This window comes from Pelecanus crispus, chromosome 8 (genome assembly GCF_030463565.1).
Source record: "Pelecanus crispus isolate bPelCri1 chromosome 8, bPelCri1.pri, whole genome shotgun sequence".
In the NCBI taxonomy this organism is placed as follows: Eukaryota; Metazoa; Chordata; class Aves; order Pelecaniformes; family Pelecanidae; genus Pelecanus; species Pelecanus crispus.
Genome location: NC_134650.1, coordinates 14,575,725 through 14,719,903, shown reverse-complemented (window position 1 = coordinate 14,719,903; position 144,179 = coordinate 14,575,725). Strand labels below are relative to the sequence as shown.

General features: G+C 38.1%; 1 protein-coding gene across 5 annotated transcripts; it reads right to left on the bottom strand.

Annotated features, from left to right (window-relative positions):
* Nucleotides 1-56,155: 56,155 nt before the first annotated feature.
* Nucleotides 56,156-135,606, bottom strand: GABRG2 (gamma-aminobutyric acid type A receptor subunit gamma2). Of its 5 annotated transcripts, XM_075715521.1 has the most exons (10): nucleotides 135,500-135,606; nucleotides 108,815-108,963; nucleotides 107,108-107,175; nucleotides 105,900-106,120; nucleotides 101,410-101,492; nucleotides 100,569-100,706; nucleotides 62,060-62,212; nucleotides 59,778-59,983; nucleotides 57,906-57,929; nucleotides 56,156-56,431 (listed from the first exon to the last, which is right to left on the bottom strand). In XM_075715521.1, exons 1-10 carry the CDS (start codon nucleotides 135,604-135,606, stop codon nucleotides 56,156-56,158), a joined length of 1,425 nt encoding a protein of 474 aa, XP_075571636.1. The 5 variants fall into 5 exon arrangements, with proteins under 5 accessions (XP_075571636.1, XP_075571638.1, XP_075571637.1 ...); XM_075715523.1 differs by lacking the exons at nucleotides 57,906-57,929; nucleotides 135,500-135,606 and adding an exon at nucleotides 57,135-57,152 and having other exon boundaries at nucleotides 108,815-108,968; XM_075715522.1 differs by lacking the exon at nucleotides 135,500-135,606 and having other exon boundaries at nucleotides 62,060-62,209; nucleotides 108,815-108,968.
* Nucleotides 135,607-144,179: the final 8,573 nt, after the last annotated feature.

The window sequence follows — 144,179 nt, the reverse complement described above, 5'->3', positions numbered from 1 at the left end:
ACTGGAACTGCTGCTCAGTAAGATGAACCCACTAGAAGATGACCGACAGCTGAAGGGAGTTACTCTGTCATCAGCAAATCTACTTCACATTGAGAACTAGAAGAGCCGCTTGACATTGTACAATATGTAAAAGTTTATGCAGAATAACATTTATGTCTAATGATAAGTAAAGTATGGGCATTTCAGTTGCTTATTTACTAGGAAGAAAAAGAATCCAAGCACTAAGCCATATCCCTTTTAAAAAGCTGTCTTGAAAGCTTATTGGACTTGATTTGTGCCGGTGTTGTCCATACTTTTGCTTTCATCAGAGGAACCAGGTTGCTGAACTACTACAACTTTTCCATTTGCAGGCATTTATTAGCATGCACTTATTCTGATGTGTTCCTGTTATGTAACAGTGAACCTGCAATATTAAAACAACATATCCAGATTTTAAATGATGACATACTGCATTTCTCTCACGGAAAACTGCTTTCTGACCATACAGTGGCTACTGCAGTGAGTCTGTGAAATGATTGCTATTGTGAAACATTCTGGAGGGTACTCACATTTGATATGAGCAGTAGGAGCCTGGCTGATAGCTAGCAATTAATTAGTGAAACACCATATGTTAGCAGACACACAGCAGATGTGTGTGTGTACATGGCAGAACAGAGTAAAAATTCTACAGTTGCAATTCAAGCAAGAAAAAAGGCTAATCTAAGCCAGGATTCAAAACCAACAACTTTGATTTCTTTTCAAGTAGCTTCCTGAATGCTTAAAAATGTTTATATTTTTACTGTGGTTATTGTTGGGTTAATTCTATTTGTGTGACTTCTAGTGTTATCTTATTACACGATAATGGAGATCTCTTTTTTAATTTCCACTGACTGAAAGCTCACATGCTAAAGCCTGTTGTGTCATGCAGCAATTTTTCCAGGTGTGGCTATCACTTATATTAAGAAAGCAAAATCAGCTTTGTAACCTAAGCACTAAAGCACTAAAATACTGCTTATTCTTTACAAACTACTCTTAGAGTATTGCTAAACCATTCCTTAAATGAGATTATATTTTTCTTGCTGTGGTAAATGATTGTTAGTATCTTCCTTTAAACTTGATGTACTTGATTCTCAAACTGCTGATTATTATTACTATTTCATATCACCTCAAATACTGCCAAATCCAACTGGACAAGATACTGAGGAGTCACCTAGTGGCAAGGCAGATCTGACACCAAGATCGAGTTTAAATAATAAAAGGCAATATTGCTATCATCCATTTTAGAAACAGTCTGCATGAAGTGAGTTTTAAGAAATCCTATAGAAAATCTGTGGGCAGAAAGAGAATTGCTTGTGGATGGATAATTACAACTTGTGGATGGAGCTAATTGGTAGCCTTCCAACAAAACTTCATTTTGATTTTAAAAAAGTCAGTATTTTAGCTCCCCCAAATTTTGCTCATGGAAAATTTTATTGTGTTTCAGTGTGAGGTACAGCCATGTGGAAGATGCAGTTCCCCTGAATCTTGCAAATTAGGTGAAAAGCAGGCAACTGGAAATCACAAGGGCAGATTTGAAACAGGGTAAAGAACAGCACCAATAAAGGAAATGGCTCATCTAAAGCACGTGAGTAATAGAACAGAACCTAGTGTTCCTGAAATCATATTCTTATAGCCTTCTGATAGACTAGGTGGTTTTTTTGTATCAGTAGATTTTATAAATTTAAATAAGCAAACAGAACAATATCTTGGAATTATGTAATTAGCACTGCATTTTCAGAAATGTGTTGTAAGACCTTCCTGTGCCTTTAACAAGACAGAGTTAGGCCATCTCAATTGATTTTGGGAATATTATGCCTGTACATATATCCCTGGCGCTATCCTGTTATCTTACTTTTATGCAACAAATCACTTCTCCCTTGTCCTTTAGCTGGCCGTTACTTTTTCTTCTGTATCTGCTATCTATCTCCCTGTACACCCTCAGTTTCTTTTCTTAGAATCCTAGAATCACAGAATGCTTTGGGTTGGAAGGGACCTTTAGAGGTCATCTAGCCCAACCCCCCTGCAGTGAGCAGGGACAGCTTTAACTGGATCAGGTTGCTCAGAGCCCCATCCAGCCTGACCTTGAATGTTGCCAGGCACAGGGCCTCTACCACCTCTCTGGGCAACCTGTTCCAGTGCTTCACCACCCTCACTGTGAAAAATTTCTTTCTTATGTCTAGTCTAAATCTATTCTTCTTTAGTTTAAATCCATTACTCCTTGTCCTGTCACAACAGGCCTTATTAAAAAGATTCTCCCCATCTTTCCTGTAGGCCCCCTTTAAGCACTGGAAGGTCACAATAAGGTCTCCCTGCAGCCTTCTCTTCTCCAGGCTGAACAATCCCAACTCTCTCAGCCTGGCCTCATAGGACAGGTGCTTCAGCCCTCAGATCATTTTGGTGGCCCTCTTCTGGACCCGCTCCAACAGGTCCATGTCCTTCTTGTGCTGAGGGCTCCAGAGCTGGACGCAGTACTCCAGGTGGGGTCTCACCAGAGCAGAGTAGAGGGGCAGAATCCCCTCCCTCGACCTGCTGGCCACGCTTCTTTTGATGCAGCCCAGGATACGGTTGGCTCTCTGGGCTGCAAGCGCACATTGTTGGCTCATGTCCAGCTTTTCATCCACCAGTACCCCCAAGTCCTTCTCCGCAGGGCTGCTCTCACCAAGAGACTAACTTGTCAGTTAGGTTGAAAAAACTTCTTGTATAAGTTGCAATATTTAAGACTGAGTAAATAGATGATCGATCTGGCATATAGACAATTTAAAGGAACATCATTCAGCTGCTGCCTTCTTGAAAACAGGAATCATACAGCCAACAACAGTTTATTTTTCTTATTTCAAGTTACTTTCTGGCAAGGTCTTAGAACTTGCATCTCTAATTTTTTGGCTTTTCTTCAAGGTCATGCAGTGTCTCTGCCTATTCTATTCTTTCTCTGCTGTATAAAGGAGCCTTTTTTTGTCTGTTTTATCAGTGGTTTACTTCACCACTGATAAAACACCATCAAGGATTACCTACTCCCTAGCATAGCAACACTGTGGGCTTTCACTGGATGAAGCATTAGTGTTTGCTTAGCAAGTCTGAGCAGTACAAAGTGAGAGATCAGAACATAATGGGTAGTTCCTCAGGAACCTGCTAGAAAGCCAAAATTCGAATTTTGCATCACACCAGTGTAAAAAGAGTGAGGATGGTATGTATGGAAGGATTAATTTTTATTAATATGTAGCACTTATATTGTTCAAATTACTTAAGAATTAGGTGAGGGACAGGTAATATAGAATCATCACACAGAAAAGAGGGGTTCCATCGGTTTTGCCACCTCATGAATGAAAATTGGAGTAAAAGGGATGTGTGCTGTGGGGTGCCTTTAACACACAGGATCTCCATAACAGAAGGCCAATATGTAAGTGTTTGCCATGTCCTGTACAATGTCAGTTGATGCAGTAAGCTAAATATGTGGTGCAATACAAGGCAAATACCAGTAGAGGTCATGGAAGGAGGAATAAAAGTATGAAAACCACCAAGGCTTACAGAAGAGTTATCTTTGAGGGGTAAAAAATAAGGGCTGAAAAGAAACAAAACAAAACAAAACAAAACACAACAAAACAAAAGTCAGAGAAAATGCAGGGTACCAAATAAAATTCAGTAGCTCACAAGCCTATATAATATATTGCACTAATTGCGAACTTAATGAAAGTGTCGCCATCTCAGAAACAATCCAACTAATAAAGACAAGTTAGAGTTTTAAGGTGCATCAAACTGCAGTGCAAAATTATCTGCTAATAAGATGTAACTAAATCATATACTGGATTAAAGAACATTCAGGAAGATCATAGAATCATAGAATCATAGAATTGTTTAGGTTAGAAAAGACCTTTAAGATCATCCAGTCCAACCATTAACCTACACTACCAAGTCCACACTAAACCACTTAAGGGTAGACTAGACTAAACCATGTCCCAGAGTGCCACATCTACCCGTTTTTTGAATACTTCCAGGGATGGTGACTCCACCACCTCTCTGGGCAGCCTGTTCCAATGCTTGACCACCCTTTCCGTGAAGAAATTTTTCCTAATTTCCAACCTAAACCTCCCCTGGTGCAGCTTGAGCCCATTTCCTCTCATCCTATCGCTAACTACATGGGAGAAGAGACCAGCACCCACCTCACTACAACCTCCTTTCAGGTAGCTGTAGAGAGCGATAAGGTCTCCCCTCAGCCTCCTCTTCTCCAGACTAAACAATCCCAGTTCCCTCAGCCGCTCCTCATAAGTGGAATAATTTTAAATACCAAAGGCAATACAGAACAATTCCCCTAAATCTTCATTATGTTTTAAATGGTACTACAATGATTTCTTTAGAATGAAGACTAGCTCCATTAGAGACAAATCTTTAGTTTTTAATGAATCTGCTATTGATTGACCTGAAGTGATTGAGCCAAACATTTAAACAATGGTCTCTGTTTGCACGTCCACATTTTTGTATGCTTCTAGTTTGTGTACCACCATTTTCTGTTGTTTTACAAATGTACAACTTTTATTGTTGTAGATTACTGTATCCTCCAAAAATTACAAGTTTGAGGCTTTGGCATATTTTAGCCAGTGTTTGTTTTAAGTTGCTGAGAAAAAATATTCATAGAATCATAGAATCATAGAATCATCTAGGTTGGAAAAGACCTTTAAGATCATCCAGTCCAACCATTAACCTACACTACCAAGCCCACTCTAGACTAATCAAGGGTAGACCAGACTAAACCATATCCCGAAGTGCCACATCTACCCGTTTTTTAAACGCCTCCAGGGATGGTGACTCCACCACCTCTCTGGGCAGCCTGTTCCAATGCCTGACCACCCTTTCCGTAAAGAAATTCTTCCTAATCTCCAGTCTAAACCTCCCCTGGCGCAGCTTAAGCCCATTTCCTCTTGTCCTATCGCTAGCTACTTGGGAGAAGAGACCAACACCCACCTCACTACAACCTCCTTTCAGGTAGTTGTAGAGAGCGATAAGGTCTCCCCTCAGCCTCCTCTTTTCCAGGCTAAACAACCCCAGTTCCCTCAGCCGCTCCTCATAAGACTTGTTCTCCAGACCCTTCACCAGCTTCGTTGCCCGCCTCTGAACACGCTCCAGCACCTCAATGTCTTTCTTGTAGTGAGGGGCCCAAAACTGGACACAGTATTCCAGGTGCGGCCTCACCAGCGCCGAGTACAGGGGGACAATCACCTCCCTGCTCCTGCTGGCCACAGCATTCCTGATACAAGCCAGGATGCTGTTGGCCTTCTTGGCCACCTGGGCACACTGCTGGCTCAAGTTCAGCCGGCTATCTACTAACACCCCCAGATCCTTTTCGGCCAGGCAGCTTTCCAGCCACTCCTCCCCAAGCCTGTAGCGTTGCATGGGGTTGTTGTGACCGAAGTGCAGGACCCGGCACTTGGCCTTGTTGAACCTCATACAGTTGGCCACGGCCCATCGATCCAGTCTGTCCAGGTCCCTCTGCAGGGCCATCCTACCCTCGAGCAGATCGACACTCCCACCCAATTTGGTGTCGTCTGCAAACTTACTGAGGGTGCACTCGATCCCCTCATCCAGATCATTGATAAAGATATTGAACAAGACTGGCCCTAAAACAGAGCCCTGGGGAACACCGCTCGTGACCGGCCGCCAACTGGACTTAACACCATTTATCACTACTCTCTGGGCTCGGCCACCCAACCAGTTCTTTACCCAGCGAAGAGTATGCCTGTCTAAGCCGTGAGCTGCCAGCTTCCCGAGGAGGATATTATGCGAGACGGTGTCAAAAGCTTTGCTAAAGTCCAGGTAGATGACATCCACAGCCCTTCCATCATCTACCAGGCGGGTCACCAGGTCATAGAAGGAGATCAGGTTGGTCAAGCAGGACCTGCCTTTTGTGAACCCATGCTGGCTGGGCCTGATCCCCTGGTTGACCTGTACTTGCCTGTGGAGTTCGCTCAAGATGAACCTCTCCATAATCTTCCCCGGCACCGAGGTCAGGCTGACAGGCCTGTAGTTCCCCGGGTCCTCCTTCCGGCCCTTCTTATAGATGGGCGTCACATTGGCAAGCCTCCAGTCATCAGGGACCTCCCCTGTTAACCAGGACTGTTGATAGATGATGGAAAGTGGCTTGGCAAGCTCCTCCGCCAGCTCCCTCAGTACTCTCGGGTGGATCCCATCCGGCCCCATAGACTTGTGAGCGTCCAGGTGGCATAGCAGGTCATTAACTGCTTCCTCCTGGACTATGAGGGCTCCATTCTGGTCCCTATCCCTATCCTCTTGCTCAAGGGCCTGAGTACCCTGGGGATGACCGGTCTGGCTGTTGAACACAGAGGCAAAGAAGGCGTTAAGTACTTCAGCCTTTTCCTTGTCCTCGGTGACAATGTTCCCCCCCACATCCAGCAAAGAATGGAGATCCTCCTTGGCTCTCCTTTTATTGCTGATGTACTTATAAAAGCATTTTTTATTGTCTTTTACAGCACTGGCCAGATTGAGTTCTAGCTGGGCTTTTGCCTTTCTAATTTCCTCCCTGCAGAACCTAACAAGATCCCTGTACTCCTCCTGAGCTGCCCGCCCCTTCTGCCAAAGGCGGTAGACTCTCCTTTTTTCCCTGAGTCCCCGCAAAAGCTCCCTATTCAGCCAGGCCGGTCGATTTCCCCTCCGGTTGGTCTTACGACACACGGGGACAGCCCGCTCCTGCGCCCTTAAGACTTCCTTCTTGAAGAGGGCCCAGCCTTCCTGGACCCCTTTGCCCTTCAGGACCGCCTCCCAAGGGACTTTCCCAACCAGGGTCCTGAAGAGGGCAAAGTCTGCCCTCCGGAAGTCCATGGTAATAGTTTTGGTGCCCCTCCGCTTAGCATCACCCAAAATTGAGAACTTTATCATGTCGTGGTCGCTAAGCCCGAGACGGCCTCCGACCTCGACATTTCCCACAAGCCCTTCTCTGTTGGTAAACAGCAGGTCAAGCGGGGCACCTCCCCTGGTAGGCTCGCTTACCAGCTGCATTAGAAAGTTATCCCCCACATGCTCTAGGAACTTCCAAGACTGCTGCCTCTCTGCTGTGTGGTATTTCCAGCAGATGTCTGGCAAGTTGAAGTCCCCCATGAGAACAAGGGCTAGCGATTGCGACACTTCTGCCAGCCGCTTATAGAATGCCTCATCTACCTCTACCTCCTGGTTGGGTGGTCTATAGCAGACTCCCAACAGGACATCCGCCTTTCCAGCCTTCCCCCTCATCCTTACCCATAAGCATTCCACCTTGTCATCACCACTGTCAAGCTCTATGCAGTCGAAACACTCCCTAACATACAGAGCCACCCCACCGCCTCTCCTACCCTGCCTATCCCTTCTGAAGAGCTTATAGCCCTCCAGTGCAGCACTCCAGTCATGAGAGTCGTCCCACCACGTTTCCGTGATGGCGACTATGTCATAGCCATCCTGCTGCACAAGGGCCTCCAGCTCCTCCTGTTTGTTGCCCATGCTACGTGCATTGCTGTACATGCACTTAAGCTGGGCTGTCGATTTTGCCCCCAATGTTGCCATGCCGCCCCTGGGCTCCTTACTAGCGGGCCTGTTTATATCCCCTTCCCCCTTCAAACCTAGTTTAAAGCCCTCTCAATGAGTCCCGCCAACTCTTGGGCGAGAATCCTTTTCCCCCTTGGAGACAGCCGATCTCCATCAGCCGCCAGCAGGCCCGGTGCCGTGTAGACCTCCCTGTGATCGAAGAACCCAAAATTCCAGCGATGGCACCAGCCTCTGAGCCACCTGTTAATCAGGTGAGTTTCCCCATTCCTTTCAGTGTTCCTTGCTGCCATTGACGGGATAGAGGAAAACACAACCTGTGCTCCCGATCCTGCGAGCAATCGCCCCAGTGCCCTGAAGTCCCTCTTCATTGGCCTAGGACTTCTCTCTGCAATATTCCATATTTCCATATTTCCACACATATTCTGGGTTTTTAAAGAAAGATTAAGTTTAATCTTTTGAAAAGTAGAGGAATTTTTTTTTTTTAAATTTATGACGCAGAGGTTGTAAATAGGAGATCTGAGTCATTGAAAGATCTTTAATTGATTATGCTGTGGTGAATTAGACTTGCTTAATTGCTCTGACACTGGACAAGAAGAGAGGAGCTAGCAATTCTTTTCCTTAGTCTTTAGTTCAACTGGTCAGCCATAAATGAAAATATACTTGGACTGTAAAATGAGCAATGAAAATATGATCTCTTGATAGCTGTTAAAAATTCTTCCTCTGGAATCTGCCATGTTGGGATAAACATGACAGGAGCAGAATAAATTATAACACCTTTCAGAAAAATGACAGATTTCAGAGATAAATATGAATATTTGGAGGGTGGGGTAACTTTAAGTTAGAAAACTTAATTTCTGGTACTTCCTTTTCATATCAGTGTAGGCAGGACTGGACTGATGGCAGCTGTCACCAAGCTTGCATACTGTAGGTGGGAATATGATCTGATGAAAATTAATATGTTCAGTGACTTTATGACTTCTGCTTGGGAAATCTTTGATCCTAAATTGTAATTGCAATTAATTACTTATAGATCTATAAATTTGTAATTATTGCTTTTTTAAAGAAATTATTCAGTATTTTTATAATAAGAGATTCAAGGTGCTATGTATCACAATTAGTATAAAAATAATTCTGGGAAAAATCAACTATATGACTAGAAAAATAACCTATAAGGTGTGCACTGATAAGATCAAAAATTAAACTTTAGGTATTATCCTGATTGAAAGTGAAGCTTTTGAGCTATTTTACAGGAAAGGAAGTTGTCCATTAAAAGGATGATAAATTTAGCAGGGGCTCATGGGAGTAAATCACTTATAGTGAGGGCAGCACTGAGAGTCTTTAGAAGCTTTGCCAGCTGCTCATCGTTTAGGATCTTTTTTACTCTTTCTTCTGAAACAAGTAATGCCTATATACTTTACATCATGTATATCCATATTATCCATATCAGAGACATTGTGAAACAACCAGCTAATTCCGGCTAAGTATGAGAGAAGATGTCTTAAAGAATTAATCTTTTTGTAAATACCTTTGCTAGGTAAAACAATAAAGCATGTAAAAAGCTGACTGATAAACCTTGACATGAACAGTGACCAAAGATCAAACCTGCCATGATTGGGATTTTCACAACGTGTGGACTCTGATGTGTAATCAAGAGTGCACTCCCACTATGGCATTAGAACAACTGAGTTTTGAAAAGACAGTTAGTCACAAGATACAAATTATTGAAAACCAGAATTTTTAATGCCAGTGCTTACAGGACTACATACTTAAAAGTCTAAGCTGTTAATACTGTTTGATAGCAGTGACACATTCTAGCCTTAGCATGTGATTTTCACTGCACTATTAGCATATGCCTTCTAGCTTTACCTATTTCAAGAACATGTAATAATAAGTTCAGGCCACTGTAACTTTGTCTTTGACATTTATTTATTTTTTTGGACTGCGTATTTCAGTGTGTTTACAAGTAACTGTACATTCTCTTCCACTTTGTGTCCCTGTCCTCAAGGTGTCTGCCATTTTCACCATGCTCCAGCAGTAACTTATTTCATTGCTGTGGGTTCTACATTCTGGATTTCTACTGCCTGAGTAATATTTAGGCTACTGCCCCTCTGATGCCTGTGTGTCTTCACTGGAACAATATGTGTGCCCTAAGTAGAAGTGATGAAACAATATATGAGCAAGAAGGAAAGTTTTCTTTTTTTGAACAGGAGCAAATACCTCAGTCAGTCATAAAGTGGGAGGCTAAGCATTACCAGTGGGATGTCGCTATTTTTTGACACCTCTCTACCTCTCAGGTAGGAAACATACAGGAAACCTCAGAGAGGTCACAGACGAATGCTAAGCTAATTTATCTGAAATAAGCCAGGAGGTGGAGGTTTGCGGAGATGCCTAGAAATAAAGATTCTATGCAACAAATCTCTTTACAAATTTTTGACCCAGAATACATTTCATGAACTAAAATACATGGGTGAAAAAAAAATATTGCCAGAGGCATGCTGCAGAACCTACTGAGACTTTCCAAGGATAGGAGATTTGCATCATGTTTTGTAGAACTTTGTGGATGTAAATTTGATTTGACAAACAATTCATTAAAAGTTTGAATGCCATGTCTCTCACTCAGAATAGCTGGAATCAAATTAAGATGCACCTTTGGTGGGTAACATTTATTAATTCCAGGGGGACCTGTGAGTAGCAGCTGAAAGAAAATTGGATGGTGGAGAGAAGTTGCTTCCATACAAAATGGAGAGTAAGTTGTACAAAGTGTAGATTTCAATTTTCTCTAAAGAGTTTCTGAGAACAATGTTTTTCATGGAAGCTGGAGTAATTTTTTTGGCTTGCAAGCAGTTGAAAGGATATTTTTCCATGGTTTGGTTGGGTTTTTCGCTGGGGTGGTGGTTAGAAAATTCCTTATCAGTTAGTACTGCTTTGCATAAAGAATGTTGGCCCACTTGCCTGCATACTACCATACATTCAGGGAGGATACTACTCATTATCTTATGAGGGGTATTCAGCCAACTGTTTGTTTTAAGGTGAGGAAATGAGGGAAAATAGCTGTATTTTGCAGAGAGAGTAGTTGTTGGCTGGGACTCTTCCCTCTATTTCCAGTGCAACATTTTAAAATTAATATTTTAGTACTGGTTTTCCACTGATGTAAATGTAGTTGAGCTGTCTTTCATGGTTCTACACTGCTTAGCAGAGTGTCTGGCATGTGGTTTGCATATCCTAATTTTATAGATTTATGCTCTTCAATAGACAGTTTCTTAATTTCTTTCCATGTGTCTATTATTTCTATAAAAAAAAAACCCACAGGATTCTATTTCGTATGTAATGAGGTACATAATGATTTTTAAATTCTGCTTCCAATTAAAAAAAAAGCTACAGAAACCCTTCACTGAAGAGTTCTTTATGGTACAACAGCTACTGCATGAGGAGTTTTGCATTAAATTTGACATGATTATTGCTGAGCTTAGTGTTGAATAAACTGTTCTTCATCTCTTTAATTCTTCTGTTTAAAATCTTGCCCCCCAACTGCTCATATAGGTTGTGTACTGCACTGGATAATGTTTTGTCAGCCTTTTTGTTTGATTTTCCTTTGGTTTTCCTTCATCAAATTGTTAAAAAAATAAAACCCCAAACAAAAAAACCCACCCAATCCCCCTTATTTCTTGAAAAATGGATTTCCAACCCCCTCAGATAATTTTTCATCAGTTACCTGTTTAAAAAAAGATTCACAATATACTATACCACCAAAATGTGTGAGTTTTAGTATTAATATCAGTGTTCACAGAATCAGAAATTAAATGATGCTAACAATATGTTTGCCTGAGAACACAGAAGCTAAACAACATGAGAATTAATAACCTTGCACTAGCTGTAACAGTAATTCATACTTCAAGATACCATACCTGATTTGAAAGAATTTGTATTACCTAGATATCAACTAGGTAACAAATCAAATAAACGGAAGCTAGAAGTGCTTTGTACTGAACTTAGTAATCGTACTGAACTTTCAGTCCTCTGAGAAACCGATACTTGTGTTGCAAAGCACTTCAAAACATGAAACACAAATATTTCAGTAAGAGGGAACTGACTACAAATAATAAAAAAATTACCAACACTGATGTAAATTATTTAGACTGTGGGGGGTGTGTTTATGCAGCAGAGGACAGGATACTGCAAGTGATTGCAACAAATTTAAGATAGTCAAGAAAAACTGGACGAAATTTTGTCTTTGTTAGGCAAAACCTTTATTGTGTTAGTAACCAGAGAAGTTGTTAAGTTAGATGTTACTGTAGAAATGAGCTGTAGGAAGAAAAAGCTTGGAGTACTTAGTGGCTTAAATTTAAACCATAAAAGTAAGTACGATAAATTAAAGCAAAAGAAAAAAAATCCACATAAAAATGCAATGTGTAACTTCATGAGGATGTTCTCATGAGGAGTTAAAAACCTCCACCTAAGCAATATTCACATTCAGTTAATGTTTTTAAGGAGGCAAAAAAATGGGAATGACAGAAGTACGGAATGAGTCAGCACTAGCCAACGGGAAAAGTGGATGATCCACCCTTGAGGGGAATGAAATTGGTCATGACTCAAGTGTCTGAAATGCTGAGCTTCTATTTAAACTCTGATTTTAATAGGGAAAACAATGACAAGAAGTTGAGCATTTAGGCCACAATCTGAAACCTACTAACCTTGACAAAATCATGCTTATTAATTTCAATGTGTGCTGAATTAGCCTCATGGTAAATAAACATAAGGACCTAAAAAAAGAGGCATGTATGAAATGTAGCCTGTCAGCCTGGTGATATGCATATGAACAGGACAGGACCTAGTTTATCAACTCACCATATCTCTTTCTCAGCTAATGACCATTTAGATTCTCAGTTACCAGATATAATGAAGTAAATAGGACACTGTTCTTGACAAATGAATATTGATGAGGAAATGACTCATGGTTTTTAACAATTTATAATAAGGAGCATAGAGGAGGGTGCCTGAATTCATAAAGGTGTTATGCAACTCGAGGGCATGGAGTACTTCCTGATGATAATGCTCTTAGACACAGAGGAACACCACCACCTGCTCTTGAGAAAAATGCCCTACTTCTAGTGGCTTTCTTACTGTATTTTGACTACAGTCTAAACTCTCTAAAAATTACTTGTTTTCCAGTTGTCTGTTTTGCAGCTTTGCACAACTTCTGCTCAGAAAAATAAAATGGAAGAATTAAAGATGATACCTGAATTTAAAAACAAAGATGCTTTTCTCCTCATTGTTTCAAATGTAAGTTGTGTAGGACTCCTTTCTCCAACCTGTGAAAACACTAAGTGGAGAACAAGCTCTCCATGTCAAAACCTTACCCTCTTTAATACAGAAACACCTAACTCCTTTTCAGATGCAAATGCTGCAACCAATGAAAGGCAGTTAATTTTCTTTTAGTGTTTTATCACAGAGTATGTCTATTAAACATCAGGGAATGAGGAACTGTGAGAAACTTGTCATGAAATAAAAGTGGCAGCTGTGTAGGTTTTTGGATTTGGGGTTTTTTTGCTTCCCCCCCCTCCCCTCCCAGCATATGATAGTATTCTGAGGGAAATGGAGACTGGCCACACTTGTGAAATCATTCCCTAGATTTTCTGACTTACTGTATATATGTTACCAGCGAGTTCAAGAATCTAAAAGAAGGAAAAAAACAAAATAAAGCATTACTTTTCAATGGGAACTGTGTGTAGGGAAGAACAACTGCCTTTATTTCTACAGTAGGGCATGGGGAGATGGGGAATGGCTCGAGGCTAAGAGAAATTTTGCAGTAGAGCTAGAACACAAATCCTGGTTAGCACCTTTAACATGTGTCTAAATCCATCGTCATCCCACTTTCTTCTATTAATCTGTTGCCACAGGCTTACCCATCACCATTTGGTTGCTTACACTGAAAAACACATTAAAATACATTACCAACTATGTTTCTCGTATTATTTCCCCCTAACATTTTTTTTCTACTTGGCAGATCTCTTGCCTCACAGGTTGTCTATATCTTGTCTGGTTTTTGGTAGAATTGGTTGTTCGTAAAATAAGTCACTGGGAATTTTTTTCTTCTGTATTGCCTCTTCCATCTGAGAACCTTCCTTCCACATGCTCCACCAATTCACATTAGATGCTGAGTGGCATTAATGTTTAGCTGATTGTATCAGTCATACACATTTGGGGATTTTCGGTTACTCCTTTAGAAGTCTTGGCTCCATTGTCTGTTTAATTTAGATTATAAAGTCTATTGAGAAGGAATTACACATCTTCTGCATATTCCATATCATTATCTGTAAGATTGGTCATCAAAAAATAAAATTAAAAGTATGCTTACTATTAATAACAGGATGTTGCTGCTGTTTGCAGTAACCTGATACAGCTATTTTTTTCTACCTGATCCTCTTTTTTTCCCTTCCCAGAAAACTGATTTTAAACTCATTTTGCTAATCAAGCTATAGTTTAACAAAGGTTACTTCTTTAACTAACTTTAACTAGCAAAAAGGAAAGGAAAATGCCATTACTTCTTCTCAAATCAGAATATACCATCAAGTCTATTTACCTTAATCCATGACTATGAACCTCTTATTCCTGTTATTGACCAGTAACTTACATTTATAGGGAAAACCCCTGCAAGTAAGTAATCATCCATGAAGCAGACTATTCCCTACCTGGCTCACAGTCAGACAGAATTTGAAAAAAACCTGCCCCAACTTGGCCACATGTCAAACCTCTTACTTTGTTGACCATTGTAAGATAAATCTCCAAAGCATATTTAGTTTGCAAATGAAACTGGTAGTGCATCTCTCTCTGTGGACATTTTAAACCCATTGTTTTGTTCTATGTGATAATATTTTCTATTGCTTATGACAATCATTAATATTTTATGAAGTGCTGCATTTATTTGCTTAATGTTATTCAAAATCTTTTCTAAACAGCCCTGAATTGGGCATGCCTGAATGCCTGGAATGCTGACAAATATCAGTGTTCATGGATGGTTAACTAGGCAATGAGCTATTCACCACCCCAGTGTGGAACATAGTGTATTTTTGAAAGGCATAGGAACAAAAGTATTTCTCTCTCATGTAATACAGAATGTAAATAAGATTTATAGTAGGCAACAGCAGAAATAGATTCACTGGTATGGCCAATATAAGCTAAGCTTTGCTTAAGCTTTGAGCAGGGTCAGAGCACAGCACAGTGACTTGTTTTCCAACAGAAAACTCCTGCTTCACCTGGTAAAAAAGTTGATCAGTTAAGGGTCATTTGTAATGCACCAGGATGTATAGGTGGTCTTGTTGTATGTATTACACCTGCACTACAGCACCTGTGACTCAGATTGGAAGTTGGGTAAACTGCTTCTTCACCAGTTATATAAAATCCAGCTTTACTCATGTGAAAAGATTTCTTTGCTTCTTCATTAGTCTCTTTCTGCAGTACAGCTCTAATTTGAATTTTCCTGGATAATGATGGTGACTAATAGATATTTCAATAATATCTTTATTTCTTGAATTGCCAAAAATATCTGAGGTTAAGAAAGAGTAATGGAGTACATAATTTAAACTGAGAATATTCTCTGTGAGATGGATATAGTAATGAGAAGTTCACTTGTTTATTCTGGTGAATTTACTGCTTAAAAGCTGGAAATTCACCTAAGAAAATTTACATCTGAAGATGTATTTTTAAAACAAACAAACAAACAAACAAACAAACAAACAAAGGTAAAAGAAATCAAAACAAACTCTGATGTGTTGGTATAGTTGGCATATATTTAAGCTTTGAGATCTGGGTTCCCAACCAACCAGACAGTAAAGATTGGTGCAGCTTATAGCAATCTTGTTCTTGAGAGTAGATCTTCCTGGAATAACCGGACTATGTGGCAAAAGAGAATGGCATGGTCAGGTCTTAGTGCAGAAGCAGACATACAGAAAGTAGTAATGTAGTAGTAGTAAGCTATGGGTTTTGTCAGTGACACAGGCCACTGAGCTGAATTCAGGGTTATTGGCTCAGTCTCAGTGTCTGGCAGAAGCACATGTGAGTACATAGCCCTTCACATACTAAATTCCCTGATGTCTCAAAATGTACAACTTTAAACTAGCTTGCAGCATGTAATTTTTTAAAAAGAAAGGTTTGTTATTATTATTATTATTATTATTATTATATTTAGAAGCACTGTATTGACTTTGCTGCAGGCAATAGGTAGAAGGATAATGGCACTGTGTCTCAAGAAAGGATTGTTAGCATTCAGTTAGAGTAAATGATTGCTGTTAGCATTCAGCTGGAATAAATTATTACTGCCAAGAGACAGCTATACTGCAAGCTCTTCAGCTGTTCTGTTTCAGTGTTACTGCATATAGTTGAAGAGCTTTCCAAAATCTTGCATTCAGTCTTCCAGAAGAGTTATCGGAATACCAGATTTCTACTCTTCTGGGGGAGTGGAAGCGGGGGAATCTATGTGTTTGAATATGTGGAATAAAGAAAAAGCTGTAGTAACTTTAGCAGCCTGAGAGACAATTAGTGCTCTAGGATAGTTGCTTTATAATGAAACAATTACTTATATGTTGATTAGAGGAGAAAAAGATGGTGAGACGTTAAAGGAGAGACATGTTTGCTTGTGACTTTTAAAATGTGATACCAAATGCAATTGGCCACCTACAGACAGAATTCATTAATACAAATTTTATTTAATGTTGGAACAGCAGGAATTTACTGAAAATAATTGGGGGAAAAAAAAAAAAAGAAAGGATCATTTAAGTCCTTTCATAGAAAGCCTTTCTTTCAAAAGCTGCTATGAATTTAGGAAAAATGTAGGTCTTATTTAGTCATCCAAGGAAAAAGGGAAGAATGGTGACCTAATTCTAACAAAAAATACAAACCAAGGTAATGTTAAATTAAGTCATACTATCATGAGGCTGGAGAGTCACTGTGTTGCCTCATTTACTGGGAATGATGGCTTCTAAAGATTTCGGTGAACACACAAAATATAATCACGTGGCCCTTTCAGCTTTAATCGTGCAGGTAGAATGCACAGTCCTTTGCAAACTGAATTCTCTGACCTCTCAAAATGTACACCTTTAGCTCAGTTTCTAACATAAGATTTAAAAAAAAGAAAGGGTTAGACAAAGGCAGTGACTATTGAGAGTGGCAGTCTGCCAGAGGGGGTGATGGCTTTCCACCTGATTTTGTCTATGTAAATAAACCTGACTTTCCAGCAATATAACCTGCCCAAACAGCCAGTGCCCAGGTCCTGCCCATGTCCCGGTGCTGCTGGTGGTGCAGGACAGAGCCAGACCCAGAGCTACTGCCAGAGCTGGAGGGTGGCTTCTCCCAGCAGCTGCCCATGTGGCATCAAGAGCAGTGGGCACTGCTCACTGATTCTCTAGCAGCAGCAGGAGGAGCAAGGCACTGCTGAAAACTCTTGATCTGGTTCTGCTAGCAGGATTTGAATAGTAAAGTCCACATTATCACTTACATGTGTTTTCTATGGTTATGTTGCTGTCTACTTGTAACTATTCTGAATCTGGGTCCTGTTTCTTCAGCTGTCTCTGTGCAGGCTGTGATCAAAAAGCCTCAGCTGTGTGGAGCCCTGGGAAGAACTGAAAGTAGACTTTCTGGAACATAAGTGTACCTGAAAGAACGTTTCAGGCTTGCAGGAGGCAAGATAGGAGAGAATAATGCAGGAATTTTTTAATAATTCAATGTATAAAAAATTCAGTATATGATTTGATTTGACAGGAATCTGTCAAATTTGAGGATTTACCATTACCTTTAAGAAACATAATTATTCTTTTGAACTCTGCAAGAAAAATAACTGTTAATGGTGTACAGAAAAATGCAACTGTCATACAGAGCTACTTTAGTGTACATGCTCATTTAAACTGTCTTACACAAGAAAAGCTTGCCTGTTACAGCTGTTGATTTTACTGATATATTTCCCATATTAACTTTCTGGGTTTTGTCATAAAAGTGTTTTTTCTATATTTAGCTTAAAATTATTTTCCAACTGAAAAGGTGCAGCTTTTTATTTCAGGTTTTTTGTGGTTTTTTGGGTTTTTTTTGGAAACAACACAATGAATGTGCTTATAAAGGAGATGTAAAGGTATCCAGCTAAGTTCATACAAGTACTCTTCCATCAACATCCAGCATTTGGAAGGTAGGGAGAGCTGGCTCTTTTCTGAAGCTCTACAAGTATGAGAAGGCACAAGTTTTAGCTATCATCTTGTGCCTGCTCAAAACCAGGTACAGTATCTACAAGAAAAGGTAATGGTTCAAAAGCTTTTATGAATGTGCGAAATAAGTTACACACTGATCGACTTTTTCCAGCAACTGATATACTGAATATGTCCTAAGTTTACAGCAAGCTGTTGAGGAAAAGAGTTATAGTGTAGAAATGAATAAAGGGTTATGAGTGAACAATGCTTCACTGAAACACTGCCTTGCAGAGTCAACTATAGGTAGAATTTTTTTTGCATCCTGAAGGCAAAACATAATGCTTCAGACATATGCACTAAAACAATGTACACAAAGGCAAGGTAATATACAGAGTGAGGACTACAGACCCTGGTAGTTTTATTGAGCTGTTCAAATTCAAAAGCACAGGGCCAAATTTTTAACCCAATAGAATTACTCTGTCAGGAAATGTATTTCGTTAAAGTTTGGATACCTGTGTTGCCTTTGAGAAGGGATACACTCATTCACATTAAACACGGTAACTTTTTTGGAGGATTGTAACACAGTCCTTAAATTGCCCTAATCTAACAGAATGACTGGTGCATCTTTCAATATTTATTTTGTTACCACTGCTATTACTGTTGCTGTGTTTACCCCCTGCCGGTTCCTGCCTCCGAAGCTGGCAAATATAGTTGGGTGTCTATAAATAGCTGTTACTCATTGCAAAAATTGAGCTCCTGAAAGCAGTCACATTCTGATGAGTGTTTAAGTGGCAATCTGAGACCACGTATCAGCACCTGCTAATCTGAGATTCATTATACTTTGAAATTCACTGTTTTAAGTAATAGGATTTCTATCAATATATGTTTGAAAACATCTTACAGTCTTTCATAAAGAGGAAATTTAGCGCCTTGAAAATTCCTTTAAATAGGTAAATTTAAATACTTGCTGGCCTATTAATCAGTGCACAATGCACAATAAAATATTACCAAGTAATTAAGGGTATATTCTCATTTTTGAGATCAAGAACAAAGACCTTTCATAATTGCCCAAGTCCTTTCCTTGCTATAGTATTCCAGCAGATTCATTTAACAAATATCTGCATTTTTTTACTTTAGAAATACTGGAGCTTGGATTGCAAACTTAAATCACAGGCAGCTCAGTTTGTGCTCTTGAGATGCACTGAAGCAGCCGTGAATCAGTATTGACTACATTTCTCCACTGTGTCTTTGAAAAATACATAGTTTGATGTCTTGGGTAATTCTGGAGAGTCATAAGAATGGGCAACAGAGGAGGCATAGCTACTATTTCCAAGCCATAACTTCTTTCCTATGAGGCAAACTTTCATTACATATTTGTTGCTCTCCTTTCACTCTAACCTTGACCTTTTCAACTGGCTATTTAATTCAGCATATTAACAAATTCGCTATGTTCACAATTTATGACCTTTTTGTAGTTTCTCACACAACTGCGAGAAAATTGACTTAAGGCCTTCTGAATACCTTGTCTTCTCTGTAGGAGCCTACAGTTTGTTTTTCAAGGAAGCACACTGATAGTCTGTGACAATTCCCTCAACTGAACAAATTTAAAACTAGACCTTTCAACTCCCTTGTCTGCATTTTCTCCAAAAAAGTTGCAAATTTTCAGATGCAGACAGAGTGCTAGTGGCTTAACTCTATAGCTGTAGCTTATCACCAGAGGCTCTTTGAAGAGCCAACAATGCATTTTAAACTTTAGTAGTTTGTGCAGGAGAGTGCGTTTGGGGTTAGATTTTTTAATTATTGTTTGTTTTCTGAAAACCAACTGGATTTTCTCTTTTGAAGATGTCCAAAAGTTACAGTCTTGATTTGCTTTTAGTGCCTGTTTGCAAATATTTCTCAGCTGTTTTATGATGCAATGACTGCAAAATGGGCCTTCACTGGCTCCCAGTGTGCACTGCTTCAGGTGTAACTGTACCAGGTGTACTCATATCTGCCTGCCAATACCAAATATTAGAATAAAGGCATTAAAAGAAATTAGGTACCCAAAATTCCTTTTTACAAGACAGACTGCTGTTACCAGTTTCTACTATATCCACAGAATTAGTTTTCATTTCAGGTAACCCTTAGGAATTGCTTAATTGCCTTTTTTCCCTGTCCTGTGTGGTAACAATTGTTGCCATTGGGTTTTTTTGGTTTTGTTTTTTCCTGGTAAAAATATCAGAAAACCCCCACAAAGACACAATTCAGGTGGACATGAAAAACTCACTGTTCATTCTTAATGCTTGGAGAAGTTATCTGCTGGAATCAAAGTGTCCGGTTGTGTGTGAGGACTGACTAAGGTGGTATTGGCATTACTGGATGCAGTGATTAAGTAATCAATCTTGCTTTTGATACAAACCCAGAAGTATGCTAAGAGCATACTTATGATGATGAATAGCGGAGCATAACTGATGAACTAGCACATTTATTTCACCACTGTGAAAGGCATTTTATAAAACTAGCTATTTCCCCAGGCCCACAGTTTGCAATGTTCTCTTCATAATGTGGGTGGGTTTTTTTGTTTTGGGGTTTTGTTTGTTTGTTTGTTTGTTTAAGGAGTACTATGATTCACTTGCTGTTATGGTTTAGCCCAGAACTGAATGTAGTGGACTTTATAAGTTAATAAATAGTATATGGATGCCAACATCATGTCTGTCTGAAGTTGGATTCCCAATTAAGAGATTGACTGTGGTTTTTTATGTACATACTTTCTATCATTTGATGGTAGATACATGTTTTTGTCTGGAAGTTTTTGATAGAGAATAAGGTGAACTCCATTCTGCAAATAAGTAGGAGTGCAGGTTGGAATGACTAATGACTCACCTAAGTAGTCAAATACTGAGATATAACATTGATAGCAGCAAGTACATTTGAAAATGTAAACTATATATAGATGAGAAAATGTACCAGCAAGAACTGTACTGTCCTGTTATGAATAGCATAATCTGTGAGCAACAGTTATCTGCATTCTCCTGTGCACATTATGAAATAACTTTAACTTGTAAGAAGTCTCACAGCTGGAAGTATGCAGCCTTGTCTGTACATGCTTTATAGATAATTGGGCTACATATGGGTAGATGAGAAAAAAAAAAGCATCAAAATATTCTAAAGCACCTATCAGTTTTAGACAAATAGATTTTTTTTTTAATTCAAGGTGAAATGTGGTGGGCAGGAGGGCTTCAACAGTTTCAGAAAATATTTCCCCATCAGTAATCATCTTGGACACAAGTTTACTACAAGGAATATTCCTTTAAGCAGGCAAACAACTGTAAGCACCAAAGAGAGATTTTTATAGTGACAAAGTTCAGTCCCATTACTGAGAAAATGAGAACTTAGCTCTGCAATCAAATCAAAATGTGCTGACTGTAGCACTGGCCCCCAGATTTAGTAAAAGACTTTTAAAGAAAGAAAGTTAAAATAAGTTTTTAAGTAGTTTTCTTGTGTGCTACTTTGAAGTATCTCCAGGCAGATTTAGCCACTTCAAATTAGATGATTCTGTTTTACTTCTCTTCTTAAATGGGAATGGGTTTTAATTTTTTTTTATTTGATTGTGAAAAGTTTGAATTTAACCTACTTATAACACAGATGAGTCTTACAAGTAAGACTTACAGTAAGGTTACTTTCCAATTTGTGATGGCTATGGGCACTACATGAGGCATAGATTTAGACCAACTCCATTCCATCTGTACCATCACAGAACTAAGAATGATAGAAGTATAGGCTAAACTAGAAAATATAACATAATCTTTTAATTTGTTTTAGAGTAAGGTGCTAGAAAAGTGACTGAAGCTTTTATTTGTTCACAGAAGATTAAAAGAAAGAAAAAAGCCTTAAAGCTCGCAATGTCAACTCCCCCCCCCCCAAAAAAAAAAAAACCCTACACCACTCTATAAGGCAGCTGAGGAAGAAAAGGTGCATGTTACCTGGTAGTGATAGCAGTTCTAGCAGTTCTGTTAGGGAGTTATAATTACAAGTGTTGTATACATGCTTATATAGACAGATCCTTACTCTTTACAAAGAGGAACTGTATTTTCAACTGTCTTTTATTTTAAAAATAAGATTATCTTATATTTGTCTAGAGTAAAATTGTAAAAATTATTTACAGAAGTAATGGGCTGGGATATAAATGGCCTCAAACTGCACAGTAGAGTTTTCATGTGACAGATATATTACAAAATAGGCATGGTCCTGACCAAACAGGATTTATGACTGTGAAGGTCAGCAAACTTTGTAATAGTTTCTCTGTAATTTGAAATTTATTGTGCTTATCTAGGTTGCTGTGACTTCCAGATGGATTATAAATGGTAGTGTACAGATGTTCTCACAGATTGTAATGCACATTACCTCTTAGGTTATTCTAATGTAATTAATAGAGGTGTAAAACTATTGAAAGTTCAGGATCAAAGAGCATTGATTCCAGAATTTCCTTCCTCATCAGTCCAAACATGGATTAAGAAGGTGCTCTTTTTACAGACAGTATGAAGAATAAGAAGGTAAAGGTGCATTAACTTGATGTTTGAATGTGTTTTATAATGCATTTGCAATTGGTAGCCTTGTTGGCAACCAGGTTTCTCCCAAGCAACCACAGCCTCTAGTTCAGTTGCCCCAAACAGTTTAGTTAGATAAAAACAACAAAAAATTAATTACCTGTGACTGATGCATCTGAATGTGAATTTGCATGTCATACTCATTCTAAAAGGACTTGCGTGGCTGTTTCTATAAGCAATGAGCACCCAAATATTCTAACTTAGGGTATCACTGATATCTGAGAGCTGCAACTAATCTGTGTATTGTTAAATCATGAGATATTTTGTAACCCCATAAAATTCATCTAGCATGTCCAGATATTATCTGTTTATAATCACAATGGCTTTGTTATGGACTCTCAGAAAACAGCTAAGGAAGTGTAGGATTCTCTGCATTGCTTCTCTTATTTAATTGCTTTCTTATCAGCTGAAACTGTGTTCTGGCATCACTGCCTATTATGGATCAGAAATAGCATGGATTATTGTATTGGCTTTGGCTGGGATAGAGTCAGTTTTCTTCACAGTAGCTAGTATGGGGCTATGTTTTGGATCTGTGCTGAAAACAGTGTTGATAATACAGAGATGTTTTAGTTACTGCTGAGCAGTGCTTGCACAGAGTCAAGGCCTTTTCTGCTTCTCACCCCACTCCACCAGCAAGTGGGCTGGGGGTGCACAAGAAGTTAGGAGGGGACACACCTGGGGCAGCTGATTCCAACTGACCAAAGGGATATTCCGTACCATATGACATCACACTCAGCATATAAAGCTGGGAAAAGAAGAGGGAGAGTGGGGGACATTTGGAGTGATCGGATTTTGTCTTCCCCAGTAACCTCTATGGGTGATGGAGCCCTGCTTTCCTGGAGATGGCTGAACACCTGCCTGCCAATGGGAAGTAGTGAATTAATTTCTTATTTTCCTTTGCTTGTGTGTGCGGCTTTTGCTTTACCTATTAAACTGTCTTTATCTCAGCCCACATTTTTTCCCACTTTTACCCTTCCGATTGTCCCCCACAATCCTGGTGCAAGGGGAGTGAACAAGCAGCTGTGTGGTGCTTGGTTGCCAGCTGGGCTTAAACCACAACAGTTATGCAGATAGCTGCATTTTGCATGTCTTTCTGGGGATTCTGAGTGGAAATAAGTGCTATTACATTTACATTGACTTTTGCTGGCAATGACTAGAGGAGTAATGATGACATTCAGAGCCTGACAGCACACAAGCCATGCTGCAGCTTTTGGGAGCAAGATCTGCTTACACTTCCAGGGAATCCCACTGCACTTAATGTAGACACCTGAAAACAGAATCAAAACTTCTCAGGTGTAACCTAGCAGTCTGGTAATTAGATCACAATGACTTTTTTTCCATTTGGAACATATAAGAGGATGAGTTTAAAGACAGAAACAGTTTTTATGATTGGGAAAAATTATAAAGGTTAAGATCAGGTCATATAGAAAAAGCTATGGGCCTCCTGTAAAATGTGAAATAGTTCTTTTACAAACAGGACAAATAAGGGAGATACTAAAATACATCATCATATGTTCTTATGGTAGGTCTACCAATTACACAGTCTTCAACAGCCTCTCAGGTATGGCACCGGGATAGCAACAGATCTGTTTTCTGTTACGTACCATCTGAAGAAAAGCAAACAAGAACTGCTGTTGGATTTGATATTGCATTTTTAAGTACTGGAAATAGATTCCTTTAATTTAGAAAAAAACTCTAAGACTCCAAATATTTGGTTAGTTATTTAGATCAAATTTTTTATTAAATAAATCATGTTGAATAAGCAGCATAAAACTAAAGAAGTCGTACATCCTCACAAAGGATGCCTCAGAGGATGCCATTTCACAGCAGTCCAGAAACACCTTTACATTACTAAAGAGTCTACTAAGGTGAGAATTGGGCGATCACCTGTAATCAGTAGGGTTGCTGCTTGTCCTGGTTTCGGCTGGGATAGAGTTAATTTTCTTCCTAGTAGCAGGCATAGTGCTGTGCTTTGGATTTAGTAGGAGAAGAATGTTGATAACACACTGATGTTTTTAGTTGTTGCTGAGTACTGCTTATGCTAGTCAAGGACTTTTCAGCTTCCCATGCTCTGCCAGGTGCACAAGAAACTGGGAGGGGGCACAGCCACAATAGTTGATCTAAACTGACCAAAGGGTTATTCCATACCATATGATGTCATGCTCAGTATAGAAACTGGGGGGAGCTGGCTGGGGAGCAGCGATCGCTGCTTGGGGATTGGCTGGGTATTGGTCAGCGGGTGGTGAGTGGTTGTATCACTTCTCTTCTTTTTCCCCTGGGTTTTGTTTCTCTCTCTCATTATTCTCCTTTTCTTTATAAATTTTATTACTGTTATTATTTCAATTATTAAACCGTTCTTAACACACAGGTGTGGTGGTGCATGCCACACACACCCCCCTTTTCTCTCTTCAACCTCTTTACAACCTCAGGAATTCCTGCCAGACCGTGACCTTGTGTAGTGAGTTGGTCAGTTAGGTGCCCCTTAATTGTACCAGAAACTGCTACATGGTTGAAGCGGAGAGCAGCCTTGTCCTTATCAGAAACTCTTACATGGTTGAAGTGGGGAGTGAGAACAATCAAGTTACCCCTGGCAGCTTTGAACCAGGGCAGTAATTACTGACCTGGATTGTGGCTCAGATGGAGATTTACAGTGACAAAAGCCAGTCATCTCACGATCCTATAAACAGCAGTCGTGAGGCCCTTTGAGCGCTCCTGGATTGCAGCGGGCCGCACCAGCATCTCCCTCTGAGCGGGATGCCTCTCAGAGCTAGCAAACTCTGAAAGTTTGCTAAAATCAGAGGTCCATTGCTGAAGACCAACAGTGGAGCCTGGGCTGAAACCCTTCACTCCTTGATGCTCAACCCTCACCTGTTGAGAATTGCCAAGACATTCAATGTGAATATTTCACTGAACTCAAGGAGAATTTGTAACAGGTATACCATTTTTATATATATATATCTGTATTCATGTCTGTGTGTATGCATGTGTGAATCAATTTAAGTGGTCTGTAGATGTATGATTTATTTATAAAGTGAGTCTTATGCTGCTGCATTATCCTTATTCACATAAACCGTTGACCAAGTCTGAGACTAAGATTGGACCTAGCTGCATCTAGATGCCTCTCTGAGAAGGAGTTTAGAAAGCAAGGGGGTCTATTCTGAACCTTGTGACTCAATGGGAGGGTCCTCCTTATTCCCTGCATACCCAATTTCTCTGTGAGTCATTCCAACTCAGTGTAACTTAATTTCCCTTTTACGCACTTCCATGTAGTAATAGAGTGAACCTTGCCATCTTCGAATCTGTAACTAAGTCACTGTTTTGATTGATTATGTCTAATCACTGTGTTAATCACTGATGACTGAGTGCTATTAAAATTTCACAATCAATTCCTGCAATTTGTCACAAGTAAATTCTAAACTTTTACTAAATCAAACTGTGTAAAGTCGCTCATCCACAATAAATTAACATAATCAGCAGAATTCACAAACCTCCATTTGTGACAATGGGGTTTTTTTTGCCCTTCCGATTCTCTCTCCCATCCCACTGGGGGGGTGGGTGAGTGAGCAGCTGTGTGGTGCTTGGTTGCTGACAGGAGCTAAATCATGACACTGTTGCCTCATTGAAACTTACCTCCTTTTTGGCTCATTTTCTGCTTTTTATATAGCCCTCTCCTAAAATGGTCAAAGACACCTTCAAGGACTTAGCAATGGAATGATATTTATTTGTAAAAATTGTCTTCCAGAGGGGTTGTCTATGGCCTCAAAGATTGAGGAGGTTTTAGTATTAGTCAGTAGCTCTTTTTGGTAGCTTTATTCAATATCCATGAGAACTCAGGATGTTGTGATAATATTTGAAATTAGGTAATTAGTAAATTTCTGAATACAACTTCACAGCAAATGTCACAATTTGTAAAAATTTTATCATATCACATATGTGTCTTTCTGACATTTTTATTCACAAGCACACAAAGCTCTGTAAACTCCTTTAGTTTGCTGATGTGCAAGCTGTATGGAAATTTACAGAGAATAATGAAGATTGGAACAACTGGAGCTACATGTCAGTTTTAGCAATCAGTTTTCATTAAAAATAAACATTGGCTCCTGCGCAACATAGGGTAGATCTCTCTTCACTCGCACAGCTTTTTCTTGCATGTTTTCTTTCTTATTTTATGAAAGAATGGCACCATGGGGATTCAACAGAATGCTATATTTAAGAGTTGTGATTCATAAAATGCAAGAGATTTCTGGCATTTGAATTTTACTGATCTGTCATATGGGTAAAAGCTGCAGCTCAGTAATGAAGTTGAGAGAAAAAGGGAAAAGTAGAACATTTCTACAAGTAGAGTTCAACCTCTGCTAGCTGTTAAAGCAGCACTAATTATATATTTACATGTACTTTGAAAGAACTGTTCTTTATCCCAGTATTCAGCAAATACTCTTCCCAATATTCAACACAGCAGAGAGAGAGGAAGAAAAGCAGGTAGAAATGGTGAGCTAGAAGTGGTGGTACTGAGGAATTATAAAGTTTTATAGACTACAATAATAAAAATAAAATCCAATAACTACTTTCCTAATACTATTTTCCCAAATGACACAGGAAAAATATGGGATTTTGGGCAATGGGGTACTGGCTTAGTTGGTCAAATGGGCTAGATTGTTGCAAAGCAGCTCAGAAGTAAACACACATGGAAAGAATATCCAAGGAGTCTTGATGTGAAGTGAATGTAGGATATTAAGTAGATTTGGACAAAATCTACTTACATATAAGAAGCACTAATCCATGATAAATTTTCCATCCTAATATTTATTAAATGGGAACAGTACATGAAAACACTTAAGTATTATGGTTTGATCTGATCCAAGGGAAAAGTCAGAACAAGTTACAGAAAAATAATTTTTTATGTAAAGTTTTTGCATTCCATATCTTTTAACTAAAGGTTTATTGTGTCTTGGATCCTGTAGACATTACTTAGGGCAGTTTTCCTAGAAGTCCTTTAATACCATCATGAATCTATTTAACTGTAAAACAGTTCCAGAGAGCATGCCTTTTATGAAAAGAGTAATACCTAGACATGACAAAAAAGTTTATTGTTTTTATAAAATATTGACTGTTAATTTTATGAGTTTGTAAGGTTTATGCTAATGCTGCTCTACTAGGACTCTTCTATATACAAAGAGTTTTGGAAACTTACCGACTTTGTGTCAGAGTAAATATTTGGTGGTGAATGAATAGGTTGGCTATAGTCTTTTCATAATGGGTATCAGTAACAGTGGCAGAGAAAGTCTAGTATGTTCATAGCACAGCACTGAAGATTATTCTGAAGTACATAGAAACTCATTTCTTCCTTATTTTCAAAACTTGAGCTGATTCATAAACTACAGAGTATAAGGAAAAAGCAAAGCAAGTGAAGAGGATAAATAGACAGAACACAGTTATGTGCAGTAAGAATGCTATGGGACTGCTATTCATCTGCGTTTCATGTGGAAGTATGTTTCTGACTGAGAAAAAAAACCAAAAAAACCCCAGACTGCATCCTAAAGAGAGTACTGTGATAGAGGGATTGGAGTCTTTTAGTAACAAACAATATATAGGTAGGAGAAATAAGTGATTTTGTGATTTAGAGGTAATGCCATGCTGCTTCTGCAAGCTAAGAAAGAAATCAGATACATGAGCACCTATAGGCAAGAAAAAAACATAGAAGTCAATCATTTTGGTGGAGATTGTTGCACCACAACAGTAAAAACTTAAAAACCAGCAGCTATGAATAACAAGAGGAGGAAGGGGAATAAATCATATGACATGTTATAATAATGCAATTCTATCAGGGATTAGGGATTATACTGATGTTACTATCTCAATTTTTAAAAAAATATATTCTTAACTGGAAAAGCTACACTAGTACAATAGTTAGTACTGTTCCAGGAACAGGAAGCTCCTCTTTATTTTCCTTTGTTAATGTTTTTTTTCTTTAGTACCTTAGCTGAATGTACTGCTAATGCTACAATCTACTTGGGTTTATTCCAGTGCTCATGATGTATGTTATAAATGCTTTATTTTATTTTATTGCATTTAATTAAACTTCATTTATAGGAAAGGCAGATGTTGTCATTAATATTTTCATATAGGTCCTCCTGAAGTAAAAGACGTTTCCTCAGATTCTTCAAATGCCCAGGGTAGGAAGCTTCTGAAGTCCATTCATGATACCAGTCTCTAGAGGAGAGTACAGAGGTATCCTTTCCATTATACTGCATTAACAAAAATTCAGAGATTAGGAAAGACTGAAAAACTCATCTTTGTCATTGGGCTGAACATAACTGAGCATGGAGTGGGAAGGAAGGAATGCAATACCATTGCACTAAGAGAGAATGAAAGGTGAAGGATGTGAAATAGTAGATTGAAAAGACATTTATTCTAATCGTGATATGGCTTTTAATAATACAACCTATGTAATGCTGCTCTGCACTGCTGAACTTAGCACCTTGTTTGTACTGGTGGTGCTGTTCACATTTAAACAGGAAATTCCTAGTAGGAAAGTCTCTTTAGGCAATCTTAACCTCTCATGTAAGTGGATAGGCGTTTATATTGTGAAAGGGAGACTAGGGACTCAGTTTGATTTGACTTCCCAAATATGTTGGTATGCTTTCTCATAACCAAAAACTAAAGTGAAGGTGCACCAGGTAGCATTTAAACTAATATTAGTTGCTACTTGCTAGAAATATTTATGCTTTGTTATTGAGTCTCAGCTCAGCTTCTGTAATTTAACAGCATTCTCCCCTGGAAATTGTCTGACATATGGCATTTTCCAGAGGCAAAATAATTACTCTTTAGAATTTCTTTTATCTACCTCAGGAACAGAAGTCATCAGTGGCAGAGATGAGTCAGTACTGAAGGCAGTGACCAAGCAGGTATTAGCAACTGGGAATTTGCCACCATACTCCCTGTTTCATTGTTACTTTATGTTAACAGAGGATGCCCAGAATTTTACCCCAACACATAACTGTAGTTCCTGCAAGGAGATTCAGGGCATAGTCATACCTGGGAGTGTGTCATTCCAGCCCTCCCAGTAAGCTAACTAAATATTAAGAAACAAACTGTTGGATTTTAACCATTTTGTGTTCCTGAATAAGAAGAACTGGGAACTTACCTTGAAAGAGAAACAAACCCAGAAATACTTTCTCATATTTTTAATGCTTGCCTGCTGTTTCTTTTTTCTGTGAACTTTACTTTAATGTTCAAGATAAGAAACTTACTTAATGTATACTCATTAGATTTAAATGCTAAGCCAAAAGTCCACAGAAATGCATTTGCAATTGAAATGTAATTTGCAGCAAAGAGAACGCTCTCACTTTAAGCAGCGTTGGTTATTTATATGAAGCACCTAATCAGAAATTATAAAAATGACATTGCATTACTTAGTTTATTAACACCTCATACATATTTTGAACATGAAGCACTTGTGATAACTACTCCAAATGAGATTCATGGACTCAGAATTGTTTGCTAAGGGATAGGATCGAACTTTTCAATTGATAAAGGAAATCACAGGCACCTTGAGAATAAAAGAGGAAAAAGTAACTGACGATCTTTATAGTTCATAACAGCTCTCAAGAAAATGATTAAGAATTTACAAGCTAAATGGTGGCTAGCTATGCTTGTTCAGTAGGAAAAAGGCAAACATCAAATTAAGATTTTCAATGGGACTTCAAACCCCACATTAGGCTGGGGTGGCTGCTAGCAACTTTTTTTTGCCATCATTAGGCAATAGATACAGTTATAAGAAATGCTCTCCCAGGAGGGAGAGGAGACAGTCAGCCAAACTGCTGCCAGTGATAACGCCTTTTTCCTTGATAAGAACAGAGACCAGCAAAAGCCACTCATTAGCTCTTGGTAGTTAGGAAAGTAACCTTTTTTTTCCCCCCTCTTTTTTTTTTCTTCTTTCTTTTCTACTTCTTCTACTATTCTTTTTCTCTATCTTCATGCTTGAAGCTCTGTGAACAGATTTGGAACTTGCCCTCTGATTAGGGATAAGGAAAGAGTTGGTCTTTTCTGTGTCCAGGCAGCCTGTATTATAGCTAGGTGTCAGTCTCTCAGTTGGAGGACCATATCCACATTTAGCTTCCCCATCAGGGAAGACACAGAACAAGTGCAGAGATCTAGGAGAGATCTTAAACCACAAGAAAACCAAAAACTAAAAACCTCACCCCTACAATTGGAAGTGACTAAATGAAAGAGTAGGGAATTTTTTCAACCTAAAGATTAAGGTGACAAATTCTCCAAATTCACAAGGACTTATGAGCTTAAAATAAGGAACTGGAGTTTCTGATTTGACGAGGGAATTTTTTTTTAAGAGCAAAAAAATGAAGCATAGAAATGCAGTGTCTTTGGACTCTCCATCACTGCCAATCTTTAAGAACAAATTAGATAAAAATTTCTTGGAAGTACGTAGCTAGGCATAGCTGAGCCTGCTTTGGGGCAGGAGAATAGACTATATAACTTAGAGGAATCCCTTCTTCCCTTACTACTTTTACTATGTTATGACTCTAGTGTTGATTTTGTTGTCATTGTTGTGGCCAGCCCAAATGAGGGGAAAGACATTGGGTGTTTTCTTACTTTGCTTTGCTTTATTCTTTATCAAAACAATTAAATGCTTTCTCTGTGTCTTAAAGGAGGCATGTTTCTAATAAACTTTAACAGAGGTTTGGTGTCTGTCAGCAGAATTAATCTAGTATCAAACTTTACAGAAAGAGTTATGAAAATACATATTTGTTCAAACACATAGAGAAAGTTTTCAAATGCATGCTGCTGAACAGGTTATATATTGTATGAAGATGCAGATGGTTTGAAAGGATACAATTAGTACTCCCCAAGACCCTTTTTCTCCCAAATGGATAGTGATGTTTATGGGGCAATGGGAGTAAAGATGCTTAGGCTTTCTTCCTGATATATCTGTTTGCCAGTAAGTGAACTTTAGTGCGAACATAACTGCTCTGAAGTTGGCAGCTACATCTGTCTATCCATATACTGTACCCGCTATGGTCATCTTAGTGCTATGTGGGAAGATGTATGAGTGGGCTAGCAAAAAGCTGTCTTTTATGGTAATGATGTGTAACAGCTTGGGAAAATGCCTTTCTGTGGAGTTGTCTGGAATGAAAACAAGCCAGGCACATCAAAGGACGTTTGAAAAATAGGTCTGGGCACACAGAGGAACAAGAACCTGGCAACATGGAAGGGAATGAAAGTCTAATGGATAATGTCCAAAAAAAAAAATGTTTGAGAATGGACACTTCTTTCTAGCATTCAGTTACTGATTTACTGAATGCTTTCTCTTAGAGGGGTTTCAGAATTGGTATTTTCTGTCAACCATTCCCCCTACACAGCTGCCACTTTCTCCCTATTTCTGGTTTTAATGAATCTCTTTGAAAATACCTTTTGAGAATTAGACTGGCTTGTATAGTTTATTTACAGAATAAAATATTTTCATGTGTCAGGAAAAGTAATAAAGGATGAAGGCTTGGAGTTTGGAAGCTGGTATCTTTTCCTTATTTGTTGTTTTCTTAGGAGACTTCAAAACCAGAGCAGACATAACTGGGCAAGGAAGCTGGTATGAAGAGGTCCAGGAGTGGCAAAACTACATTTCTTGAGAAGGTTGCTCCAGTAAAATCATCAGAGTTTTGGTCAAGGGGTTGAACTTAGCATCATTTTTGGGTCATGCCCCAGTATTTTTGTCTGTGAAAGTAGAAGTAAGAAGTGATGCTTAAATTGAAAATACTCAAACAGTAGCAGTGCAAAGAGGGAGACATCTAAATATGCCTCCCTCCTCAAAATTAACAATTGAAAAATATAGACTCCACAGGACTTGTTTTTAAATCCCTGTTTCATTTGCTTGTGCTAGTTCTGGGAAAATGGATTGTCATGGTTTAACCCCAGCCAGGAACTAAGCACCACACAGCCGCTCACTCACTCGCCCTGCCCCAGTGGGATTGTGGAGAGAATCGGAAGAGTAAGAGTGAGAAAAATCCCTAGGTTGAGATAAGAACAGTTCAATAATTGAAATAAAATAAAGTAAAATAGTAGTAGTAATAATAACAATAATATAATATATAATAGTAATAATAATATACAAAGCAAGTGATGCACAATGCAATTGCTCACCATCTGCTGAACGATATCCAGCCAGTTGCCAAGCAGCAATCGCTGCCCCCCGGCCAACTCCCCACAGCTTATATACTAAGCATGACATCATATGGTATGGAATAGCCCTTTGGTCAGTTTGGATCAACTGTTCTGGCTGTGCCCCCTCCCAGTTTCTTGTGCACCTGGCAGAGCATGGGAAGCTGAAAAGTCCTTGACTATCGTAAACAGTACTTAGCAACAACTAAAACATCAGTGTGTTAGCAGCATTCTTCTCATCCTAAATCCAAAACACAGCACTATGCCTGCTACTAGGAAGAAAATTAACTCTATCCCAGCCGAAACCAGAACAGTATCCATCCCTTATTGTATACCATCTATGTCATGCACAGGTCCTACCCTTTCCAATGCGTTCTAATTAATCACCACCACTTTCGCTGTCTTGATATATACACACGGATATCATTCCCTTTATCTGTGGGCCATCCCTCTAAAATGTCCACTGAGTGCATTTAGTCCATGACTTTGGGTTCCATCTGTCATCACAGTCTTTCAAAGCAGGAGAGATGGTGTGTGGTGTTGGATTGTTGCATGCTGAAGCCAGTTCTTGTTCCAACACTACTGCACTTTGCTTGGTTTCATCAAAGTTCATCTTCATTAAGCTGGGCAATTCTTACTGTAATACCATTGATGTGGCATATAGCAACCATAAAAGAGATGACAGACAGTATTATGTAGCAATTAACATAATACAATTTGGCTCATTGGCTATTTTCACCCAAAATCAAATCCCCTTGAGGCACACACTGGACTTCCCCATCCTTTCGCATGACCCAAGTGCACCCAGGTCCTTGAGCAAAAGCAATTCCACTAATGGGTTTGCCTTTGCCTGAAGGGGAAGTAACCCAGACTGTCTTCCCCAGCCTATTTTTTATGTGCACTACAGGGACTTTACCTCCTTCTACAGTACGTAAAATTTTGATTGGGCAGGGCCAGCTCGATTGGCAGATCCCCTGGTGTTGACTAACCAGGTGGCTTTTGCTAAATGTGTATCCAATGTTTGAATGTCCCACCACCCGTTGCTCACAGGGTAGTCTTTAAGAGTCCATTGTATCATTTGATTTTCCCGGAGGCTGGTGCATGATAGGGGATTTGATACACCCATGCAATGCCGTGCTCTTTGGCCCAGGTGTCTATGAAGTTTTTTTGGAAATGAGTCCCGTTGTCTGACTCGATTCTTTCTGGGGTGCCATGTCGCCATAGGACTTGCTCACTGCCCCTGCCCCGGTGGGATGGGGGAGAGAATCGGAAGAGTAAGAGTGAGAAAAATCCCTAGGTTGAGATAAGAACAGTTTAATAATTGAAAAAAAATAAAGTAAAGTAGTAGTAGTATAGTAACAATATAATAATAATAGTAATAATAATATACAAAGCAAGTGATGCACAATGCACTTTCTCACCATCCGCCGACCGATACCCAGACAGTTCCCAAGCAGCAATCACTGCCCCCCGGCCAACTCCCCGCAGCTTATATACTAAGCATGACATCATATGGTATGGAATAGCCCTTTGGGCAGTTTGGATCAACTGTTCTGGTTGTGCCCCCTCCCAGTTTCTTGTGCACCTGGCAGAGCATGGGAAGCTGAAAAGTCCTTGACTATGTAAACAGTACTTAGCAACAACTAAAACATCAGCGTGTTTTCAGCATTCTTCTCATCCTAAATCCAAAGCACAGCACTATGCCTGCTACTAGGAAGAAAATTAACTCTATCCCAGCTGAAACCAGGACATGGACAAAGAGAGAACTTGAAAAACAAGTTAAACTGACTTGCTATGTTATTTGCAGTAGTTCTGACTGTGGAGAAGGAAGCAGGAAAACTGTGTCTTTATTAATCCAGTATATTTTGCTGATCTTCCATTTAGATCTACAAGCCCTTCTTGTCAGCAGTGTATAATCTTTAGTGTGTGTTAATGGGTAAGGACATTGTACTTAATCAGTTAAGGCAACGTGATTCAGTCCCAATCTTCTGGAATTTTAAAACATTTTTCTTTAAATATTCTCATTGCTGCTTTTGTTTTTCCCCCAAATCACACCCTATTCTTTTCATTGAATAGTTTTTCATTCATATCCATTTCATTATAAAAGTATTTTAGGCAACTTTCCAGAAATCTTTTAGATTTTTTTTTTGGCCCAGTGTTTATTAGTGATAATTTCTCCAGCAGGTCCCTTTCTTCTATCCTGCATCAGCAATAATTTGTAATACCTAACTGTTACCGAGCTCTTGGCCCAAAACTTCTTTTGGTCACTTTTAGTGACCTGAATTTCAGATCTGAAGGCAGTAGTAGCTGTGGAGCTCAGAAGCTATGAAAAAATGAAGACAAAATTAGCTAGCTTGAATATAGTCTTCTTAGGCTTTCATCTGCAAAAAGAATTTCAATTTTGTCTCCAAAAAACACTGCAGTGACTTGTCTTTCTGACTATGGTCCATTTTGTAGTGTGAGTTCCAGGCAAGGCACCAGCAGACCTGTCAATACTCTCCTGTCCTTTTTAGGTCACTGACAGCCCAGTAACTTGTGATTTTCAGTCCCTCTCTAATGGATTCATACACAGTTAATTACGAAGGGTCATTTTCCTGGACTACAGCCAGAGTGTAAAGCTTTCTGAAAACCACTTTTCTATATATGTATCTGATTTTTTTTGCTCCTAAAAGGTGAGGACTGTGAAGTTTGCTGTTCATCCACAGAGCAGATGGAAGCAGTGCCAATTTCTGTAAGACCAACTTACATGAACCCTGACATGGAGTATCAGTCCTTTGGAATGAAAGGTTAATTAAATGTCTTATGGTTTTGAGTCCTACTTTTTCTAATGATAGTGCTGATTTAGTCTCACTGCAAATTTGAATGAAGCCAACTTGCCTACAGCAGCACTTACCATGTATATCTATTATCTTTCAGAAGTCTGAGCCAGACTCGGCAATTCAGCTAGACCTATTTTATTCTATTTTCTAGTGAAAAGTAGCCTTCAAGTTTGAAAGATTCACACTGTGTGGGGCTACTTTGGGCCAGCAGAGATACTACAGATGCATGTCTTATGTCAGCAAAACACTTTGTCTGTAGTAGGAATTAAGGAGAGACTATGGTTAAAATCTTTTTGAGTATAATTTTTGGCTTGAAAATGGAGAAGAAAAGCACAGTAGATTTGCATTCAGTTGTATTTACTTACATAATATGATAATATTTTGGAGAGAGAAGACTGAAGTGGCTACTCCCTAGAATGTGGTTTTTATTTAAAAAATTTTTATTTAAAAAAATGTGGTTCTCTGAGGCTAAGGCTTCTGAAAGGAGTATAATTGTTGATTAAGTTTCCAGCAATAAGATTTTGAAAGACCTATGGTAGACTCTCAATGCACTTTCATGGGATTGGGAGTATGGAGACACAGCTGAGAAATCTGACCATTTTCCTTCTGGAAATTTTGGGAAGATTTTGCTCTGAAATCAACAGAAATCATAGAATCATAGAATCGTTTAGGTTGGAAAAGACCTTTAAGATCATCCAGTCCAACCATTAACCTAACATTACCAAGTCCACACTAAACCAGTTAAGGGTAGACTAGACTAAACCATGTCCCAAAGTGCCACGTCTACCCGTTTTTTGAACGCTTCCAGGGAAATGAAAGCAAGTTTCTAAACCATAAGTTTTGGTAAAAGTCATAACCCATCATAGCCTGCTTGTTTCTAGAGTGAGCTCAGTCTTCAGAGAGGTGATGGCTCATCTTATGATGACTGTAAGATGGTTTTGTCTTGCACTGCATTTAGAATCATAGAATCATAGAAGCATTTATGTTGGAAAAGACCTTTAAGATCATCCAGTCCAACCATTAACCTAACACTACCAAGTCCACCACTAAACCCATTAAGGGTAGGGTAATAATTAATTTCATGTTTCCTGGCTTGGTAGCTGGATTATTTTTTAATGAAAGTAAAACTAGGAATCATTAAGGTTGGAAAGGACCTCTAAGATCATCAGTCCAACCGTCAACCCAACACCACCGTGGCCACTAAACCATGTCACAAAGTGCCACGTACACATGTTTTTTGAGCACCTCCAGGGATGGTGACTCCACCATCTCTCTGGGCAGCCTGTTCCAATGCTTGACCACTCTCCTCTTCTCCAGACTAAACAACCCCAGTTCCCTCAGCCGCTCCTCATAAGACTTGTGCTCCAGACCCTTCACCAGCTTCATTGCCCTTCTCTGGACATGCTCCAGCACCTCAATGTCCTTCTTGTATTGAGGGGCCCAAAACTGGACACAGTATTCCAGGTGCGGCCTCACCAGTGCCGAGTACAGGGGGGCAATCACTTCCCTAGTCCTGCTGGCCACAGAATACCCTGGGGATATCTGGTCTGACTATTAAAGACTGAGGCAAAGGCGGCATTAAGTACCTCAGCCTTTTCCTCATCCTTGGTGGCAATGTTCCCCCCGCCCCCCCGCATCCAATAAAGGATGGAGAGTGTCCTTGGCTCTCTTTTTGTCATTAATGTATTTGTAGAAACATTTTTTATTATCTCTTACAACAGCAGCCAGATTGAGTTCTAGCTGGGCTTTTGCCTTTCTAATGCTCTCTTTGCATGACCTAATGAGATCTCTGTACTCTTCTTGAGTTGCCTGCCCCTTCTTCCAAAAGTGGTAAACTCTCCTGTTTTTTCCGGAGTCCCAGCAAAAGCTCCCTGTTCAGCCAGGCCGGTTGTCTTCCCTGCTGGTTGTCTTCCCCCCCCGGCACATGGGTTCAGCCTGCTCCTGTGCCTTTAAGACTTCCTTCTTGAAGATCACCCAGCCTTCCTGGACCCCTTTGCCTTTCAGGACTGTCTCCCAAGGGACTCCCTCAACCAGTGTCCTGAACAGGCCAAAGTTTGCCCTCCGGAAGTCCATGGTAGTGTTTTTGCTGGTCCCCCTCCTTACTTCGCCAAGAACGGAGAACTCTATCACATCATGGTCGCTAAGCCCAAGACGGCCTCTGACCATGACATCTCCCACAAGTCCTTCTCTGTTTGTAAACAGCAGGTGAAGCGAGGCACCTCCCCTGGTAGGCTCACTTACCAGCTGTGTCAGGAAGTTATCTTCCACACACTCCAGGAACCTTCTGGACTGTTTCCTCTCTGCTGTGTTGTATTTCCAGCAGATGTCTGGCAAATTGAAGTCCCCCACGAGACCAAGGGCTAGCGATTGTGAGACTTCTGCCAGCCACTTATAGAATGTGTCATCTACCTCTTCATCTTGGTTGGGTGGTCTATAACAGACTCCCAGCAGGATATCTGCCTTGTTGGCCTTCCCCCTCATCCTTACCCATAAGCACTCAACCTTATCATCATGATCGTTGAGCTCTATACAATGAAAACACTCCTTAACATACAGAGCCACCCCACTGCCTCTCCTTCCTTGCCTATCCCTTCTGAAGAGCTTACAGCCATCCATTGCAGCACTCCAGTCATGAGAGTCATCCCACCACGTTTCTGTGATGGCAACTAAGTCATAGCTATCCTGCTGCAGAAATTTCCACTTACCTGCTGAGATTCCCATCTCCATTGTACTGAGGGGGCTCAACTCTTTGTGTAAGAATTGCCACTGTTCACAGCGCAGCGCATTTAACATAGCCTAAGTCAGTGTTTATTTACTGTGTGATGATTCAACAGTTACTTCATAAAGAGCTGAGAAGTCTCTGCAATGGGAAAAATAAACTTTTAGAGATAGGCAGAGATAGAGGGAGCCACTTTTATTTCCCAGGATAAGCTTTTCCTCACTGATGAGTGAAATCCTTGAGTAACCTTATGATCTTGGTGTAAGTCAATGCTGCTACTGTGAGGCTGTGAGTTACGAATTTGGAGTAAATCCATGCCTTGCACTTCTCCACTCTAAATCAAGCCCTGATTTTTTTTTTTCAATTAATTCAAGATTAGCAGATTTTAAGAGCAGAATGGACTACAGTGAGCCTATGAATGAGATCATATGCTTTTCCTAAATTAATCCATGAATAAATTTGGGATAAAGATTTCTTCAAGCGGAAAAAAAAAATGTGTCTTATTGTTCTGGCTTAAGGAAAGTAAAAATACATAGAAAATAGAAAAAATCAATATTTTCAAAATAAACTCTACAAATTTTTGTTCTGAAGACAAATGAAATGAACTTTTTAATTTGTTTATTTTCATTAATGCTTTGAAACAAATAAAAATATGTATACAAAATACTTAATACTCACATATACTGGAGGTCCAAGATTACACATTATGTAAAAGAACCTACTGTAAATAATTTACAGATCATAGACAGAGACAATACTTGTCTATTTGTTGCAATTGGTTGTCAATACAATTTGCATTCTTTCAGCCTTTTTTTTTTTTGTTATTCTTTAAAAAATAAATGTTAAAAATGAGGCGGGGGGCGGGGGGGAGGGTGTTGTTTCAAAACTACTTAGAGTCCCTATAGCCACATGTCTTTTTCTTCAGTTTCCAAACAGCTGTCACAATAGAAGGACTAAGAAAGTCAATAGCTGAATTACAGTTTGGGGATGGATAATGAAGTCCTAATCCTGAATTTAATAGGTATTGTATTTCTGTATTGGGATATGCTGTTCTCCAGTCTAGATAACTTTTAGTATTTCAGAAGTATTTAGGATGAGAGGAAATGGGCTCAAGCTGCGCCAGGGGAGGTTTAGGTTGGATATTAGGAAAAATTTCTTCACGGAAAGGGTGGTCAAGCATTGGAACAGGCTGCCCAGAGAGGTGGTGGAGTCACCATCCCTGGAAGCATTCAAAAAACGGGTAGACATGGCACTTTGGGACATGGTTTAGTCTAGTCTACCCTTAACTGGTTTAGTGTGGACTTGGTAGTGTAGGTTAATGGTTGGACTGGATGATCTTAAAGGTCTTTTCCAACCTAAACGATTCTATGATTCTATGATTCTAAGTTTCGAACAAAAGTATTAACAACTTCTTTGTATGTTAGAGAGGGATGTAAAATATCAGCTGACTGTCTCCCTTTTTCTGGCATAATAACTACTATCCTGAAAGAGGCACTAGACTCAGAGTAGTGAAATAATAACACTTTATGGTGTACAGTTCCCTTTTCAGAAAAAGGAAACTTTGAACTTCATGAGTACAGTTAATATATAGTAAGGAAAAATAATTTCTAAATATTTTGACTTTTAAGTAGGGTGCTATATCCACCATATTTGCCTCTCACATACTGCATCTTCATAATCTCTTTTGCAAATGTGATTTGGTTTGTGTGAATGCTGATTAAATGCAAATTTTGATATAGTACTAAGATTTGTATAGTCAAAACATGATTTTAATTAGCAGAAATAGCTTACAAAGGTCAGATCACACAATCAGGAACAGAATCAGTCTAATCTGAGTTTGATGATCACAGTGCAAGGACTGAATACTTGAATAGTCCAATACAGATTTTGAGAGCTCTCTAGGTTGACATTCACACTTGTAATAAATTGATAAAATGTAGATAGGTCTGAGACAAAAAAAAGGTAAATCAATTAAATGAATTGTTATCACAATATTTGTGTATGGCTGTTCTATACACAATTCCACCACAGAATTTATTTAATGAAGTGTATTTAAGGAAAGAGATCTTCATTTTTTTTCGGTTGCAATTTTTAGCTAAGGTTGCCTACATCAATATTGGAGAACCTAGAAAAAAATAAGCTGTCATGAGTTTACTAAATTAATATGTTTAAGAGTTCAAAGCAATCAATTAATGTGCAATACACGCAGAATTTTAGGTTAATCAAGAAAGTTAGAGAATTTAAATAGTGAAAAGAATGTTTCCTGATGCCAGAATAAGCAATACAGATATGTTAGTGTGAGTTTGCTGCTAGAACACCCAACAATTTCTTGTTGGTACTAGATGTTGGAAATTAAGAAAATAATTAAAAATAATTGATCAAATTATTTTATTAATTTACATTTACAGTGGCAACTGATGCCGTTTAGTTGCATCATTAATCCTATGTAATATAAATATAACCCATTATAATCTAAAAAATCTGTTAATTATGTTTACAGTAATATTTTTGCTTGGGGACTTGTGTATAAAAATGTCTTAAAAGTTTAGACTCCTAACACCTACCAGCATTGGAGGCTCAAAAAAGAGAAGCAGATAAATAGTGTGCTGGTTTTGGCTGGGACAGAGTTAATTTTCTTCATAGTAGCTAGCATGGGGCTATGTTTTGGATTTGTGCTGGAAACAGTGTTGATAATTCAGGGATGTTTTTGTTAGTGCTGAGCAGTGCTTACACAGAGTCAAGGCCTTTGTCTGCTCCTCACACCACCCCAGCAGCGACTAGGCTGGGGGTTCACAAGAAGCTGGGAGGGGACACAGCCGGGACAGCTGACCCCAACTGACCCAAGGGAGATCCCACACCATATGATGTCATGCTCAGCATATAAAGCTGGGGGAAGAAGGAGGAATCAGGGGACATTCGGAGTGATAGCATTTTGTCTTCCCAAGTAACTGTTATGCATGATGGAGCCCCACTTTCCTGGAGATAGCTGAACACCTGCCTGCCAATGGGAAGGAGTGAATAAATTCCTTGCTTTGCTTTGCTTGTGTGCATGGCTTTTGCTTTAGCTACTAAACTCTCTTTATCTCAGCCCTTGAGTTTTCTTACTTTTACTCTTCCAATTCTCTCCCCAACTCCACCAGGGCGGAGTGAGCAAGCAGCTGTGTGGTGCTTAGTTGTTGGCTTGAGTTAAACCACGACAAAGAGCAATCCACTAATCCTCCAAACTGTGGAGTTAGAAAAAAATTTGCAAATTTCTATACTGCTAATAGATCAGATTGCTGTCTATGCTAAAACTTTCAGATATATGTGGTCTTTTAGTTTGATTCAAATTAGCCCATGATAAACTTAAGACATCTTAGACTGTTAGAGAGTGCTCTGTGTGCAGGATGATGATTCAGGATACTACTTTAGCCAGAGACCTTGAAGTAGAAAGGCATGTAGAGTTAGACCGCTCTATATTTAGCACTGTTAAATTACAATACAGTGGAGCAATGGTTATGACCTGCTGACATTGCCGACATTTTGTTCAAAAGAAAACTGAAAACAAATATATCTGCAATGTTAGAAACTGATGTCTAAAGCTTCAGGGAGTTGCAGAAGTACAAAGAGAGAGAAAGATGTAAAACATAACCACAGTGTGATCTTGGGGTCTTTGGAACTATGACTTTCAAAATAATGCTTCATATTTCTGCTAAAGGAAACAGTATTTGAGACAGTGGTGGGTAACTTGAGGTTTCCTCCCAGTTGTTGGAGGTTGTCACCCCAAACAGAATAATACCATAGTGCAACATCTTTTCTAAATCCAGAGTGGAAGAAATAGGAGGAAATGTTCCATCCAATCTCAGGCAAAAGCTATGGTATGAAAATATACAGCTATGGAGAAAACAGAGCCATGGGATCCAGAAGAATCAAAACAGATGATCTTGCGATCCCTCAACACTCCTAGGTTCTTTGGCACCCATACCGTAAAGTGGAGAAGCAACCAACAAGACCTGCAACTTGGAAACCAAACTAAAAAAATATCTTTATCAACGATCTGGATGAGGGGATTGAGTGTGCCCTCAGTAAGTTTGCAGATGACACCAAATTGGGTGGGAGTGTCGATCTGCTCAAGGGTAGGATGGCCCTGCAGAGGGACCTGGACAGGCTGGACTGATGGACCGAGGCCAGCTGTATGAGGTTCAACAAGGCCAAGTGCCAGGTTCTGCACTTGGGTCACAACAACCCCATGCAACGCTACAGGCTCGGGGAAGAGTGGCTGGAAAGCTGCCCAGCAGAAAATGACCTGGGGGTGTTGGTTGACAGCTGGCTGAACATGAGCCAGCAGTGTGCCCAGGTGGCCAAGAAGGCCAACAGCATCCTGGCTTGTATCAGGAATAGTGTGGCCAGCAGGAGCAGGGAAGTGATTGCCCCCCTGTACTCGGCACTGGTGAGGCCGCACCTGGAATACTGTGTCCAGTTTTGGGCCCCTCAATACAAGAAGGACATTGAGGTGCTGGAGCATGTCCAGAGAAGGGCAATGAAGCTGGTGAAGGGTCTGGAGCACAAGTCTTATGAGGAGCGGCTGAGGGAACTGGGGTTGTTTAGTCTGGAGAAGAGGAGAGTGGTCAAGCATTGGAACAGGCTGCCCAGAGAGATGGTGGAGTCACCATCCCTGGAGGTGCTCAAAAAACATGTGTACGTGGCACTTTGTGACATGGTTTAGTGGGCATGGTGGTGTTGGGTTGATGGTTGGACTGATGATCTTAGAGGTCCTTTCCAATCTTAATGATTCCTAGTTTTACTTTCATTAAAAAATAATCCAGCTACCAAGCCAGGAAACATGAAATTACTACCCTACCCTTAACTGGTTTAGTGGTGGACTTGGTAGTGTTAGGTTAATGGTTGGACTGGATGATTTTAAAGGTCTTTTCCAACCTAAATGATTCTATGATTCTATGATTCTATGAATTAAAATCACTGTAGATGAGCAGAAAATATTGGCTTGAGACAGCTCGCCTTTTATACTGCACAGCCACAGTACAGAACTGCTAATGTTCCACTGCATCTTCCAAGCTTCAAGGTGATTTTGAGTAGAAAACCAATCATGGATTTTGGCTGTTGAACATATGATATAACCTGATCTGTTTTCTACTATTAGTGAGACTTAATATGATTCCATTCTGACCTAGGGCAGTTGTCGGGTTGAAGTACATTATCAGCAGATCTGGTAAGAGAATAATTCATGATGGAAGTGGGAACTCTTGGGTTTCCATGCATTGTGACAGACCACTGTTATGGTCTAACATATGTGTGAGCTCTTCATAGTTTTTAAGTACATTAGTTGAGGTACAAGGCTCCATATCACATTGCCTTTAAGATACTTCCTCTCCAGATTTGCACATTCAGACATGGGGTGTTCTAACACGCTTTTATCCACAAAAAAGTTTTGTTTACACTTCTTCCCCTCTCCCACAGACTTTATTAGATCTCTGTATAACTTCAAAGATACCAAGAAAAGGGAAATTAATTTGCACTGCCTAATTGATATAATTGTGAATAATTTTAAGACTCACACCATCATTCTTTACTCCATGAGTAGTCCCAGGGAAAATTACAAGGACTGCAGAATCTGTTAAAAAACATTAATTTATTCAGGAGCTTTTGCAGAAAATATTAGCTGCTCCTCTGTGAGGGATAACAAGATTTTTCACATATTTTTAATTAAACTGAAAACATCCATGTTTGCATAATAGGCTGGTTTGCTTGGTTGCATGCTCTTTTTGCTCTTTTTAATTATTTCTATATTTTATGCAAGGATCGTCTTCACACCTTCTCTTTGCTCTGTCTAAGCAGTTTGTTGTTTTTCACAGTTTGATCTTCACTGACAGTTTCTTTGCTGTGTTTTCAGTGCATAAAGAGCAAAATGTACATTTCAGTCTCAATGACTTTCATTTTAGATTAGGAGAACTGAAATACAAAGTGAGAACAAATATAAAATCTTCATGAGAGAGAAAGCAAAGAATCTGTAAGATCTGCAGTTTAAAAACCTCTGTAAAACCTTTCATCTTTAATCCTCTTATAATGCTGTCACTGGCTGACAGACAGGTGGAGAGATTTTTCATTTTATGGCATAGAAAGGACAGATTTGTGATTAAGGCATAGATTGGGTCTTAAAGGATTCTAGTTCAATCTACATCTTTTGATATAAACTTTGTACTGGTGTCGGTTTAGGCTTCACATTGCCTGTATCTTTTCTTTCTTTTCCTCTTCTCTGTAATGATAGCATTCCTCTGTCTATTTAGATGTTGTAATCTCAAGAATGCTTTCTTTTGCACCAGAACTGTTAACTTTGCTATAATCAGAAATTTAAGCCTGATAAATGTTATACAGTAACTCCAGTTCAGGGATGCAGTCATGCATGTGCTTAATCCCTTTGGAAAGTCAGACTAAGAGCATACTCAGTGTCTCTGTACACTTACCTGAACTGGTTCAACCACTCTCCATGATATTTGAAAAGTCATGGCAGTCAGGTGAAGTCCCTGGTGACTGGAAAAAGGGGAATGTTGTGCCCATTTTTAAAAAGGGAAGAAAGGAGGACCCTGGGAACTACCGACCTGTCAGCCTCACCTCTGTGCCTGGCAAGATCATGGAACAGATCCTCCTAGAAGCTATGCTCAAGCACACAGAAGACAGGGAGGTGATTCAAGACAGCCAGCACGGCTTCACCAAGGGCAAGTCCTGCCTGACCAACCTAGTGGCTTTCTATGAAGGAGTGACTGCATCAGTGGACAAGGGAAAAGCAATGGATGTCATCTACTTGGATTTCTGTAAAGTGTTCGACACAGTCCCCCACAACATCCTTCTCTCTAAATTGGAGAGATATGGGTTTGATGGGTGGAATGTTCAATGGATAAGGAATTGGCTGGATGGTCGCATCCACGGGGTTGTCGTCAATGGCTCGATGTCCACATGGAGACCAGTGACAAGTGTCATCCCTCAGGGGTCCGTACTGGGACCAGTGCTATTTAACATCTTCATCAATGACATAGACAGTGGGATTGAGTGCACCCTCAGCAAGTTTGCAGACGACACCAAGCTGAGTGGTGCCATTGACACACCAGGAGGACGAGATGTCATCCAGAGGGACCTGGAGAAGCTGGAGAGGTGGGCCTGTGTGACCCTCATGAGGTTCAACAAGGCCCAGCGCAAGGTCCTGCACCTGGGGCGGGGCAACCCCCAATATCAGTACAGGTTGGGGGTGAAGAGATTGAGAGCAGCCCTGCAGAGAAGGACTTGGGGGTACTGGTGGATGAAAAGCTGGACATGAGCCAACAATGTGCGCTTGCAGCCCAGAGAGCCAACCGTATCCTGGGCTGCATCAAAAGAAGCGTGGCCAGCAGGTCGAGGGAGGGGATTCTGCCCCTCTACTCTGCTCTGGTGAGACCTCACCTGGAGTACTGCGTCCAGCTCTGGAGCCCTCAGCACAAGAAGGACATGGACCTGTTGGAGCGGGTCCAGAAGAGGGCCACAAAAATGATCCGAGGGCTGAAGCACCTCTCCTACGAGAACAGGCTGAGGGAGTTGGGGTTGTTCAGCCTGGAGAAGAGGCAGCTGCGAGGAGACCTTATTGCAACCTTCCAATACTTAAAGGGGGCCCACAGGAAGGATGGGGAGAATCTTTTTAATAAGGCCTGTTGTGACAGGACAAGGAATAACGGATTTAAACTAAAGAAGAATAGATTTAGAGTAGACATTAGAAAGAAGTTTTTTACAATGAGGGTGGTGAAGCACTGGAACAGGTTGCCCAGAGAGGTGGTAGAGGCCCCGTGCTTGGCAACATTCAAGGTCAGGTTGGACGGGGCTCTGAGCAACCTGATCTAGTTAAAGCTGTCCCTGCTCACTGCAGGGGGGTTGGGCTACATGACCTCTAAAGGTCCCTTCCAACCCAAAGCATTCTATGATTCTATGATTCTATGATTCTATATATCTCTTTGAGCTTAGGTGCAGTCAGCAAAATCCCTGACAAAAGGCAAAAAGTCACAACAAACAGATGGTGCTGTAGTTTTGGGGGCCATTTTTGCTAACACAGGTTACAATATTTTTCTGCAGTGGTGTGCTTGTGTAGTAAATCTCAGCAGGGATTTCTTTTGTACCTCTAAGCTCGTACAGATAGGTGTGTGGAATCTTTGGCTAATTACAAAAAATGGGCATGTAGGAGAAAGTGACTAGGTTCTTTATCAGTTTAAAGGTCATTTTTTCCCCAGTTTTCCAGCGTATGACAATGAAATGTCAGTGTTTTCTCTACAAAAGCTCTGGAGAAATTGTGAAAATATGAATTCTGAAGTTCACATAGATGATGAATTCTGAAGTTCACATAGATGACTAAGTGGTAACTCTCCAAGCTACATGGGGTTTTTTTAGTGTTCTGACTTCTCTCCTTAAGTTTTGGTTGTCTAAGCATACTAAGGAACAGGGAAAATGAAATAAATTTAAAAAAAAATTATGTTTAAAGAAAGCTTTAGAGAGAGGATTGGTGTCTCTTTCTGAACAAGATAAAACTAAATAAAAATATAGATGTACAGAGCTAAGTACAGATGCTAACTTACCTTCAGGTGGGGATGTATTCATTGATATCTGTGACATAACTCTCCGATGGTTCTGATTTTTGAATAGTAATGTATTTCAAATTATGGGAAAAGAGGAATGTACGCTTTTTCAAGTGTTAACTCTTAAAAATGTAGCTAGTAAGTTTTTAAATTTATGGGTTCCATTATTTTACCATATTTTCAGAGATAATGGTTCTTTTGCCTGCTTTCTTTTTACTTTCATTTCTTCTGTAATTATTTTCATTTTTTTCTTAATAAGTAAAGGACTACTTTTGTATTTTAATGCTTTGAAAAGCATAGTATTCCTCGTAAGTGATAATAATTGCTGAACATCTTTAGAAACTGGCTGTTGCTCTTTAGAATAAAATGCATTCTGTTATACTATAGCATAAATTATTTTGATTAGCATTTTGATTAGTATTTTGCCTGCTACCTATGAGTTAAACAGACCTTTAAAAGTTAATAAGGTTTTTGTTACTAAAAAGGAAAAACTGGTACTTTCCCTTTCCATTTCAAAATGTTCATTGAACACATTTTCTAGGCAACATCAGTATGTCAATCCATTTATTGGAACTGTGACAAATTATTTAGACAGGGTAGAATTATTTAATTGTTCTAGTACTCAAAATGATGTAGGGATCTAGTGTATTTCTCATAGGAATGGTCATGATCGTCTTAGTCTTCCAAGATTATTTTTCTAAATTACTAGCTTCTTAATTTGCTAAGATTTAGTAAGACAAATAAATAACAGGAACTGTGCTGCCAATTCTCTTTCTTTACCTAGAAAAGTTGATTGCAGAGTTAATTTAAAGTTTTTCTATTTTAAAAGTTGCCCAAATACCACTTTTCAGTTCTATGCATTTTTTTTTCCCTAAAAGACAGGGTACAATAAGGGCATCTTTGAAAAGGATTTTCACATCATACTCTTCCTTTGTACCACATATGAATTCAAGTGTACTGAGGGCTAGCTCCTTCTGTGCCTAGGTGCCAGGAAGAGTGGGAGGGAAGGTAGAAGGAACAATAACATAATACTTAGCATTTATTTGGCAAAATCCTCAGAAGAGTTTTTAAAATTATCTCAAATGTGCATGGGATGTGAACTTCAACCTGTTTACATAATCAAAGCCCGTGTGTCTGCATTAACTGCTCAGCATTATTGGTTGTTCCTCTTTGTACAGGTAAGAAAAATAAACTCTGGAGACTAAATTATATGCTCACACAATGAGCTTGGATCCAGCTCATCCTCTAGGAAATTTTACCTTAGCATATCTTATTTCAGGTTTGGGGTGAATTTTAAGGCTTCTGAGAAAGATCAGTGTTTTATCCTTAAATTCTCTGTAAAGGAAAAAAACACACAAAAAAAGTGGATCAAATGATTCTCAAATTTCAGAGATCTTGAGCAGAGCTAACAACTTGAATTTTACTGGGCAGACACTCTGTATGTTTGTTCATTCACAGTAGCTCTAAAATATGCAATTACAGACAAGATGTGTGCTACCATTTACACTTTGGGAATTTTTGGTCCCAACTGATACCATTACTAAAAGGAGCAGCCAGAAGCTAAACAAGAGTGGTGTAGAGTAATTAACAAAACCTTATGATTCTTAAAATTGTGTATAGAAACCAACATCAGTTTACAAATAACTATTACTAGATAATAACACTGAATCATTAATAAATTCTCCTACTTATTATTGATGTTGTACCATTCTAATCATATTACTTTTTCCACATTATGCTTTTACATGCTGCCTAGAACTTGTGTCACTGCACTGGTTTAAGAACACTGGACCAGCAAACATGAGTGAGAAGGCACCAGTAGCACTTGGGTAATAATTCAATAGTGCAATGGACAAGATATGCTAGTGGAACACACAGCTGCTTATACAAGCTGCAGCACACTTAATGAGAATCATTTTTCCATAATCTAAAATCCTTCATGGGCAGGTGAGAAGGCTATTTAGAGGATTTTGGAAGAAAGATATGCTTTTGGTTAAAAGAATCTCACAATTTTTTTGAGAGTTCTGTTCGGTCTTACTTTAAGATATATTTGGGGCTTGAGTTTGTTTCTTTGCACAGAAGTGGTAGGGTATGAGGTCAATGAGAGCTGGAAGGAGGAACTGCCCTACCTTTGCTTCAAAGTGAATGCTTCAGAGGACAGAAAAGGCTTCCAGTGCCTAAAAATGTTATTTTATTAAAACACAGACTAATGTACTAGGACAAGATGAGTCTTCAAATAGAGAAAGTTCTGATCAACTATGGCAGATCATACAGAGTAGTTTGAAACAAATCTCTCTGCGTATTAGGAGTTCACAAGGTGGTTTCTTTGACACAGTTTTACAGATTTTGGATAGATTTGTGATTTGAGCTAATGTGTTTCCCCACATAACATTCTCTCAGGGAAACCACCTGTTTTGGTGGTTTGGACCTGTATGCCCAAATGCTCCACGGGACCTAGAGGGAAGCAGAACAAATAGACTGTCACACTCCCTGTTGCTCACTCACCTTTGTAGCAAAGTCTAACATAGGATGTTTCTACAGTAAATTTAAAAGTAAACAAATCATTCTGACAAATCAAAATTAGAGGTGTACTTGATATTTTTTGTAGTTTGCTTTAATACAGATTTTTTTTTCTTTTTGCTGTTTTTGAAAAATAATCTATAGAAATAAAGGGAGAAAACCAGTTTTATAACTAAATGACTGTTTCTTAAGCTGCTTTTGCAGTATCATTTTGTTGAGTGTTTTTATTCTTTAGATTTGATATTTATTCTATAACCCAAGTGTCTGAGCTGAAGAACAAATGTTTTGTTTTGATTCAAACACTATAGCATTTCGTAAACTACTTTCTCTCATCCCTGTATAGTCTGTACCTGTGATTCCCTGACACTGACTCTGCCAAGGACCATCCAGGGCATGCTCAGCTAGTATTAATCTTTCCAAAAGAGCCACTGAAGACTCCTAAGAAACTGGCAGAGCTACTGGAATGAGGGAGGGCAGCCAGAAAATGCTAATGAAGGCCTGAAGGAATTGAAGGTTTGAAGGCTTGAGGGTTTGAAGGAATGAATGACAGTCGTTTTGGTGTGACCATTTTCTTTGCTTTCCAGAAATATTCGAGGAGCTTCAACATCTGTAGACAGCATCCTCAGGTACTTGAAACCAGCAGGATTGCTACTATATAGGGAAGGTGTGGCTTTGGTGAGAATTATGCCACACCTAGATGTTGTCAGGGTTTGCAGATTGTGTGAATATGGGTACTCTCTGGGCTATTACAATTCAGTGTAGAGAGACTGGGCCTTCAGGAGAGCTGGCATCAGCTGTCCTGAAAACAAGTATAATAAAGGCAAGCTTAAAGTTAGCAATAGGTCTGTCTTATCTCTTTTTAGCTTCCTAGTATTGAGTCCATTAACTTTACAACTTCACCTGCAGTTTCTTTAAAAGTGATAGTTTTCAAATTACAGTAATTTTTCAGACTTGAAATGGAATCACAAATTGGGTGAAGCTGTGAGGATGGTGATTTATGGGGCAGAAGCATTGTACATGCAAGAAATATCCAGAGCTGCTAAATCAGCAGGAAAGCTATCAAATTCAGGTGAATGTTCAGTGAGAGCAAAGGAATTGGAAAGACCAAACGGAAAATGCCTTTTTCTACAAAAAATCTCACTGTGGCGGCAGATTAAAGAGCACTGATATAAATAGAACAAGAATGAGAAGCAGAAAACCCTGTGAATTCTGAATAGATTTGTGATATAGAATTGTTGAAATTGTTGGTCTAGTCTTTCACTTTTAGTCTTAAGGGAAACAATGAAATTAATTCTGAGGATTTATGAATATGCATTGTTTTGTCAATACAAACATGCAGACATGTATTATTTTTTTAGGAAAGGCATGGTAAATTTACTTTTTTTTCCCTTCTTTAATACAGCAAAGTATGCTTAATCTTCTCTAGCAGGTCTATCTGACTTTCAAGTAGTTTATAGCCTTATCTACTATTTTTTAGACATCTTGTAAATATATTAGCTGGATAGATGTCTCTATATGCTTGTGTCCCATTTTAGGAATGAAATAGGAATTCTTTGTTTTGAAGGGTTTTTTTGGGTTTGGTTTGGTTTTGGTTTAGTTTGGGTTTTTGTTGTTCTTCCTGTGGGAAAATTAAGTTTAGACTTCTCACAGCAAAATGACTGAAACTATAGTTAGGCTTATAGCATATACCTGAAAATTCTAAAGAGAATGATGGCTGATTAAACATCATCAGATATACATTTCAATATGCCAGTATCAAAAAGCATGTGTCTGGTGGAAAGATCAATATTTCTAATGTTTTTCATACTGGTTGAATTAAAACTATATTAATCTTTTCTCGTTTCTTATTTTCCCTTTTCTCGTTTTGATAATCAATATGAATTTTATGTGAGTCCAAATGAGAATATCTTATCCAGTCTTATCATACTATGCTTTTTTTTTTCCCTACAAGAAAGGCAACCTTTTTTATATGTTTTTCTAAACTAATTCAACATTTTGGAATGAATTATTCAACCGGGTTTGCTGACTTGTAAGCAAAGCTTTTAGTTCATGTCTGTTATTCAAGACCTTTTAAAGGTCATGAACTTTCTTTTACGTATTCAACAGATATGTTTTTCATTGTAAATCTTGACTTTAGAAAGAAAAACACAGTAATGTGTAAGTAGGAAGTCTAAAACTTTTCGTCTACAGAATCCTTCCAGATAAGGAGGTAAAGTGCATTGGCTTTTTATTTTTATAAATGGAACAACAGATGTCTCATGGGTATAATAAACTGATTTACCTGTGAAGCTTTTCATAAGATTTAATTAAATTGTCTTTGCAAAGCAACTGAAATTTTGTTTGAAAGACAACACTTGCATTTTAAAATGTCACTTTTTCCCCTGGGCTGTAATTAATTTTCATTTAGACTGCTCCTTTATATTTTTACTTTTCTTCTTGTTTTCATACTTACTATTGGATTCTGCCTTGGATCCTTTAGCTTAAAATAACAGGCTTTATTCTTCCAGCTGCAGAAGTCCATGAACAGGCTTTATTTTTCACTAAGTCCTTATCTTGGACCTAGCTATTCATTTCCAAACAACATTAACTTTCTGTCACAGCATCACCAAAATCTGCTTCTTTATCTATGTAGACGAAGCCTGAACCCTAAACGTGCTCTATTCAGTTCAGAGAACTGCAACCTTCATTATTCCGGCCTTGACAATTATTATATTTTCTATGGATCATATTGCCTCTGAATTCCTTTTCTTAGATCGCTGCTTTGGGGTGCCTCTTTGGTCCATTAACATACATAATTCTTAGATAATTCACCAAATTATTTTGTTTGCTTCTCTAATTCGATTCTCAGCTGCAGGCTGGGTAGAGCAGATCAGCTCAAAATTGACTTCAGCCCCTGTGTCATGGTTTTGTTCCTCAACTATCAGCTTCTCCCACAAAGACTTTCTTGTTTAGTCCTGCCTTTCCTCTGTAGCATGAGAAACACTTCACCAAACCTGAAAAAAGCCTTGCTTATCCTCTTCCAAATCCCAATTTACAGCTCATCTCTGCCACGACGCTACAAAACCCAGATTTTATGGTAAAGCAGATAATCTAAAACTATATTTTCCCAATTATTTTTTTGGTTCCATGTAAAGTAATGCTATCTACTAAAATCTGCGCAGTCAACAAAGCTTTCTTGTTCCATTTTTGTCACATTATTTATTTGCTTGTGTATTTTATAACTATTATTTTTCCTTTTTCTACCTGTGTTTTTAGACTGAAGGGCTTTGGGGGCGCAGGAGAAAGGAGGTACAAATATTTGGACCTCCAATATATATGCTAATATTTGCTGCTATAGCGGTGTCATTGAAACGGGTACAGATAGTGTATTTGACCAGTCCATTCATGTTAGATAGATTTATGTGACTGTGGGAAAATGAGGTAGAAATGAATGGATTAAAAAAGACCACTTGCCTTTTTTTTTTTTTTTTTTACTTTTTCCTTTTTTTGTGTGTGTGTATACAATCTATGCTGGAACTGCACCTTTAGGAGCTTTAACATTTTGTATTGTACATAGGCAAAATTATTCAATACTGGCTAGTTAAAATACAGCCTTTTGTGGTTGCCTAATGTTGAAAATAGGAGAGCTACTGTTGAGAGCGCTACATTATCTCTCTGAATACCAGCTCTTTATTTACAAACTGGAGTTTATGAATGTTATAAATGTATAAAGATTTAGAAATGCTTTGAAGGTGTTCTCTTTTGATATGTATATATGACATAATCCCTGGGACAACAATGCCTTGTCTCAGTCAGGACATGTACATGCTCTTGGAATATAAATAGCAAGTAACTAATTGTGCCACTAGTGTATACTTGACAAAACTCTTAATGACCATCTGAACATCCTCAGACATATCCCAGAGCAGTAATAGCTATCTGCAATGTGATGAGCTTGAAAACATTTTAGCAAGTCTGTTGCATCAGCAGTGAGTTTCTTCCCTAGAATACAACTGGGAGAGCTAAATATATACAATGTATATATTAATATAATATTTTATATTATATATATGTGTGAATATGTCTATACAGATAAGCTTCTGAGCAGTTTTCTTCTGAATAATAACCAGCATCATACCTAAATGCTATTTCGCTTGCTCTTTTGTTTGCTGTGGTGGCAGTCTGGCTTTACAATACAAAGGTCACCTTTTGATTCTGTGCTGAATAGCTAATATAATCTCTATTCAGAGGAACATTGTACTTTTTCTTTAGTTAGCACTAGACTGTGTTTTGGTGTCATTTTCTTACTGGGAATTACACGTTTCCCCATGAACTGTCCTTTTGAATCTCATCCATTTTCCCCCGGAGGAAAGGACAAATCACCTAAATAAGTGTGGCAGGAGCCAAGGTGTTGGGTAATGACTGATTAAGGGCTTATTTCCTTTATTTTGTGTAGTCACATATGGTGAGAAAAGTTCACTCAATTCCTTAACTGCAGGTGTGGCATGCTGTTCCATTTTGTGTGATTTGAGATGGGGGTATATCAATCTCTAACTAAACTCCTCCCTTGCTGGAAGGAGAAGGCCAACTTACACAAGAAAGGGATCTGATCTTTTGTTCCTCATTATTACACATGACTCTTCAGTGTCGCAGGCTTTCTATAGGTACATGTAATCTGATGGCTGAACTAGGGTATAGTACTTAGTGTCAACAAATCATTAATTTCACAGACCTTGGAAAAAAAAAATATAAATATGTTAACTGAAATGCATTTGGACTGAGGGAATTAAAGAACTGGTTTGGGCTGAGATCGTAATGATCTGTACAAAACATATTTGGTAGCAGGGAAAAGATTCAGGTAAGAATTGAAACCTTAAATGTATAACATCAGCCACTCATTAACTGCAAGGAACTAACAGAAAGATGTTATATCACTGACCACTGGGTGGGGGGAGGCGGGGGGGGAGGGGGGGAATGTCTGGCAACAGCTGAAACACATTTCCCTGTGAAAGATGATTGACACTCATTCAGGGAGTGGAGACATTTTCTACTTTAAGTAGATAAAGAAAGGCTATCTCTCTTTATTAGGATACTTCCAATTCAGTGACTTTTTTTTTTTTTAAATAAAATAATCTTCAAAATGGTTGTAAAGATTTAGTCTCCATCCTTGAAAGTTATGTGGGTGAGCCATTTGACTACAAAATGAGACAATGCAGAGGGTTATGAGGATTATTTAGGATTATAATTCACTTATATTTAGGCAGCTGATGAATCAGACTAGTCAAGAAGTCTAGTCCTTGAAGCATGCTTTTAACAAACTAATCACAAGAAAACTGGAATTGAGTGCAGCAGTTTTATTGAAAAAGTCCACAGGTGTGTGCAATTCCTTTATTAAAATGTTTTCAAATACATTGGGCAAGGAGCAATTGATGATCAAGAGTTATTCCTTTTTTATACATTTTTATTTCCAAAACTATACAAACATTGGAAAACTTTCCTTTTCCTCCATTTTAGCTATTAATAATTCTGTAATGATAAGTTATATATCTCCCTCTTCAATCTGCAAGCCCACATTCCTGGAGGTGACATTTTACATCTTTGTCAATTAAAAAAAAGGTCAGTCATATTTACATGTGCTTAAGGTTGCATAATTGAACATCGTACAGGTTCTGAAAACCAGTGGATAAATGGTTTTCAAGATTCACCCAGGTGGGCTGAAGGTTTTAAATACACATAAACTGCATACATGTGATTTAGTAGCCAAGACACCATTTGTTCCCTTTTGTTTTCAGGGTTATCTATAAACTGTGCTAGCCATGGTAAAGGTTTGTTTTTGTAAAGGTACTCACCAAGTGAAAAGCAGCACTGACAACTATTGCTGATCAAGGACATGAATGGGCAGAGAATTGTATGTGTATATATAATACAAAATCTAATGTTTCAAAATGAACTTGAAGCTCTTATGTAAAAAAAAAAAAAATGTCTAGAATAAGAGCTATTTCCTGGACTAGATTAAATAATAATAAAAAAAATCCACAAACACTTGTGTAAGGAAAAAAGTAGAGCTCAACATAGGAAAAGAACAATAGAAGCACATGGATTAAATTCGGAAGCTGATTTTGCAATGTATAATTACTGGAAATTCAGTTGAAATATAGCAACATTATCAGTGGAAAATGAAGGCTACAACTGCAGCAGACACATACAGTATACTTTATGAGCTATTGTATTGGCCATACAGATTTGTCTACATGTTATTTATTTGAACCCTTAAGGCTTCTCTAACGTCTTACATGAAAGTGCTGTCTGCTTGGATCTTCCATGCATGAGGAAAAGGGGTAATTTTTCAAGGAAAAAAAAAAAAAAAGAAGTCCACATTTCAATTACAATAGCACATCCAGAGACACAAAATAAAAGACAAAAATTTATGGTACCTTTGTTTAATTTATTTTGGCCCCCAAAAGATGCATGCACTAGACTTTATGTACTACAAGATATTGAAATATTTACAGCATTGTACATGTGCTCTTAAAGGGATGGCAAAGGGAAAGGTCTATTTTTATCTTGGTGGGAGTAGAAGTTACTTTCCTAGCTTAATAATACCTATTCAAAGTGAGAGATGACTCTTCCAAAAAGAAAAGCCCACAGAGAATAAAGCTATAGCATAATTATAGCCAATGTTAACAAACTGTACAGCACTTTACCTGGGAATTCTCCCCTCTCTCACTCTTGTTTGAAATAGCAGTACCAACTATTAAGTGATGTTGCTATGCTACCCTTGACCTGTCTGCTCTGTTTCTCTCTATTCCAGCAGGTACAGCTGTATATTACCTGTTTCTATGATTTTTATTTCAAATTATTTCAGCATGTTGAATGGACATTTAATTCACAGTAACCTGATGGTAATTTTTTGAGAAATGATATGACTGATATTTACCGGGTTATGGCACTAAAGAATTCAGACCACTATAAAGCGCATCGTAAATACTTCAAGTGGACTTAGGAAACCATCTCTCTAAGAAATTCAGTGAGTAAGGCTCATATCACTGATTTCCTTCTGCTTTTAAAGGTAAAGATATGATACCCAATACACCAGGTTAAACAAACAGAAGGCAGTTGGGAAGAAGATGCGGGCATAGGAGTCCATTTTGGCAATGCGGATATGTATTCTTCCATGTCTCCATGCTCCTGTTCGACAATCCTCAAAGCAGCAAAAAAAACTGGCACAGTCCTTGCCATCAAGACACTCATACCCATATTCTTCATCCCTTTCTTGGAGGTGTGTAGCATTGTTCATTTGAATAGTAGCTGACCGAGGCCGGATGTCAATTGTAGGTGCCTAAGGTGGAGTGGCAAGAAAACAAAAAGAGCAGGTGGAAGAGACTCTGTTATTATCACCAGACAAACAGGAAGATAGAGACTAACGGTCAACATGTGAATGATGGTTCTGCGTGGGGTACATAGGAAATTGCTGAGGAGTTGTAATGCTAAAATTACCTTGAACTTATTAAAATCAATTGCATCATATGCTTTAACTTTACAGGAATGTAGCACAAATCAATACAAAGTGAACATCTGTGGACAATTAGCTTTAAAGCCAAACTAAATAAACATTAGAGGTTAAAGGAAACACTCAGGAATGTAATTGATGGTATCGTGAATTTCTTTTGTGTTTTATATTTTACATAGCTGCTTGATATCTGAAGGCAATTTGTGTATTGCACATGGAAGGAACTGAATAATAAATTGGAAATGCAGGATTTTAATATAGGGCTGGTTTGTGTTGAGACAGGAGCAAACATATACAGGACAATAGGCAAAAACTGGGTCCTTTGAATAAGGTTAGGAGAATCTCGGTAAGACTCTCCAACTGTTTGAATATATGCAGTTCACCATCTACTAATTTTCACCAGCTAGAAGGTTCAACATGTTCCAAATTTTATATAGTAGCTGTACATATATATACACATATATATATGGAATTAATTGACCAAATTAAGTATTTGAACTGCATTTGAGCACTTGGTGAACACTAGGATGACAGGCATTGAAATTTCCTGCTGATAGTTATTGGGGTAAAATAACAATTCCATTCCATAAGTATGTAAATTTCTTGGCTTTTATGTGGTTTCTTTTTTCCCTTGGATTTTTTTTGTGGGTTTTTTTTTGACAAAATCTCTGCATTTCTGAATGAAGATAAGGTTTAGATGTGGAACATAGCTAGATATATTTGCTAATTTGCTAATTGTGTTGATCCACTGACAGCATTAAAAATATATATGCATCTTAAACCCTTTCAAAACTCTGACTTTTTTGCATAAAGAACAGCATTCGAGTAATTGATGACCATTGAATTTTGTTCAGGTCAACATCAGAACAGATTTGGTTTTATAATTTGGAGTGAAATCACAAAGGTTAAAAAGGTGGGGTCAGAGTTGAGTTCTAAAAGGGTGTATTGCAGGTTTCTAGTGTAGCTTGTGCTATTGGATCCCATGGCAAATTAAGAAAGAGAGGAGCAGAAATGTTTTAACATTAAACTTTCTTAATTCATGCGATCCAATAATGTTGGTCACTCTTGAACTTAGGTAAGTTCAGAACTATAGTGAATCAGTATTTGGGCTGCTGAATCAACTCTACAAATTGTTTAGAAATATGTAACCATTCTACTTAATTAGGAAGTTACCTTGAGTAGAATGCTTAGATGTCTCATTAAAAAAAAAAAAAAACCCAACAAAACACCACTCTCATATAAGCTCTAATAGTTAAATTCAGCAGTGGCATGCAGTGAATTTCCATTCCAAAAAACATTATACCTTGAAGGAAAACATCCGAAGAAGCTTTCATTTTGTAGACAGAAAAGAGAATCAGAGGGTTTTGTTTTAAATTAAAGAAAGAAAGGAAAGAAAGAAAGAGACAAAAATAATGTAAATTAAAAATATGTTTCTAAAACATAGTAAGTCAAAAAGAACTAAATTTATAGAAAGGTTGGGATAATAGCAATTTAAACAAGTATCTGTAATATAAAACCCCCACATTTTTGACTTGTCACTGTCTTGTAACTACATCTGGGCCAAAGACATAAGACATCAAACGCCATTTAGATATTTTTATATTCCCAGGGGATTCCAATCTTTTATGTTGAAATGTTTTGACAGAGATACAGTTTATAAAAACAGGTTTTAGAAAAACTTCTTTTTACCTGCAGACTGGGTCCTGAACTTTTAAGTTTTTTAGACTCTGCGATTAGGGTCCAGGCAATCATTTATAGTTCTGTTTGTCCCCAAATGCTCACAGATTAGTAATGTAAAGAACAAGTAATCTGCCCTTATATGGACATCTTTAAGTGAGACAAGTAAATCTGAGACAGTTAATATTTACTCCTTCAACTACCTGTGAAAAGCACACAGACAGCCTTTTATTTCAGCCTAAGACAAGCCAGAACGCATTACCCTCTGGAAGTGCCTCTTTCTTTCTTTTGACCAAGAGAGGCCTATGATCAAATCCAGCTTTAGGACACCTAAAGTTAGGTGAGAATTCTTCCTCTATAGTCTTAGAGAAGTTTTTCTGGCTGTTTATCCACTACAGAGTACTCTTTTACTCTCTTTTTTTTTTTTTTTTTTTTTTAGAGTCTACTCAACAGCTTTTGAAGTTGAAGTTATAGCAATAATGTGTAACAAAAGGTTCTGTAATTACTATTTTTTCTATATTCTTTTTGTTCTGTATGTTCTAACTAAAAGAGAATATCTTCAAAAGTCCTTGAAAATTTTAGCAGAGCAAATCCAAGTGACTTCATTGTTTCCTAGATGCCTGAAATGGATTTGAAAATACTATCTATTAATGTAAAACACTTGTTCTTCACATTTCTCACAGGTATATTTGTGGGTTCTGTAGGGGATTAGGCTACTTTTCCCTCTAGGATTTTACACTAATTCTTTTCATCTCAGATATTCTAGACAACAGACTTTTCAGCTCAGTAGCAAAAGGCAAGGAGAAACGAAAACAATTTTTTTCCTGTCTGGGCAAAACCCCAAACACCTACTGAGGGTATTTCCAGGATTTTGTTATTGTGGCTATTATATACATTTTTTTATTATTGTGTAGCATGCATCCATAAGTAACATTGTTAACTGCTAGCCAAATCACTTTCTAAGGGAGAGAAGTAGATAAAGGAGGTAAGAAATACAAGAAAAAGTAGATAAGGAAACAATGAAAAGGAAACAGATGCTTAAGGGGAAATTAGAAAAAGCATACTCCATAGTTTGAATATAAAAGTTTAACTGTAGTCCTGATAATAAGAAAAACAGTCATGTCAATAATACAGACATAAGTTAATGGCAGAGAATATTGCTAAAGCTAAGACAGAGAAACTGACAGTTCTTCCATAAAGATCACAGCAAGAGCTCTATCTATAACATAAATAATGGTTTTGGTGATAGTTGTGATTTGCAGAACACTTTGGTTAAAAGGATCCTTATTCTAGGAAATTAGTTTCTCTGGCATCCAGACAGCCATAATATATGAGCTTTTCATTCTCAAGGTGAGTGTTTGCATTCCTATTAATACAAAGCAAGAGTATATATGTAATAGCAAAGTCTGAAAAGGAAGTACGAGCATAAAGAGGAATTTAAATGCTCTCTCAGAAAACCTAACTGAATTTTAGACCTTGCTGGTAAAAAGATACATACCGGATTTTTCTTCTTTTTGTCTTTATCCTTGCTTGGCTTTCTGTTGCTGACAAAGTAGTGCAAAGTCCCATATTCCACCAGTGCAGAGAAAACAAAAATGAAGCAGACTGACACAAAAAGATCCATTGCTGTCACATAGGAGACTTTGGGAAGAGATTTACGAGCAATTGTACTTAGGGTGGTCATTGTCAGGACAGTTGTAATACCTGGTAGATAGACAGAAAGCAACAGAGATATTATTACTTCAAGTAACAAACTGCTTTTGCAGTTATCTCTCTCTGACTGGTTTTGAAGTATACCTGGAATTCAAACATATAGCAAAGATATTAAACAGCACATCCCAGTGGTAAAATGTGGATTCAGTGAGAGCTTTGAGGATTAACATGAGGTATGAAACATTTTTGCATGGTCACTGCAAGTGCTGCTCTGCAGAATACTTTGGTTAGATGTATTCTGATTCTAAGAAATTTGATTTAGTTTTTTAGTTTTGTAGTTTACTTCTAGAGGGCCTTTATTTATTTTTAATTGGGAAATTTAATTTTAAGGTTTGTGTGCCTAAACTCTTGAACAGAGCCAGAGAGAAGAGAACTTGTGTCAGAGTGAGAAAATCATGGTGGGGAACAAAAATTGCGTTACTCCATTCTTCAAAGTAACCTCAAGACCAGTCTCAAACTTTTTGTGCTGTTGGGATAAGTTTTGCTTATTTGTAGTTGCAGGGTAATGAATGACACCAGTGTCGGTAAGAGACACACTTGCAGCTATTATATGAGATAGAAATTCATGAAAATTCTTAAGAAAGCATGTAATCCAGCAGGAACATCAGGACAAAATGTGTGTAGATTTGTATGTGTGCTACATAAAGAAATAAAGCCCTTTCTTTTCTCTTGCCTAAATGCATTCTAGTTATATGCAAAGGTTGCTAGCCCCACACAAATTATCTGCTGCTCATTATTTAAATGATTTCTTGCATATAAAGCTGGAAGGGAGAGTCTCTCAGGGCTCCTTACAATTGTTACACTGCAAGGTCAGGTTTCTCTCTGTGCGAAAGCAGTATCTCTTCTGGCCTTCATAAGTGACTGTAGTCTATAACTGAGAAGTACTGTGTCTTGCCTTACCATCCCTTCTCCTTTCAGAACATTATTGCCTGTACTATGATGTGAAGAACATTAAAAATGCATCAGAACAGTTAAAATCCATCACATTTTATATGGCAAATTTCATACCAATGTTTTTACCTCCTCAGTGGTACAAATAGACTAATTCTTAACAGAGGGACCAGTCTGTTTTGTATATCTAAGTAAAATTTAAAATAACAGCTGAATGCCTTTACTAATTTTATACTTCTTTAAAGCAGATTTTATAATATCTTTTTAGAGAGGATGTGAAAAAGGCAATAAAACACTTAATAGTTTCTGTCATGGGAGCCACTGTTCCTTTATTCCTATGTTTCTTTCAAGGGAGTTCTGGAATGAAAATGTTGTCCCTCATTTTGCACTCCAGTGCTCTGCGCTTTAGTTCTGTGAGGAAATGAAAACGCAGAAGGAAAAACTAAAATTATTCTCATTTGTGTGGATTTAATGCAGAAGTAGAAAATGTGTTTAACTTTCTCTAGCTGAACATTTCTACTTTGATAATTCTTGCAGCTATAGCTGCTTTGCACAAGCAAGGTTAATTTGGTCTCTATTTTAGTTTATTTGTGGAACAGTTGCTAAATGTGTAGAAATTGCTAATTCTGATTAATTGCATGTCACATTTTCATGTATAGGATTTTAGATGTCACCAAATTCAGTTGATTTTGTGGCCTGAAGGCTACATTTGATTGTTGGTCCCTAGAGTAGAAGTCAGGGTACTACATTCTCCCCTTTTTACCACTACATCACACAGACAGCCAGAAAGATTGATTCCTTCTCAGTATTTATTTCATTTGTACTGCTAGTCACCGTGATATGGAAGTAGAGGAAATAAAACTAATGCGTCTCTGCCTCTAATTCAGCAAGGTGCCCCATCCTCTTGACATTTATAAAAACCACTGCTGTCATCAGAAAAGATGCAAAAGTTTTTATTGTAGGTAATCTACAATACTCAGAGTGCAGATCTGACATGGTAAAAAGGAAGAGATGCAAATATGGTTGAGGCTGTGTTATTCATTGGAAATGACTATATCCCTCTAATTGAGGAGAGCTCATGTGGAATTTTCTCTCCTCTTACAAACTGGTGATCTGCAGAGGTGTCAATTAAACATCATAATGCTTGAATAAAAGCAGGAAATAAAAACAACTCACCCAGTGATGTTCTGGCTGGAACTGCATCCTTATTAATCCAGAAAGAGACCCAGGACAACACAACAATCAGTGTGCAGGGAATGTAGGTCTGAATAGTGAAATAACCCATTCTCCTGCTCAGGTTAAAGTAAACAGACATGACTACATAGTCTCCTGTAAAATAAAAGCATACTGAGATAGAATAATATGTTAAAAACCCAACATAGAATTTCTATAAAATAGCTAGGGTTTTTCTATTCTGTGTCTGGGTTATATATATTAAACTGATTCACCAGATACACTGTCAGAAAATACATGTATACCTCTTCTTCAACACTGGTATAGCTCAAGAACTGGTGGATTTTCCACACTACGAAAGTAAACAGTCTTGCAGGTTCACTTGGGTAACTTGTACTTTAACATTTCAAGGCTAACCTCCCTTGCATAGCACATCAGGCTTCTTTCTACCCAAGTCATTCCTCATAACTTGCAAATGCCTGGTATAGTCCTTTTACAGCAACTGAGTGGTGGTGGTCCAGCAAACCTCCAAGTCACCATGCTGTCCCTGTTAGCATGCTCTCAGCTCTGCTCTCAAATAATGCATGCTTTCAGATGTACTTTCTAAATTATTCACATTCTCAACTATTCTTCAGGGCTAGGCTGTGTCAATAATTAATTTTGTATGTGCTTGCAGATCTTCTGTAGTATTATCTCCTCTAAAAGGATTTGAACCCACATCTCCTAAGTGCCCAAAAAAGCCAGGCTATATGTTACTGTGGTGTGCATAAAACATCATTCCCATTCAATAGTTTTGTGATTCTTTTTCCAGTTTTTTTCTTCTCTCAAACTATTAAGTAAATTCCATCTGAATTCAGGAATACAGCAAAGCTTCAGTTTTTGATGTGTTTTTTCTAAACTGAAAAAACACTAGTTCTCATCTTTACTTCAGATTACAGCACTCCTGGGAAATCTTGATTGCAAAAGAACTACAGAACCCCAGGCTACAAAAGACTTCATTGCAATTCAGTGAAATGCAGTCCAGAGAAGTCTCAAACTGAAACAGAATAGGATTTGAAAATTTAGAGTGGGATAGTTTTTCAGCATTACCGAAGCGACTCTGTAGCTAATGTGTATTCTGCTTAGATCAGTACCTTTAGTTAACATTGAGTTCTCTGGTTTTAGGCATAATTAAAATTTTAATTTCCCCCAGAATAATCCCTTTGAACCTGGTCACAGAAGAAACTTCAGAGATAATTTTTCAGCTGGTGCTTTTTTGTTATATTAATTTTTTCAATGTGAATGTCCATATCTCAGGGATTAACTGATTTTAATTTAATTATATTATGTTATAATTAAACCAAAAACTTAAAAAACAAATTATATATGTGTGTTTCACAAGGAGATATGGCTGAATATGAGCAACCAATTTTAATAACTACAGTTTGATTATCCCTTTAATTCAAAGATAAGTTTGTGTTATATGTGTATGTCCTTCACATAACAAAAGAAACCAAAACAAAAAACCACCACTGATCAGGAACACTGTAAAACTGAAGCCATAAAATTATGGTATGACTCATTCTTCATCTCTCTGGATCATGTATTATCTTCCTGAGAAGTGATTATTTTGTCAATTTTTGGAATTAACTTTTTTATTCATTCACCTTCATATACGCTGTTAATAGCATTGGTATTTCAAAATTGGGGTTTTTTTTTTGATGCTATACTATGGTAGAGATTACTTTAAGCAGTAGCTGTATTACTTCCATGCAAACAGTTTTAAGAAGGCTCGTAAGATTTTCATGCTCAGTGTTTAATGAGGAAAAAATGAGGAAATGAGGAATGAGGAAATGAGGAATGAGGAAAAAATGAGGAATGAGGAAAATGAGGAAAAAAATTGCCAGAAGAAAGAGGTGAAATATAATCCTGAACCTAGATGAGAACATAAAAAGGTATAAAAGATTAGCTCAGAATTTAAATTAAAAAATCAGATGTTTTCTTTCTGTTATTGCTTCTTTTTCTGAAGCTGCAACTGCTATATACTCTTTTGGAGTAGCTGAACAGATATATCATATCCTAGGTAACAATTTTCTCCATATTTTTTGTCCTGTACTTGGACAGCTCTTTTTGCCCAACTGTTTTGGTAGTTCTAGCACTCTTGCCTTGTAGGGTCTTTTATTCAAAAGAACAGAAAATATCAGAATCTAGTACACAAGCCAGCACTTTCTTAGAGGTATCAGAGTCAAATCCAAAACTCAGCACCTGTGCTGAGAAAACAGACAGATAAATCCAGATGACCTAGACTAAGGCATACTGCAAAGACTTCATGCATTGTCCTTGTTTAATAACAGTGTATGCAAAGCAAGCCAAATGGTGGTGTGGATAACATATGTACATATGTATATAGGGAGAGTAGCCTCAGTCCTTCAATTTTATAGACCATTTCCACATACATTGTTTTATCGTGTTTTTTTCTAGAAAGCTTGGTGGTGACCATCTGGTCTCCATGGAGACTTGTTTGGATTTTTCCCTTACTGCAAGGAGTGGTTTTTATACAGTAGGTTATTACAATAATATTTTTACGATATTTTATGTGTTATTTTAAAATAAAAATATTTTTTGTTCAAAATATAATGCATAAGAGCTTTTAAAGTATTAACTAACTCATAAAGGCCTCAGTACATTCAGCAGCAATGAAACATTACTTTGAATTCTGTCGTCTCAAAGATGCACTTCAGAGGACAATCCACTTCCATAGAGCAAAAGCAGTGTCCTGTCACAGAGCATTTGCTACACAAACTGGAGAAGTGTTTTATACCTAATTGAACACAATTCCCTCTGCTTTTTTTTTTAAATACTGGACTTCTTAACCAATTGTTTAGAAATAGCATATCTCTACTAACGTTCCGAAAAGTTAAAAAGTAATGTAATTTTTCTAGATTTTCTTCAACCCTCACAAATGTTATTGCACCTTCATTTATGCAAAGACTTTCTTTCCTCATGGATATACGTGTAAAAAGATCCAAAACACTGCAGAATGATATCCATAAGAAACACTGTATCAGCTCCTGATATGTATAGACAAAGTCCACAGAATTATTCTGGCAGATCTTATTCCTCATGCCTTGTAGAATTGGAAACATTTTACTGAAAGCTCAAGGAAATAAGAGACCATATATACTTTATATGGGCTTTAAGGTTTCTACTAATGGAGAAGTTAAATCAGACGAAGTAAAAATAGCTTGCTAGGCAGTGGTGGAGTTGACCAGTCTGAAGAATCATTCAAGGATGCATAAATTCTTTTAAATTACATGTTACTTTCTAATCTGAAAGCCTGTTGGTGCTGCAGACACTGTTGTGTTGTGGAGTAAATTCCACTATTTCAGAGAATCTTACTAAAGAAAGGAATAGTATTATACCACAGAGAGGTGTTTTGTTTATTTCTCACTTTGCTTGGTTGGGATTTTGGGAAGTGGGAGGTACTGATGATTTTTTTCAAGGTAAGAGTGAGAATACCAAATATAAGCTAGGAAATGCCAACACAAGACAAGTCAATAATTCTGTAACGTATTGAATATCTCTTCTAGCCCTGAAGTAATAATGTGAACAATTGTAAATAAAGCATTAAGGAAAACAGGACTAAGTGGTGGGATGCTCCAGAGAAGCATCTTGCTGGTATTGCCTAGTTTACGTAAATGATGGTGGAATGATGTAACAGCAGGCCTTCTGAGATTTTGAATAAGAAAAGTACTCTGAGCATACAAATCAATGCAAGACCAAAGATGTGCAATTTAGGAACTAGTATCTGTTGCCATAACACGTACATCCAAAACATAAATGCATTAAGTCCTCTGTGGAATATGGACTTGGCAGTACTTTGCTTTAATCACGCCTTTCATGATGGAATCTTGCCCCAGCCCTGTCTTTATGCCCATTTGTTTTTTCTGACTCTATTCATGGACTTCTCTGCTCTTCTGCTGGGACCAGCTTAAATACTCTCTGTTATTTTCAGATTATCTCTGTGCCTGAGGTGATTTTTCGCTCCTGGTGTGATGCCCGCATGAAGCTGTCAAACTAAGACATTATTTTAGTAAAAAATGGCCAGACTTGATCCTTAGCACAATGTCATTCATTAGCCCTCACTTGGCAAATTGTTAATCTTTTCATTATTACTTCATCCTCTTTCCTTGAGCTCTGGCTCTTGTTTATCGAATATTGTCTACTACAGCAAGAAAGCTTGTCAGGTTCCCAGACTGCTGTTCGGAGGGCTAATATACTTTTGGATTTTTCTAGAAAGGAATGATAATGCAACCTGGCAGTATCTTTGTAAGATGGCATACTTAAGTAGTTAACATTTGGCACTCTAATTAGAAGATTTTGGATTACTTAACCTTTCACCAGAGACCTTACAGTCCTCCTGATCATTCTAAGGTATGTATAACTATTAGACATGTCTAGAAAATAATACCTGGATAATTTTCAATTTTTAAAGAAATACAGCATTTCCCTAGAAAAAATAATCTTATTACATTGAAGAGTATAATGAATCATCCTTAATATATTTAGACCTCATCTCTCTCTCTCTCTGTATGAATATATGTATTTCTCCTATTCCTCTGTATTCATCTATGTTTGTATATATACATAAATAGACATAGTTTTCTTCATCTGAAGATATGATAATCAGTTTCTTCAGTGACATATGTTTAAACCAGAATGCAGTCCCTCAGGAAAATGCTATCCAGGTCATGTTTATCCTCACGTACAAATAAATACTGGTATCATGTTTTCTACTAAATGCATATTTCTGCCAATTATGTTTGAAAGATCATGGGACACAAGGCAGGGTGCTGACTTGAGCCACAGCATCTTCATACTGCTACTCTGAATGGGAAATTGAAGAATTTCTCTTGGTGGCAATGATCCCTGCTGCACACAGAGAAAGTGCATAGGCCTTAAGTCACTTTTACAGTAGGAGATATTTTGAAAAGGAGATGCATACCGTCAGTATCCAGTGATCATGACTGTAGTAAGCCGTTACAAAAGGTTTTATTTCTAACAGTCCTGTGCCATCCTAATTTACACAGACTCAAAGCAGTCTATGCAAACTTTGGAAATTGGGAAGCTCCTCCTACCATACGCTTGTGTGATATAGAAATTTGAATACCAGGATTCAGTCTCTGTTAGACAGTAGGGGAAGTGAATTCCTGATTTGAGGAAACATCTGTGCGTACATCCTGGCCTAAGTCCCAAAGGTTCAATAGAAGAAATTAGTCGTGCCAGGAAGCATAGCCAGGGGGAATGTACACTGCACTTAACTGATTTAATCAGCACAGTGGGTGTGATCCTTCATTGCTTCCTGGTTGTGGAATCATTTATACCTGTGCGAAGTGAATGGGAAATTATACCCATTAGTACTCTCTTTATGCATGTTTAAGTGACTGTGTAAAGTGTAAGGTACTGGGGAAACAAGCCTCTAATTTGCACTCAGAAGTGATTTGGAAGCTAGTACAAATGCTAGAGAAAAGAACAGCTTTCTAACATCACAGGAAATTGGTGTCTTAATTATAGTTCAGGTAACAACACTTACAGCTGAGATTGTCTCTCTCTATTATAAGATTCTGTTTTCTGTTGTTTAAAACACTGCTAGATTTACATTGTTAAAAGAACTGCAGAAGAGCTTCAAAAATTATGTGTTGGCCACCTGGTGAAGTTATTTGTATGTGTCATTTCAGTTCATTCTCATAGATAGTTTTGGAGTGGAGAAAAATCAGTGTTTCATTTCTGTTAAATATATGGAGTTTTGAACATGGAAATTCAGTTAGGAGAAGAGCTGGCCTTTTTACATGTTGGCATTTCTATGAAAACCTGTCATAGCCCAGTCAAAAGTTTTGGAAAACAACCAATATGTGTATAGACATGTATCTGTAGACATAAGAAGTTTTTTGAGATTTTATAAGAAGACTTTATTTTGACTAGCCCCATGCTATCTATATTTCTTACAAAGCTATGCGCCACTCTGAAGGGCACAGAAAAAACAGATGGATGGTAGAGGTGGTGCTGTTCTTCTCAAACTTTATTTGTTCCGTTATGCAGTTCACTACCTAAAAAGTCCAGAATTTCTTCGTGTGCTGGAAGATACAGCACATGAGCTCCTCACCTCATGCTGACTCCATGGTGTATGGAAGCTTCATTGTGGAGCTCTTCTCCCCCAGGAACTGGATGTGTTCTATCCCAGGATCTGAACAGGATTTTCCTTGAGTATTTGGTTACCTTCAATATTTTTGCCAGTGTTTAGTAGTATGAAAATCAATGTGTGTTTTAGTAATTCTGATAATGTTTATAATTTTGTGGTTTTTATGCCTAAAATGTAAAAATCTGTGGAGAAAATAAATTCTACAGAATATTGATGATTAATCAATAATTGGCAGAAAAATGCTACCAAGTATTTTTATTATATTTTTTTAAAACTTGAAGTTTTCCTCTACTAGATGGATTTGTGAAAGTGCCAAGAAAAAAAAAGGCAAGAGATAAGTAATGTATGAGCCAAACTCTCCCAAAATTTCAGGCCATCATTTGTTCTTTAAGGATTGATCAAATGACTAGAACTAGGATTAATGTAGGTCACTGTTTATATGGTAACTAATAGGCACATTTTTGTTAGTGCAGCCAATAGCAGCCACATGGTTCGTACAGACCCAGACATGCACCAGCTGTCCAGATTTCCAATGGGTTTTTCTCTCCTAATTTTACGCAGAAACCATACAGAAAAGAGCAAGAACTTTTAAAAGATTTGTCTAGAGAACCATATGAAAATATAGATAGAAATGGAACCTTTTCTCAAAATTAACTCATATGAAGAAGTACATAAATAAATGACTTGTTTATATATGGGAAACCCTATCCAGTTCATCCTTCTGGATGGAGTATAAATAGGCAAAAAGCCAATTAAAAAAAATGGTGCCACAGGAGGGCACTGTCACCTCAGAATAGAAATGAGAAACAATTGCAAGTCTGCCAGTGAAAAACTGAATCTTAAAAATTTCTAATTATTCTCCCCATTGAGTGTTTATACAAACGCTCAAACGGCATAACTGAATTCTATGGCTCTGTTAATAGAGGAGCACTTGTAAGAACTAAACCAACTCTTGTGTGATAGAAATATTACCAAAGTAGCATCACCTTTGTGCTACAAGTAATGAGTATAAACTGCATAAATTATTAATGAAGAACAACTGTGGCAGCAGAATTTATTTTCTTTTCCTCATAAATAACTAATAGATACATCCTTGTTCTCTCTCTCTTTTACTGTTAACATGGACAACAGTCTCATTTTCTGTTAGGCAGAGATCACAGCTAGAACTGTTGTTTGTTTTTTTTAAAGAATGAATAGCTAAATGGTAGTTTAATGGAAAAGAGATGTTGTCTTCATTTTAGTCATGGTACATGGAAATACCATTAAAATAGTAACATATGATTTCTATAAATACTTCCTTTAAGGTAGGAACTTTGTTGTAACTTCATTGTTGTCAATACTCTAAGTAAACTCTTACTCTGAATTAATCATATTTAAAAAAAAAAAAAGATACTCATGATGAATTTGGAAAAAAAAAAGTTTTCAAAAATATCTAAATTTTTTTAAGACAACTGAAAGGTTTTAATCATTGACCTTTTTTTTCCATGATGTACCTACACATAAAACAAGTTGATCCCAGACCCAAAGTGTTTATTGGCTATGTCTGCAATATTCAGATTTCCAGAACATGTGAAAAACATCTGTTATTTTTCTAGACCTGGCATTATTGCATCTTGCTGTGTATTAGTTCATTGCCTTACATTTTTGGGCTGGAGCTTCATACCCAAATCCTACCAAATCCAGATGACCTTCTAATTCTCTCTAGCTCTTAAAATGCCAACATACTGGACCAGTACTGACTCTAAAAATAACAGCAAATGGGACCAAAAGGATCCTAAATGCATCCTTCTTCTTTAAAGAAGAGTCTGGCTTGGTGCCACTTTCATACAGATATTCTGTGATAATAAATAATAACTAGATGCATTTTTAAAAAAGGAAGAAAGGAGGACCCTGGGAACTACCGACCTGTCAGCCTCACCTCTGTGCCTGGCAAGATCATGGAACAGATCCTCCTAGAAGCTACGCTCAAGCACATGGAGGACAGGGAGGTGATTCGAGGCAGCCAGCACAGATTCACCAAGGGCAGTCCTGCCTGACCAACCTAGTGGCTTTCTATGAAGGAGTGACTGCATCAGTGGACAAGGGAAAAGCAATGGATGTCATCTATCTGGACTTCTGTAAAGCCTTCAACACAGTCCCCCACAACATCCTTCTCTCTAAATTGGGGAGATATGGATTTGGTGGGTGCACTGTTCGATGGATAAGGAATTGGCTGGATTGTCACATCCACAGGGTCATGGTCAATGGGTCGATGTCCACATGGAGACCAGTGACAAGTGTCGTCCCTCAGGGACTGGGACCAGTGCTGTTTAATATCTTCATCAATGACATAGACAGTGGGATCGAGTGCACCCTCAGCAAGTTTACAGATGACACCAAGCTGAGTGGTGCAGTTGACACACCAGGAGGACGAGATGTCATCCAAAGGGACCTGGAGAAGCTGGAGAGGTGCGCCTGTGTGACCCTCATGAGGTTCAACAAGGCCAAGCGCAAGGTCCTGCACCTGGGGCGGGGCAACCCCCAATATCAGTACAGGCTGGGGGATGAAGGGATTGGGAGCAGCCCCATGGAGAAGGACTTGGGGTACTGGTGGATGAAAGGCTGGACATGAGCCAACAATGTGCGCTTGCAGCCCAGAAAGCCAACCATACCCTGGGCTGCATCAAAAGAAGCGTGGCCAGCAGGTCGAGGGAGGGGATTCTGCCCCTCTACTCTGCTTTGGTGAGACCTCACCTGGAGTACTGCGTCCAGCTCTGGGGCCCTCAGCACAAGAAGGACATGGACCTGTTGGCGCAGGTCCAGAAGAGGGCCACAAAAATGATCCGAGGGCTGAAGCACCTCTCCTACGAGGCCAGGCTGAGGGAGTTGGGGTTGTTCAGCCCGGAGAAGACGCAGCTGCGAGGAGACCTTATTGCTGCCTTTCAGTACTTAAAGGGGGCCTATAGGAAGGATGGGGAGAATCTTTTTAGCAAGGCCTGTTGTGACAGGACAAGGAGTAATGTTTTTAAACTAAAGGAGGGTAGATTTAGACTGGATATAAGGAAGAAATTTTTTACAGTTAGGGTGGTGAAGCACTGGAACGGGTTGCCCAGAGAGGTAGTGGAGGCCCCATCCCTAGAAACATTCAAGGTCAGGTTGGATGGGGCTCTGAGCAACCTGATCCAGTTAAAGCTGTCCCTGCTCACTGCAGGAGAGTTGGGCTAGATGACCTCTAAAAGTCCCTTCCAACCCAAAACATTCTATGATTCTATGCTTCTAAAGAAAAGAATGGTAAAATATGGACAAAGCCTTTTCTCTTTCGTGTCAAAACAGGTGGTTGTACCAGAGCTTTGGTGTATGCTCTGCTCATCAGTGTCTGGATGCAGATTACTGCCCCCAGAAAAGGCTGGAAAAGGGGAGAATGGGAGACCGGAGTCAGACCTCTTTCTCCTAAATGGGGCCAGTGTCACACTGTGGACTACGTTGTACAGTGCAGCTCTAATCTGGGATGAAAAATCATGTAAATAGTTTAAGATTGGTGTATTTGTCCTGATGCATCTTCATTTGGCTTTTGTCCCCATCTCATTTCTTGCTTTGATATGGTCTATACTGGGAATTCTGATGGCATTTACTGTCTTGGTGAGGGTACTGAGTCAGCCTGAAAATGCGGTTCAGCGAGATGTGTTGCACTGTTATGGTGGTATAAGGAAGACAATATTTTTTCTAAACACACAATTTTCTGTGAGGATTCAGATTTAACCTATTCAAATTATTCTTTTGTATAAAACATCATGACCTGTTTTTCATATTTTTTTCTTCTTCCAACAGATCAGAAAGTACTTAAGTCTACCTAGTTCAGTACTAATGAAACAGTACTTGTAAAATTGGTCATTTATCACATGAAGAGATGATACTAGCTCCTCCAGTGCAATATGTTTTTACATATATCACAGGAAAATTATTTCAGCTGAAGTATTTGATCACTGGGCACATGAGTGAATTTTCGTAAAGACAGGACAGAAAATTGATCACAGCGCTGATCAAAAGCTGATATTTATGAGGTTTATTGGTGTCCACAGCCAGAAATGAAAAGTCTGGGGAAATGGCAAAATCAGAAAGAACACTGTCCCCTAGATATCTGACCATGAGACCTTCTCATTAGCTCATCCTTTGCCAATGCCCTTTTCATGGTTTCTGTCCTTCACCATTTTTTGTTCTTCCTTTGACTCATTTTTCGACTGCATAAGGGCCAGACAGTCTCAAAAAATAAAGTCTCTTCCTTTTCAAAAGTGCTCGACAATCTCTTTCCTTCTGAGGTTTAGCAGCAAAATACCACTATTGTGTCATAGGGAAGTCATGATGTGAAATAAAATACAGTGAATGTTTAGCCCTTAGGGCAAAGAAAGAAAATCTGCCATGGCATTGTAGATATTTGCTTGCAACAGACTTGAAGCACTTGGAAGCAATGCCATTCTCTGCCTGACTGTTGGCACTTGCCCTGTCTGGGCATTACATAAAGAATGGGGCAATTCATCATCATTGCTGATACAGCACAGCAACTGTACTAACTGATTTCACCCCAATTCTAAATATCAATTTCTAAGCTGTGATTATAGCTTGATTATGTAATGAGGTAAAACAATATTAAGACTTTGACAAAGCTTACACTATAGTCCATTTATATAAGATTATCTCTGGGATTCAGATAGCTGCAAGCCTGGTTTTCAATTTACATTCCAAAGGATGAATCCTAACTACATTGCACGGCAGGGCAGAGGGCAAGGGATCAAAGGAGATTTTCTCTTTTTTTTCTGTTTTTAAAGAGTAACGTGTACGTCTGTGTGTGAATGTGTCTGACATCACACACCTTGATTTCCTGCGGGAGCAGGGAGAAGAGAATTGGAATTAGTTTATGTTTGTGTGAAATGATGAACCCCAGCTGATGAAACTCCTGCAAAATGAGATGAATCATTACAGCCATCCAAGCAAATGAAATTTCTTTATGTATGACATGACTTTCTGCCCAACAGTTCTGGATTTTGTTTGGTCCTTGGCCATTCATTCCACTTGAAGTGCTGTTTTCTCAGTTCATTTGACAGAATGTGTTCCACTTCTCATTAGTTTCTAATTATAGGAGGAAAGAATGTAATGACACTAGACAGTAATTAAAATCTATTACTGTTGCTCCCACCTTCCCTTTGAATTCACAGAGACAAGATTCACCCTAAGAATTTTTTTATTGCTGAAAAATGTCAGTATGTGGTAATGTGTTGAGGGATTGAAGGTAAATTTAGGTGTGTTTATTTCGAAGGTTCCATCTGTGAATACTAGAATTGCGAAGGGAAAATGAACGTTACTGACCCTATATATTTACATATGATTTTTTTCCTAGTTTGGGACATAATTACAAACAACTGATCTTTTTTGTTTGTTCTTGAAGGCAGCTAAGCTACTACACTGGCATTAGCAAACACAGTAGGTTTTTTAGTGTGCAGGATTAGCGTTCAGATGTGGCAGCAGCATGATGTAATAGGTTGCAACTGCTGTGAGTGAACCATTATGCTCCAGTGTGTAAATAATCTGCAAATTATAGAACCTTCTGCTCCCTTTCCCATTCCCCTCCTGCCTAGCATCAACCCAGGATGAAAGCTCAGCATCTCATCTCTGAATGGTTAGGAGTGGTTAGGTTTCTAAATAACCTGTTTGACTTACTGTGATAGAAAATTGGAACAAAGAGATGAGAAAATGTGAGGATGACAGAAATGTCAAGTAAGATGAGAAAGTAGAGCGCCACTATTTCCAGGCAACACAACCAGTTGGGGTGCTGTTCTGTTAGAAATCTTGCTGTGCCTGACACAGTCAGGCATCCTTGTGTCCTTGGCTCTTTTGGATGTCTGGCTGTTATCTGAACACCTAAGGAAAAGCTGTCTGCTTCAAAAAAATTATGCACCTATAGCTAAGGTTTCCATGTGTGTTTAAAGCAATGACTTGATTAATTTTGAATATTTGACCTATTAACATTATAATAATAAAGATTTTGAGATACAGTGAAACCACCAATGTGAGCAAAAAAGAAATAAGTTTCATTATATTTCATTCATTTCAAGGTATCCAGATGGTATACCCACTTCCTGGCAACATCTAACCCTGCCTGCTCTTACATACAGTGAGAATTGGAAATAACTGTTTTATTTCCATACTTCAAAGCATTAAGTACACCACATCCCTGGTACTTTAGATCAAACACACTACCAGGATCATGAAAAGGCATGAGATAAGAATTGTCAAAGCTATGTGAATTTTATAATGTTGCAATTTTCAGTAGTTTGCATCAAGGAAAAAGACACAAAATGGTGGCTGTTTTTATTTTACAGGGGTGGTAAAGCACAACATTTATACTGCATCATGGGTCTACATATTTGGACTTCCTAGACAACTGTGCAAAGGATTCATGTGAAAAGGGAGTGTGGGCAACTCCAGGGGTAATAAGATAAATGTTAAGATGTAAAAATGGGAATGAAGTGTCCTGGTTTCAGCTGGGATAGAGTTAATTTTCTTCCTAGTAGCAGGCATAGTGCTGTGTTTTGGATTTAGTAGGAGAAGAATGTTGATAACACGCTGATGTTTTTAGTTGTTACTGAGTACTGCTTATGCTAGTCAAGGACTTTTCAGCTTCCCATGCTCTGCCAGGCGCACAAGAATCTGGGAGGAGGCACAGCCAGAATAGTTGATCCAAACTGACCAAAGGGCTATTCCATACCATATGACGTCATGCTCAGTATATAAGCTGGGGGGGGTTGGCCAGGGAACAGCAATCGCTGCTGGGGAACTGTCTGGGTATCGGTCAGCGGGTGGTGAGCAATTGCATTGTGCATCACTTGCTTTGTATATTATTATTATTATTATTATTATCATTATTATACTGTTACTATTATCATTACTATTTTACTTTATTTCAATTATTAAACTGTTCTTATCTCAACCCAGGAGTGTTTCTCACTCTTACTCTCACTCTTACTCCTCCGATTCTCTGCCCCATCCCATCGGGGTAGGGGGAGTGAGCAAGCGGCTGCGTGGTGCTTAGTTGCTGGCTGGGGCTAAACCACGACAGAAGGTAAAGGTAGCACTTTGAGGCCTAGGTTAAAAACTGCTACCATTAAGTACCTGAAATAACAAATTTAAAAGCAAATGGTCAATCAAAGGGGACAGATAATTCCCAAAGAGAGTCAGATCTTAGGTGGACAAATTCCCTTCATGGTTTCATCTCAGCTAACCTGATATTAGACATCCAGGCTCTGTTTGTGGTCAATGGATGAGTCTGTGGACACAACTGCTCCCATACTGGCTGAATAAGAGACACACATGCTGTCTATGTACTCTACTGTTGGCTTCCTAAAATTTCAGAAGTGGTTTAAAATTAGATAGAGGCCTATTTGGTGAATGTCACAACAGAAGAAAGGAAAGTATTTAATATTTTTGGTCTAAGTAACAAGAGACTTACAGACGTGTTAGAAAACTCCCTTGAAATTAGTACTGTTCAACAAGTTTTGTGCATGTTCTGGTTGCTGAATGACTGCACAGGCCTAATGCAATTCATAAAACACCACTTCTCAGGTTTGCTTTTACATCTTTATAAATTGTCTTGCATGGCAAAGGTCATTTTGGAATTCCTCTGAAAGCCTTTCATTCTGAGAGCAGAGGAATTTGAGGATACAGTACATTTAATCTTTGATCTTGATGTTTCCAGTTATTTTCAGAGCCAGGAGACAGTATTACATAACCTGAGGCTGCAATAAAACTTGATGTTTTCTTCTACTTCCTCTCCAGAGGAGAGAAGGCATGACTGCATGGAGGAAATGTTCTGCAGGGGAGCTACAGATTTCACAGATTCATTCTGCCTGAACCCCCCAGCAGAACAAATATTTATACAAGAAAGTACCACTCAAACACCAGCATCTTGCTTCCACTGAATGCACAGGGAGATTACTGGAAAGACACTACCATAAACAAAGAGCCCAAGGGATGCTGAGAGGAATACAACACGCTTTATTGCTCAACTTCCAGCACTTTCAGGGTTTTTTTGGGGGACTTCAATTCCATTTATTTTTGTCTTCCTTTAAATATTTTAGAAGATTTCATCAGCAAATATTTAGTTTTAAACCCCCAGGAAACCAATCTAAATAACCAAGAAAAGACTAAAACTCACCCGGGTATGAGATCCTGGAAGGCAAAACGACAAGGAGGAAAAGTAGTACAGATCAAACCCTAATTTCTTCAGAGGTCAGTGTGATTAGCTACCAAATGTCATGGGCTTCAGAGAGCTAGGGCAGCTCAGTAATAACAGAATATGACTTTGAGCACAAGAAGCCAACAAATATACATAGTAAAAAGTAAATTGGCTTGTTGGAAAAAACATAGGCCAAAAATATCTCAAAGAAGTAGTGTGGATTATTGATTAGGACACTGAAGCAGCAGGCAAGATATCTCAGGTCTAGTCCCAGCTCTCTCACTGAACAGCTGTAAAACTGTAAGACAGATATTTCTCTTCTCTCAACCCATCTTTCCTCCCATTGAGGTTCTTTGGAACATGTGCACACTACGTGCCTCAACAACATCTGGAAGATTCTGCTCTAAATTTACATGGAAATATTTAATGGAAATGGTTGAAAAAGAAAAAAATAATATTTTATGTAATTAATATTTATTATTTATATTTATATAATAATTTTTCTTTGGCTTCTCACACAAAAGTAAACTTGAAAATGTTTGATCATTATTCTTCTGTTTCTGGTGATACTAAAAAGTACCAATGTAGACATGGCCATGCAAAGAAGCAAAATAAAATAAACTCACAAATATTTCTATTTAAAATCAGAGCCTGTAATCAGTGCTATAAGGATTGTCTGAAACTTTCTACGTTTTTCCAAACATGTTTGCAAAGAGAAAAATAAACTTCATTCAGGTTTGTCATGTTCATGTCTTGTCATGTTTCTGGGTTGCCAGAAAAAAGCAGGCTGTATGCTTTGAAAAAGTTTTTATACAACATGGAAACAAGGTGACACCTATAGATGATAAGAAAATTCAGAAAACAGAATTTTGGAAAAGAATAAAAATGCTTATGCACTGGGGCTTACAAAAAAATGAATATTTAAGGTGACACAAGATGACATTGTCATCTAGGATTAGATCCCTGCACCTTCCACTGAAAAACTTGTCCATATTCAGAATCTGGCTAACCAGTAAATGATATGGGTTCTTGAATTATTATGGTAATTCTGAACTTCCTGATACTCCTGATTCTTACAGGATACCCTTATGGAGTTGAAGGGTAATCAAATTATTCATTTGATAATTAATTAAAATGTAAGTAAGTGCATAATCCAGGTAGTGATTATGCCATTGAGAGAGACAGTCCACCATTTTCTGTTTCTTTTATCAATGACAGACACAGCGGGCAGCAATACATAAGTGCATTTTAAACTTCCATTATTTTCCTCTGTTGAATATTGACGTAAAATGAAATTACATAGCAAAAGATAATTCTGTTGCTTAAAGCGTCATGGGTTTATCATAAAGGCTTTCAGTGTTGAAAAGGTTGCAGAATTTTGCAGAGAATCCTCCCAATCAGCCTTCCCCTTCTACGTGTTGACATATTAAGTTCTTCAGAAACGTGTTGTTTACCCAGATACACAGGTAGGAAGAGAGGATGTTCACACATCTTGTTAAACTGAGTTCTAATGCTAACTTCTTGTTTAAGATTTACTAGTACTTGTGTAGGAATTCCAGTACATATCTTAGTATTCATCTGCATTGGTAGATGAACATGTAAATTGGTTACACCAGGAGGAGCTGCTGTTTGAATGAGTCTTGAACATGTCTGTGTATGTGTATCGTATGTAAAGTGAAAGGGAGAAGAATAATACACTTTTTGTAACTATTTGTGAAGCTTTAGTGGGTTTTTTTTTAATTATAATAGTGATTACCATGGTAATCTCATTGTCTGTATGTAGCAATGTATGGTCCATTTGTGTACTAGGAAAGTGAGCCCTGTGCTCCTTCTGCTAATTTTGTATGATACCTTTCTGAACCTGCAGCCAAATGTAAGTGCTGTCAGAGTTCCCAGCATCAGTACTAATCATTTATGGGATAGGTAATTTTTCTTTTCTACTTAGATCTAATGCCATGTTACTGCCTATGAATGGAATGATTACTTTTTTTGAGACATGGACAATGGTAAAATGACCTTTAGAAACAGTTGCCTGACAGAAGTACTGGTTTCTTAGACTATCAAGTACAAGGAAACTTCCAACCTATGCCTGTAATCTATAAAGTTACTTCAGTTTTGAGTCCGTCCCCCCCCCGAGATTTTACAGTGACAATAGTGATAGGTCTATGTAGATTGTGTTAGGGTCTTTTTAAAGGTGGATGAAGGCGTACTTGTTGTTTTCCTCTAATTGTTAATATGTGGCTGCCTAGAATTGAAGCTGAGATAGTTGCACTTAATTTCTACAAATATGTTGAGTTGAGTTGCATTTAATTGTCACAAATAAAACCAGGAATTAAAATAACCCATGGTTAGTCCATGGTCAGAGTTTGGTTGTTCTGAATAACATATACTCTATTTTGCTAATCTATGCATGTCTGCATATATGTATTTAAGCTTGTTTCATATGTCCTAACCAAAATTTTGGCTTGTAACATTCCTCCATAGCAAAGTAAACTAAGTTTGGCCTGGTTGGAAGAGTACCCTTTGACCTAAGACAATGAGCGTGACTCAAAAGAAATCAGTTTTCTAATCTGAAATATAGGAAATCTGAAAAATGTGCTGTGTTTGGCTATTACAGAGGTCTACATTGCTCAAAAGAACAAACATTTTTCTTTATCTTGCATGGCCTGTTCAAGGCATGGGAAGAACAGCCCTCTCTGTCTCAGTGAATATATATCTGTTGCCTACCTATTTTCTGAGCAGTACATGCTGTCTCACACAAGTACATTCCCTCCCACATAAGCTGTACTTTTCTCCTGCTGTACAAGCAAATGGCTATATTGGAGCAGGTTACTCCCTTTAATGTACATGTTTCAGGAAGGTATGCATCTGCCTCAAGATAGCTGGTAACTACTAGGATTTAGAGCACTAGAGTTCCAGATTGCCATGAACCAAGCTTAATAAAAGACCATTTATTTATGTAATATACATGATGTGAAGTCATGTATATTACATAAATAATATATTACATACATGACTATATTACAGTCACACGTGCATGACTTTTAAAAACCTTTTAAAATATCATAAATCCTACACACAAAAGCTTAGAATGATTTCCATGAGAAGGCTCTGGATCCATATTTAGGGTCACTTGTTTGAGAGTAACTTTTCTACTGTCAACATTTTGTAAACATCTAAAATTTATTGGAACCATACTTTAAAACTATAACATCTAGGCAAGCCATTTACCTCTAAAATTGTATTTTTCCAATGAGAAATGTGGGAGAATTTAAGACACATTTTGTTCCGTATTCTTAAGTAGATAAATCCATTCTATTTCTGTAAGAGATTGCCAAATTACCTGGAAAAGAGTGCTCCAGAGTTCACATCTATGACTATTAAAAATAAGATGTTCTGAATCATACCTGTGGGATATATAGCTACTTAGAACAATTTTAAATAAAAATATCACAAATGTATTTGTTTTCCAGTTTGAGACATTCCTCTAGAAAAGGCTATTATGGACTAGTGTTTGAGACATGAACAGTATCCTCATTCTCCTGCTATCACTTTGCCTGAGTACAATGCCTGCTCTGTGTGCAGATTCAAAATTGTTTCTGGTTTCTTAAGTATTTTGTCTTGCAGAAGCCAGGTGCAAACCTTCAGCAATGTGCAAATTAATCTTGTTCACAATCACAGCTAACATGTAACAGCAGAAACATCCGCTGGCAAAAGTAGGTGTTGCAAAATAGTCTAAGGTGTGATTGGTGAGGAAATGAAATGGAAAAAACTAGCTGTAATAGAACAGTTATTTATATGCTAAGAAAGGAGATGGCAAATGTGTTTGCATGTATTTTTAACCTCTGGAGCTTTCTAGGAGGATATTACTGACATCAGGTAGAAAGTAAAATCGTTGGAGGAAATTAAAAGAAGCTGTCAAACCCAGAATATCTTTAGCTATTAGAAGGGGGGGGAAATTATTTTTAAAATCAGAGAAAAAGAAGAAATAAAGGCACTGAAGCAGAAGGAACTAGGTTATGGTTAAAATAGTAAATAAGTGTAGAGTTAAAAAAGTAGAAGGTGTCAGAGATAGTGAGAGAGAGAGAAAGAAACAATGAAAAATGGCAAACAATGAGATGACGTTCTAAAATTATACTTAATACCAAGAGCAAGAGTAAGACAGGCCACAGGCCTGAATGCAACAGGCCTGAAGGGAAGAATAGAGATGAAGAGGATGCTTAGTTTGAAGATCACGTCTCAGAAGAGACAGCTACGAATCATGAACATTTATAACCAATATAGCCATTTGAAGTCAAACAGATCAAGCTTAGGATGGAAAAAAATTCTTTGAAGACTACAGATACCATCTTGAAGTTTCAGTTACCAGCTTCACAGGAATAAAGGTACAGCTTCTAGGTGTATGTGATCACCCTAGTCCGAACCCTACAAGGTATTTAAATGGCTTGCCCTTTTCAAGAGAAGACCTTTGAAGAACTATTTTTTTCTCAAATAGACATACTGAGGATAATGTTCACAGCTACTACAGAACATGTTCCCCTAGGAGTCTCCATTCCACGTCACAGTGTGAATACCATCACATGGTATGTTTTCAGGCCAGGAAGTGCAACTGCTTAATCTTTTCTTAAAAGTGAGGTTATAGCACTGTGAATCCCATGGGTTATGTCTTTTTAAGACTCTCCTCTTTTAACATTTGAAAGTGTTATGTCCTGGAAAGCTTTTAAAAATGAACTGGCAATTCTAGATCTGAAACACTGTGTGGTATACAGAGAAGGATGCATTTGGAGTCCCACAGGACTGTGGTGAGGGAACTATGGATTGAGCTTTACCACATAGGCTGGAGTGTACCCTACACATTGGTGATGTAATATGAAGTCACTGGAAGCTAGATCTCTGTAAGGTCTCCTACATTGTTTTTTAGAAGTTCAGCTGCTGAGTTTGTAACTCAACATAAAGATAAGGCTGCAACTGGTGCTAGGCACCAGAAAAGGCTAACATGCTCAAAAGAGTCATCCAATGCTTTTTGCATTTATCTTTCTGTGGAGGTTGCTATCATAAAAGACTTAAGGTTGAGATGGTGGGTTGGATGCAGAAATGATGCAGTGGTTATTCATATCGTGCAGGTGTAGCTTGTTATAGAGATTCTCTGTGAGATGAAGTCAGCCATGATGTTACCTCAGATACCAAAAGAGAGAAGGATACTCAAAACCCAAGAGGCAAAGCAATAAAATTGCAAGCAATAACTTCTTACACCCAACAAAACAATATTTGCTTTGAAGGAGCTCATGAGTTTCCTGGAAAGGATGTGGATGTGGAAATGCCATCCAGTTTCCTTCACGAAACCCACATTCCCACCAGGCAAATGCAGCACTCCTCCTCCATGGCGCTGTGCCCAGCAGCAGGACTCCCTTCGGGTTCAGCTCTGCTGGCCCCATTCCCTAGCAAGCACTTTGCCCTTCGTATGTACGTATGGCAGGTGGGAGAGAAAGAGTAGCTGTAACCAAAAGAGTGTTTAAAATACTTCAGTAGAGTGAAAAAGAGAAGTCAGAGGTTTGGGTTTGTGTCATGACTTTCAGTTTTTACTGTGGAAATGACAGCAGTGCTCTCAAATTGCATCCCAACAGTACCCAGCCAGAAGAATTGTAAACATATTATTTCCAGAAGTAGAATAAGTTCAAAACAAGATGACTGATGGTAGTTTTTGAAAAATACACGTTTTACTGATGTAGTTTCCTCCCTGTTTCTTGATCCTAACAACTCTATGTGAACAACTTTTTAAGCAAAGTGAATGTTTGAAAATATGAACACAGGTGTAAACCTGTAAAAAAGTTCTCTCAACATGAAAAAAATTATTTGTTGTTTAGTTGTATTACCATGAGCTAGCAGCCCTGATCTTGGATTAAAATTCCACTATCATAGAAATTATATCTAAAAGAAAAAAGAGTTTGTATCCTCCAAATTTGCATTCCCCAAGTAAGTGAATTATAGAATTACAGCTTTGCCATATGAAAAATAATATTCCTCATTGCCCTTTTCTGAAAGGCTAGTTTTTCCTTTAAATTTATTTTTATATTGCATTTTAAGTTTTGTGCATAGGTAGTACCTGTGGCACTGCATTCAGATATTAACAGATTTTAACAGATATTAACAATTATCATACATTTATTTTTTATTTTAGCTAGTACAGGTGGAATAAAGCTCCCTCATTTAACTAATCTTGACTGAAGTGTAGAGTCTATATATGAAGAACTTTAGCTTGGGCTGAATTTCCTCATTTTCAGAGGTGTTGGAGTCAAATATTACTTTAAGAACATTTCTATGTAAAATTTTTGTTCTCGAGTCTGCTAGAGAATCATCATACAAAAGTTCAGTATGTATTAGAAAATTACTATCTCGTTAATTCCACACACTAAATCCAAATTGTTTATCTGAATTGTGCATAAAATAATTGCCATTCTTCAACCTACAAATATTAGGCTAAACACTTCTCAGATTATTTGAGTTGTTTCCTGATTTCAGATTAATTCCCAATATTCTCATTGGGATATTTTGGCTCGTAGAGCTTGAGTCCCATCCAGAGGTTGGAATTACAATGGCTTGTGAAATGTAATTAAAAATGAAACAAATAATGACTAGATCTTTTTTATAAGCCTCAAAACTGGTACTGTTTAAGCTTTTGTTAAAACATAGAGAAGTGTATTGCTTTTTATCCTGTTCCTCTAAGAGAAATCAAGGTTACATTTTCTCAAGCCCTCCTTGTTTATAATTCTGAAAATATTGATCAATTACAACTATTAAGATAGAAGTTGCAAAGTGTCAAAAAGACAGGTAGAGGGATTTGAAGGACTGTTATATAATGCTATGCTACTGCTTTGCACAACATCAGCCACTCCATACGCTCTTCCTCCCAAGAAAGGTTAAGGCATGAATTTGGTTCTTGTTAGACTCCAGAGAAATGACTTGGAGAACACCTGTGAGGGATGCTTCAGTTGCTGAAAAAGCTTAAATTGGCATTTACATGTTCATTAGGCAGTAGGGAATTCTGCCATGAGATGCAAATTTATAAGAAATCAGCCCTTCTGCTTGCAGAACTATTAATTTTTCTTACTTAATTCTCCCTAGAGAGAGATAATTTTCTCTTCCTCTTATCACACCAGGAAAAAAAGATCCATTTCAAACTTTTAAGGATGTGGCACTAGGAATGAGGCAGGCCAGAGAGAAAGAGATAAGAGGTAGAGATTTTTTTCCTCCCAACTCTTCAGCCTCATTAGCACAGCATTATGTTTAGGGGGTATGGTTAATTGTAAAGCTACTTAATGAAGAAGAGGTGGGCACCAAAGCTGGCAACTCAGCAGGGGAATATCTGCTTGTGGTTGCTTTTGTATTGACTTGTTTCAGAACATAACCTGAGCTGTGGTAACTATTGCAAGTATTAAATGATTCATCCTCCTGCACAGAATAGGCACTACCACATCTAATGACATGCCAGCCGGTTTATCCTAGATCAGCTGGCTGGTAGAAAGTTCAACATCAAGAGTCTTAGTCATTACAAAGCCCTGAAATAATGCTACCATGGCCAATGGGACTATGCGATACCCCCTGTGGGAGGATATTGTGGTACTTTTCCTCTCTGGGATACTGGTGGGATTTGCTCTTGGCACATAAAATGAACCAGTTCATGAGTTCAGAGAAATGTTGTGTTTCCGTATCCCAGTATTCAGAGAGTTGATTTGTTCCTCTTTCACTTTTCTTCTCTGACTTATAGAGCCTTAATAGGTTTTTAATATTTGCATTATTTGCTAGGAATAAATTCTCCTGGTGAAATTCTTTGCTTTTCTTGTCAACAGAGATACAGCGTCTCTCTCAGAACTGAAGAATGTCATAGATTTCCTATACCTATACTTGAAAGTCTACTTTTTTCCTGCAGTATTGCTACATCTAGTCACACAATTTTTGAAAATTATTATTTTTTTAAAAAAAATAATAGGTAAAAGAAAAGTAATTTTGTTTCTTCATATTCAATAATATTCTTGCTTTTCCCAGGATGAGAACAAATGGCAAGTTATTCAAGCACTCATATTTCATAGCTCAAATCCTTAGCACTAGAACAGACATAGCTGGAGTGACAGTACGCCATCATGAATTGTCCTTGTCATTGCTATTGCAATTGCTTGTACAACCAAAGTTAAGATATGTGGTGCCACGCATTGCTGTTTCACTTCATGATTTTGCAACTGGAGCAAACTAATAGCTCTGTTCCAGACCAGTAGTTTGCTATAGTGATATAAGAAAGGAAATTTTGGTGAACTACAGCGTGGTTGCAAGTATTCAAACTTGTTTTATTTTGGTTTTAAATAAATGTTACTGGATAACAGCAGAAAAGAATCTAAGAAATCACTACCAGTTCTTTTTTGACTGTGTATTTTTGTATTTTGCACAACTAGAGAAGGGATGTTAAGTCAGGTTAAATAGTTGTTGCTATCTGTAATTTGAATGGACTTGGTGTGAACTCATTTTAGGGTTTTTGGAGGGGGGCAAGGGTAGAGAGTTGTTTGGGTTTTTTTTTTTAACCTATACACTCACAGAATAGAAGCAACCTTGTATGACTGATTGTTACCTACACAGTATGACTCTACTTCCTCTTCAAACTCATATTCTCAAGATTAAAAGAGAAGAAATTGAGCTACAATCGATAAGAACACATTATTTGCGATAGTCAAGTTTTTTGATAATTTTCTCAATTCTTAGAACTATATACAAGAAAGAACAAACAGCAGTTTGCTGACTAGTGTCATGATCACTTCTAGTCACTAGCATTAAGATACACAAAGGGTCTTGTGGTACTTTATGCATTAAAACTTGAAAAATATTTTTAAATTCTCTTATGTAGGGCATGATACAAGAAAGTATTATTACATAAATTTTATCCTGCAGCTCTTTAGCCTTAATTATGCAGTCTTCCTGAGAGTAGCAAAGAACTCACTTAATAGACTGTATCACTTTTTGAGATAAGTAGCATATTTATAGCTTCTATAATGTACATCAAAACGAGAATGATTATGCCTTGTTTAAAAAGGCAATGTTAAAACACATGCAATTTACAATTAAGAATTTGTTTTAACAATAAAAATGAGGGAGTTAATGTTTGTGAAACATACAATGATAATGACAAATATTTGAACATTACTACCATGCTTAACATTATGCTCCTATAATCTTCTGTGAGAATGTGTTGTCAACATTAATGGATGGTTTTATGGAATTGTAGATAATGTGTATCTAAAAATGTAAGTAGAACAAGGTACTGCAGAGAGATTTAGAAGTCAGTACATATTGTACACATTTTCATTTAATATCCTTGTCTATTTTCTTTTTGATTCTCCTGTTTTATGTGACAAAAAATTAAAAATCAAAGCTCACTGGGAAGGTCTCTTTAAACTTAGTGGTATTAAATTAGTTTCATTTGCTTTTTACATTGGATATTTGGCTGGATTTGAGTATTATTAGCTCCCATCATGCCGCCTGGCTTCGATACTCTTGTGACGCAGACTTGTATGTCTTACTTCCACTCAGCCTTTCAATTATATCTATTCAAATACAGTGACAACCTCCCCCAACAAAACAGCATCTTAGATAAGTAGGTTACTAAAAATGCTACGTAATGACATGAGATTGAGAACCTAGAAATTGCACTTGCAAACTGAAGGGATTTAACTGTGTAAGAACAGCCTTGCAGGCATATGTTTATTATTCAGGACATACATGAGCCCCAGGCAAATCCAAACTTATTTCAAATGAACTATCCCTACACTATACATGTCATGAACATTAAGCTGTCATCACCTTCAAACATCCTTAACGAGTTTGTTTTTCTCTGTTGAAAGAGCAGGAAAGTGATGAGTAAGATAACACCAAGGGAAAACAATGTGAAAGAAATAATCTTAACATCATTGTACTACTGTTGTGGTTTAGCCCCAGTAGGCAACCAAGCAACACACAGCTGCTCGCTCACCCTCCCACCCTCAGTGGGATGGGGGAAAGAATCAGAAGAGCAAAAGTAAGAAAACTCGTGGGTTGAGATAAGAACAGTTTAATAACTGAAATATAATAATAATAATAATATTAGTAATAATAAATTGTAATGAAAAGGAAAACAATGAGAGAGAGAGAAACAAAACCCAGGAAAAACAAGTGATGCAACCACTCACCACCCACTAACCAATGGCCAGCCAGTCCCCAAGCAGTGATCACTGCCCCACAGCCAACTCCCCCCAGCTTATATACTAAGCATGACATCATATGGTATGGAATAGCCCTTTGGCCAGTTTGGGTCAACTGTCCTGGCTGTGCCCCTTCCCAGCTTCTTGTGCACCTGGCAGAGCATGAGAAGCTGAAAAGTCCTTGACTAGCATAAGCAGTACTTAGCAACAACTAAAACATCAGTGTGTTATCAGCATTCTTCTCATCCTAAATCCAAAACACAGCACTATGCCAGCTCCTAGGAAGAAAATTAACTCTGTCCCAGCTGGAACCAGGACAACTACAAACATTTTTTGAACACAAAAAGGGTCTAGAGGTGAAACATCAGTGAGGAAACTGATCATCAGTGTTATGCTGATCAATTTACAGGTTACAGAGATTACCCTGTGACTCTACAGCTGAAAGGCTGAAGTGGTCAGGAACCCTCCAATTTACCACAGGATTTCTTGAAGTTTAATTATTTAAACAGCACAATAAAACATTTATTTATTTAAATAATAATTTAAATGTACTTATTCACTATGAAGAGTGATCTGCTCAGCCTGGTGGCAGAGCTGAAAGGGGAAATGGAAAGGCTAAGGAGTATCAGGGAGTGCGAGAGGGAGATAGGTTGGTGGAGCCACACCCTACCATCCCTGAGGCCAAGGCAGCAGATGGAGGCTCCACAAGGAGCAGAGGATCCCCTACCCTCTTGCCAGCAAGCAGAAGGAGGGGACCTAAGAGACGGGGGTGGGGAATGGAAACAGATCCCTGCTCAGGGCAGCAGGCAAATCCCTTCCCGGCCTCCCTCACCTTCCCAGTTGCCCTTACACAACAGATATGGGGCTCTGGAACTTGAGAGCCGGGCAACTGAGGAGGTAGGTGAAGGTTCATCCAGGGGGTTGCCTGCGGTGAATCAGTCAACCCCATGCATTATGACTGCTTCTGTTAAGAAAAAAAAGGAGGGTAATTGTCATAGGCGATTCCCTCCTGTGGGGAACAGAGGACCCAATATGCCATCCAGACCTATCCCACAGGGAAGTCTGCTGCCTCCCTGGGGCCTGGGTTAGAGACATTGCTGAGAAACTCCCTGATCTGGTACAGCCCTCTGATTATTACCCACTATTGGTTATGCAGGTTGGCACTGATGAAGTTGCGGAGAGAAGTCCAAAAGTGATCAAAAGGGACTTCAGGGCACTGGGACAATTGGTTGAAGGATCAGGAGCACAGGTAGTGTTTTCCTCAATCCCATCAGTGGCAGGGAAGAATACTGAAAGGAACAGGAAAGCTCAGCTGATTAACATGGGGCTCAGAGGCTGGTGCCAGGGGTAGAATTCTGTTTTTTTCGATCATGGGGAGGTTTATATGGCACCGGGCCTGCTGGCAACAGATGAAGTTCAGTCATCTCCAAGAGGGAAAAGTGTTCTCGCTCAAGAGTTGGTGGGACTCATCGAGAGGGCTTTAAAATAGGTTTGAAGGGGGAAAGGGATATAACCAGGCTCACTAGAGAGGAGCCCAAGGAGTGGCATAGCAACATTGGGGGTGAAATCGATAGCCCAGCTCAAGTGCATCTACACCAATGCATGCAGCATGGGCAACGAACAGGAGGACCTGGAAGGCATTGCGCAGCAGGATAGCTATGACTTAGTTGCCATCACAGAAACGTGGTGGGATGACTCTCATGACTGGAGTGCTGCAATGGATGGCTGTAAGCTCTTCAGAAGGGATAGGCAAGGAAGGAGAGGCAGTGGGGTGGCTCTGTATGTTAAGGAGTGTTTTCATTGTATAGAGCTCAACGATCATGATGATAAGGTTGAGTGCTTATGGGTAAGGATGAGGGGGAAGGCCAACAAGGCAGATATCCTGCTGGGAGTCTGTTATAGACCACCCAACCAAGATGAAGAGGTAGATGATGCATTCTATAAGTGGCTGGCAGAAGTCTCACAATCGCTAGCCCTTGGTCTCGTGGGGGACTTCAATTTGCCAGACATCTGCTGGAAATACAACACAGCAGAGAGGAAACAGTCCAGAAGGTTCCTGGAGTGTGTGGAAGATAACTTCCTGACACAGCTGGTAAGTGAGCCTACCAGGGGAGGTGCCTCGCTTCACCTGCTGTTTACAAACAGAGAAGGACTTGTGGGAGATGTCATGGTCAGAGGCCGTCTTGGGCTTAGCGACCATGATGTGATAGAGTTCTCCGTTCTTGGCGAAGTAAGGAGGGGGACCAGCAAAAACACTACCATGGACTTCCGGAGGGCAAACTTTGGCCTGTTCAGGACACTGGTTGAGGGAGTCCCTTGGGAGACAGTCCTGAAAGGCAAAGGGGTCCAGGAAGGCTGGGTGATCTTCAAGAAGGAAGTCTTAAAGGCACAGGAGCAGGCTGAACCCATGTGCCGGGGGGGGAAGACAACCAGCAGGGAAGACAACCGGCCTGGCTGAACAGGGAGCTTTTGCTGGGACTCCGGAAAAAACAGGAGAGTTTACCACTTTTGGAAGAAGGGGCAGGCAACTCAAGAAGAGTACAGAGATCTCATTAGGTCATGCAAAGAGAGCATTAGAAAGGCAAAAGCCCAGCTAGAACTCAATCTGGCTGCTGTTGTAAGAGATAATAAAAAATGTTTCTACAAATACATTAATGACAAAAAGAGAGCCAAGGACACTCTCCATCCTTTATTGGATGCGGGGGGGCGGGGGGAACATTGCCACCAAGGATGAGGAAAAGGCTGAGGTACTTAATGCCGCCTTTGCCTCAGTCTTTAATAGTCAGACCAGATATCCCCAGGGTATTCAGCCCCCTGAGCTGGAAGACAGAGAGCAGAATAAACCCCCTGTAATCCAGGAGGAAGTAGTTAACAACCTGGATGCTCACAAGCCTATGGGGCCGGATGGGATCCACCTGAGAGTACTGAGGGAGCTGGCAGAGGAGCTTGCCAAGCCACTCTCCATCATCTATCAACAGTCCTGGTTAACAGGGGAGGTCCCAGATGACTGGAGGCTTGCCAATGTGACACCCATCTACAAGAAGAGCCAGAAGGAGGATCTGGGGAACTACAGGCCTGTCAGCCTGACCTTGGTACCAGGGTAGATTATGGAGTGGTTCATCTTGAGTACACTCAACAGGCATGTGCAGGTTAACCAGGAGATCAGGCCCAGCCAGCATGGGTTCATGAAAGGCAGGTCCTGCTTGACCAACCTGATCTCCTTCTATGACCAGGTGACCCGCCTGGTGGATGAAGGAAAGGATGCGGATGTCATCTACCTGGACTTTAGTAAAGCCTTTGACACTGTCTCTCACAGCATTCTCCTAGGGAAGCTTGCGGCTCATGGCTTAGGCAGGTGTAGTTTTCGCTGGGTAAAAAAACTGGCTGAATGTCCGAGCCCAGAGAGTTGTGGTGAACGGAGTTAAATCCAGCTGGTGACCGGTCACAAGCGGTGTTCCCCAGGGCTCAGTTTTGGGGCCAGTCTTGTTTAATATCATTATCAACACTCTTGATGAGGGGATTGAGTGTGCCCTCAGTAAGTTTGCAGATGACACCAAATTGGGTGGGAGTGTCGATCTGCTCAAGGGTAGGATGGCCCTGCAGAGGGACCTGGACAGGCTGGACCGATGGACCGAGGCCAGCTGTATGAGGTTCAACAAGGCCAAGTGCCAGGTTCTGCACTTGGGTCACAACAACCCCATGCAACGCTACAGGCTTGGGGAAGAGTGGGTGGAAAGCTGCCTGGCCAAAAAGGACCTAGGGGTGTTGGTTGACAGCTGGCTGAACATGAGCCAGCAGTGTGCCCAGGTGGCCAAGAAGGCCAACAGCATCCTGGCTTGTATCAGGAATAGTGTGGCAAGCAGGACTAGGGAAGTGATTTTCCCCCTGTACTCGGCACTGGTGAGGCCGCACCTGGAATACTGTGTCCAGTTTTGGGCCCCTCACTACAAGAAAGACATTGAGGTTCTGGAGCGTGTCCAGAGAAGGGCAACAAGGCTGGTGAAGGGTCTGGAGCACAGGTCTTATGAGGAGCGGCTGAGGGAACTGGGATTGTTTAGCCTGGAGAAGAGGAGAGTGGTCAAGCATTGGAACAGGCTGCCCAGAGAGGTGGTGGAGTCACCATCCCTGGAGGTGCTCAAAAAACGTGTACGTGGCACTTTGTGACATGGTTTAGTGGCCACGGTGGTGTTGGGTTGACGGTTGGACTGATGATCTTAGAGGTCCTTTCCAACCTTAATGATTCCTAGTTTTACTTTCATTAAAAAATAATCCAGCTACCAAGCCAGGAAACATGACATTAATTATTACTCTACCCTTAACTGGTTTAGTGGTTGACTTGGTAGTGTTAGGTTAATGGTTGGACTGGATGATCTTAAAGGTCTTTTCCAACCAAAACGATTCTGTGATTCCATGATTCTAAGAAAACTCTTCTAAAAAATGCCTACCATTGAGAGTTATTTTAATGCTAAAATAATTGTGAATATGCATTGTTTTTTAACTACCCAGCCACTGCGTCTATTCCTGTTGAGCCAAAGATTTTTCACCACAATTGATTAGAATTAGATCTAGCTCCAGTTGCAAAGAGTGGAATTACAGTGATTTTTTCTTGTGATATTGCAAGTTTCTGTGAAAGTCAATCAGTGGATGGGGTATGATTATTTCAGTACCAAACAGGAATTAAAAGAGGGAGCTGGGATGTTAATATGCTTGTGTCTCAAAGAGCCATCAGTACTTAAGAAAATATATTCATAGGGTCATTAGAGGCATCACAAAATTTTGTATGTTAGTCACCTGCAGGTGACATAGAATCACTCTGCTGCTTTTATCATAAAATTAAAACCAGTCAGAATTATGTTTTTTCTTTATTTTTAATTAATTTAAATTTCCTAAAAGATCTAATTATTTTCTTGCTATTAAAAGAACAAATATTATTTGTTAAAGCCACTGTTCTGTTACATCCACAAAACTATATTTATTACAAAACCAATCTTGCCTTTAACATCTGTGCTTTTGCAATTACCCTGTATTAGGTTCAGTGGAAATGCTTGTAAGATTCCACATTATCCCTTATTCTCTGGTTACTTGTATATTAATGCTTTTTATCCTTACCTGACCTTTCTAAAGCTCAGTTTAAACTGTAGCAAGCTGTGCTTTCAGATGTGGCAAACCTTCAGAAAGACAAACTCAGAAAAATAAACTTGACCCTCAAGCATCTTTGTTCAATTAAGAAGTCATACTGGAGTGGGTTGAAAGAGGTTTCAGGCCCCAACCCCCCTTTTCTTCAGGGACAGTCATGATTTCACTTTGCTGGGGTGACTCAGTTGACATTGAGTCTAGGAAAAACAGAGTAAAAAAGGGCTGAATTACTGTCACTGGAATTTTAAGAAAGCCTTTAACCCCTCTCAAAAGATAAAAAATAGTCATCAAAGAGTCTTTCAACTCTTTATATGACTAGTTAGAAGCAGGTGAACTTCAATGCCTAAACCTGAAGCTATACCGATAGAAAGCTGAACAGAAAAGTCAGATTATTTCAAACTGTAAGAATTTTAAACATATTGATTCCACAGGAATAGTGGGGTTTTTTTCCTGCCCATTAAACCATGAAGATATAACCCATCACTGCGAAACAGATAGCAAAATTAAGGAGTCTTTGTGCTCTGGATGCTTTTTGCATTAACACCAAAGCAGTGATGGCCCTTCAATCCTCAGGCACAGCTCCATCACTACTGCCATGGCTTGGCGGTTCCCACTGCTTGCCATCAAGCTTTTTCCAAGGAGTCTTACAGCACCTAACAACATTATGGGAACATATTTCACATGGGTGGAACTACACTTGCCACATAAACTGCAAAGATCCTTTTTGTTGTGGTTGTAACTGAGCATGGAGCAGAAAACCAGGCCAAAACTAGCTATTAATTCTATGTATTACTTGGATTCACTGGCTTTCTTGTTGAATATCTAATTTGTGTTAAATTCCCTGCTCCTCAGCCTATACTGTTAAGGTGGCATGGATTTTCCTATTGCTCTGCTGTCACAGGAATGGGTCCGTATTGATTTCAAAAACAATTACAGACTAGATGATCAACAGAGAGGTGTTTGGATGAATAAAGAAAGTGGGAAGGCCACTATGCAGATTTTCTCAGGCCTTTTGGGATACTGCCAAGGGCTGCAGCAGCCAGTACAGAATAGTCCCAAATACAGTTGACTCAAGTCCTTCCCAGACATTCCAGGAGAGGCCTGTGTCCTTCTTGTCTGCAAGTCATTCTCTAGTTTTTCAGGAGGCTTTCAGCTTGTCCCTGCCATCTTATCTGCCTAACAGGGATTATATAAGGATGAATGGTTCTAAGGTGTTCTGATTTTGCAGTTCTGAAAAAGTACATGTACGTAGATCTTGGATGTCTGCATGACAGGGAGGAACCTGCTTACTGAATTAGTTCATTTATACAGTCATGTGAATTCATCTATAAATACTCATTTGCCACACAATTAACCAACTTGGATGAGAAAATGTGGAGTATACAACAGGTATAGGAGGGAGGGAATTGTACTACATCTTTATTTTACTCTTTGAAGACATGATCCTGAAAAGCAGACTATTTTCAATGAACAAACTTTTCAACAGTTATAACTTTAGCAAATGATCATTAATTGTTGTGGTCTGATGAATGATGAATGACTGAACAGATATAACTTTAGCAAACATTCATTAATTGCTGTGGTTTGATGAATGATGTATGACTGAACAGATATGAGTATTGGGATTATTTGAGAAAAGTTTTTATTCATATTTGATAAATGTTTGTTATTAATTATCCTTCAAAAAATATACAGGAATAGTTACCTTAGACTGGTTTTATTCCTTGACAGCAATATCAAAATGGTGTAAGCTACCACCATAACAAAAATCTTCTTCCTGCTCACAGAATTCTGTAACCCTTCGTAATGGTAGTATATGAAAGTTAAATAACTCCTCCTGTATTTTCTTTCAGATAATGATATGTTGGGTGCAGTAATGTTAAACAGTGGTTCATGTGAGTTAAAATAAGGGAGAGTTTAAATGAAGAAAAAAAAAAGAATAATTTATAAAAAAAAAATTCCCTGGTGCTCTCTTTCTGGATGGGTGACAAGAATATTTATATTAGGAATAAAATTTTAAGGTATGGCTATTAAGATATTTTAGGGTTATCTTAAGGATATTAGCTTAGAGCTGAGGATGTGCTTTGAAGCAGCAAACATAAAAATAGGTCTTTCTGTCCATTGTGTCTGCCTACTGCTTTAAACATTTCACTGTCCTACAGAGACAGTATTCTTTTAGTAAGCATGTTTAAGGTATTAATTTAATATAGCTTTTAAAAAAACCAAGGATGTTGAGAGAAATACCCTCCTAAACCATAAAGAGAATAATAAAGATACACAGAACAATTTAATAGTAGGCTGGGTTTTCTGACTTAAAGCTTATGTCATAATTTGCTCCTCTGCAAAGTAGATACAAAGTATGTTTAAATTCTGCCAAAAGCAAAATGCAGGTACTAGTATCTTGTACCTATTCACTAGATCAAAGGCATCAGACAGGGAATGTTTTCAGTTCTCAGAGTGATCTCCCTGACAATGCCATACGCTATAATCAACCCATGCTAGAACCTAGAGCTGTGTATGGGGCTGTCAGGGACTTCGAGTCACAGTGGCAATCCACCTATGACCATTTTTCTAATGTCAGACCAATTTCCCAACACAGATCTTCAAATATGATATGCACATGTCATATATTTTGACTTAATAAAGACACATAAGGAGAAGACTCCTGGGTTTTTTGAGCATTATGAAACCTCTGGGGACCGCATGCCTGCCAACAGTTCAATTAATTGTGATACAGCATTAAAATAAAGTATAAAAGTCCGTAAATACATCCTCCTCCACAAAATAATAGCCTTGACCACATTTTCCTGATAAAACAGAAACCAGACCCAGATCTATTTATGTGGCTTAATAGATGCATAGCAAGTTAAATATTTAATTACCAATTTGAAACTGTTTATCAATTACAAGCAATACACTGTCTCTACTGCACAGCTCCGATTAGCTCTGTAAAACACAGAACAGGAAGAAAATAAAAAGGAATTTACAGATATTGGCTCACCAGTCTCATGGATCCTGTGCAGCTTGTTGAATTGCTATTTATTGATTAGTCTTATAATACGTTTGTATCTAATTCAAAGTTCGGGATGGGCTCTGAATAAGCAATAGGCAATGTCTGGTCTAAAAAAGGAACTATCCAGTCACAGAAATGGACTGGGAATACCGGAAGCACCATCTGTCCTGAATAATTACACATTCACAAACTGTTTTGCATAGTACAGTATTTTGTACGTTCAAAACCACTGGAATAGTGAGTAGAAATGCAGTTTGTCTAGTAATTTTATGAAATTCATAGAAACTTACTGATGGAAAAAATTTCAAGATATAAGCTAGTCCTTTCCTCCTCATCTGAGGTATGATTTCATAAAACCTCTGATTTTAGGGTTTCTACAATCTCCTTAAATAGTATGTGCCAGTGCTGGTTATTGTTATGGTTTAAAAACAGGATGTTTGTTTTACTACGTTGATCACCAGTTATATTTTCTTCCAGACTAGTTCCAAACTTCCAAATATTTCCATAGGTTGTGTTTTCTAAACCATTTACTTATTACACTCTCCTGCACAGAAAAGGTGGGTTTTTGCAAGAGTATCATATTCTCTATCTTTGCGTGTTTGTGGACTACTACAGCCCCCAGAATTTTTTTACACATATACTGATCTTTTTATATTTGTGCATTTGATTATTTTCTTCTGTCATGGTTTAACCCTAGCCAGGAACTAAGCACCACGAAGCCGCTTCCTCACTCCCCATGCCCCGGTGGGATGGGGGAGAGAACTGGAAAAGTAAGAGTGAGAAAACTCCTGGTTTGAGATAAGAACAGTTTAATAATTGAAATAAAGTAAAATAGTAATAATAATAATAGTAATAATAACATACAAAGCAAGTGATGCACAATGCAATTGCTCACCAGCTTCAATGGGAAGCTGGTTCCAGCTGGGATAGAGTTAATTTTCTTCCTAGTAGCTGGCATAGTGCTGTGCTTTGGATTTAGTAGGAGAAGAACGTTGATAACACACTGATGTTTTTAGTTGTTGCTAAGAACTGCTTATGCTAGTCAAGGACTTTTCAGCTTCCCACGCTCTGCCAGGTGCACAAGAAGCTGGGAAGGGGCACAGCCAGGACAGTTGACCCAAACTGGCCAAAGGGCTATTCCATACCATGTGACATCATGCTCAGTATATAAGCTGGGGGGAGTTGGCCGAGGGGCAGCGATCACTGCTTGGGGACTGGCTGGGCATTGGTCAGTGGGCAGTGAGCAGTTGCATTGTGTGTCACTTATTTTGTATATTCCTTTATCATTGTTGTTGTTGTTGTTATTATTATTATTATTTTCTCTTCCTTTGCTGTCCTATTAAACTGCTTTTATCTCAACCCACGGGTTTTACTTTTTTTTCCCGATTCTCTCCCCTATCCCACCGGGGGTGGAGCGTGAGTGAGCGGCTGTGTGGTGCTTAGTTTTTGACTGGGGTTGAACCATGACAGCTGGACTATTTTGTCATCTAATCTGTTTCTTATTTTTAATCCACAGTGAATATAAAAGTCAGAAATTAGATATAGTTTTAAAGCAAAAAAGAACTGACATTCATTTGAATTAAATATAATGTGCAATACTAAATGAGAATATAAAGGATGGAAAAGTACATCCTGTGATAGAGCAATTATTTTTGGTTTTCTTCTCTTTATTATTGCTGCTTATTGTATGATACAACTCCTTTCCTTTTTATAAGTGTCCACTTCCTGCCACATTTGCCAGCTAGTTTTACATTTGTCCCATGTATAGATCATATGTCTAAAAAATCACACACCCTTAAATGACTGAAGATATGATAAGTATAACATGAACTCTGAACCTGTCAATAAAGCAACTGGCTTTACTATACAACCTCAGCATTAGGTTTGAAGTAGGGTTTTGTAAATCTGATGCTTTCTTTGTAAGGACTACTCATGGCAGCTTCCATCCAAATTTCAGAAGTTGGTGAATTTTTATTCTCTAGACCTTTCCATTAGTTCATCCCTTTTTTATTAGGGAATCTCACTACCATTCAGTGGATGGGGCCTTACACTACGAGCAAAAAGGTCACACAAGAGAAACTGTAGTTTCTTAATAAATGACTGAGATATGCACTGTTTGAGCAGTGGTTATGGACATACTTCAGTAATACAATAAATCTTAAACCTATCTCAGTTTATAAGTGTGTGAGGTCAACTGTAGTAGTTCATATAGCTCAGATAATATTATGTCTTAAACATGCACTTTATTGCTAATAATGTGAACTAAACCACTTCTGTTTACACACCATAGGTTGTAGTGAAAAAGCAAAACATATATATACAGGTAATATTATTAAATGTACAAACTATTCAGTCATTTTAATAAAAAGTTTGTAGGGCAGAAGGTTGAGATTTAACTTTTCTTAACGCTCCTGGCTATTAATGGACAGTGGTTTCCATGAGCTAAGTCATTTCTTATTGCTTGGTCGGAGACTTTTGAAGAAAATTAGAGTCATATATGAATGTTCAGTTTGGAGAGAAACAAGCTGACAATTCAGGATGACTCACTTCAGATAAGAGATACAGACAGGATGGTTTATAATATTCCAGTTGCTTTTTTCTGCTGTTATTGGGATTTGCTAACTGATCAGGGACAGAATTCTGACATCTGGCCCTTTCAGTTAATCTTGTATTTCTGCAGCACATGCAAAGGAAGAGCAGCAGATAAATGTAGTCACTTCAGCAAGTCCATCAGATCTTATGAAGCTTGCACTCAAACAATTCTTGTCCTTCTCTGCCCATAACTCAACCCAGATCTCAAATGTTCAGCTATGGCATGACAGAAAGGGAGGTAACAGAGTTTGTAATGACCAAGTCTCAGCCACCCTTTCTGATTTTCTTCTCTGCTCCAGTCACCAAGCAAGCATAGCCCTCAAGGACTAGAATGTGTTAGTCACTGGGAGACATGAAGGTGGAAACAAGAATTTGTTTTGAAATGGAGTAAATGCAGATATGGAAAATTTACTCCAGTTCCAAATGCCTTACGCTACTCCCAGCCTCCTTTTGTTCTGTAATTGTTCAATCTCATATTCTTTCATTCTCCCTTCTTGTGTTCAGGTTTCTCTGGTTTCTATTGTCATCTAAATGTAGTTTTGAGGAAGACTTCTTGAAAGTATAGTATAGTCCTCTTTCCAACATCTTACTAATCTTTCCATTGCCTCCTCCACTGTACCTCAGCTCATATCCCCACCGAAGCATTGGCAGTGGTATTGTCACTAGTTTGTACCTAAATTCTATTATACGCAGCACTGCAATCAGTTGCATAAAGTCTCAAGACTTATTTTGGCTATATGGGTATTCAAACATTTAACTTGTGTGCTCAAGCTGCACGTAGGTTGCTGATAAATCTATAAGCTTGGAATATTTTTCTTTTCTTTTGGGTAAACTCTATTGAAAATGCGTGCAGGTAAGAGAGTAATTATAGGTAGACTGCAGGTCTGGCTAAGGAATGTTGGACTTAATGTAGTTCCCAGCATGCTAATAAGGCACTTAGGTAAGTAATGAATACCTTTTAGGCTCTGCCACCTTCAGCAAAATATTTGTAGGCAATAAACCAGATTCATTACAATCCCTATTTTTTGTTGGTTTTTTTTTTTCCACCTTCTAATTATTTAGATACTGCACTTAGATCAAAATCAAATCTAATTTTCTTGCATCTCTGCGGTCATAAAAACAAAAGGAGCAAGGAAAATCAAACATAAGAAAACTGCAGCAGAAGAAATATATACACAGGACATTTTTCCAAGTTTTTATACTCAGCAGGTCTTTGAAAGCAGCTCAGCAGGCTGAGTAGCTTTCATGAGCATTTCTTCTTAGGAATCGAGTGATTTCTAGAGTGACTCTTTGCTGCTTTAAAGTGTATGCTAGCTGCTACTTACTTTTTTTTAAAGCAAATTAAAAGAGCTAGTGTGTTTTGTCATATTCAAAACTACTGATGCAACATTATGGTAGTACTCCAGGTGAGTACTACAAGCTTGAATGGTTATCCCCTGAAAAAAGTTTTCTTTGCATGGGAAAGTATATTTTTGCTTTCTGTGTTTTACTGTTTGTTTCCCAGTATGCACTTTCTTCACATTAGCAGAACATTAGAGAGTGTTTTTGATTCATCAGCACAAGAAGCGCTGAATCGGTGGATCTAAAGCTTGTAGCATGTTAAGATTTTACTACATTCTATCTCTGGCTAAAAAAAAACCGTTTATTAGAGAATGGCTCAAGCAAAAAAGGAAAGAAAAGGAGCAAATAAAAGAAACTTGAATTAAGGCTGAAATAAAGTTAGTTTTCAACCTGGGCAGGATGAGACCTTAGACCACACTTGGGTATGCTGCTGCCTTTTGTGCTTTGCCTGTCGCAAGGGCAGTCTGAGGTGAGATGTATTGCTGTTTATATTTTTGCTTTGAGAGCAATTCCACTATGTCATGTGTAATGGTGGTTATTAGCAGCTATGGCTCACACACACACTGTTCTCTTGTCCTCTTTTGCACCTTTATTTTTATTTTCCTGGGAAAATGAGAAAGGTCAAATGCTTTCTTGAATAGCTGACTAAATATCTTCCTTAGCTAAAATGGCAGAAGATGCCATCAGGCAAATGCAGCTACAGCTGGGAGGTTTCATTCCATTTTTGCCCTGCTCGTAAGACTAAACATGTCATTGGTGCTTAATGTCCAGTGATTCAGGAGTTGGAACTTGAATTAATTCTCAACATCTTTGTTTGCACTCCAGTGTAATGCACAGTAGGCTCCTCTCAACTCTAGCGTATCTCACTCTCCTTTTGAATATAATGGCAATGCTGACCTTTTAGAAATAAAATGGATGGGGATATTTCTGAAGTCAGAATTAGCACAGATGTCTGAATTTAAATCAATATATTTGCCAGAATAATAAAATAAGGTAAAAATCAAAAGCAACTTGAAAAGAAAAACTGCTTTCATTTCACTGTTCTTTTTGAAAGTAAGAAATCAGAGACAAGGGAAATCACACACATACGAGAATATTAATATGCAATTCATCTTTACATCCTTTCTCATATTCACTGATTTTCTTCCACTGAGAAATAAAACAATATATATGTCTAGAAGAATGTATTTTCCTGCTTAGTTAGTAGGGTTAAAATTGCTATTTTTATTAAACGCTGAGTACTTCCTCATTTATCATTTTAAATTCCATTCTGTGTTTCCAAGGAGATAGAAATTTGCAGGAAAATCATCTGAGAGTCTGATTTGTAAGCCTGTTCTCTTTAATGAGAGTTGAATGTGCCCCATTTTAAAGAACAAAATAAATTTGGAGCTGCTGTAGTAAAGAGGTTGGGACTTCGAATTTCATTTCTGTGCAGGCTTCCTTTCTGCCTCTGGAAGTTGGAAGGGGATTGTAAAACATTCAAATCAGTATCAGATTATAATTTAGTGGCTCAGCTGTGCTGTTTTCTACACTGAAGGAGGACAGCAAGTTCCCTCGCCCACCCACCCCTCGTAGTAGTGGCTTTCTCCTGACAGTTCTAGGTATTTCTTGGAGGACAACAATGGACAGTAGACGACAACTTATTTTTCTTCCTGTGTGTTTTTCTCCAGAAATACTAAAGCCTGGATGGCTGCATAGGTATTTAAAAGCCTGTAATTGTTCAGGGAAGTGCCAATGCTAAGTTCTAAACAGAGATATCCTTCCTTTTTTCTTTCTGTTCATAAAATCCTAAATGAATCTGAAGGTAAAGAGATCTGTTGTCTTACCTGAAGTAGTCTTCACCACCTCAGTTGTATTTCTTAATCCTGTAAAGGAGAACTGGTAAAGCCTCCAGGACCTGGTGTCCCCCACCTCCACTGAGCTGCGTTTCCATTGGTAAATGATCTCTTCTCTTGGGTAGCCATCTTATTGTAATGGAAAATACAGAATGCTTTGTTTCATAGTCATTGCTAGGATTTTAGTGTACTTTGGGGAGTAAAAATACTATTTTCTATTTCTGGAAAAAACTGGAGAAGCATATTGCAAGTAAATTATAGACCTTTTTTTCAAGTTACTTAGTAGTGCCTTTTCCTTAATGTCACATTTTGTTTTATTTATTATAAATTAAAATAACACTTGAGATAAATTTTTCAAAAATTAGTTTTCCACTTTTGTGGACCCAATAGGATGCAATTTTGCCCATCCTTCAATTATGGCTAAAAAGTCTGCTGCTGAACCAGAAATTCACACCTTGACCTGACTGCAAAATGTCAAACTCTTGACTCCAACTATTGCAATAGTAAAACACTCATGCACAGAGAGAAAGTATCAGGCCATAAGACTGATGCTGAAAGTAAAAATTTCTACTGTTATGCTAAGATAGAAGCATAAATTAATCACATAGGTCCCATAAATTGTATCATTTTTTTTAATATAGCATTTCTCAATTATATTTGTGTACATGTGTGATTCACGTACTTGAAAATAAGATCAAAATAAAACTGAAAACCATTAGACTATGTCTAGTTAAGAACATAACCCTTGCTGACTCTAACTATGTAAACATAAATTTATAGTAACTGATTCAGTGTGGGTCAGAAAAGGGATATTTCTAAGCATGTTACTTACAGCTTGAAAATTCCAGGGGGCAGGAATGGGCATCCATTGGGAAGTTGTGTAACTGTAGCTGACACTCAGCATCAATTGTCAGCCTGAGGAGAAAGAGATCAGGATATACAGATGCACTTGAGAAGTTTGTCCTGAAAGCTACATCATGGCAATCAAAATGAGATTCTTACTAATATGGAACCTGACTATGAAATATGCAAGTATTTTATATATATATATATGTAAAGCAAAAGTAAACTGTTGATATGTATGTATTAAGTTGGATGTTCCAAGCAGAGGAAGACATCACGATTACTGATAAGCAGTGTTTCTTTTTTGTTTACATACACCCTGATTGTCTACTTTCTGGACTGTGTGATAGAATAAGGTATTAAAGTTCTGTTCCTATGCATCCGAAATGGTGGCATTACCCATGACTGGCAAATCCATAAGTAGATATACAGGTCACCTCATGAACAGTGACAAATCTCTGTGTCACAACATGCCATAATGCACTAGGGAAATGTATTTTATGTGAAAAAAATTCTATTTCAGAAATTATGGATGGGACTCCAAATTTAGACATCTGCATCCAAGAGAGCCATCTAGACTACCTTCCTAGCTAGTGGAAAGGCACTCTGAGGATATACTTCATTTCATTCCAAAATAAGACATTTAAATTAAATCAGAAGAAGAATGTACCGGGAAGTGTTTCTCTCCACTGAATATCAGGAGAGTCTCCATGATAACTCAGGTGGTGTAGGTGCTATAGATCAGGTAGAGACATGTACTTTTAGAAATCCAAAATTGGATGAGGTGTATCCCCTGATGTGCCCTCTAAAACTCTACCATTTTTCATTCAGTCCTTTAATTGTTGCTGGCCCATACATAGCCCCAGCCCTGCCATGTCCTGCATGATTCTTGGACTTTGGAAAGGAGGGAGGAGGTGAGGTGAGAGGGAAAAAGGAAAAGGAGAGAAAAAAAAAATAGCAGAGTGATGTTTATTTGTTCCATGAGTCTCTTAGAAAACCATATGTTTCTGGTCTTTGCTAATTCCTGGGTGTCTGGATGAGCTGTGTTTGTCTCCTGGCTCCTGCAGGTAGGTGCTGCATGCACATGACTCCCTGAGTCTCATACTGTGGGATGCAGAGAGATGCTGTGACCACTAGCCACCAAGTTAATGAAGTAAAAAGGAAACTTTTCTGCATTAGGGATTTAGGAACAAATCTAATTTCCTTTGAAACTAAGGGAAGTTCTGTTTGTGACACAGAAGGAGAGATGGTTGGACTGGGTGATCTTAAAGGTCTTTTCCAACCTAAACGATTCTATGATTCTATGATTCTGTGTGCTAATATTATTGCCCTTTCTTTCTCTTCTCATTTACATCATCTTCAGTTGAACTTCAAGATAATCATAATATGGATCCAAAAAATTATTAAGTTCTTCCTTCAATATTGCCTTTTCTCTGGTGAATATATTTAACACTGTTTGAATTCAGGATAGGCTCAGATTTACTGCTGGTTTTTATTTGTTTTCTTTTGTGGAATTGAGTAGATTTCATTCCTCAGCACAAAACACAATCCAGGCTTTGAATATCTCCAAGCATGGAGTTTTCTAGGCAACCTGTTCCATTGTTTGACCATTCTCATAGTAAAAAAGTTTCTTCTTATGTTTAAACAGAATTTCCTGTACTTCAGTTTGTGCCAATTGCCTGCTGTCCTATTATTGGATATCACTGAGAAGATTATGTCTCTGTTTTCTTTACCCCCGCCCCCCAATTACACATATTGATAAGATCCCCTGAGCCTTCTCTTCTCTAAGCTGAACAGTCCCAGCTCCCTCCCCACACATCAGATGCTCCCAGCCCTTCAGCATCTTAATGGGCCTTCACAGCACTTGTTCGACTAAGCTCATATCCCTCTTGTACTGGGGAGCCTAGCACTGGACCCAGCACTCCAGATGTGTCTCACTAGTGCTGGGAAGAGGAGAAGGATCATCTCCAGTGACCTGCTGGCAGCGGTCTTCCTAATGCAGTCTAGGATGCTGTTTGCCTTTGCTTCAAAGGCACTTTGCTGGCTTATGGTGAATGTCCACCAGGATGCCCAGGTCTTTTTCTGCAAGGTGCTTTTCAGCTGGTCGGCCTCCACCCTGTACTGCTGCACAGGATTATTCCTCCCCTGGTTCAGCATGACATTTGCCTTTGTTGAACTCTATAAGATTCCCGTTGGCCCATTTCTCCAGCATGTTGCAGTCCCTGTGAGTGGTAGCACAACCTTATGACATACCAATCACTCCTCCCAGTTTTGTATTATCTGCAGACATGCTAAGGATGCACTCTGTCCCATTGTCCAGGTCATTAATGAAGATGTGAAGATGTTAAACTGTATTGGCCTAGTACAAAACTGGGGAGTGCACCACTAGTGACTGCTTTCCAGTTGGCCTTCATGCCACTGATCCCAACCCTTTGAGCCTGGCAGTTCAGGCATATTCAATCCACATCAACGTCCACTTATTTAGCCCATAGCTGACCCTCCTCCACCAAAGGTAAGTCTTCCTTGCTCCACTTTTCTACCAGTCTCAGAGACCTAGGATTGCTGAGGGCAGGGTTTTATCAGTAAAGACTGAGGCAAAGAAGGCATTGTATACCTTGGCTCTTTCAGTGTCCTTTGTGACAAGGTCCCCATTCCCATTCAGCAGTGTGCCCACATTTTCCCTAGTCTTGCTTTTGCCGAGGATGTATGTGTAGAAACCCTTCTTGCTTTCATGTCCCTAGTCAGATTCAACTCCAGATGAACTTTGGCTTTTCTAACCCTGTCCCTGAGTGCTCGGACAGCATCTCTGTATTCCTCCTGGGTCACTTGTCCATGCTTCCACCTCTAATACATTTTCTTTTCACATCTGAGTTTTGTCAGGAGCATTATGTTGATCCATGCAGACTGCCTGCTAACTTTGATTGATTTCCTGCTGGTCAGGATGGGCTGAGCTTGAGCCTAGCGGGAGGTGATTGAGAAAATCAGCCGGGTCTTCTGGAGCCCTCTTCTCTTCAGGACGGAATCTCAGATCTGTGATGATACTATCACATTTCACTTCTAGATTAATCCAGGTTGAATCCTTACTGGTGCTTGCTGTGACTCACTAGAACAACTAAGTATACATTACTAACAGATAATTGTTTCTAAGTTCTATCAGATATATCTCTTTCTAATGAGAGAAATTGAAGGGTTTGAAGAGAAAGGTAATGAAATCCAAAGAGACAGTAGTATAGCTAAGTCCAAATTAAACATTTCAAAAGTGGACCTTCTTTATCAGACTGACTTTGGTTTGCACAGGATTTCAATTCTGATCATTCTCTTATGTCTTCTGGAGATGCAATGAGTAATGAATGTAAAATAACTATGAAATAATACTTCTTTTTGTAATTCAGACAGTTGCAACATTAAAAGGTTGTCTTAACCAAAGCTTCAGATCTAGTAATTAAAATTATAATGAGTGTACTTTTCTTCAAAACTTCATTTTTGGCACCCAATAAAACAAAAGTGGAAAAAACCCTTTGAAAAAAATGCAGTCTAAAACTCAGATGGTCTTATGTCTAACATCTTTGATTCTCTACTCTCATTTTAAATTATAAATTTTCTTGAACAAATGCTGTCTTTATCTATGTTTTACATAGAACCAAATATTATATCACATGTAAGAAAAAGAAAAAAAATGCACTTAGGATTTTTGCATTTAGGAAGTATCTTATGGTCATTGGGAATATGCTACTTGAGTTATATATTGCATATGTTACACTTAAATGTAGGTATACACATAACAATTATTGAAAAGATAGTTTTTAAAGGTAATCTGTCTCAAAAGAAAAGCTATACACGTGCCTGAGAAATCTGGAAATGAGCATATCAAGTTCAGATTCATGAAAATTTTAGTGGAACAGGGCATCTCTGTAGGTTTTGGATTAAACCTTAAATGACCAACGCCAAAATGATAATCCTTATTTTCATAAGATATTTGAGGAATGAAATGTTTTTGCAGGGTGGAGCTTCATCTAGTTAAATTGTAATCAATTCAGAATAAGAGGCCTTTGATGTATATAATACCTCCTTTCATACCATCTACTTAATTCAAGGATATTTCAAATTCATCATTTTAACCTAATAAAAAGGTAAAAGCAAATATGGACCAAACCAGTGGCAAACAATAAAACATACCTGAAAATTAAAATGAATTGTTATAACAATGCTTATATTTATTTTAGTATAGGAACGTGACTATTATGGAGAAAGAAAGTAAAAACTTTAGGAAGAAATAAAACTCTTTACTGTGCCAATATAAAATAAATTGCATGCAAGTAATATCTTCTAAATATTTCCCTTTTTCAGGGTTGTATGCATAAGTAAATAGGAAAAAACAATATGTTTTTCCTTCAGGTCAATGTCAAATGACCTGAATTCACGGGACCTTTCTCTTTGGCTTTCCCTAGAGAAACTGAAATTAAAGTCAGATATAAATACCTCAATGTGTATAACACTCTGCCGTCATTCCAGATCCTGAGCATCCTATTAGGAGTTGTTATCCAATGAGCATCAGCTTTCTTGGAATTTCGGAAAAATGTATCTGGTATCCAGATCTTCCCAACCATGTTGCTGTTTAATCTGAGCACTTTTATAGTGCTATTGAACTTCAGACGTCTGTCATACCACGTTTGGGCGAAAAATATATCAATTGTATATTCCTGTTGTGTTAACCAGAAATACTGATGAAAACATAGCACTCAGCATTTCACATAACTCCTGATATGCTTTCCTTAATTTCATATGAAAAAATTTGATACTAGAACTGATAAAAACAATTTTTTGTCAATTTTTGAGGGCATGGTTTACCAAAGATTATTGTTTAAAATCAATTTATTCTGTTATTTTCCCACTGGCAGGTGAAACTAAGATGCAATTGAGTGGTATATGCACCTTTCTAATTCTGTGTCTCCACACCTCAACCCACACCTGATCAGGTCCGAGAACAATTACTTACTCCCTTGGATCTAGGACAGGAAAAATTTGAGCTGACTTGGCTGCCTTAATTGCCTATGCCCCCCAGTTAATATTAGAGGTGGTGAAGTCCCACTTTCCCTGGCACCACTGGGCAGCCAGAAGCTGCAAAGGGAATTATAGAATGGAAAAGAGCAATGTGAGATTTCTTTCTACACATGAAAACTACAAGAATGAAGTAGACACTGTGCTAAGGCTAGACCATTTTCCCTCACCTGTACAAAGATATAATTAAATTTTTCTGTAGGAACTTTGGAAAGAGGAGAGGAGAGAGGATCTAGGCTTTTTTATTTTTATCTCTTGGTGGCAAGAGTGGTAACATCACTGGTGAGTGGCTTTCCTTATTTTGTAGCAATTTGGAAGCTCAGTTTTACAGGATTTAAACTGTCACAAAGCACTTGAAAGTAGAGCACATGAAAGTGTGAGGATATGTTAAAACTATTATTATTACGGTTTTTTCAGCATAGAGCTCAGTTTCCCCATCCTGTAGAGATTCATAGCTCATAAAGTCCTCACATCCATAATAATAATAATAATAATAATAATAATGAGATTTTAAAAATAATATAGGTATAGCATAACATTAAAACTAATGGAAGCTTAGTAACATCAAAAATGATGAAAGCTTTGTAACAGAGTGAACATTGTAGGAAAATTGGCAATCATTTACCTACCATATTGATAGCATTCACAGGCCCAATGCTATTTACATACATGTCAGTGTGAATTACTGTTGGTTTAACTGTAAGAGAAACAACAAGAATCAATAACAGGAGTGAAGGTCAAAATCAACTACGTGAAAGTCAAACACAAGTAAAAGATTATTATAGTACCTCTCTTGTATGACTATGGTTGCCTCACATTTAAATGTGCATGTACAATAAATATAAATTTGCAGCAATGTCTCCAGTTTGAAAGTAGTTGGAGACACTTTGAGACATATTCTTATATTGTTTATTCTATCAGAAAAAATTCACTTATGCTATGAGAACAAATACTGAAACCAGTGTTGTTAACTTAGAGTGAGTCATATCTGACTGAAAGTATGTATATTTTGTGTCAGATCACAGCAACACATTTGACAAAACACTATCAATGAAAGCAAACTTATTCTTTTTGAGATGTCTTACATCACTCATTTTACATTATAATGCCAAATGCAACATGACTGCTGTTGCCTGCAGAGATGGCTGTAGGTAAGTAACAATTTCATGAACCCAAAGCAAAAATAATACTTGAGGCTCTAAAACAGGAATGAAAAACAGTTGTTAGATCAATTTATTCTGAAATTACTCTATTGTAGCTTTATTATACATTTTGACTAAAACATGATTGTTTTTTCCCAGATGCTTTTACGAATGTTTAATTCCTTTCTGTTCTCTAAAGTCTTGGATTGGGAGAATAAGACAAATTCCTCTGCTAGTTTGCACTATATACCTACATTGAAGATTAAATACTCATGTTATCCCTCACTGTGAAAAATTCCTTAGTTTATAAGCCTCTATAAACTTGTTAGAAACAGCTTCCTTCATTAACCTTGCTGCTCTCTGCTTTCCTCTGCCTGCCTCATCCATGAATTCTCTTTGTGTTTTTCTGTAATCATATTACTGCTGTATCCTCTTCCACAGAGGTATTGTCTGACTGTTCTGTGCACACATGGGGCCTTCTCAAACTGACTTGCAGCAACTCAGGGAGATTTATCTCTTCGAGCTCCCTCAGTAATTAGTGGAGAGCAAGATTCCTGCAAAAGGTGATTCAGTCAAATAAGACCTCCATTATGGTCCAAGCTTGAGTCTATATACTTATATTGGCTGTGGGGAAAATCTAGGCAGGTTGGCCTTACTTGACTGCAGTTATCTTTTGTGAACTTCTTCCTTGTGCTCCATTCCCCAGTCACTTCTTGCCCTGCTGTGCAAGTGAGGGACCATGCCGCATGCAGACCTGCTGCTGTTAGAGGCTCTGTCTGTGTCCATCACCTCACGCAAGGATCAGGCTGTGTTATCCTCGTTTTGGCCTTCCTTTCCAATACATCATTTGTGGTTCTCTAACACCCTCACTTAGATATACAAAGAAGATAAATACTTGTTTTTTCATTCGCCAAAAGTTAAATTCCAAAATCCCTATGCAGGTGCATGATTACAAGCAGCCTGATTCAGCAAATCACAACAGTCTTATTAGATGTCTCAGGATAGATTTAACAATCTTAATTTATGTCAGCTTCCAAAATCATGCCTTTTTGTGCCACTGATGTTTTACTATATTGTGTTTTGTTTTCATAAATACTTTTAATGGATTCTGCTTCCTGTGTAGCATAATATGGTATGAAAAGTCTTTCTCTTCACTGCTTAATCAAAAGTGGTCTAAAAAGAAAACCAACATACCTCCTATGTCAGGTCTCAGCTTGTTGTCATATCCTTCCAGCAAGCCATTTAAAATAAGAGTGACATCACTCTCATGGACTTTGGGAGTCAAAACCCAAGTCTTATTTGAAGTGTAATCTTCATAATCATCATCTCCCTTTTGGGTGGAACTGTTAAAGAAATAAAAATGAAGAAATGGAAAGCCTTGAAAAATATGAATGTATAGGCAACATCTTCAGAGACAATGCATACATAATTCAGGGTTAATAGTACTGTACAAAACATTGAAAAATTGTCTGCTTTATAACAGGAGACTCACAGTAAAGATGTCACATAACAGTTGAGGCTACAGTTCACTTTAGCAACATTTCCTTTTAGTACAGTTGAGATCATATTCTGTCTATTCAAAGGAACATCAGTGCTTATCACCTTTGGCATGCCTATTTTCTCTCTCACTGACTCAGTTGGGACCTGTTACGAAACAAATCTAATTGTCACTTTGCTTATGCAACGCTCCACCAAAATATCACTTAGTATGTACACAGTGTTGTTGCATTACTTCTCTTTGAGAGAACGATTTGATGCAACACATTACTGACAAGACCAATAATTAGATTAATTCAAACAAACTGTCACACAGCTTTTCTCCACTCTGATGAACTTGAGCTTATTGTGCATTTAGAAAGTTCAGCACAAATTTTTGCCAATGGTTTTCATTTTCACTTTTGGTAACCAGAACCCGGAGAGGATAAAACGGTCTGTTTACCATTTTTTTCTGCTACTGAGCAGTATGACAGCAGCTCTAATATAATTCAACCTGCTTAGCACAGTAAAAAGGGCAAGTTAGGAATCAGAAATGTGTAGACTAGCCTTAATGGATGTTTTGTTTTCTTCAAATCTGTGCCTCCAGTTCTAGAGGAGAACATAGAAACTACTTTAGAATATGACATCATCAGATATTTTCATTTCAGAATGTCAGTGGTAATGAGCTGAATGGTGCTAGGCAACTGAAGTTTTTTGCATAATATGCCAGTGCCCTTCTTTCCTGACCTGCTTCTGTGACAAAGTTTGAACACTGCTGGATATGAAAAATCTTAATGATACTACAAATGTCTTAAGCCAGTGGGTGGAGTTTGGATACGAATGGGCCAAGAGCAGAAAATAATTATTTTCCTATTTCATCCAGAATCTGTACAGAAATGGAAAAGAGCACAGAAAAGTAGATTGTCATGGGGGCTGGAACTCGTGCTTGGCACACAAGATTGAAACCAGACACAGCTGACCACGGTCATGGGTACAATAGTGAAGGGTTGACTAGTCCCAGAGTCTCGGAGAGCCATTCTATTAATACAGGTCTTCACTGAGCTGAGGTCTTGCCCACTCCTCCCCACAGCACTATCCTGCTGCATCCTGCTTATACCTACCCAGAGCAGATGGCCTGAAGGTTTTCCCGCGTTGGGCATTTTGGGAGCTGTAAGCTAACTACACAAATACAACTTAACTACAAAAGAGTCTTTTGCTTCTTTCTTCCCCATGGGCACAGCCTAAGAGCAAAGAGCCACAGCACCTGTATGCGTCTCTGTATAAGACTCTGCCTCCCAGGAGGTGCTGAAGGTACAGTGATATTTGAAGTAGCCTGAGACTGCGCATAGGGCTGTAGCAACGAGGAATGTGTAGCATGCATGAGAGAGCCAGTTTTGCATTGCACTGAATTGAGCTTGGAAGCTGCTAGTGAAGCTAGGTTGATCTATGCCTTCATTACATGCACTGGGTACCACTGACTGCAGCCTCCAGGGACCACCTAACCCACCCTGTGCCAGCAATATGCATCTGGGAGCTTCAGCTTCCCAGATCAAGAATAGGCAACCAAAACACCTCCCTCTGGCTACACAGGCCTGAACCTGTAGTGTTTTACTGGCAATCAAAAGCGGAGTTTTAATTGGCAATGTGCTACATAGTATTCTGCTGGCACTGACAAACAGGCCAGGATAATTAAATTGGTGGGGGAAATTTGTTTATTCAGCTGTCTGGCGTTCAAATATCTAATTGTAATTCAAAGGAACATAACTGAAGCAAGGTTCTCCCTCCTGGAGGAAAGGAAATCCTGCTAAATAAAGTCTTTGCAAACAGAGGACACTAGATTATATGTTTTCAGTCTGTGCAAAGTGAACGAAAAAAACTAACTTCATGTATAAAAAGACATAGTCTTATTTTATAACCAATTAAACATCCATTTTCCAAAAAGAATAGTTTTTCTGAATGGAAAAGAAAAAGAAAATTAAATGCATTCTTTCACAATGGCAATGTGTTCCTGAATATTAATGTGATGAAAAAGCTTCGAAAGTCAAACACCTAGTTAGTAGAGAGTGGTGTACTTGACAGTGCAAGATTAGAAGATGAAAAAGTATGTTTGTCTAGGACTTGTCTCAAATCTAGAACAACCTTATTGAACAGCAGCCCACAGTCACTAAAATTTCCATTTCCTCTTGGTAATTATTTGTAGAAAAGAAATAGCTATTTTTTTGCTCATCTGCCATTTCAAGCCATTTTGTCACTCCAAATCTCAAAAAACAGCAAATGCTTTATGAGATTAGTGTGAGAGAGAGGAGAGGGAACACAGCCAATGTAACTAGGGAAAAAGGCCACTGAATTCCAGCTTTTATCTGAATTCCAAGTGGATCCTAAGTTAGCATGGGTATCCAATTGTCTAAATGTCTGTCTGTGTAAAACTGTACACCAGCCAGAAGAATCAGAGGTGCATCTCCATCCGGATGAGCCAGGCTTTAGTTGTGCAATGCCATTAATACTAATGAAAGTTCTAATGACAAAGCCTTTTTCATCTCCTTAAGACTTTCAGATCAGTTCTTCTGATTATATGGCCTAAATTTTGCAAGGGCTTTAAATGTCCCGAACAAATTCGATAAAGCCCAGATTATAGCCAAATGCATATTGAAAGCTGTTTTTATTTTTCTGACTGCTGTAAGTTTCCAAATCTAGTAATATAGGTGTGCAAAGAAACACATATTTACCTATTTGCAGATTACAGTATAATTTTTTGAAAGTTAATGTTTCAGACACTAATACAAAATCTCTCTGGTTGAGATACACACTTCTGACATGAATGCCATTGCAAGGTGTGTGCAAGACTGCTCTACATAAATCCAGTTTCCCTAATTGGAAAAGAGATGGTTTAAGAGGGTCAGAGCCCAAACTTGAAATTTCAAGTCATAGAGTCATTAAAGTTAGAGGGCGCTTTTGGAGGACATCTGGTCCAATCCATGCTCAGTTCGCCAGCTAAGCATGCGTGAGGTAGCTATGATTGTAATTACTTTTTTTATATATATAGATAGATATATAAAAATAAACCATGAGTGTGCCTAACATTCATTGTATGTGTCAAATTACTTGAAATACATCTTCACAAAGTAGATAGAGGGCAGAAATCACTGCATGCTAATAAACATTTATTAATTTAGATCAGAAAGTGCATTAATTTGGACTACAGGAATATTTGTGGGGGGATGACAGCACAAGATTGAGTCATATTTTTAAATTTTTTTTTATAAAATGTGCAAATATCTATGAACTAGTGCCTCACTGTACAATTACATACAAACCTCATTCTGCCAATGAGGTTTTTACCACGGCAGGGGCTAAAAATAATTTTAACTCATGTTTCTTATCTTCCTTATTATAAAATACATGTACTAATCCTAATTCTGCATTAAAGGAGTTGTTACTTGATTTTCTAACATTTATGTAGCTCTTTCAGGTGCTCATTGGTGAGGTGTAACTTTAGCACAAACTGTGATTACACAAACTAAGTGTTCAGGACTGGATTCTCCAGATCTTTGATAGTGCACATCACTCACAAGTTTTTTGCAATATCCCCTGGGCAACATTTAGTCATTCATGGAGCAAGCGTAACCTCTGTGGGCAGAGGTACCTACTGCAGGTAGAACTGGGTTCACCAACCAAGGCATAAAGAACTAATGAAAAGATGCTCTATTTCATTGGCATAGCCTCTTTTGCACGCCCCTTAGTGCTAAAGGTATTATTTCTATACTGGAAATATGTTGAAATAGTACAAGATTAGTTCAGTCAGTCCCAGGGGCTATTTCTGCTGAGAAATCACTGATGCATTAGGAAAATAATTTTTTTCCATCTTCTTTTTTGAACGTTGTCCAGCAGACACAGCAAAGCCCATTAGTCAAGCATTTCATTAATGTCCTGATACACTATTCTCTTAGCAGTCCAAACCCATGGAAGTCCACATTACAGTTTGGGAATCCATTCCTCTTTTTAATAGATTCAGTATGATTGATTTTCTTTTTTGTTTTAATTTCCATGTAAGTAAGATTGATACCTATGCAAAAATAATCATCACTTTAGTAAAATTTAACAAATAATTATTTTAATGGTATTTAGCTGTCTTACATTATTATCCTTTCAAGCCTTTTGGCTTAAATTCTTTAGTTGAAAATTCAAAATAAAGAGTGGATTATCTATTTCAAAATTACTGTGCTTTAGTTAATTGTTAACATAAAGTCAGCATTATAACTTTTGATGATCTCTGCTGTTCCATGACACCTTTGTATCAGACACTCTAATGTAACTTTCAGAAGAATCATATGTAGCATTTCTTGGAAAGACACTACCATATGTTGGTAAAGATACACTATACATTATTTAAAATCACAGACAGCAGCAATAATTTTTCAGTCTAAACTGAGGGACAGATTGGGCACATCTTATTTCATTAGTGAGCAATAACTCACAAAGGATATCCCTTTGAAATAAGGTAAATATTTCCTAATCCACAGGAACATGATTTTCACGACTTGTTACTAGTAGATAGGAAAGGATACTCTTCTCTGACGCAAAAAACTACCATGACTGCTCAGTCTTTCAACATTCAGACGTGAGGTCATATATTTAGCTGGTCAAAATCTCTATAATTCCAGTGACTTGAAATAAGATATGCCAATTTGTACCTGCTGTGGCTCTGTCCTTTAGCTTTTCTAAATACAGAAAACAAATTTTAACTATTTCCAAGTGTTCTATTAAGAAACGTCACACAGGAGTCAATTATCCCTGCTGGAATCTGCCTGCTATTGCATTGCTGTTTACAAGCAGAATCAGAGTAGCCACAAAGTGCCTAAAGAAAAAGACCTCTGGCAGTACTGGATAGCCAACAACTAATTAGTATAAGTCTAATTAAAACCTTAAGTTTATTTGTCAAAAAAATCTGAGACCAATTTCATCTTTTATACCAAGTAGGCTATAGAAGTTACAGAGCCTGCAGCAAAGATTTAGTAAACTACTCACGCATACAGTGAGTCTTCTACTTAAGGCACCAATGTTTTCTACCTCTCAGTGAAGGACTGAAACAAGGCTTGCTATTTTACCTAACAGCACTCTTTAACTTAATGAATAGTCAGGCTAAATTCATTCTCTGATGTGCATAAAAAATTACCCTAATCTATAGGTCATACATTATTCATGATGATAATACGGTCACTGTGAGGGAAGGACATATTCCAAGTTCCCACTGTGGATACAGAGAGGCTGTATGCAGATGTGACATATGAGTATGCAGAGAATAGCATATTTGCAGGAGAGTACAGTGTCTGTGGAAATCTAGCTGTATCTATATTCTCTCTTGTTAACTGCCAATCATATTTTAAGTAAAGCTATCTCAATTGAAATAGAAAAAGTTTTCACAGAGCTATATGCTGAATTCTCTCTCCCTGTTCATGTTTCTATTCTGTCCATTTGTATTGTTTAAATCCTAAGGCTGTGCCCAGGACCATGCTCCTATCTTTACCATAAAAATGATACCTATTTTCTATTTTACTAATAAATGTTCATCACAATACCCAACCTTCACTTTTCTCAGGATTGCAAATCATGTAATGTGAAGATTAATCTCTTCCCAAGTTGATTCCTACATCAGGATAATGCTTTGCTTAGAGGTGAAAGAGGAGATCCAGTCAGTTATCAGAAGTTCCATAAAAGGAAATGGAGACTGTTGAGAGATTTGGGCTAAGAATTCACAGAGAAAGTGTCGTCTTGTCCTGCTCCCTCCACCTAGAGCTCTAGCACTAGTAAGACTGCAATTCTGGTACGTGGATGGAGCTTTGTTTCAGAAGAGCCTGAAATACTAAATTCACAGTGTTTCCAGAAAAGCTTGTTTCAGACTGGGCCACTAGGGAGTATTAGCTGTATTTTGGCCACTTGTCATAATCATGTAGCGAGGAAGGCTGAGGAAGTTTGCAAGGAAAAATGTTTTTGCCTCTACTTAGTGGTTTGGGTAGGTTGGATTTTAGGTAGGTCACCTGTAGAAGGTAGTTTATTTCCTAGGCAACTGCTGCTGCTACAGCTATCATTCCATGTGTTCATTCATGCTAACATTCAAATTGTGTAAAGTATTTAAAAACTTGTCATTAAATGATCACTGGTTAAAAACAAACAAACAAAAAAGCTGAGTTTTTCTGTCATTCCTAAGTCACAGAGGTACTAAGTGTACAGGAAAGAATTATTAAAATAATACTACCATTCCCATAAATAAATCGCTACAGCTGAAACACTGAGATTGAGTAGGGACTGATCACACAAGCCTCAAAGTGGGTATTCAAGACCCAGAAATCACTAGAGTAGCACAGATGAGTACTCCCAGCAGATGACTTTTCAGTCATCTCTACAGTACATGACAGCCCTAGATTGCCAGCAATCAAACAGTCATTTCTGAAAACTATGCCTACATTGAGATTTAAAGGCCAGCGAGATTCATATGAACATTTACACTGTTTTCCACTGAATGAGATGATACCTGGCAACACAGCACCTAAGTATCATGCCGTGGATTTTACAGGCCACCTTCTAGTCATTCAGTGACTCACAGTATCCTCACTGGTACCTGCCAACCATTTTGAGTAAAGCAGTGCAATTATTAAACCTCTTCACAGACTTCTAAAATATTATATGGCAATGATGTTTTTGTATTAGTCACTATAAAACTGTCAATCATAGCAGACTGGTTTATCTGACAGTCATTCTACATCTTCCCCAAGATGTGCCCTCATTAGCTATTGCACGTTGTCACGTTATAAATTTTAGCCCTTCGTAGTTAAAGTATTTATTTTCCATATGGGCAGATTCAGTTGAATGTTGGTACAGCAAGTGTTTACACAAAAAGGTTGAAAATGAAAAATTTAACTTGGTTTAAAGTTTGTTTCCTTCCTGTAAGTTTGTGAAAATGGTTTTCAAAAAAGCCATTTGGAGTGCATTTATTGAGAGTGCTACCAATAAAACTTCTGGTTTGCAGTATTTACTGTGTTTTCTAGTTCACTTTAGTAAAAAATTGCACAGCAATTTTTGCATTGCACAACTGATTAGATTCAAGTCATGAGTGAGCATGAGGATTATTGTCTCTTTTTAAATATTTCGCATACCAACAAAAGGGGCTCGTGGCCAATTGTCAACAAAATTACCAGAAATGGGGACCAGTGTTAGCAGTCCTGGCAAAGAGCCAAAAGCTGAAACGTAGCACCCAGTCTACAATCAGTTTCTCCAGCCAAAAGGTGAGGAACATTGGTTAAGTAAGTTCAGATCTGTCTTCAGATCTATCAGAACAGAACAATGTAATTGACCAAAACTGAATTACACCACAATATAAAACTTGTGGGCAGGGAGAGGAAATACATGCTACCCCCAGGTAGGACAGCAAAATGTAGAGGGATGAAACAAACTTGTATAAACAGTAAGAAACAAGAGAGATAATTATAGAAACAGGCACACATCATTCATTTTGAACAGCCTGAGCTTGAAGTGCAGCATTTATAGTTATGAGAACTCTGGAGGAGTCTAAGATGTGATCAGATGATTCAGATAAGCCTCCATAAGTTAAGATGATTATTTCAAATCTTTTTGAGCTGGAATTTTGTATGAGTATATTTTCTTACATTTTGTTTACTGGAGGTTATATAAGCTACTCACGGGTCTCTTTTTGCTGTGGTAGTGGCCACTCATTTTAGTGGCCAGTGAAGGAAAACATTAGATAGAAATAAACAGAAAAAGGAGAAATAGGTTGAGATATTCTTCTGTATCATAGGGTTAGCTTGAGCTGACCTTCTACTTTAGTTGAAATTATCTAGCTATATCTAATTGTAAAACATGTAACCTTGGAATTATGTGAACCTCAGAAGGTTTATTTTTTGGTTTACATTCCTCTCCACTTCTCTCCCCTCTCCTCCCATCCCCTTCTCTCCTCTCTTTTCACTGTTCTATGTATCTCTGCATGTGAAATCTAAGGCACTTGGGGCATGATTTTTGCCTGTTGCTATTACTTAGCTCCTGCAGATTTCCTCTATAACTGGCAGAGCTCAAAAGGAGTTAATGGCCATTACTGAAATGTGATCTGACTGGGTCTTTTTTAGTGTGAGCTCTCTTCATTTTTTCTGGCTGTGTTTTATTGTATGGAATTGTCATCTGTTACTATTATATGTAATTTCTCTTCCCCAATAAGGTACACTGCTTTTAGAAAAGATTGCTCTAAAATCTCACTATAAATTAACAAGAGGAACAAAAAGCTTAATTCTATTCTCAGTGAGTAAGATTAGGAAAACATGGATGCCCTCCAGCCATCTATTTAAACAACATTAGCTCAAAAAACCCAATCGTATTGCTCAATTACATTTGAAAAATGAAAGAATAGAGTCTTGTTCTAGAATACCCTATGAGGTACCCATACTCATGGCTTTTCATAATATTGCACAACTTTTTTCTATATTCTGTCAACGTGGCAATTCCACCCAGAAGGAAGTCACTTCTAGAATCAAGCATTCATTATGTAGCCATCTTCACATCACTATCTGTCAATGTTTAAAAACAAACATGAGAGGTGCTAGAAATGTCAGCAGTTTTGCTTATTAAATAACTTTCCTAAGCATTTTTTTGAGATTTAGAGTACCTTTTTTGTCTACAGATGTGAGCTTTAAAATCCAAGTTAAACTGAATATAAATCCTCATTAGAATTAAATCTGTTGGGGAATGCTTTCATTCTCATCTTCTATGTCTCAGTACATAGCAAAGAACTGTAATGTGGTGTTCCCAGTGTCGGGCTGGGAGTCAGGAACATTGAATCCTTACCCCAGTTAAACAACTTGTGTCCTTGTACTTGCTATGATAAGCCAAATTATATCATCTCTGCATGTAAGTGTAAACCATTTTTACAACATAAATAGGCACATAAATGTGCTTTATTATTTGTGTTTGGTGAAGACTAGGCATGATGGTAAACCATCTCATTATGGAGGAAGAAACAATCACTAACCATGTGTGGTGGTACATTACCCGCCCCCCCCCCCCCCCCCGGCCCTGTTTTTCTGTTCTGTTTTTCCCCTTCACTCTAGCCGCTTTACAATCTCAGGAATTCCAGGCCGCAGCTTTTGTGTAGCGAGTTGGTCAGTTAAGCGCCCTTTAATTGTACTAGAAACTCCTACATGGCTGGAGCAGAAAGCAGCTCTGCCCTTATCAAGATTCATATTATGGCTAATGAAGGGAACGAGAACAAACAGCTGCCCCAGACAGCCTTGAAACAGGGTGGTTTCATCACTGCTGGAATTCCAACAACAAGCCGACCCAAATTGTGGCTCGGATGGAAATTTACTGGTGATTAAAGTCAATCATCTCACAATCCTATAAACGACAGTCCTAAGTGAGGCCCTTTGAGCTCTCCTGGACCGCTGTGGGCTGCACCAGCATCTCCCTCTGATCGAAATGTCTCTCAGAGTCAGCGAAAACTAGCAGATTCCGAAAGTCTGCTGCCACCAGAACTCCATTGCCGAAGATCGACAACGGAGCCTGGGCTGCTGAAATTCTTCACTCCTCGAGACTCTACTCTCGGCCGTTGAGAAATGCCAAGGCATTAGACATGAGTATTTCACTAAACTCGAGGGGAATTTTTAACAGGTATACTATTTTCATATATGCATTCATATTTGTGAGTGTGCATGCGTGAATCAATTTAAGTAGTCTGTAGATGTATGATTTAATTTTAAAGGGAGTTTCATACTGCTGTATTATTCTTATAGCATTACTCTCATAAACTGTTGACCAAGTCTGAGAATAAGAGTGGGCCCAGCCGCACCTAGGCTCCTCTCTGAGAAGGAGTTTAGAAAGCGAGGGGGTCCATTCTGAACCTCGTGACTCAACGGGAGGGATTCTGTATCCCCTACATTCATGAGGAGTGGCTGAGAGAACTGGGGTTGTTTAGCCTGGAGAAGAGGAGGCTGAGGGGAGACCTTATCGCTCTCTACAACTACCTGAAAGGAGGTTGTAGTGAGGTGGGTGTTGGTCTCTTCTCCCAAGTTGTTAGCAATAGGATGAGAGGAAATGGGCTTAAGCTGTGCCAGGGGAGGTTTAGACTGGATATTAGGAAAAATTTCTTCACGGAAAGGGTGGTCAAGCATTGGAACAGGCTGCCCAGAGAGGTAGTGGAGTCACCATCCCTGGAAGTGTTCAAAAAGTGAGTAGATGTGGCACTTGGCGACATGGTTTAGTCTAGTCTACCCTTGATTGGCTTAGAGTAAACTTGGTAGTGTAGGTTAATGGTTGGAGTGGATGATCTTAAAGGTCTTTTCCAACCTAAACGATTCTATGATTCTATACATACGATTTCTCCCTCTCTCTCTCTCTCACACGTAACCCAATTTCCTTTATACACTTTTTCTATGTACTAGATATACATATATACATATATATATTATCCTTATTCATATAAACCGTTGACCAAGTCTGAGAGTAAGACTAGACGTAGCCACACCTAGGATCCTCTCTGAGAAGGAGTTTAGAAAGCAAAGGGGTCTATTCTAAACCTCGTGACTCAACGGGAGAGTCCCCCTTATTCCATATATACACAATCCCTTTATGAATCATTCTAATTCAGTGTGATTTAATTTTCTTTTATGCGCTTCCATGTAGTAATAGAGTGAACCTTGCCATCTTCGAATCTGTAACTAAGTCACTGTTTTGATCAATTTTGTCTAATCACTTTATTAATCATTGATGATTGAGTGCTATTAAAAGTATTATAATCAAATTCTGCAATTTGCTACAAGTAAATTCTAACTGTTACTAAATCAAACTGTGTAAAGTCACTCATTCATAGTGAATTGACGTAATCAGGATTCACAAACCTGCATTCGTGACACCATGCCTTAGGAAGTGACATTGCATTGCTGGGAATCACACTTCCATTGCACTTAGCAGCAGTCTTGTAGCCCATATCTTTGGGAAACCAAGTGTGTCAGATAAACCCAGAATGATTAGGGAGCCAGTCAAAAATAAATTTAAAACCAGTATAGGTTTATTCTGAGTATATTCTTAATTTTTGCTTCATTCAGATCATGGAAGTATCATTACTGAAATGTTTATTAGATAGAAATGTGTCTTGAAGAAAGAGCTGAATGAACAGAAAATAGTTGCTTGATATACATGTCTTTAATTAACTCATCATGAAGCTAACCCATTCACAAAGTGAGTGTAAGCAAATGGTGAAAATTAAACTGGGTTTTGGTCGGGTTTTTTAAACAATGCTTCTGATTTAACTTCATTTTTAATGCATGGTAACCAATAGTAACCCATGTGTTCCCACATAAACCAACTTATATCATGCAAGACGCTGTTTGCACTCATGCTCATAAAACAGACTGTGCAGGGGTGGACGTGGAATTTAGTTCTGATAACAGGGTAGATGTGTGATACATTAAGAATGTAAGTGGCAAGCAAATGTCTCTATGTCAGCTGAGTAGGAAAATTGTCAACAAGTGTGCCTGAATTTCCCCTATGGAATTTATTTATTTTGATGAAATGGCCTATGTTGGTTTTGTTGTGGAATTCTGATGGACTTTCCTTGGTGGTTGGTAGTATCAGGATAGCTTCAGGTCAGAGTCTTGTTAATTCTGTGGGGCATATGAACATCCTAGCTCTAGGATAAGGATAGTTAGCACCTCTGTTGTAATATACACCCAAGCAGGGTTATTCAATGGCAATGTCACCCCATGCCTGTACTCCTCTATGCTGCTTCCTGTGTCCGCTTCTCAAGGCCTCTGCTGTTGTACTAGGCTTGTATTTCTCCACACTACATAACTATGTAAACAACTTATTCTTCAGAGTCACTGCTTGTTACTATTGTCTATATAAAACTATGGTTGTACCATCGCTCTCTACAACTACCTGAAAGGAGGTTGTAGTGAGGTGGGTGTTGGTCTCTTCTCCCATGTAGTTAGCGATAGGATGAGAGGAAATGGGCTCAAGCTGCACCAGGGGAGGTTTAGGTTGGAAATTAAGAAAAATTTCTTCACGGAAAGGGTGGTCAAGCATTGGAACAGGCTGCCCAGAGAGGTGGTGGAGTCACCATCCCTGGAAGTGTTCAAAAAATGGGTAGATGTGGCACTTCAGGACATGGTTTAGTCTAGTCTACCCTTGATTGGTTTAGAGTAGACTTGGTAGTGTAGGTGAATGGTTGGACTGGATGATCTTAAAGGTCTTTTCCAACCTAAACAATTCTATGATTCTATGATTCTGTACAAAAAGTCAAACAAATTAGCCATAGACACCTGGTCAATTAGAGAAATTCCTGTGGCAGCTAAATCAAGTAAAACAAAGCTGTGGGCAGGTCAAGAAAAGTTCAGACCCAGCAGGCCTGACAAGCCTCTGCCCCAAGGCCTTGCAAGCTCAGTGCAAAGATTATGGCCTGTCATTAGCAATGGCAATGTTGTATTGCAGGACTACATGCTACAGTTCAACAAATGTTCCTTCCAAGGCAGGTATTGATGCAAAGCTGCTACATCTTCCTTTCCTACTTATGCCCCACTATGACAAATATTTTGGAACACAATTTCAAAAAGAAATGCTGGGGTACAGAAAAGGATGTAAAACACATACTTTGGATATCTATTCCATAGAAAGAAAATCTCACTATTAAGTATATTCAGCTTTTTATGCAAGAACTTAAAAAAATCATTTTCTGAAAAATAGTAAATTGGTTTAATCGTGCTAACTAATAAATAATATGGTGACCCTGCAACTTTATTTTAATGAGAAGAAACTGTGTATGTGTTCACTCAGTGTCTTATTTCTCTCTTTTTGGCCTTTCTATCAGTCTCCAATATATAAAATGTAAGGCACATAACATGCAAATTCTACCTAGCTCTGAAATTTTTGACGTTTGAGTGGGCTAGGCATAATGATCACTGCAAAGCCTATCTTCCCATGCCTTATATTTAAATGTGACTATTAAAGCTAGTCAAAACATCAGGAAAATAGGAGCAATTTTTATTTCACACACACACAAACATATGTCTCCCAGACTTTTCTTTTTCCTCCAGAAATATTTTGGCGTACCTTTTTTGACTATCTCTCATCAATATAGTAGAATTTTATGTTATAAATTGTCATTGTTCTGATTATGATCAGAGAAGTCTGTCTTTATATAAGGAAAGAAACTTTAAAGAGAAAGCTACTAGAAGCTTCTTTTATAAGTAGATGGTATTCAGAGATAGAGAAAGTTGGATGCCTCATAACTCAAAAAGACGTCAAGAATCACAACAATAACCAAGTACAAGCAGAACCTAAGAGCGGGTTTGATTAATGTGTGGAACTGGCTACAAGGGTCAGAAATAGCAGTAGATGTAGCCATAAGCATATTCCAAAAACATTATCTTGAAAAAGTGCGTTGGGAACCAAGTTTATAAGGTGCAACTATTACCAATTTATTTCTGAAATTCCTGGAGGGGAGAAAGCACATTAAGGTCTAGGAGATGTAGACTCAGCTGTAACTAGAGTTGCAAAATATGTTTAGCAATGGAATAATACAGAATGGAGAAGATACTACAGAGAATGATACGAAGTACAGAAAGACGTACAGAGGTGAAAAGGTTTCCTTCAGTTCAAAAGATTATATAAGAGGAATTCTTTTTTCCTCCTTGCCTTCACTGCAGCTCTATACTGTGGCTAAATCAAAGGATCCACTAAATGTGCTGCAGGAGGTGTTTCAGATGTAAACCAAATTGTCCGTATATTCAGGCCACAATGTCCAGATCCCCAGCAGGTTTCTTTGGCCCTTTCTCAGAGCTCTATGGCGCATCCACCATGGCATGACAGCAATAAGCTTTAAAGATGAATTGATACAAGACCAAGCAGTGATAGGCAGCTGCTACCATCTGATTACTAGGTCATCTTGAACTAGCGCATTCCCAGCTGTGGGGGCTCCATTTAAGGATGTGAGCACCAGCTACATGTGGTGTCATTTATGAATATTGTACTGTTTTGAGCACTGAAGCAAGATCCATGAAAATGTTTAGTGTAGCCGCACAAAGCATCATAGCAACTAAGAATAAGCTAATTGGCAAAATGCAGATGGTTTCAGGCTACATTTTCTTAAGGTACAGAGAAGGCATTATGATGCTTCAGATGTTGGTCCTTTGTGGATCTTATCCAAACTGCATAGTCAGGAATTTTGTAAAAATAGGAAGAGTCTTTTCCTGAGTCAAGCAGATGCCAGATGGGACCATCAGGTGAGGATGGAGACCTGAAAACTTGGAAAGAGGGCAAACCCCTGAAATTAATGGAACATGAGCAGAAGCTAAGGAAGGATAAAAATGTTTTACTAATCATAGCATATCTTCCACATGGATAAATTCATCTTCAGTTTCCCTTGCTACAGCTCTAGCAGCTTTTTATGAGCTACAGACTTATGCAGAATAACTGGCAGAGTATTGATGAGAAGAAATTCCACTAGAAGCCACTGAAGCAAAACTTCTACATGAAGTTTATCCTTCTGAATCCCTGGGGAATTTGGCAAACATACCATAATAATTTGTTAAATAAAGAACAGGTGCTATTCCAAGTCCCTACAGTTTTCCAGGAGACATTACCAGTGAAATAATTTAGAAGAGAGGACATAATTGGAATATACTTAGAATCATAGAATCGTTTAGGTTGGAAAAGACCTTTAAGATCATCCAGTCCAACCATTCACCTACACTACCAAGTCCACACTAAACCAATCAAGGGTAGACTAGACTAAACCATGTCCCAGAGTGCCACATCTACCCATTTTTTGAAAACTTCCAGGGATGGTGACTCCACCACCTCTCTGGGCAGCCTGTTCCTATTTGCTGGCAATGTTGGAATTTTTAGCTTATATCTGTCATATTTTCCAGGATTATGCTTTTTGTACTGCCAACTGCTCATATTCTGATCCTGGTGTAGAAAACCATGTTGGTAAACATTTAAACACAAGTGAACGTGCTTTCCTGGATGACGGCTTCAATGCTTAAAACTTTGCAGAATTTAACCCCAGTTTAGCTACCTCAGCCAGTTTCCCAAGGTGTCTTTGCAGACATGATGTCTCTGTTAAAGAAATACATCCTTCACATGCTCTTTGGAATTCTTGCAGGTAAGCTAAAATGAGAAGTCCTATTTAAAATATGTGCTATTTATGGTTGTACATAATTTGGCTATTAAGCTGCTGGGTTTTTTTAATTAAATCCTTTCATTGCTATTTTATTGAGGAGCTCAGAACATTGCATATGCAGGTAACAACTGCAGATAACAAATGTTTCTCATTTTTTAATCTGAATATATATTACATTGAATTTAATCACCTGTGCTGCTCATCTACTATAGAGAGATTAAAAGAGATAGTACTTTAGGCACCATAATAGAAGAACAGATTTTACAGATACAGTACGTTTCCTCTTTCTTTCTTCTTCTTAAAGCTGAAACAATTTTCTCTTCTAATACTCTCCAAAAGCCTTCACATACTCAGAACTTTTTCAAAGTTACAATGTGAGCTAAAATTCTTGGTTTCTGGCCAAAGATTAATTTTATTTCAAAGCTTAAAATAAAATCCACTTTTTGAAATCTGTAAGGCTAAAATTATTCCTATTCCCTTGTAAAATCAAATCTATATAGGGTTTGTTTTCACACATATAATCCCTAGATGACTGAATAGTAAATTCTGGAACTCATTATAGAAATAATCCTTATTAAGAAGTATACCCAGAGTAAAAGTGATTGGATATTAAGTAGTTAAAGTGTATTAAGTGGGTATAAAAGTGGTTAAAAGTGGTTGGATATTAATAGCAAATAATTTGGAATTGCTTAATTTAATTTCTGAGAAGTGAACTCTCTCTGGAGACAGTAGTGGCATATTGTGAGAGGAAATAAACACGTTCCTCACCTGGGCGAAATAGAGGTATCTTAGTTTTACAACATTTTGACATCAAGGAGGCAGGGCTGTGGATCTGTATCACAATAACCAGTTGCAGAGAAGAATACTTTCATGTTGCTCCACATTGTCTTTAAATACGGTGTTCAGAGCCTCATTAGTTATGCTGGACCTGGAAGTTAAGAATTTGGCCCTAAAGATTTGTGGCATCTTTAATCTTATGTGTTGCATTAGAGCTTTTGTAAGGTTTTAAGTGATTTTAAGTGCATGCTTTAAGTCTTTAAAGCAGCTTAGTGAGGTTTTTCAACATTTCCTTTAGAAACGAGGGAAATAAAATGAAAAGAAAAAGCCATGATTAATGTAATATTGATTTTCCTCACCCCAAAGAGCTTACAAATATCTGATATGTTTATTTAATCCAATACAGTCTTTGATACTAGTTAATTATTTTGGTCCAATAAAACAGCAGTGATATTTGTGATTGTATTCTAAGGTCCTCCAAGTATTTTACTGCTGGTAACCTTCCCCTCTTCCAAATCCTTACCTTCCAAGAAAATAGTGATTCCTTTACTATGTTACAAAACAGAATTGTAATACTCAAACGTATTTGGGTTCACAGCCCTCACAGGCTGTAGGAGCAAAATGCATCATTTCAGTTATGTATACAGAAGCCAAAAGGTGTCTTTTCAGTCTTCAAGTTCAGCTACTAAGACAGTTCTTGGTAGTGTAGATACTATTACATGGATCACACACCTCATCTTCTTTTCCAAGCCATCTTACAGCATGACCACTCCTCCAACCAAAGTTACTTATTGTATTAAGTGAGTTACTTTCTCTGCTTCTCTCTCCTTCTGCAGCATAACTGAGAGCTGCTACCAACTTTATCACTTGTGTTCTTATTTGAGTGTGGCATTTCCCTGCCTCTAACTTCCAAAACTTATACACAGGCTATCGTCACTTCATGCCCAAGGTTGCCCTACATTTGTCACCTTTGTTAATTTGATTATAAGAAGTCATCTTTCTGAATCCCTGCACTAGTTTTCTATCTCAAGTAACAGCAGGCTTCTTGTGAATATGGTAAAAATGCTGTATAACTCTAGCCTTCATAATTCACCTCCATATCTCCTTCAGTTCTCCATCCTATTCACAGTAACTGTACAGCCTTTCTGGGCTCATAACTAAAGTCCTTACTCTCTGTATTAAGTAATTCTAAGAGCTATCAGTGATTCATCTGCAGAAGGTCAAGCTGACTTTAATTTTAATTTTATGTCATTTATTTGGTGACATTCTTCATTCACTGATATTTGTGTTCTTGTTTGCCTTTGGTGTGGTATCTATTTGGGCAATGGTTTCACAATTGTTTTGAAAATACTGGCCATTACCACAAATAAGCATGAGCTAATGATCTACATATAGAATTATATTATTGATTTTTGGGGGTCAGGTGATTACTTTTTTGCACACAGGCAGTTTGAATGCCTACATTTTGGAAGAATGGCTCTTAGGCTGATAAAAGTAGAAATGAGAGACATTGTTCAAGATAACAGAAGGGGAAAGATGATTGCAGACTCCTTGATGAACTGTTCTCCCTTGCCTGCATCAGTATCTGCTGTACACCTGATTGAAACCTTCTTAGTGTTAATCTACAGTGTGAATTCTTTTGTGTCTTCATCAGTTTTTGGAGAGGAAAAGCAGAGTAAAACGCATACTACCCTTTCATAGGATGTACAAGAAATGGCCAAGAGATGACTGATCTCTTTACCCGACCATTATGAGCATAATTCATTCTGCTTTGGTGACACACTGTCTCCAGCTTTAGCAAACATATGCATAGATCAGTAGGTAACAGAAGTGCATTATCACTTAATAATATATTGAATAATATATTGATTAGTTTAGTAAGGCTTTCTAGCATTAGCTCATTAATATTAATTGTTCTTAATTGTTCACTTTCTCATTCTTTCTCCTTCTATCTCTTTTTCTCTCTCTTGAAAAATAATCTAAGGGAATTAAATGAAAGTGGAATTCAGTAGATAATCCTCAATCTGTCGCCGAAGGCAGATTTCTGTTTAGATCTGAAGATATCGTACTACAGATTAACAAAAGCTTCATACGACCAGAACATGCTATTTGTGTTACATAATATAACACTGAATCACTGTTGAAGGAAAACATTCATCTTCTCATATCACCCACTGTTTTCCAGGGAATTCTGTCAGAAGGTTATTTTGGGTATGCATGAGATCCTCTTTAAGATGCATTTCTCATCAATGTATAGAACCATAGGTATTTTTCTGTAGAACGTGGAGCATTCAAAAAGCTTAAGATGATAAATAGCTCAGAAAAAACCAGCCTTTCATCTCAAGGGTTCACACCAAAGTCCAAGATGACATTCAGTAAAAAATACAATTTCATACATGATTACCTGCATCATTTGGAAAGAGCTAATGCAAGCATAAAAAGTAGATCTCTTCTCCTCATTCCATTTCTTTCAAATGCTCATTATTATCCTTCATTCTTTTAAGTAGGTTTTTTTTTCCGTAGATTGATGTTTTATTTCTGGTAATTATCTGTATATGTAGGCTTAGGTTTTGTAAAAATGTTATTTCTTTAATGTTTTGCTGGCTGGCTGTGAACAGGCAAAAGTTCTATCCTGTAAGAGTAATATTTAGTTTCATATACAATGGCCAGATTTCACAGCTAGGCCTACACATTGTGTTGTACTTTACTGAATATGTGTGAAAATGTCCTTCCACTAAATCTGAAAAAAATAGAACGGATGCTGTAGAAAAGAAAATCTGACTTGCACAGCGATTAGTGATTTTCTTCCTTAATGATAATCGTTTGTTGCATTGAGATTCTTGTATAAATTACTGAAGTTCTATTACCTGCTATCACTTTGCAGTAATCATAATATAATAATTACTCTGGGTTACATCAGCTATATATTGTGCCATGTATTTTGCATCTGGCAGATGCCAATAGCAGAAGCTAAGAGCAAAATCAGGGTGGGAATATAATGATGCTTCTCTGGTAAAATCTCTGCACTTCCAGAAACATGCAGCTAGAGATTTCCTGTAACAAAATGTCACTACTGAGTTTAATGGACTTTGAAGTATTTTTCTTCTTTTTGGATCTATATAAATCTCTGAGCTCTACATTACCTCACTGATTAGAAACAAAACCATTTTCATAAGTTTTCAGGAAGCCAATGATAATTTCATTAGGTGCTCTATGCCCTTTATATAAGAGAAGACAAGTGATGCTTCTGTAGTCAACTTTTTCTATGTTGCTTGGGCCATCACATGAAAAAGCATTATGCAGCTGAGGTAGTCATTTACATGGGAAGGTGTTTGCTACATTTCTCTTCTGCTTATGCAGTCACTGGTGGTTTTCAGCAGCATTAAAGCCTCCTTTTCTTGACAGTAGTTGTGTTAAAAATATTATCCAGTTATATAAATAAGAGGATATCACTGTGTGTCAGACTGAATACCCAATATTCAGTCTGACAAGACTTGCATATTAATTTCCTGTCTCAACTAAACAAGTACCCCAGAATCACACTAGGTGTAATCCTCACTGTTCTCTCAATAGCTTTCTTCAACCTACCACCTTCACTCCTCTTTTACCTCAGTTTGTCTCAGCCAGTTGGCAGGTGCTGGGACTTGTGAAAACATGTACCCACTATCTCCCTCTTCCCACTCCTTTCTCATATGGATGAAAAAAAAATAGTTTTTTGTAAATTTCTCACACTGAAGGAGATGGTTACACATTCTGATATAAATGAATTTCTAACGATTTCATACGACAAGTTTAAAAGCAAGTAATATTATTTTCTTGTTTACAAAGATAAAATTAAATGCTGTTTTCTCCACCTTCTGGCTTAGTGCAAAGCTGAATTTCTTCTTAACTGGAAGAATCAAACAAGCAGGTTACCTCTGGACATCGCAAATAGAAAACTGGACCCAGTTCAAACAACAGCAAAGCTCCTACTTACTGCACCAGAGCTCTTCTGAGCCAGGAGTTTACCTAAATAAAATGCCTGTAAAGACAATATGCCTCTGTAGGTGTACACACTAGGTGAATTCAGGCTCTCATGGTATGCTTTTTATTAACATCATGACAATTCGGGCCATAACCCAGTATCAAAAGGAAGCATGCAATGAATGTTAAGGTTTAAGTCATCAGAAGTCACTCATCATATTAAGTCTAAAAAAATTAGTGTATTTAGAATGGATGCTCTATGCTGTTCTTTTCTTATCTCTCCTTCAGCCAAAACAGCTCTTCACCCTGTTTTTTGTGCTTCGGATATATTCACTAGGGGCAACTGTAGTCCCTAATTTCATTAGTGCTCGACAAGTTTGGTTTTAGTCTCATTCAATGAAATAGGCTCTTCCTTATCTAATAATAATTATAGTTACCTGACTATGGTGATGGACTTTTTTTTCTGCAATTTATGGGTCTTTCCTGGTACTTTCTGCAGTCTTTTTATTCATCATATAATGAATGTATCTTGTTCTAAGTAAACAGCCTCCATCTTTGAGCCCAGAAGCATACCTCTACTTTCAGAGGAGTTACCTGGATGTCTATTTCTATCATCAGTTGTCTTATCTTTTCTAAAAAGAGATAAATAAACATATCTATTTCTCTTTTACTGCCACAAAGTCTCCCTAGTTCTTGTTCAGAATTTCCATTGACAGAAAACAAGCTCTGTTCTTGAATGGAGAAATTTCTTTATGTCCAGAGGGCCAGGACAAGACCTATGTGCTACTTAAGATCAATTTACATTACAGTCTATGGGCTGAAGTGGAGTGCAAAGTTTAAAAACCTTCTATCCAGAATAAAAAAGAAGAAATGAAGAAAACAATTGTTTAGAGGTATTGTAAACCAGTTAACTGGAATGTAGGTTGAGAGCTTTCTGCAAAAAGTAAAAGCATTATGCAGTGTAAGAAACACTTCTTGAAGATTCTGACCAAGTTATAATTTAACTTTGGGTTATTTCCCAGTTCTCACTTATGAACACCTAACTACCTGTAAGAATTTATACTGCATAGGTCGTGGCTTTTCCCTGAGCAACAGACTGACTTCAGTGGGTCAGGGATTACTGAGAGGATAAAACTAGGCCCATCATGTGAGGAGATTCCTAAAACTGCTGAGATTTTCAGCATTAGATATAGGATAGGATTTCTTAGTAGACATAACTGGAAAATGGAAAATCAAACCTTACCACCTATGTTAAAGGGAATTTATATTGCAATAAATGTCCATTAAAAAAATACAACACTAGGCTATGAAGCACAAAAATTAAAAAAAAAAAACAAACCCTTCAGTTCTAACATCCCTATGAAAATCATTTTTTTAATGTGTATATTTTCTAAGCCCAAATTCATATTGAGTGAGCCCCCAGCTAGCACTGTGTTCTTCACTGCCCTTGTCACATAATCTACCTCTTTTTCTGTATAAGACTGTGAGTGGGGCTGCAGGTACAATAGTTTGTAAAGTAGCAGTTCAGACTCTACCAATGAAGCAGAGAACCACAGTACACTCTTGTTATCTGTTGAATGTTTAAAAAATATATCAAATTATCACCCTAATAGAAACTTTGTATCTAGGAATATATAGAACTTTTATAGCTAGAGTGGCTGAACATAACATGGGAAAGGCTACAGGGTGCTGAGCTAGCTTCAAATGAGCTGGTGCATCTCCACATTGCAGGACAGTGCCAGTCAGAGGGATCAAGCTTAAAACTGCCTCTGCTTTGGAGCTTACTTACAGTACCAGTAAGGTACTCTACTGATCAGTACAGGTACACTCTAAGCAGGCATAAGAGGCAGAATATGAAAAAAAAAAAATCAACCCTCCTATAAGCATGTGCGTTTGTTATTGCTCACCTCTGTCTAATGCTTTATCTAATCCTTTAATCATGCTTTCAATTCACAATTCAGTTCTTCGTTGGAGAAAGTGGTGGTCATTACTTAAGTATATAAGAATTTAATTGTACTGGGACTGAGGCTTGGAATGAGTTTCCTTTGACCAGACATTTGCTCTTTTTCCCTTCATCTGTTCACTCCTATCAGAGTCTTCTTCCCTTTTAAGTTTTTGTGCAACTGTTACAGAATTTCTTGACATATGCCAACAGAGCAAATGTAGCATAAAGAGGAACACAACGCGATCACAATCCAAATCAACAAGATATTTTTTCCAGATCAGCACTAATCAAGAATGGTTCAAACTTAAGACGCAAAACTATGATTTGGATGGCCATGAAGAAGACATATAATATGAATCATATGGGAAATACTACATTAAAAGAGTAGGTTCATTTCCTAAGCTATTTTTACTGTAATTAGTTTCTATATTTTTTTATTAACAAGTCTCACTTCTCAGATTTTCAAGGATTTGAATTTTCTGAAAGACTTTGTAACATCACTTTGCATATTCATTAGAGTATTTTGGAATACATGAATTTTGGCATGCAGGTTATGGTTAGGTGGTATAGTCACTAAAGCAGAAGTTAGTTAAAGGGATTAATCCACATCTCCAAATCATTATATAGTTGCAAGTAGGGAAACAGTGTCTGTAATCTTTTTTGCCCCATCAAATTATTAATAATGAGATAGTGAAGAATTTTACTTAATTGTTCAAATCTACTTTAGATCAGTGTTTTTCATAGTCTTTTTATTACAATAATAGTTGCTCCAAGTGTGTATCCCAGCATTACAGCTGATAGCAGTCAGGAATGCAGCATAGCTATGAAAAACTCTAAGACAGTCTCACCCACGTTGCTACCCCTGAAATGTTCAAGTAGAATGCAGGTCCTGTGTCCATGCAGCCTCAGCTCTGCTGAAACAAACACTGCAGTATATAGGCCGGTCAGCACTAAATATTCAATTTCATAGTATCATAGACAAGGATAAAGTCATCACTTAAGAGCACCTAAATTCACTTCTTCCGTCATGACTCTTCTTTAAAAGGGACCATTCCTTGTTAGTTGAGAAATTGTCTCTTGCTGAGCAATATCTTATTCCAATAATGCTCCAGGTAACTTCAATGGGACCTCTGGCTTAACGTTAGTGCTATCCACTGTGTGAAAGTATTGGAAGCTACCGTACGAATAACTACAGCTGCAGGATTAATACCAAACCGATGTTAGCAACCTTTACAGTAATTGTAAGTGACTGTTCAGCTCAGTGATATTCATGCCCCTTTTAATCATTGTTATTATATCACTTATCACACAGTGCAGGAACCAAGCTGACACTGCTAGTGCTTTACAAGAACAAAATAATTTTATTTACTCCCATGTTCAGTAATTTACTAGTAAAAATACATATATTCACATATGCACCAAAATATTTTGGTGCTAAAATGATTGCTTTATTTATCCTTTTACTGATCAGTTTTCAGTTTTAGGTATCTATCTATCTATCTGCAGCATAGAAACATTGCCATGACTCTACTTGGGCATTAACGGGTGAAAAACTAAAAGTAGCTAGTGTCCAACATTTCACATCTGGACATTACTTTGTGTTGTGTTCACGTGTTTTTTGCAGACAATTTGTTAAAGCTAAGGACTATACAAAAATAACTAATGAAACCTATATGTATTGTGCAGAGTATAGCTTTAAATCTATTTAAAACTTTCCTGGTGAGTGAGCTCTATTACATATAACATGTTAATTACCCATTATATGTTCAATAAGTGTAATCAAATTATTAGTTCCAATTAAATCCCATATTGAGGTGTGCAAATATTAAACTATTTTATTTACATTTTTAAAGTGTTTCTAAACCCTAAGATTTTGACGCACAGTTTTCAGAAATTTGGAGTTTGATTTGACTCATTTTGACTGAAACACAGCTTCAGTGAATATGATGGACTGCACAATGTTGTTACACTAGTCTGAGTGATAAGATGATGGGGGAACTTTATGCAAGAAGTTTGCAGCACAGTTATGAATGTCAAGAAACAAATTGGAAGAAAGCACAAGTGTGCACAATTGTAAGGATGTACTCTGTGCATGTAAGAAAATTAATACATAAAATTATTGTAAAAGTAAAATACTGTAGTGCTGTAATAGCACATTTGTTCTGAATTCATTCAAATCATGGTTTGCTGAAGTCAATGCCAGGATTTTAGCTACTTCCATTAATGCCTGAATGATGCCTTAACTTTCCTCTTCTTTCTCTAATCTTCTAAATATCAACAATTGTGTAACAATTAATTTCTCTATACAGTAATTTTTTTTATTAATAGAGGAAAAACTTCTGCACAATCTTGATAATCAATTTTTATGTGTTCAATTACTTTGATCAGATTCTGCAAATACTTAAACTTTTGTGTGTATTCTGGTTGGTGTCAACACATTTATTCACTTGCATACCATGGAGCACATATGTTAGTGTTCAGCTGCATTGGCCTTTAAGAATTTCAGTGTCCAAGACAAGCAACACGTAATACAATAGTATTCCCCTCCTTCAGAAATGCTTGAGTTTTTAACAAAGAAAAACTTTCATCCTGGCTATACATAAATGTTATCTAAGTTCAACTTCTGTAACTCTGTCTTGGTCCATGAGTTTCCAAAACTAATAGTAAGGTTTCTTCCACAACAGAAGGAGAAAAGTGTCCTGATTATTAGAATTAAAATCATATCTGCATGTTGACTGATTTTAAATATTTTCATAAAGCACTAAGGATAATTTTCCCCTTTACTTGTAGCTTTTTAATATTGTTTCTCTGTGCATTATTTATTCTTTAAAATTATGAGGTCAGGAAGCTGTCAGAGGAAAGAAACCACCTTGGTTATCAGGTGGCTATGAACATAGACCACAACCTTTTGCTGAGATAAAACTTTAATTTGCATTGTGCAGTTTCTTTTAAAGCTTATGAAATAATCTTGGCAAAATGTCACTCAGGCTATGTTATTCTGAAAGATGAGTGAAAAGAAGGAAGTGTGTTAAATATCTGGGATTGTTTTAGCAGAAGTTTTATTTCAAAATAATCTGAGACCCTGTGTTCATGAAATCCTGTAAAAGCTCATTTTCCATTGCTGCATTCACATAGTAATCATAAACGATTCTGTAAGAATCAGAGATACCTTACACCTGTCTTACTCCCAATAACAAAGTATCCCTCGTGGTAGGCTCACCAAGTTTTATTTCACTTTCTACTCCATTTTCAACCATTTTAATTTCCTTTTCACAGGAATTCTTCAAAAAGTCCTTTTTGTGTGAAGAAAGTTACTCTAAAACCCAGCAACTTTTAATTTCCCTGGCCAATAATTTTGGCCTTTTATTTTGCTTAGAACTAAAATCTTACCACTGTAACTACAAAGTCTGATTTTTCTTAAACAAACAAACAAAAAAGCGAAAGAACGAACCCACTTTTTAGTATGGTAGTGTCCAGGTAAAAGAAGAGGAGAAGAAAGAAGATAGATTTGAATGAGGAGCCTGTATGAATACAGCATTAATAGTAGAAGAGAGTGGGCAATAACTTCTCTAATGTATCAATGACAACATGGCTTATGCAGCTGTGAGGAAAAGTCTATTACCACTTGAAAGGCCAGGTACTTTGTGGTACAGTGCTACTTTCTCATCTAACCTGTTAAATGCACACTCCACAAATTTTCCCAAGAATATCAGGTTCAGCGTAATGCTTGGCACTGCAGCAGGACTCACCCCCCCCCCCCCCCCCCCCCCCACTTTCTACTCATCCACATACAAACTCCTTCTTCCTCTGCTGATAAGATTTTTACCTCTTTATATTTATGTATACAATACACATATGCAGCATGCACAAACAGTACATGTGTCAGTGTGTGTGTGGGGGTAAATGCTATTGTAAACATTCATCTTGCATGATCAGCGAACACTATTACAATTGCATCCCAGTGCTTGGTCCATCAGCGTTAAAAGCATGTCAGTAACTGGGAAATGCAGGCAGCACCTTGCTGCCTGCCTTGGAAGGGTTGTGCAGAGATCCGCATCTCTGTCCTTGGTCCTAAATCCTTGCTCTGGCTCCTTACAGATGGAACAAACGTACGGCGCTTCGGAGCCCGGAGCCCCGGCACAGCCATGATGTGGCTGCTTAGGTGAAAACAAGCACGAATGCACTGACATTCTGCCCACAAAACACAGCTGTATTATAACTCCATGCACTGTAGCAAACAATAATTCAGAGATAAAAGGCTTCATTAATATGGCATCAAATTCTATGAAACACCCGGCATGTACCACCATCATACACACCCGCTGCTTACCATCCCTGTCCATTTCAGAGCGACAACAATTGTAAGAGAAATAAAACATTGTAAGATCTCAGCTGCTAGGAGATAGATGAATGTAATGCCACTATCCAAACCTCCAGCATTCTCACCACAGCTCTGCAAATTTGCAAACAGATTCTTCACCCCCCAGCCCTCCCTCCCTCCCCCCCCCCCCCCCCACCAGAATCAGAAAGCACATCTTACCACTGGATGAGAGAGAGGAACAGAAGTGCCCACACCATCATTTTGAGAGAAAATGCAGGATTCAAGAATGCAGTGCTCCCCAGGCTTGTTGGATTTGGAGAAATCATCTCTTTTTCTTCCCCCCCCCCCCAGCTTTTTCCCCTTTCCTCCCGGTTGCAGATGGATCCGTCCCCTTCTTTAATTTTTTTTTGGTAGTGGTTCTCCCCCCCTCCCTACCAGGTCCCGTCAGTGGGATGATACATTGCGCCCAGCTGCAGGAATTAATATGCAGGGGGACAGAAATTAGATCTGCACAAGCCCTTTGCAGATATAATCAGAAAACGTCAGCTCAGGCAGCAGGCAGCAGCTTCCAAATCTAGGGGAATAATATAATTGGGAGAAAAGAAAAAAAAAAAAAACCACACACACCATAAACCAACAAACCACAGTAACTCACAGAATAAAAACAGTCAAGGAAAGAAGAAATACATACACATGCATTTACAGAACCGCTCACACACGTGCAATAAAATCTGATAAAGCAATAAAAAGAGTAAACAAGAGGGGGAAAAAAAGAAAAGAAAGAATAAAGCAATGGAGCTTCTGCCTGAACGCAGATTAACTCTGAGGTCAAAGTGGAAATGATGCACTCTGCTGCAGCACAGATTAACACATGCGTGGTGTCAGCCGGGGTGCTTTTTAACCTTTGATTACACATATGCAGGCAGCCTGGGTTTTCATTTTGGAGGCAAGAAGGATTTGGCAGGCATAAAAAGGGAGGTTGGAAGGAAAAGGTTTCCCTATGCTGCTGAGCATCCTCATTTTTCTAAACAGCCTGGAAATCGTGATTGCAAAGGGGAAAAAAATGAAAGGATGGATGGGGGAGTGGAAAAGGGAGGGATGGTTGTTGCTAAGTAACTCAGGAAATGGGGAGAGCAGCATTGGTGGAGTCAGTATGAATGAGGTGATTTAGTGTGTGATAGGATTAGGGGGAATATGCACAGTTTTCATCTCCCCTCCCCCTAATAAAATCAGGCTACACAGACACAGGAAATGCTTCCTGGCCAGAGGGGAAGCACTAGGTGGCTATAAAAGCTGGACCTTGCCAAATTTGGGAACCAGAATCCCAAGTTCCATTGTCCAAAAATGCAATTTAGCAGCTACTAGTGAAGTTAAAAAAAATCAGGGAATCTCATTATTTCCCAAAGTAAGAGCACCTCAGTCTAAAAATAGGCACTTGGACCATGACTTACAACAACAAATTTTTCATATCCCTAATTTTTTCTGCCTAAAACCAAAGCACATATAGACATCATCGAAGCCCATCTTTCTAAAACTCAAGGGAGAAATAAAGAAATAATTCTTCTAAAGAACACTTAAATGGAGAGAAAGTTAAATGCTCCAAATAGAATAAAAACATCACAATTTGCCTCTGGACCGAGTCTAGTCTGAACCAAATTTGACACTTGGATCCTGCTCAAACCTGCCAATACCCGGGACAATCTGGTAATTTCTAATGTCCAAATGCAGAATAAAATTTATCCTTCAAAAATAGATACTTACAGTAGTTGCTGTCCCAGATTCTCAAAAAAAAAAGATCCAGTCTTCAGCCATCAAGCTAATTTTTTTTTCTTCCAAACACAATGTATTTAACTACAACAATAAGCAATAGATCAGTGTTATTAGTTGAATGAAATACATCTTGGTCTCTGGATAGTTCTGTGACAATTCGAGCCCATATCTAACACTGTCACTGTATTTTTATCAGTGTTTCCAAACAAAGTAACAAGTCATGAACCTGGTTCTTAATATTTCCAGTCAATGGTCCTATTCTTAATTAAGTCACTTCACCAACTTGTGAAATACAGCCACTTCAGAGATAAAAAGCTATAAAATATTCCAAATGTTCCCTGTTGTCTCTCTCTCTCTCTTAGTGTATATATACACATATGTACATATGCATATTCAAATATCAATGTTTGCTCATGGTTCACTTCATTACCTGTGAACATGACACATTTGTGATTTTATTATAGCATCACAGAATGGTTTGGGTTGGAAGGGACCTTAAAGATCATCTAGTTCCAACTCCCCTGCCATGAGCAGGGACACCTTCCACTAGACCAAGTTGCTCAAAACCCCATCCAGCCTGGCCTTGAGCACTTCCAGGGATGGGGCATCCACAACTTCTCTGGGCAACCTGTTCCAGTGCCTCACCACCATCACAGTGAAGAATTTCTTCCTTATACCTAATCTAAATCTACCCTCTTTCAGTTTAAAGTCATTATCCCTTGTCCTATCACCACATGCCCTTGTAAAAAGTTTATTGCTGTAATCTCATCAGTTATCAAAACATTCCTTTGAAGGTTAACAATGCTGTGTATATTTTGAAGAGGGAATCAAAACTGTTGATAGCTAAGAATTTTCAACTGCGCAAATATTGTCTTAGCTACAGCAACTACGTCTACTGTAACATAGGAAATAATCAGCTTTACACTACACTTTATTCACTGAAATTTGTCCCACAGCAAAATGTTTCATGTCCTTCTTGTCTGAAAATAGTTCCTGGACTTCCTACAAAATTGTTATGCAGTTTCACTCCAGAGGTTCAGCTCATTATTCTTTTTGAGAGAGGCAAGGGGTCTGTAATAGAAGAAAAACCTGCTCGTATGAAATCTTAAGAGTTTTTTTCCAGGCTTCCCATCACATATATGGTATGTCAAAAGGAGTTAGATACTGCAATACTAATCCTTGACTGTGTAGAGTTGATTAAGATGTACAGAGACATAGCCCATTGATAATATTATTCCTGTAGGTATTTTATTAGCTGTACCTTCTATTCACATTGTTAATTGAATATCAATGGGTTTTGATGGACAAGCATACACTGAAGATTGTGTAGATTGTTCTGCATATTAAAACTTGCATCATCATTCTATGATTAATTTTTCATCTCAGATGCATCTACTTTAATTTTATTTTCAGATGTGTGCAATTGACATTTAGGCACCAACTTAGGTAGTAGGAATTAAGTTCTTCAGCTTCCAATACAGCCAGTGGACCACACAAAGCCCAAGTCAGGTGTTTCAGTGCTCCTACATAGTAGATATCAGAGTTAACATAATTTAGATATCAAAATACTTGACCACGATGCATAAAACTTACCCACCAATAATCAAGCAATAGCAGTTTTGGCTGTAAATAATTTCAAATGCAAAATTGTCCTTGCAGTCCTTTGCAACCATGGCCTGAAGGAAGACAAAACAAAACCAGGTTTTGTGCTTAATGTATTTCAATATTACAATTTCTGGTTCCCACCTTTGCTGGGAAAAAAAATTGTTTATCTGTAGCAGATATAACTGCTGCAGAACACAAAAATGTAATAGGCTGTTTTCTATTTGAACACGTTGTCTTTGAAGCACAGAGTTCTGCTTTTTGTGCCCACAAGCTCAGATCAGATAGTGATGTTTTAAAATTCCATCATAATAAATGATCACAAAGGACCAAATTTACATGAGGATGCTGCTTAGCATGAAAAGTTTTCCTGACACTTTTTGTATGATAACCCAATCCCACATATTAATTTGCCCCTGAGAACCAATGTGGTATCTTCACAACAAAAGAGTTGAAGTTTTTTTATGGAAAAAATGTCTTATGAAGAATAATTAAACACAGAAGTGATTGTTCCAAAAACATGCATTCTATATCAGACCAGAAAAATATACACAAGGCTAACTTACTGTACTTTGGCAGACAGCTTGTCCATTTACAAGCAAGTTCTCTGCTCCCATTGATTTCCCTAGGTGTCTGTATCATTAAGCCCAAAGAAAACATGGCTCTTCCTTACTCTAAAATTACTTTTTCCTGTGTATCAAATATTACAGCATACATTAACAAAGAAGACAAAAGATATATGTGAAAAAGCAAATGAAAAAATAAAAGTATTATAAAAGACAAAGTAAAAAAAAAAGACACTGTCAACGTCAATATATTGCCAAGTTATCCACAGAAAAGATTACTTTTTTCTTTTATGACATGTTCATATCTGGAAGTTATGTTTCAGCTTGTAATTCCTTGTGTTGCTTTAGACAAAAACCAAAAATAAAATGTTAATTTCACTATCTCTCAAATGGCATAAGATTTGGGTAAGAGGTAACTGTTTTTTATGGGTCATGTTAAGGATGGTTTCTTAAAGGCAAAAGAAGGAAACATCTAGGTAGCTAAATTGTCTAGCGATGATTTAGGAGACGGTTAATTACATATCAAGTAATGTTTTGATGCTTAGAAAAATACATTAAATATTTCAAACTATTTTTAACCAGAAATAAAATACCCTAGTTATAAAAAAAAGCCTTTTGAACTGCATGATTCCACATATTTAAAAAAAAAATAGCTTGTTTAAAGCTATATATAAATATGTATTTTATAGTAGTTGTAATAACATTGGTAACGTTTTGGTTTTCTCCAAGATTCTCCTAGCACATTCTAGCATTGGGAAATATATTAATACTGAATTCCTGAGGAAAATAGCATCCAATATAAAACATTTCTTAGATGGAATTCTAGGATTTGATACAGTCTCTTAGTTTTCCCATGGCCTATCTTCTAATACATTTTCTGCTCATCAATAGGGGTATAAATGTGTATTAAAAATTGGAAACAGCTAAAAATCAATCTCGTGAAACTCCTAGAAGAAAGGTAGCTCATGTTTTTGTACATTTATTAATGAGCATATGTGTTTGTGGTTGTGTATGAGAGGGTGTGTGTGTTTTCCTAGTAGCTTATTAGTTTATTACCTCACTGATAAAGAAAATTCTGCACTAGAGCAGGAACTGCCAGGTCTGACTACCTACCGCCAAGTCAAGAGATCATGGGTGGGCATGTCATTTAGAAGACCGAGACGTCTAGTTCTTTCTCAATTCATGCGCACACAATACAGATATTTTGTGAAGGAGTGGTATGGAGGTGGAGGTGGACTGAATAGGAAGTACTCTCTTTAGTGCTAGACTAAAATCATATTTTAGAGGTGATTATTGACTTCTTAATGGTCAGGAAATCTGGGCTTTTCAAAGAGTTCTTTTAATCAAGTCTGACTGAACATTATGGCAACTGCATGAATTTATGCATTCATATCAGTACTAAGTAGATGAACTCAAAATTATAGTGCATCATGTACCCAAATACAGATCTGTTTATTTTGGCATATGTAACTTAAATCTAATTATTTATTATTATATAACTAAAAATAATCACTTCTTAATATTGAACCTCACTGCTACTTTTCCCTGGTAAATATCAGATGAACGAGTCAGACAAATTGTGTATCATTGTGTAGAATATGGATATTCTAGATTGGCAAAGTAGGACTCCAGATGGATTTTATTATTTAACTGAAAAAGTATCATTTAAGCATTGTTTCGGTGTTATTTATTAGAATTAAGATGATCCACTTGAGCCATCAGAATAAAAGAAAAAATAAGACTAAAAAGGAAAAAAAAATTCTTTCAAGAAAACCATCAAGCTGAAGCCAACTTCTTAGAGGATTCAACCTACTGCTTTTTTAAAAAAGCCAAAATCTTGTGCTGCTTGGAAAATTATTTTTTAAAGAATTATTTTAGAGCTTAGCAATAAAAAAATGGGAATCCTTTCCTAAAAAATGCATACAGTGGTATTTCAGGTTTTTATGCAAAGTGAACATTTTTTCAGAGATTTTTATTTGAACTGTTTCATCAGGTTTTTATTCCAAGCAATCACTATCTGAGTATCTGACTTACAAGAAAAAATGCTGGAAGCCTAAATACAACGAAAACACAAACCTGAAATACTGTGTTTGTTTATATGCTTTCGTCTTGTGCTAAACCAGTAAAGAAAACAAGTTTTTGGCTAAGAGCTCTCTCACTGTACTTAGATTTACAAGCTCCTGCCAGCAACAGACTTAACAAATGCTATTTTGTGTTGTAAACATCTAAGATTCTCTTATCATAAAACTCTTTCAGCAAACCGCATTCCCCATCTCCCTGCCCCTGACCTGGGAAAGCTTTCTTATCCTGTAATATAACCTAGAGGACCCAGTTCCATTACACTAAATTCTTATGTGAAGAAATCACCATACTAAGATACTTTCTGAGGAACAAAATAATGGTTGTTTTCTGAACAGTTTTATTAATGCCTAAGAGAATTCTCTGCTCCAAAAGAGTTTCAAAAATGTATGATTTTCAGGAACACATATATTGACATATATTCAAATATATTAGACTTCAGCAGGGTTTCTTGCACACAGTATTTTGAGTGTGTTTATACTGTACAAAGAGCTTAGGTCAAAACCCTGTGTTCAAACTATAGTTTTCTCCCCTTACCTTGTGCTAAATCTCTAAGTTTAAGACCAATGGCTTTTGAAACCATCCCAGGAAGGCAGTCTCCACTTCCTGTAGTCAAGCACCAAACTGAAGTGGGAAGGAGAATGCTAGAGTTGTCCTCCTCTCACTCATGAGAGTAGAGTGAGGGATAGTAGACAAGCAATGCTGTTGTCACTTCTGGGATGATGCCAGAATCTCTACATAGAGGAATGAGGAAACCCTATTCACATAATATGTACTTTCAGTGGGACAAGTTTACTTCAATTGTTTCAAGTATGATTATGACCAGTGGTCGTTCAATCTACTTGCATACTTCTTTTGGAAGTTATCTTTCAGTACCTGCATGGCATAAGTAAACTTCTAACTGTATATATCTCTATCAATGAGAGAGGAAGAAATACGATGTGTACAGAAGCAGCACTGAACACCAAAGGGAAAGACACATTAGAAATTTGAGGAAATAATTTTGAAAGGATACTTAGAATCATAGAATCATTTAGGTTGGAAAAGCCCTTTAAGATCATCCAGTCCAACCATTAACCTACACTACCAAGTCCACCCTAAACCAATCAAGGGTAGACTAGGCTAAACCATGTCCCAAAGTGCCACATATACCCATTTTTTGAACACTTCCAGGGATGGTATGCAAATATATGTGTATTGGAATGAAAACAAACAGGTATTCATGAAGTCATCTAAGATACAGCACATTTGATGGACCAATATGCTTGCAAATATATTTTCATCTGTGTACACTCACAATGGACAGGATTGTGTTCTGTAAATGATTTGTTAACATTCTGAAGTACTGTATATATAACAGAGAGCTATCAACACTCAGTTATTTCATACTGCTAATAGCCAGTTTACCATTATATTGAAAGCATTCACTATCACTCTATTTTATATTAAAGTGTAGGTGAGTGATAAAGTGAGGAATACAGTGCTGCATTTTTTCTTTAGTTGTTCAATTAAATCTTTTAATTTCCTTTATAGAGTGTGATTTTTTTATGCTTTTGGAAAATTAAAAATTTAAGAATTTTTCTTATTTACTCTTACCAAAAAGATAGCACTCTTGAGGATGCTAAATCTGTTCATTTAAGCTGTGCACTTCTTTATTTTTATTCCCAGATGAAGAATGAACATCCTCATAGACCAGGAATACATGGTTTGTTCATTTATTAGTTTTCCCCAATCTATAAAGCAACAAGAACAACATCAACACCAGATACTTGGGATACTTCAGCTATCTCTAGAGAGATTACTTCTTCCAGAAGGAAGAATTTTATCACTTTTTCCATAAATATACATATTTTTCAGAAGACTAAAGTCTACCAATTCCTGACAAGAGGCCACAGGAAGCAGCTTGAAATGTATGCTTAGAATAAAGCCAATCTCAAGTCTCACTAACTTTGATGAGAATTAAGAGCATGTTTAACTGCTGTCTGTAACATCACGGTTATCTAAGTCCAAGTCTTACTTTGCACAGGGAGGTGCAGCCTTTTTTTTCATTAACGCAAGAAAAGGCCACTACTTGACAGAAAACAGTTCAACATCAGAATCTCAGTTTTCACAATTGTAATCAGTATTTTCTCAGTAAAGATATTTTTGCTGTTTCTGATTTTCTCTCATATCGGGAAGGTGAGATCTAAAAGTAAAAAGGTGAGATTTAGCAATACAAAACCTGACTGTTCATCAGTGGGTATTTTAAGACACCGGTCTCCAGCATCTGTATTATAGCAAACATTCAGAGCATGCCACTCTTTCTATCAGACCCAGCCTCATTGACTTTTTCTGTGGTTGTCATCCCTTTTTTATAGAAAATCTGATTTGACTTACAATGTAGGTTTGACATTTTACTTAGTGTTCACTAACACAGAGCAAAAAGCTCTGTATTTCCACACCAGATTCGGTATTTTCTTTAGACAGTTTACGTAATCTTAACATCTATTTTGATGTATCATTATGTCCTATGACTGCAATATGCAAAGTCTATTTCCATCAGCAAGGCAGTATCTCCTCTCCAAGTAAATGTGATGAAAAACTTCCTACCATTTGTGTAAGAACACATTTGGGCACAAATATGTTTTTGTGCAGGTTGAGTAGAGTGGGAATGCCTACATCACGAACAGATCCAGAGTACTGAGATCTGTGCAGCCTATGCTGTGGAAGTCTTACAGGCAGCCTTGCCAAGAGAATGTTATGTCCATTCTGTATAATCATTACCAATGGTTTTTGATATCTTCCTCCAAAACATTAATGGAAGTAGTAGGCCATAAAGAACATTTTTTCCTGCAGAAAAGGAGCAGTCCGTTCTCTCCTTTTAAGAAAGAAGAAAAAACAGA

What these genes read in the sequence shown, in the direction of transcription:
- GABRG2 (XM_075715521.1), bottom strand. Translation starts at nt 135,606, where the DNA reads ATGATTTCTCCAAATCCAACAAGCCTGGGGAGCACTGCATTCTTGAAT. An exon ending in TTCCTCTCTCTCATCCAGTG is followed by an intron (nt 108,964 to 135,499) that starts GTAAGATGTGCT and finishes TTTCTTTAACAG; the next exon opens with TTCCACCCAAAAGGGAGATG. An exon ending in GCTGAGACCTGACATAGGAG is followed by an intron (nt 107,176 to 108,814) that starts GTATGTTGGTTT and finishes TTTCTCTTACAG; the next exon opens with TTAAACCAACAGTAATTCAC.